At 41.2% G+C, this 144,179-nt stretch overlaps 5 protein-coding genes across 6 annotated transcripts; 4 read left to right on the top strand and 1 right to left on the bottom strand.

Moving 5' to 3' along the window:
- The first annotated feature begins 11,938 nt into the window (after positions 1–11,938).
- On the top strand, positions 11,939–17,638 carry LOC119143147 (interstitial collagenase-like). Its single transcript, XM_037377095.1, has 9 exons — positions 11,939–12,183; positions 12,462–12,610; positions 12,699–12,824; positions 13,574–13,735; positions 14,102–14,219; positions 14,851–14,984; positions 16,013–16,172; positions 17,088–17,188; positions 17,397–17,638. Exons 1-9 carry the CDS (start codon positions 12,032–12,034, stop codon positions 17,495–17,497), a joined length of 1,203 nt encoding a protein of 400 aa, XP_037232992.1. The 5' UTR covers positions 11,939–12,031; the 3' UTR covers positions 17,498–17,638.
- A 5,322-nt stretch (positions 17,639–22,960) lies between these two features.
- On the top strand, positions 22,961–30,343 carry LOC119143217 (matrix metalloproteinase-27-like). The gene is made up of 10 exons (XM_037377258.1): positions 22,961–23,062; positions 23,423–23,661; positions 24,276–24,424; positions 24,522–24,650; positions 26,630–26,791; positions 26,952–27,075; positions 27,788–27,918; positions 28,150–28,309; positions 29,820–29,923; positions 30,133–30,343. Exons 1-10 carry the CDS (start codon positions 22,961–22,963, stop codon positions 30,231–30,233), a joined length of 1,401 nt encoding a protein of 466 aa, XP_037233155.1. The 3' UTR covers positions 30,234–30,343.
- Positions 30,344–83,374: 53,031 nt separating this feature from the next.
- MMP7 (matrix metallopeptidase 7) lies at positions 83,375–87,351 on the top strand. The gene is made up of 6 exons (XM_037377230.1): positions 83,375–83,617; positions 84,150–84,373; positions 84,480–84,628; positions 85,784–85,909; positions 86,427–86,588; positions 87,138–87,351. The coding sequence occupies exons 1-6, from the start codon at positions 83,510–83,512 to the stop codon at positions 87,158–87,160; spliced, it is 792 nt and encodes a 263-aa protein (XP_037233127.1). The 5' UTR covers positions 83,375–83,509; the 3' UTR covers positions 87,161–87,351.
- Positions 87,352–108,545: 21,194 nt separating this feature from the next.
- On the top strand, positions 108,546–126,141 carry TMEM123 (transmembrane protein 123). Of its 2 annotated transcripts, XM_037377136.1 has the most exons (7): positions 108,636–108,711; positions 113,922–114,018; positions 114,236–114,295; positions 115,585–115,650; positions 120,216–120,404; positions 121,849–122,002; positions 124,157–126,141. In XM_037377136.1, exons 3-7 carry the CDS (start codon positions 114,238–114,240, stop codon positions 124,179–124,181), a joined length of 492 nt encoding a protein of 163 aa, XP_037233033.1. In that variant the 5' UTR covers positions 108,636–108,711; positions 113,922–114,018; positions 114,236–114,237; the 3' UTR covers positions 124,182–126,141. The 2 variants fall into 2 exon arrangements, with proteins under 2 accessions (XP_037233032.1, XP_037233033.1); XM_037377135.1 differs by lacking the exon at positions 113,922–114,018 and having other exon boundaries at positions 108,546–108,711.
- A 6,523-nt stretch (positions 126,142–132,664) lies between these two features.
- BIRC2 (baculoviral IAP repeat containing 2) lies at positions 132,665–143,224 on the bottom strand. The gene is made up of 9 exons (XM_037376764.1): positions 143,040–143,224; positions 139,340–141,456; positions 139,128–139,227; positions 137,862–137,940; positions 137,262–137,310; positions 135,972–136,214; positions 134,506–134,760; positions 134,287–134,328; positions 132,665–133,439 (listed from the first exon to the last, which is right to left on the bottom strand). Exons 2-9 carry the CDS (start codon positions 140,211–140,213, stop codon positions 133,246–133,248), a joined length of 1,836 nt encoding a protein of 611 aa, XP_037232661.1. The 5' UTR covers positions 140,214–141,456; positions 143,040–143,224; the 3' UTR covers positions 132,665–133,245.
- Between the last annotated feature and the right edge of the window lie 955 nt (positions 143,225–144,179).

The following is a 144,179-nucleotide window of genomic DNA, read 5'->3' as shown; positions in this document are numbered from 1 at the left end:
ATTTTGTAGAGGTTACACCTGGGAGCAGGTGCTGGTGACAGCATAAGTGTATCCAAAGTTTTTTTGAGCTTTTTCTAGGTGTTGTTAAAGCATACTAATCTTTACACCTGCAAGATCCGGGTTTTCCCCCTAGACTTCCTTTATTTCTTCCGTGGAAGAAAGCAATTTGAGTTTGGCTGTGATAAGTAAAGACAAACTTCTGGTTTCCATGTTAAGACAATGAAATCTGTAATGGTGTTGGAAAGAATGTAGTGTTATTGCACTAGAAACACTTCATCTTTTCTAAATATATGGAACGTATAGGTACTTCAGTGTTAGTCAACAAACCTCAGCCCTGTACAGTCTATGTTTCTGTAAATAACAGAACAGTATTTAACATACTGATGTATATATATGTACATAATTAACATCGGGATTGCTTGTTTACCAAAGAACAATGCAGTCTTTAATTTCGATCCAAAATTGTGTCTTGTTTTATGTTTCCCATCTTTTTGTCACTCTTCATGCTGTACCTCACCCTGCACAGAGCCCTACCAGCCAGGAGTCCATGAGGAAGAACATTTCTGTTCCTAGAAGCAAGGATTGCTTTCAACAAGTTTTAGCTATTTTAAAGTTAAGCAAGCAGGCTAATCAAAGCTCACAATTACCAAGAGACAGGCAGGAATTCCAGAAGGCAATCCCTCCCAGCCTGAGCTGGGTGCCTAGGGATGGAAATGCTCCTTTTCATTACTGACTGGAGAGGCAGCCTGTTTGAGCAGTTTATGTTAGACACCTGATTACAGAAGGCTAAGCTTAATCTTACCCTAAGATATTTGTTGATAGATATGTGATTAAAGGCTCATCCCCACAAACACAGAAGCAGAGGGGCACACTGGCATGTAGGGGAGCCCCAGTCATCCCTGATCTGCCTTTACTCCACTCCAGCTGTCCCCGGGGACCTCCCATGGGCTAGGGGACACCTGTCACCATGTGTCAATGGTAGAGAGTCCCCATCACCTCACAGGCTGAGGGGTCACTGCCAGGGGAACAGGGATCAGTATCCAGGGGAAAAGCAGTTGAGGACTTTATAAAAATCATTGTCATGTTTGAAGGGGACTGTGGGAATGTTGCAAAATCTATTATGGGTTGATTAGAGGAAAGACCAAAGGCAGGGAAATGGAAGGATCAAGGTAGACTGGGGAGAGGAAGGTTTGGGAAAATAGAGGGATAAATAGATGAAGGGGGATGGTTGCATGCAAACAGGCTGCAGGCCAGTGCACTTTGCTCATGCTCTGCATATTTGGTCCTGCCTTCTCAGTAAATCGTATCTTATGCACGACTGAGCTTTTTCTACGTGTTTGGGTGAACTTCAAGTTGAACTGGCTGCCGTGTAGGCTGAGGTCTGAGTACTGGCAGCTGGACATAGCTGCAAGCTGTAGGGACTTGTATGTTACTGGTGATGCAGGAGGTGTGGGGGCAGCTGTTGGGGGGACTGAGGGCATCCGCACTGTGTTTCCGTGTCAGTGCTTTACCAGTGGATAGAAGCCCTCATCAGCCAGAGGACAGGAACAGGATGGGGCCATCAGTCCTTTTCGTATTTGTCCAAGCGCCCCACATGTTCTGTCTGTCATGGTCTCTGTGGCCAGCCTCATGGGTCTCTGGACTCGGGAGACAGACACACAGCAGCTGCCAGCTCAGTACTGCTGGCAATAATCTCCCTGCTGCTGAAGTCAGTCATCACTTAGTAGTGCTTCACAGGGGCCCATAAGTGTTCAGATTAACAGCTAGCAAGATCTAAGGTCTTAGAGCAGGTATCTTTTCTATTTGATTCCACTTCTCCATGAATCACAGAATCACAGTATGATTGAGGTTGTTTGGACCTCTGAAGGTCATCTAGTCCAGCCCCCTGCTCAAGCAGGGCCACCTAGAGTGGGTTGCCAAGGCTCTAGGTGGCTTTTGAAGATTCTACTTTTGCACATATCCAAAGAGGGAGACTCCAGCACCTCACTGGGCAGCCTCACTCAGTGCCTGGTCACCTTTACAGTAAAAAAGTGTTTCCTGATGTTCAGAGGAAACCTCCTGTGTTTCAGTTTGTGCTCACTGCCTCTGTCCCTGTTAGGACAGGGCAATTGTATTGATACATACAATTGTATCGTATGAATGCAATATGATATTTTAACACACTTTTTTTCTGATGCATTTTAAAACCCCTGGTAGCAGAACTACTCAAATAGGGCACACCAGTGTGTTTCTAGCCACCAAAAAAAATTTATCTGAATTCTATCGAGGCCCAAACATATGATGGCATTCTCAGTCTTGAAGACAAATACTGCTGCCACACCCTGCTGTGGGGGTGGTAAAGACGACCTTGCTGACCAAACAGAACTACAGTCAAAATGATTGGTTTTAATTACAGCACCTCCAGAAAAGGAAATTTGTAGCTCTGATTGGTCTCTGATATTGCCAAGGCCAGGGAAGCAGGTTCATGTCTTTTAACTCAAATATTTCTATTCAATTTAGCAGGAAATATTTCAGTCTGCTTATTTGTCCCTTATTAAGCTGTTCTTGTTTTCTAGTTCTGGTTTTCCTTCATGTTTCTGGTATGGCGTTTTGAGTGGTCTCACAACTGCAAGACTTAATCAGTCCATGGTCTCAGCTATAACAGTAAAAGTCAAAAAGATGCATGTTTGAGCAGTTGGCTCACACTTTATAGATTTTTTTGTTCCTTAAGGAAGTTTCTAACTATCTTAGGTATGAGTGGTTTTCTTCGGTTGTTCCTGTTGCTGATCCTCCTCTACAGTATCTGTGCCCTCCTTAGCACTGCCATTGCTAGACCATGTCCTCTCTTCCAACTCCGAGCTTTCCAACCTTTCTTGGAAATATTCTCTTTCAGGTGGGATTATAGCTCTCAGAGCAAAGCTGGCTTGTCCTAGACCTTTCATGATTGTTTTGTAGATTTCTGGCTCTCAAATACTTACCTGACTTCTTTGTTTTTGATGGTTTCTGATTAGTCAGGACTCTTTCCTTCCTTATTTCACTAACTATGTACACAGATGATCATGCTAATTGTTAAATACAAAGTCTTGGATCTGTAGCAGAAACAGAGCTTGATCTACTCTAGTACTATCTATTTTAACATAATTTCTCTGTTTTAGTGGCAGATGTTGATGTCTTTTTTTCTTTCACAATTCTTATTTTGAAAACCTCTGGTACTACTGACAAGTCAGCCTCATCACCTGGGTGAAAGTAAACTTTTGAATGGAAGGTCATTGACCTATATTCAGTATTCTGTGCTCTCCTAAGATACAGTTTGATACCTGGACTCTGAGTTGATATATTCATTGCCTGTGGTACACTTAGTCCAAGCATTTCAGTTATGGTTTTCTCAGTCTTCTTCACACATCAGATTTTTCCATGCTATAGAAAAATTCTAGCCTCTTTGCATGAAAAATTGTGTGAAGACAAAAGTTTCTTCACAAGGAACAAGTTTATCATGTGACTCTCCTCTAGAATTCAGATCACAAAAATTACTTTGCTTTCTTCAATGCTTTATTTGTAATGGTCTCATTTGTTGTGGTTTTCACCACCTTGTCTTGGAGGAAATTTTGCCTACATCTGAATGTATCTATTCGCCTTTTCTTTGCCAAGGACTTCGTAGTGCGTCCACCAAAAACAATCCAGGAAGTCCAACATGGAAAACCCAACACTATCTACCCCAGAAAAAAACCAGTTTGGTTTGGATGGTGTTTTTTTCCTTACCGTTTATTGGTTTTCTTGGTTTCACACATTCACCCTGCCTGGAAGGGACGAACGCCCTTTGATACTGCTCTTGGCAGGATTCCATATGCATTATTACAATAGATAAGGCTGTGACAGTGAACCCAAAAGCTCTTGTGTAGTGATTTTGACACCCAGAACTAAAAGACCAGAGATTTTAACACCTGAGTAAAACAGACAAAGGTAAGTGATATTGGCAGAAAAGAAGGAAATTAGAATGAGTCCACTGAACTACTGTTTGCAGGGAGTTGTTCCTAGTGAAATGTTGGCTTGGGTTTAAGGAAATGGGGGTTGGGGGAAACTCTTTCTTGGTGACAGAAGCAGCATATTTGTGGGCTCAGAAGTGCTGAAGGCAACTCAGAACTGCAAAGACACATCTCAGCTGCCATTGGTATTCCAGAGAAAATAGTTAAAAGCTGCCAAGGTGCAGACTTTGTTTCCAGCTGATTCCTTGGCAGCCTCTCAACTGCCATCTGGCTGGTCTTCAATCAGCTCGTTCATGTCTGCTCCCTGCCAGCAAGACAACAGCCCTTGCAGGTTCACCAGTGGTAGCTGGTTCACAGGATGTTTTGGCCTTGGTGCCCTGCATCCAGCTGGTGGTCTGTCAGCCTGTAGCAATTCCAGTATGTCCCAAATTGTCCAGAGCCCCGGGGCATATGCAGATTTATCTTGTAGATCAGTGTGGAGATATTGATCTCCTCTTGCTGCCTATTTCAGCGCAAGTTTTACATCTGCACAACTCGTATGGCAAATGCCAAGTTTAGAGGCAAAGGCCTTTAAGCTGGTAAGGCTGGCTTTGCAAGGCATCCCAGGGCCTGTCTGCCATCAGGGAGGTCATACCCAGGACACATCAGAGCAAGTTCCCATACCAAGCAACAGCTCACCTGCAGGGATGAAGAATGTGATTTGGTTTTCCTGTGTGTTCAGGAAACAGGTGCTTGGCATGGCAAGTGGCACTCCATTTACTGAAATCATTGATGATGCCATGTCTGAGACTGTGCAAGTCACTGATGTGTAACTCAGGCACTGCCCTAGTGTGTGACTTGCTACGCTGAATTGCTTTTCTACAATAGAATAATTAGGACTGATTCAGCACTTGGTATCCTGAGCCCTATCACAGTGGCCTTTGGACTTCAGCATGAGTTGAACTATGCCATTGTGCTCCTAACCCTGCCCAGCACAGCACCCTGGTTCGTAAACAGAGGGAGTGATCATTCTCTTGGAGCAGTATCAACAGCATTTCTATAAAGGAAATGTTTAACATTGGGTGACGTTAAGCCACGAGCTTATGCAGACTTCAAGACTGTCTTGGAGGGTTGCCTTCAACTTCAGACATCTGTCTTGGAGGGTTGCCTTTGGCTTTTTCATCTTGGTATTAAAATGTATTTGGGTTATTAAGACAAAATTCTTAATGAATTCTCTAACTCCGTGTGAATATCTGGCAACCAGTTGAATATTGCTGCACAGTGACATGATCTGACACTTTGACACTTCAGTCTTTGCATGAAAAGTGACATCCTTCCAGGAAAATACCCTGTTTCAGGGTAACATTCTGGGTTTGCAGAAAGATTTTTATTTTGTTGCTTCAAAATAGATGGGAAACCCATTGTTACAGGAGTTACCTGAACCTACGAAGAGTGAGATACACAAGGAACCAGACGAGTACAAGCATGAACCAAACCAAGCCAGTGCTGGTGCCCAACAATCAAACATACTGCTTCTCCTGTCCTGAGTACCCATCCTGACAGATGGGGCCCAAGTCACAGCCTTTTGTGAACATCTGAAGGAGCAGAGAAAGCTCATGGAATGGAAAAGTAATATCTATCTGTTAAAAGACAAAATAGTAGTTATTGAGAATGTATAAATCTGTATGTTGGGTATAAAGATGGTTTAGGTATGTTGTTTAAGTTGTAAATGTTGGTAAGAAGGAATTTCAGTAATGAGAATTAAATACAATGGAGTGGTTAGATTTATGTACGTATTAAGTCATGTGGGACCTAAGCATGATGCAAACAGTATGGGATAAGGAGCAGAGATTGTATTGGGTCTGGCTGACCCCCACAGCAGCCCCCACAGTGCTGTGCTTGTATTGGTAGCTAGAAAGGTGGTGATAACACACCGGTCTTTTGGCTATTGCTGAGCAGTGCTCACACGGCATCACGGCTGTCTCTTCAACATTCCCCACCCCTCTCACCAGTAGGCTGGGGTGGGCAATGTCTTGGGAGGGGACAGAGCCAGGACAGCTGACCTAAACTGACAAATAGGATATTCCATACTATAGGACATCTGCTCAGACACAAAAGCTAAGAAAAAGGAGGAGGAAGGGGGGCATTTATTTTTTACGGCATTTCTCTTCCAGAGCAACTACGACGTGTACTGAAGCCCTGATTCCCAGGAAGTGGCCAAACATCGCCTGCTGCTGGGAAGAACATCTTTTGTCTTCCTTCAGTTCTGCACATGTGACTTTTGCTGTTGCTTCATTAAACTGCCTTTATCTTGACAGACAAGAGTTTTTTCATCTTATTTTCTCCCCTGCTGTTCTGCTGAGGAGAGGAGTGATAGAGCAGCTTGGTGGGCGTCTGGTGTCCAGCAAGGTTGACCCACCATGCACATGAAGAGATTAAGATATGCAAAGAGCACAGAATAGACATAAAAGTGCTTCCTGCAAGACTGACGATTGTACTTTGTAGTGCCACCTGCCACTGAGAAAGCAATTTTAAACATAATTGTGACAAATTATAACAGCAAACAGTTCTCGGAATTGTGAATACTACTTTTATTTTTTGTAATATTAAAATTACAGAACTACCAATCAAAGTTCCGCTGTAGTAAGAGACTTTGATTTAGGGAAAACCCACTATGATTCACACTGTGAATTTATCTTTTCGTTATTTAGTCAAGGGTGTGGGTGGAAGTTTCTCCTTAGGGAAAGAAGGATGAAAGCCATTAGAACATTTTAAAATATTATCAGGAATAATTAGGGGAAAAGGGAAATAGCCTGAAGAGTCAAATACAAGCCCTAGGTAAGTGAGGTACAAAGTACATGGAAATGTAGTCACTACATGTACTGAGACAGAAAATTGTTCCAGGCTGGGGAACTCTTCTGGGGAAATAAGCCTCCTTTTATGCTTCTGCCTAAATCCTTTTCAGTCAATGCTGGAAAGGCAGAAAGTGCTGGATAGACCTCTGGCAGTGCTTATGTTCCTATGCAGACTGAACAAACAAGGAACAGTGAGTAGAATACCTAGCAAAGGGATACTTCAAGGTCTCTTGCCTCAGTACAAACAACAAGGGTGCAGTTTTAATGAGGAAGAAATGTGCAAATAAAACAAGATTGCTGCTAATACAGGCAGACATAAGCCTTACTTCCTGGGTGTACGATGGAAAAGCCCTTGAAAATGCTGGCCCTTTCTTACCAACAGTGTCAACCCCCTCTTCCATAGGCACCCAGTTTGGGTTTAGCAGTGACTTAGCAGATGAATGCCAGACCTGGGAGGGTGATTCAGGGTGACCTGACTGAGGTACTGATGCTCATGGTCCAGGCAAGAGCTGCCTGTGAAGAACAACTGGGTCTAAGTAAGGGCAAAGTTTATCTCTCTCCACAGGTTACATGGAGATTTTTGGCAAACTTCAGGCAAGGCCAATGTGTCAGGAGTTTCCCAGATCTTGTACCCTGATAGACATGAAGCTCCTGCAGCTCCATGCCCCCAGGCCAAGCCAGCAACAAGGCTGAGCATGTATTCCCATGAGGTGCATGCACACAAGCACACACATACAAAGACACTATGGATCCCCCAGCAGCTGGGCTCAGACACCTCATCCACCCAGCAGCTACCCTGGGATGTGCTGGTGTCCCCTGCTGCCTCATGTGCACATACACCAATGGATGTCACCACCCACCCCAGATCCCACAGCCTCCCCAATTGCTGATTTAGCCCCCCATCCCTCCCTCAGGTAGCCATCCCACTGAACCCTGGTCTCTCCAGTACCCAGCCCTGGCTTATGGCCACTTTGACACACAGCTCATCCAGCTGGATCTTCATTAGCCCTCACACACATACCTATGTGCCCAATTGACATGCATGCACCCCAGTCTCTCCAGTTGCAGCACCACAGCCACAGGGGTCTCCAGCCACTTATCCTACCCCAGGGGCTGTCACTGAGACCCCACACACACCCCTGCACACAGGACAGAGCCCCTGAACTGGGAAAATGGGTAGAAATTGGTTTTAGTGAGAGGCCAGGACAGACTGTGCCTATCAGATGCAACACAATGCTCCTGCAAGCAGTGAGAGACTGTGTAGACACTGGCTGGTACTCAATGAAAATTTTCCTGTATTTCAAGGGGTCTCAGTTTCATTTTGACATATTCATGTCTCCTTCTGTTGAGTTTTGAGTTTTTTGTCTGAAGGCATGTGCTTGCAAAGGAGATGGTGGCAATGTGCTAGCTGCCACACCATGGGAAGAGCAGATGACCAGAACCTCTCCTCCCTCATTTGAGGGAGATGTGCTGAAGGACACGCAGTAGGAAGCCAATGCAGACAGTGAAACGGGACATGACTTTGTAGCCTAACACTGTGGAAATTCCCAAGACGGAGGGAAGCCACTGCTTCTGCTTCCTCTTCCTGATGCTCTTTAATGTTTTTCACTTGATGACTTTTCAAATGGATAAACAGCTCTCAAAGCTAGTGCTGAAGTCCAGGACTTTCTAGTTCTGCCACTGGCTGCTTTGGAAAGTAATTATTTATTTTAAATTTCCTGGAAAACAACCAGATGTTCCCTCTCACCCTCTGCCTGACTCAATATCCTCTTGGTAACATTAAAATCTGGCCATAGGGAAAAAAAAAAAAAAGAAAAAAGAAGAAAGATATAAAGATATGGAGGTATTGATCAAGAACTATATAGACCAGCCTGTAGAAACATATGCAGGAGAAATATTTACAGGGAAATAACACTGGTTTAGAAACACAGTTAAAGAAGTTAAGCAGCATGTCACAAATCCCAGGATCGTGTGAGCCATAGCAGACCCGGAGAAGCAACCAACATGCACAACTGTTTTTGTTCTTGTCTGAAAATCAAGATAGATTAAGAATAATCAACAGTGAAGTTTCCTTGGACTATGAACCATGAGGCTGAATTTCTTTACATCTACAAAACCTGTACCTTTTGAGGAATTATTGTCCTAGTCATTTCAAATATCAGCACTGGGCTGCTGCTTCTGCTTTTGAAATGTCCTGTTATTAGCTTTATTCCTCCAGACAAGCAATGTGACTTGCATTGGGTGGTATAAAGTAATTTACTTTTCCTAGGAATGGTGTCTATGCTGCTGAACCTAGGTATAATTAGGGGGTGCTACACTACAGTGAGTGAGAATCATATACCAAATACATTATCTTTAGCTGATGTTTGGGAAATTAAGTACTTCCCAGCACAGTTAAAATTTTCATCCTGTATTGAGCTCCTTCAGAGCAAAACTTGCTCATGTATCAGAAAAATATGATACTGGTATGTATTTGTATTTCTCCCTCTCGTACTAACATTTACTGTTTCCCTTTAAAGGTTCCCATGGAGGCTTTTTACCTCCAACAAGGACAGCAATAGCAAATCCATTCTGAAAGACGTCCCACCTGTACTTGACAGCTTCTAGAGTTGGCAAGCATGCAGCTACTTCAGGTCATCTGCTCTGATGCTTAGCCATCCTTGCAGTTAGAAATGCTTTCCTCAGTGTAGGGGGCTATACTGTAGGTTCCCGCATGTGTCCTGGGTATTTAAACACCTTTTATCATTGGTAGAGACGTAACCAATACATTCAATGAAGCATAAAGAGCAATTAATCTAGAATTAACTCTCTAGAATCCATTATTCAAAATGGAAGCTTAGACACCTAAATAAATTACGGTTATCTACACAACAAAACACAAATTCCATCTCATTACTCATCTGCCTGTACTGGAGATGCCCACCTGGGGTGGGCTGCCATGACACAGGAGCTATGGAGACCTACATCCTTCCAGGGATGTGGAGGTCAAGTGGGATTCCCTAGAGCATCTCAAATAGTATTAATGCTCAGGCATCTGTACTCCAAACCTCATGTCTAAACTTAACCACTGTTGTTTAAGACCATTCTAGAGTCTTGGAGAATGGTCACTGCTTCCCTTTTAGGAAAAACCTTTCGTATATTTAACATCATTTGTCATGGCTCCCCTCGCTCTTCCTTCCATGAAGCAGTGAACACAGTCACAAAATGGTTACTTTAATCTTCCTTTTCCAGACTCACAGAAATTCTTGTTGAGCTTTATGGAATCCTTCCGACCAGAGATGATCTATCTGTCTGAATCCAAACATGCTACTGCAGCTGAGACCTCACCCGTGGTGGCAAGAGTATAAACATTATTTTACTTACCATACATATGGGAACCTAGTTTATGCATTCTAGTAACACAACTGATTTTTTTTTAGTATTAGTCAAAAATTGTTCAATCATTTCTGCCCTCAGTTTTGCTGACATCATGAGATTGTTTTAGGTAGAACTTTTAGTTAGTTGATGACAGTCCTCCTGGAGTTATAATACCATCTATTCCTAGATAAGAACAGTTCTTTGTAGTCTTTTAAAGATATTATTATCACATATTATGACATAATATGATGTATTTTTTAAAATATTAAAACATATGTATCATGCATATAGCATGTTATTAATTATAATACAATGTTATATTGTTACTCTTATATGTTATTTCCTATTTTTTCTCCAGTTTGTCAAAACTTTGTGCCATAAATATTCTAAATTCATGATTAAAAAAAACCTATGAAATGTAGCTCCATGTTACCAGAAAAGAATTTCCTTATTTATTAAACACACTATAACATTGTCCAAAACAGAAGGCTCAGGCAAAATAAGGACAGTAACATTACTTAAATACATTGCGTCACTACCTGATGATGAAACTGTTACACATCATTTTTACTAATCAGAGGATATTATACAGCATGAGTCAGACTGTCACTGATTTATGCTATATAAACAGACCTGAGAAGCGTGTTCAATAGCTCAACAGTGAAACTGAGACAGACAACCTTAGACAAGGATGAAGACGCTTTCATTCCTGTTGCTACACGTGGCCATCTCCTTTGCTTTTCCTGTGGCTCCAGAAGCAGAAGATGAAAGAAAAACCCTAAAGCTTGTAGAGGTAAATATTTTTCAGTGCATTTCTAAGTGAAGCATAAGGTAGTCTGAGAGAGAACTATAATTGCAATTCTTTTCACAGAATATGGCTTGAAATTAAAGGTGTAACATTTTGCAGGGGTTTCAGGAGAAAGCTTTTCCTATCAATCTAGAAAATGTGTGAAAATTATGTGGAACTTATTTACCCAAAAGTCATTTGAATATTGCATAGCTTCACTTTTGATGTTGTCAGTAAAGTAATAACAAAACTTCCAAAGCATAAGTTCTGGCAGCAAGGCTCTGGAGCTGTGCAGAAATAATCACTCAGCAACAATTTACATTTCAGAACGTGCTTTGAAACTTGTGATATGATCACTCTCAGAAACATAAGGCAGGAAATTTTCTTGAAGCAGGCATGTATTTTAATTTTTTGCTGAATAGAACTTTTACAGAATACTTTGAAAAAATGGGACATCTATGAGAAATACAACACTTACATAGACGCAACACTATTTACTTGAGACAAAATTGATGAAATTTCGTAGGAAGACCTGAGTTCCTGATATCATATTTCATAGCTAAAAATGAATGGCATGATTCACGTGCTGATTCTGTAGTAGTAGCCACCTGCTTTGTTGGCATTCGTGGTTGTGTGGAGTCTCACTGCCAATCTTTATTCCCTTGAATGAGACCAGTTTTGCTGTGACAGTAATTGGACACCATAAATAATGAGGAATTACTTATTAATAGTAAAGATTAGATTTTAAAGGCACTTCTTCATATATTCCATCAGTGAAACAAGAAATTCAGAAAACTTTATGAAAACTGTAAATTATATCTCACTCTTCACACCGGTTCCTGGAGAAAATAGGTTGTTCATGCTCCTGGTAAACATAGGGGGTGTTGATATGGGAATAGTTCAAGATTACATAGAAAATTTAAGTGTGACTGCAGACAGTGCTGGTATGTCATGATTCTTCTCTCTTTTTTTTTTTTTTTTTTTTTTTTTTTGTTCAGAATTATCTACAGAATTTCTACAATCTTCAAAGGAGTCATGAGCCTCATTTAAGAAGGAAGGATGAAAATGCCCTTTCTGAAAAACTCAAGGAAATGCAGGAATTCTTTGGACTGCAAGTGACTGGGAAACCTGATCTTGAAACTTTGGAGATGATGAAAAAACCCAGATGTGGTATACCTGATGTAGGGCAATATGTGTTCACAGCAGGGAATCCCAAATGGAAAAGAAATAATCTGACATACAGGTAACCTTTCCTAATCTGGTACAAAAAGATATAAATCTAGCATCCCAACTTTGAGGGGTCTGGAGTAGGTACATTACACCATATACAGACATCCAGAGTGATTAATTGATTTCTGTACGAAGGCAGGCACACTAGAAGACAGTATCTAAAATGAAGACATTATTAATTTTCATTCATGTAAGACATGTCTAAGTTTTCTGACTTTTGCACAAGTTACTATTTTTCAGCTAAAATTCTGTATTCTTAACAATATATAATACATTTGGTTTCCTTTTAAGGATTTTGAATTACACCCCAAAGATGAGACAAGCTGATGTAGATGCAGCGATCCAAAAAGCTCTCAGTGTCTGGAGCAATGTGACGCCACTGACGTTCCAAAAGGTTGAGGACAAAGAAGCAGATATAATGATCTCTTTTGCCTACAGAGGTAACTGATATATTTATGCATTAAATAGCCATGTGCAATCATAGAAATAATTTAGGATACTAACTGATTTTTTCCCTTTTCATTTTAGACCACCACGACAACTCTCCTTTTGATGGCCCCAATGGGCAACTGGCTCATGCTTTCCAGCCTGGTGAAGGCATTGGTGGAGATGTGCATCTTGATGAGGAGGAAGCCTGGACAAAAGATGGAAGAGGTAAGGACTTTGTAACTAGATCCATTTATATAGTCTTACCTCGAACAATCTTAGTTCGTGAGCCTGATCACAGGCAAAAAGTGAACAAAAGTGGCAGAATGTGTCCTTTTAAATTGTTTTCCTCTTTTTTTTTTTTTTTTTTTTTTTTTTTTCCTTTTGGTCATTTGTAGGAATCAGTTCTTAGAAAAGAGACTTTTAGGTCATAGTGGTCTATAATGGCAACAAAGTGAGCACTTCAAAATATTTTTCTTGTTCAGATGAAACCTAAAACTTGGATACAGGAACATCTGGTGGTAAACTTCTCAAGTCAAATCCTTTATCTTCCTTAACTTAGCACTTCAAAGTTTGGTGCTAACTGGCATATTCAAGTATCACCAAAACTGTCATCTCAGTGCTTCTTTTGAAGGTTGTGGGGGTTTTTTCTGTTGGATGCCTGAACCACCACGTGTCACTGGCATGTCCTTGATCTGAGCAGTTCATGTGATAGCAGGGGAAACAGGGTTTGTGTTTAAGACACAAGGGCACTAGAGAAAGGACAATGAGACCACAGCTACAGCCAGACATTCTTTAAGTACTCATATAGCTCTTCTGTAACAATATTTTTGAGTCATGATGTTGATAGCATTACCTACAGCCTGTCTTGTACCTGTAGTGTATTTTGGGAGGATGGATAAGTACTTTCCATTTAGTCAATTGTGCTGAATACTGAAACAGATTTTACCTTGGTTCATGTGATTTTTATCCTACAGGATACAATTTGTTCATTGTTATTGCCCATGAGCTTGGCCATTCGCTGGGTCTGTCTCATTCAAATGATCCTGGAGCACTGATGTATCCAACTTACTCCTACACGGACCCCAGTGAATTCCTTCTTCCTCAGGATGACATTGATGGCATTCAAGCCATCTATGGTAAGAAAAAAAAAGTATTTAACATTTCCACTTGGGAGGCTGGTAAACAATAATAAGAATACATTTAAAATATGCCTATTCCACCAAAATGAGAAGTTTAACTGTTGCTGAACAATGGATAACAAAAGGGAAAATTCCTAGAACCTAACTTCAGCTAAAGTCTGGTTCTGCAAAAAAACTTATTTTGGAAAAGATGAACACAAATGGCTTTATCAACATTAAAAGCCTTCTTTTAGTGACAGACCCTTAGTTTAAAACCATATGCCTTCTCATTCTCTGTAAAGAGGCTTCTTGGTGTCCTCAGAGATCTTCTAAACACTGTCTTTATATTTCTCCATACTAAAAGATAAAATATTCTTCCCATAGGACAGTCTAATGCTGCTGTGCAGCCAACAGGCCCCACAACTCCACAAGCTTGCGACCCAAATTTGACATTTGATGCTATTACTACCCTACGTGGAGAAATAATATTCTTCAAGGGCAGGTAACAAAAATAAGCACATATACTATCTCCTTAAAATATTCAGTAGTTTTAAAAAATCTGTAATCCATGAGGGAAAAGTGTCCTTTTTGGAATGTAGTAGAAAGAGAAGCACTAGAAAACTATTATGTTATTTACACAAGTGAGAGCTCTCCAATCATTAATCCTAAGAGCCCTAGTTGACAAGAGCCGTGAAGGAAATGAGGGCTTTTAGATTGTTTTCCAGCTATTCTGCTGCTGTTGCAAAGCAAGAGCATTCCTACATCCGCCAGCGATGTGCCCGTGGGTCCCACACTAACCCTTCTGCTGCTCCTCGATACCAGAGCAGGGGCAGAACTGAGAGCACTGTTATGTAGAAAGATGCCTGTTGGGTGGTTACCGAAGCCAAATCTTAGCCTGCTTGTCCTACAGAGAAGTAGAAGGGCTTATATTTATCTTGCCTGATTTTTAGCATGTAACTGTGGTGCTAAAGTTAAGAGTGCAGTCACTCAAGATTTCCTTCACATTCAGTGGAGGGATATGTTCACATCCAGGTACCCATCTCCTCCCTGTTATACTCCAGGAGCTATAATTATTACTTTGCACTTACGATCACAATGGAACTATTTCATTACATAATTTTTGTTTAAAACAGATATATGCTGCGCAAACATCCTTTGAGGGCAGAGGCGGAGCTCAATTTTATCTCACTGTTCTGGCCAAATTTACCAGCAGGAATTCAAGCTGCTTATGAAAACGTGGAGAGAGATGAAGTTTTACTTTTCAAAGGTAATGGAATCTGAAATTCTCCACTTTTTTCTGACCAGTTACTCCTTGCTCCTTTGCAAACTATGCAATTATGGAAGTCAAAGTGTTTTTTAAGGAAGATCAGTGAAAGAGAGAATATTACAAATCTGCAAATAATTAAACCAGAGGATCATAGAGTTATATTGTTTAAGGGATCTCCAGAGGTCCTAATACTGAAACTTGCCCTCTGTTATAGTTAATCTCTAAAAAACAAGACATGGGAATAGCTTCCCTTCTCCAGGTCTAGTTCTCTTCAGGTAACAACATTTCACTTTATGCAGAGGGACTTTTGCTAAATTGAGTTGGTAAATACAGACATTTGTACACTACTGTTACTGATATGCTTATTAGTATTTTGTGATATTTGGGGGCGGGGGGGAAAGTCTGTGGAAAGGCATACTGTGAAAGGAAAGTTGCTAACTGAAAAAACAATTAGTTTTTTTCTTTAAAGGTCTGAAATATGCTTTAAGTGTCTCAAATATCTTCATTATGCATCTGTTACAGTACATGATATATTGTCATACATGAATGTGTTCATTACTTTTTAAATTACGAAAGCATTTTCATTAGACACATGCCCTTCTTAATGGTTTAATTTAATGCACATTGTCTAGTTTTCAAAGTAGTATATGGCTGTATAATCAAATAGCATATTACAGGCATTTAATAATCTCAATATCCCAACCCAGTGTCAGTGGATTAACTCATCAGTCTCCAGCCCTCCCTAAGTAGTTACCCAGACAAACACTTCATATTCATTTGAAAATAAAACCTTGGAAAAGTGCTATCCATACACCTTATGATTCTAATGTTTGACTCATAAAACCGAAATACATCTCCACTGTCTTCATGATGTAGCCCCAGTGCAAGAATTAGAACCATTTTCTAAAGTAAGAAACTGAAATGAATAATGCTGATATCTAAGACATATTGTTTCCTACCCACCTAAAACACAATTAAATGCTGTTTACAAATAGCAAAAACAAATGAAATGCAATTATATTTTTCAGAGGGTAAATACTGGCTTCTCAGGGGATACGACATTGCACCTGGCTATCCTAAACCAATCTATCATTTGGGGTTCCCGAAGACTGTTAAAAGAGTTAATGCAGCTTACAGTGATGAAACCACGGGAAAAACATACTTCTTTGTAGCTGACAGATACTGGAGGTAAGATTCAATGTTCATTTAATAGAAGGTTTATTTTCACTTGTCCCTGAGGACTCATGTAATACTATAAAAGTCAAGTGCAATAATGTTTAAACCAGGTATATTCCAGAAATTACTCAAATCTCTCAAAGTTTAAAAATTTTAAGCATTTTCTAGGAAATGTCAACATTTCTAGAGGATTTTTTTGCCATATATTAGATTCCTGTAGGAGCAATGTAATTGATTGCAACTGAATGAAACATCTGCCCAATAAGAGTGATTTTCTAGTAAATTATTCACTTTTTCTCCACAAGAGTGCTGCCTTCCTGTGCGATGCTGTGATAGCATCCACTTTTCATTTACATTTCAAACAAAAATGAACTGCTAATAAAAAGTGTTCTAATTTAATTTCTCTATGAACAAACTATAAATATTCTCCAGTTGTACAGTTGGTCATATTTATAATTCAAGAGTAGCTCATGACAAATTTCAGAGAGTAATTTTGTTTAAGAAGCACGTAGCTGACACTTACACAAGTATGCTTCAGGACTGTGCTACCATCTTCTACTCCCAAGTTTTATATTTTGCTTTTATACTGAACTGGATATCCCATGCCTTGAAATAGAAACTCATTTTAGGTGCAAGTGATGGCCAAGGCTCTGAACAGTCCAGAAATGCATGAATAAATCCTGGCCTGTATTGCCAAGGTCTTTGAAAGTCTTGTTGCAAACTTTACCAAAGGCAGAATTTTGAGATCTCAAGACACTCATAATGTGAGAACCTTTATACATAATAGGAAGAAGCAAAAATCTACTTTAGCTAATCTTTATAAGACTTGTTGGTAACAGTGGAATTGTATATGTGTATGAATTTGCTTTGGACTTTCAAAATATTGTCTGCTTCCTCACAAACTGTAATGATATTTCTTGTGTTAAGATACGATGAAAACAAAAAAACCATGGATCATGGTTATCCCAGGAAAATAGTCTCTGACTTTGGAAAAATTGGCAGAGTTGATGCTGTTTTCCAGAAAAACGGTAAGTAAAACATACCTTTTATCTGGGTTTACTTGAATATTTAGGCTTCTGTAAATAGAATTATTTGTTTTCAAAAATCTGTTATTAACCTTAATGAGAAAGTAATTAAAAATAGCAAGTATATATGGGTTGCCTATGTTGGGTTTTTTCCCTAAATACTGGAAAGGAGTCACCTATGAAGTATAATTGGATTAAATTTTATTTCTAGGCTATGTCTACTTCTTCCATGGAACAACTCAGTTCCAGTTTGATCCTCGTGCCAAACGGATTGTTGGACAAATGAAGAGCATCAGCTGGTTTAATTGTTAATTGCAGTATTTTTCCATATGCACACTCTATGTTTTTATGTACTGAATTTTTCAGCGTGTCATGACTATCAGGTCAGAATGTATTTCTGCCCAGATTCTGTGGGAGTATGGTTTTAAGAATTATTTATTGTAAAAAAAATACATTTATATAATTTATGACAATTTCACTTGCTAAATTAAAGTTTACAAATATATTAAGTTGTATCATTGTGTCCTTGGTGTCTTACTTGCAGTAATAATCAAGAGTCAAGTCTATCTTCCAAACACTAAAATATACATTCTGGCAGGAAATGTCAGATCTTTTTCCCAAAGCCAGAGAAAGGAGCATCCAGCTGACTCTATCATCCCACACAAGCCCTGGTGAAAACCCTATGGGTAATTAGGCCAGTTGGGGCTCATTAGCATCAGTCTGCAAATCACACTTCCACTTTCTGTTTCTCTTTCCCCAGCTTCCACTCTTAGCCTTCTCTCCAAGGTGTATGCCTTTGCAAGCGTAGGCAAGGTTATTTCTCATGTTTTTATGTTTAGGAACTGGGTTTAAGCCTGGAAATGTAGATTAGAAAGGACCTCTGAGATCACTGAAACCTCTCCTTTGCTACCACAGGTAACCACTCTTTACTCAAGGCTCTTTCAAGCACTTACTCCTCCAGTAATTAGTAAAACCCTCCTAATTTCACTGGGTTACAGAATGAAGAAGTTTACTTAAAAAAAATGAAAATTCCTGGCCAAAAATATTTCTGATGCAAAAATTCATGAAAAAGATTTCTTGACTTCCAGCTTAACTGCAATTTTTTCAAATATCCTCCACTAAAATGGTGTTTAAAGTGTTACCCACTTTCTCTTTAGTCTTTGTAGCTCAGCTGGTAATGTTAGAAGCCATATGACCATTACGAAATATATTCTCTCATACACTTTCTTTATTATTAGACCTGTTTAAGAAGAAGGTTTCCGGTTACTGTAATAGAAGTAATAGCATTTTGAGAAAAGAATGTATAACCTTATAAAAATGTGTCTGTTCAATTTTTTAAACTACTTAGCTCCCTGTATTAAAAGCCTGTATTAAAATTGTATCCCTCGTAAATAAAGAACAGACTTGTTAATTCTTACATTTATTAAATTCAGGAGTAAAAATTAGTCTAAATACTATTCGAAGATAAGAAATTGTATAACTGTAAGTTAAATTGAATATATTATATTCTTTATAAAACTGGGGCGGGGGGGGGGGAGATCATAAAAATAAAACTAAATTACATTAAATCAAAGACCGTAATGAAGAAATTGATTTATGTGAATTCTGTTCTCACAAGGTGATTTAGGTATCGGTTCTTTAATTTGAAGCATTAGTAGCATTGCTATTTAATCATATTTTCTTGTGTAAGCCGGTGCTACTGAGCTACCAATGACAACGAAACCAAAATTTCTTTTAGAAGTACATAATTCCAAGTTGATTATGTTGTTTTAGCAGAGATGTTCTACAAACATAACACGAGATTTACAGGGAAAGATAATATTTTTTACTACACCAATTATGCATTAAAAAAAAAATTTAAAGAATTGGAGTTCACATGTTCCCTTCAGATATGAAGTAAAAGCAGAAGATCTCACGGTAATGCCAGAACAACTCCTCAAATGTAAAGAAGAATGCTAATCCCTCTCTAGAAGAAAATAGTAGAGGGAACTCATGGGGCAGAGAAAATGTTAAATGGGAGACAAGGGGTCTTTCTTTCCATGTTCTGGGGGAAAGACAGAATTAAAGGGTAATTTAAAAACCGTAGAAGACTAAGAAGTTAAAGGGAGGATTAAGTTTATAATGGCATTTTTTAGACCAAGCTTTTGGTATCCTGTGAAGTTCTGATTTTTAGTTGCCTGGCACATTTTTTTGTTTTGTGGATTTCTCTTGAGCGAGAAGACTGAGAGAGCAAAATGAAGTGATTTCTTTGTGGAAAACCTTCCCTGTGCTTATGTGAGTGACTCTTTCCTTTGCCTGCATGAGCATGGCAGTTGCTCCATCCCAGCCACACCATCAGGAGGAGGGTACATCTAGTGCCGGCAGCTCTCACCTGCCTGCAGGCATATATTACTTCCAGTAATTTGGGATCTGGCTCTTTTCAGTTCAGTCCACACAATCACCTGTCAATTGCTTACTCCTTTTTAATAAATTTACAGTTCCTATTTGCTAATTACTGTACTACGGTAGAGTACCGTACCACTCCCTAGTGTCTGGTTACTGGTTTTGTGTATTTGTAGCTCGTATCGTTATTAACTGAGCACATTTGCCCAGGCAGAGATCCATTCCCCTAAATAAATGTTTAGTGCATTTGAGGTGCTATCAGGTATCCAAGCCACCCGTGCAGGTATGCAACAGGATTTCTGGGAGACCAGCACTTCCCAAAGCCCCACAGAGCCTACGCTGTCTCTAGGCACCTATGTTCAGGTGGTTGAATCCTGCCCTCACAGGCTGCAGCCTTTGCTAAAGGTTTGCCAGGGGTCAAATACAGTATTTGAACCACGCTGTTATGCCATGGCTTTCACTCAAGCTAAGTAATGATTCAGCTTTTTTGAGTCTATGGGAGGAATTGAGCCTGCAAAGCAGTGGCTCAACTCAGTTGCCTGAACAGGTATCTAGTGCCATTAAGGTGCCTGAAGGTTCCCAGTTAGCTTCCAACCAGTCTAGAAGCCAAAGGTCCCCTGTAGGTCCTGGATCTCAGCCACCAGGCCTGTGTCAATGTCTCAGGTTCACTAGACTGTCTCAAAAGCATAACAAATCACTGTTGATGCGGTTTAATTGCAGCCCAAGTGTTTTCATGTGATCTCAAGCTTAGGGTCTCATCGCAGTCAATGGTGCTGGTCAAAATGTTTGGCGGGCTTCTGAAAGCTGCACAAATCATCCTGAGTTTACCTCTGACGTGTGGTCAGATCAAATGCTGTCTAGATGTCATTTAACCATATTGATTAGATTTCTGTTGATATAATGCAAACTGACAGTTAACTCACGTGCAGACACCCATGCTGTGAACACCTAGGAAAGCTGAATCCCTGCTGGTATTGTGTTAAGATCAGCATGATGCATCAGTATTGATGATTCCTGTGATGTTCTGTGTAGCATCACTTGGTACTACTGATGTGATGAAGATAGGCAGTGACCTTTCCAGGGTAAAGCATGAGTCACATCACTGCAGTCTAAATAAAACAAATTATAGGATGAGAAAAAAAGTCACGAAGTAAATAAACACCCACCAACTCCAACCAGTGTCAAAAACAAGCATTAGGAAACCATAACCAGCAGCTGCTTACACAGCTTCTTCTTTTCCCAGATCTCAAGGCCAGCTATTGGTGCATTTGTGAAACATTGCTTGCAAAAAAATGTCTTCAGGCCTCTCTCCTATGGGTATTGGGAACCAGCTGCTATGTTGTGTAGGTGGTCAAGTTGCAAAACCATAGAAGTGCTTTGAGTGTCATAGGCCTCCATCATCTGTCACTCAGATGTCTTCTGAGCAGCACTAAGGTAGCTTGAGCTGTTAGCTGAAACTAGAAATATAGTCTAAATTAGTTGCTTAAGCTTCTCTGTGTTCAGTAAAGACAGAGAGCACCTATAAAGGCCAGTTTGTCCTCTTCTAAAATAGCTGGTTGAATAACTCTCCATAGATATGTATTTCTCCATCTTCTATAGAAGAATGCTTAATTAATAAAGTTAGGTGCAACTAATCTTAACCTAGCTGCTCTCACTGTCTCTATCCTTCCACCACCACACAGCAGACAGCTGTGGGGATCTGATGCCAACCACAGTGGGAATAAAGATAACCACTTCTCCCAGCGCATATTGAATCTGCTTATAGTGCTGCCTTGATTTTTTTACAAAATTATATTCATATCAGCCAAAACCTGTTCCAGAAATATGTTCTAGTGCCATTGGAAAATATGTTTGGTGCAAAAGCCACTGAACAGGGCTTTGTCTTTTGTGACCTATACCATGCACATTAAGTAAGGGCATAGCACCATGGTTATTCCTTCTAGTTTTAAAACCTTCGAGACAAATAAATATATACATTTGAAAACATCAGATAGATCTCAAAAGAGAAAGTCTGTACTTCTGAATAAACACACGGGTCATTTCCATTATCAGTTCAGTTGAGCTTTCCACCTCAGAAAATTCATTGTCACCATTTGTACCTCAGCTACAGAACTGAATGAGATCCAGGCCTCATGGGTCTCTTACCTTACAGTACAATGACAATAAAAGCAAATTAAGGGAAGGGTTTGGTTTGGGTTTTTTTGTGGTAGCTGAGAAATGCCGTTAACTAACAAGTTTAACTAACAAGGCTACATTGTGAAATTTGGGCTACAAAATCCATCATTAATGCCTCCAGCTGGAGAAAAGCTGGCCGCAAGTGACAGCAAAAAAGCCAAAAACACGAAAGCAAGGATTTTCTAAAAAAGCCTCAGTCAGACATAAGGGTATTTCTTACAATTGTTTTGTAAAAGTTGAGTACATGCTGTCAGAGCTCCTCTGAGGTGCCAGCAGAAGAGGAAGGTGCCTGGCCAGCACAGGGTGAAATCCCATAATATGTCACAACTTGTATGACTTTTGAAACTTCCTTTATTCTGAATTACTTAAGACAGGAAATAATCATATCCCCTGTGGCTAATGTGGTTAAACTGAAGAAACCTTTTGTAATGAAATGGCAGATAGGTAGATGATGGATAGATAGATAAATAGATAGATAGATTAGATAAAAGTAGACACAGATACAAGACTATTCACACCCTTTAGGCTCGATTTTTAGGGTAAAATCTTTTTCATTTATGTGTATCTTGGATTCCACTAGTATAACTTAAAAGAAACACACCTTTTAAAAAGGTTTCAGGGAAGTGGTGGGGAGGGATTTGGAATTTTCATCCATTTTCCAAAACACCCAGTCTCACTATCAATCAATTTAAAAAGAAAACTTTCTGTTTACGGCAATTTCTCCCCGAGTTTTAATTTTTTGGATGAGATTCATATCTGGTGCATGACTCCCATTTTCTAGGCTGAAAATGGTTAAGAGTCCCTACATTTCATGGCCCCATTTCACACAGCTGGGTCAGGGCAACTTAAAAGGTTTTGCATTTGCCCACCATTTCATCTGGCATTAAATTGCACAGGTTCACTAAAATTCAGTGTAAAATAACTAAAAGTGAGTGCCAGTTTTCCAGTTTTGAAATGGTAGCCAAGCAGCTTAGGAGTATTCAAATACTAACTGACTTCAGATGTCTGTGAAATCAGATGCTTTTAATTAAATTTGATAGTGTCAGTCAGCACAGTGTTATAGGATGCGTGGAGGAATTCGGAGCATGAAACACCCTGAGTCAGTCTACAGCTGACTCTACAAAGCACCCCATAGCCATAGGGACTGGGATGCGAGACAGGATGCACATGGAGAAGAAAGCGGACTGCTCTCCTACCAGGACAGAGGCGAAAGTGAGAATGAAGGATCTTCCACTTTTGCTTTTAGCATGTGCAGCTGTTTCTAATGCCCTTCCTGTCCACCCAGAGAAAGACAACCACGAAGATGCAAAGCTTGTGCAGGTAACTGCCCAGCCCGTACCTGAGATCTATTGAGCTCTCTCTTCTTAGATATTATCTGTGTGTTTCAGCTACAAGGCAGCTTGCTGTCTTTCTCAGACAACACTGTTACACAGAACTCTGCTGCACAAACTTTACTAAAGTGGGATGAATCTGTATAAATTGGAAATGTCAAGTAAATAAGTGTCAGGGACAACGTTGTCTGTTTCTGTTTAGCTATGATCCTCAGGAAAACATCTGTTGTGCTTCAAAATCACAGGCAGATGGTTTTGCCAGCAAAGTACACGAACAAAATCAGTCCTAAGGTATTTGTTTAAGAAACAGATCAAAATGTGAAATGTGTTTGCTTTATTTTCTCACTAGGACTATTTAAATAAATTCTATGCTGCTGAGCCAGATCCAAATCAGCTTGGATGGAAAATAAATGCTGAATCCACAGCTGAAAAACTGCAGAAAATGCAACAATTTTTTGGTTTGAAAGTGACTGGAAAACCAGATACTGAGACATTGGAAATGATGAAGAAACCCAGGTGTGGAGTTCCTGATGTGGGTCTCTATGGTGTTACTCTTCCAGGATGGAAAAAAACCAAGCTGACGTACAGGTAGTATTTCAATAATTACTTTTTGAGTTTAAATTTGGGGTTTGTGAATATCCACATCTGTTATATTTAGGTATAACTTTATAGCAATTTTTTCCAGTTGGGAATATAAAAATGTTTCTCTTTCCCCAGCTGTTAGCTATACATATTCCTGAGAGGAATTTCTGAGAGTCAGGCTTGGTATTTTTTATTTTCTGAGTCAACCACAGTATTTTGCCTGTTATGTATCACTTCTGACAAATATTCTGTAAGCCAAACAGAAATATCAATTGCACCCTGTACAAACCCTGTTATCCTCAAAACATGCTAAGACCAACAGTTTAGTAGTCACAGAAATCTGAGGAGATGCCTTTCCTCATGCTCAAAAGACAATCTTCTGGCTAAGGGCCATTTGGAGAAAAACCGATACTGTGTACACACAACTATTATTATTATTATGAAAAAGACCTGTTGGACAGTTATCGCATTCCTCAAACTTACTCAGTCCAAGATGAATCTTGGGAGCTATTGGATTACAGGTTAAATTGCTTCTTATACATCTCTGTTCATCATCTTAATATTAGAGAAATTCTTTCTGCAAACACTAAATATTATTACTTGAACCCTCGTAACTGTAGAATTGTGAACCACACGCCAGATATGAGCAAAGAGGATGTGGATAAAGCAATTCAGAAGGCATTTAAAGTGTGGAGCACTGTCACCCCGCTGATTTTCAATCGTATTCACGAGGGAATAGCAGATATAATGATTGCTTTTGGGACCAAAGGTAATACACTGGCTGCATACTAATGGTAAGATTAATTTAAAGATTTTCCAATAGTCATAGCATAAACTCAATGTTGTTTCAACATCATATTATTTAGCTCATGGACGTTGCCCTCGTTATTTTGATGGCCCCCTTGGTGTCCTCGCTCATGCCTTTCCACCTGGCAATGGTTTTGGTGGTGATGCACACTTTGATGAGGATGAAGACTGGACCACAGGCTCAGTGGGTAGGTAAAAAAAGGTTTCTGAAGTGTTATGCAGATGGTTAAATTCCTTTCTGATTTTATTTCAGTGAAGGAATAGACTGAGATGAATCACAGCATTCACCATAAGAGCAGTGCGAGGATGTTACAGGCCATCCTCCAGCTGAGATACTCACGATGACGCTGACATAAAATCACCCTGATCTACTCCGGTCTTATTTAATACTGGTAAAGATACCAATGGGACAACCCTTTTCCAATACGAACGGTACAGGCATGGGCCACTCTTCCCTGGGGGCTGGTAGGGTCCGTGCCCACCGGAGTTTCACAACCCATGGCAAAAACTTTCTAACTGCTGCCCCTCACGGTGCACATGCCGGCACCAAGCCTGGCACCACCACACACTGCAGGGGAAGCACACCGTGCCTTGTAGCAGCCCTCAGGGGAGATCCCCACCACCTAAAAAAAATTACAGACGCCAGTGATAATGAATATATTTCACTAATAATACCAAGACAGATCCAACTAGGCTGTTATAGCTTTACTCTGCATTCAAGCTAGGATGGGCTTATACATGAAAGTGTTCTCCAAGCAATTTCAGTCACCTGCCAGCAGCTGGGAGTTTGAACGTGCTGTTCAGGCCACCCACGGGCAGTGTGTAGAGCTGTCTACAGGTGTGTGCCACCACGCCAGAACAGAGGGGAATGCTGAGTGCTTACCTATCTGGCTGGGACCCATCTGCTCCCCTCGATCCCCTCCCCTCAACCTTCAGGCTGGCCATGCAGCACCTACTGCCTCTGACAGATCTGTCAGTACAAGGGCACGTTACCCTGTTGTGCTCTAGAGCCTTATCTCATTCAGTTTTGGGATGGAAAACTGCAGAGGATAGCTGCCACAGGAGAATCAAAGTCACGCTGCAGGACAAGCAAGGAGCTAACAAACACGAGGTGCTGTAAGAGCACTGCACAAGGAGGAGAGCTGCGGGTTTATTGTGCTGGGAAAGATGAGGGGTGGGCATGTCATACTGATAAAATGCAGTGTTTTCCTCACACTGGGACTGAATGGGTCAACCTGTTTTGCTGCTGTTCCTTAACATCGTGACTCCAGCAGCCAGGCATTGCAGAATTTGTTGGAGAGCTCAGAGGACATGTGAGAGAGGACTGGAAATACGTGTGGAAAAGATGATGCTTTGTTTGGTTTTTTTGAGAAACAGTTATCTTGGCTCCAGCTAGCCTTTCTTGGGCAATCGATGACCAGTCCTCTGCTCTGCCACGGATTTGTGATCCTCACTAAGTCTGTTGATGCTGCTAGCTCCTGGGCTGCAGGGCAGATAATCATTCTTCCCTAATTTAGAAAGGTGTGTTACTTGGAGGGATGCATTTTGAAGGAAATTCCATTTTTTTTTCAATTTAACGTGTTAACACATTTCGCTGGGATTAAGCATGCATGAGCATAATATTTTAAAAAGATATAAGGGCTATGAAGTCCTAATGATAAAATGGTAAGTCGTTCTGCTAACCTGATATTTTTCCTTGTCTATTCATGATTTCATCTTTCTTTCTCAGGTTTGTAGGAAGGAGGGTGACACACAGACTGGCACTTTGGTACCTCAAATGAGCACCGAGTACATGGTCCTATCCTTGCCCTGGAGAGCTGTTAGTGTGATCTGACTCACTACCTAACCTGCTCTAGCTCAGCTGGGAAACCCTGCCAGAACATTCCTCAGAGCTGCACCCACATTCACCCCCAGACATCTACTCATGCCACACACATACTTTCAGTAGCTAACAGAAAGAATAGCAGGAACGAGGGCCAAAAGTCACTCCCTTCTGGTCGGGGAAGAACACTACCTTATCCTTTACAAAAAATACATTTACATATATACATACTGTAGTGAATGCCAATGTATTGTACAAAAACTGTCGCTGAGCAATAGCCCCGCTGTGCTCATATCAGCCGTTTGCAGACCAAAATTAGACTGATCTCTCTATCCATTTTTTAAGGGTTCAACTTGTTCCTTGTTGCTGCTCATGAGTTTGGCCATGCCCTGGGTCTTTCCCATTCTAATGACCAGAGGGCTTTGATGTTCCCCAATTATGCCTACATCAGTCCCAGTGAATTTCCGCTCTCTCCAGATGATATAAGTGCCATTCAGTCCATTTATGGTGAGTAAAATCCATGGCTTTAAAAAAAGGAGGAGAGAAATAATCTCTTTCACAAAGTTTTACCATAAAAATAATTGTATTCTCATAATATGAAAAAAAGCATTTATATGTGAAAATATTAGTGTTTCTATAAATTTGGTGTATTCTTTCTAAAACTTAGGATATCCACCAAATGCTCCAGACAAAAGGCCAGCCACCCCTACCCCGCCTAAAACCTGTGGCTCCCAGATGTCTTTTGATGCTGTAACTACACTCCGACGAGAAGTCATTTTTCTAAAGGGCAGGTAAATATTGATATGACATTTTTCTCTGCAAAGTTTATTTTTTCTTGATTTCTACAAAGACTGAATACTTTGCTGGTTCACATGATTATGATTATGGGATTTACAATGAGACAAATGGATAGGTTTCAGTTCACGGAAAGAAAGCTTTCAGCAGATACAAGTTATATTAATATTTTTCCAGCATCCCCTGAAAAAACATGCTTCATTTTTCTCCAGAAAACATCTCAGTCCCAATAAATCTTTATTCCCAAATGTATAGATGGTTACACCAAATAGTAAAATGACTAAATGCTGCAACCACTTCCTAAGAAATTAGTATGTTCTACCATATAGATGGGCCAATCTCTCCTCCTATGGTGACCTATGCAAGCCCAAAGTCACCAGGGTAAGTCAGTCATCCAGGGAATAACTTACAGTCAGGCTCATCTAGGACCCTATAACATTCTTACTTTATGGCATAGGAACAACCTGAATTTTTCAGCTGCCTGTAGCTGATCCCACTAATCAATCAGTACTGATGGGAAGGGTAATTCCAGAAAGCCAGAATAAACTTCCCACTGATGGGAGTATTTTCCTTTCTGACACATCTACCCAGGTAGCTCCACTGACAAGAAAGAGCTTGTAAGTCACAACGTTGTTCACATTCCTGTGCATATACAGAAATGTGTGTGGTTTGTTATTTACTACAAAAACTGTTTCATATTTAAATCAGGCACTTATGGCGAGTCTATCCTGATAACTCAGAAGTTGAACGTGAATTAATTTCTACCTTCTGGCCAACTCTGCCACCTGGTATTGAAGCTGCATATGAGAACATGAAAGATCAGATCCTATTTTTCAAAGGTTAAGTATGAGATTTTCTTTAATTTTTTTCTTACCTTTAATTTTGTGAGAAGATGGGAGAAAGGTAGGGTAGCTATACATACATAAAATTAACTTTTCAAATAAAGAAAGAAATAAATAAAACTTAGGATGTTTATTTTAATTTTCCTGCAACCTGCACTAAGGGAGCACATTTTTTTCTTTTAGTGTCTGAAAATCACTGGTGAAACTAATTCTTTTTTTTTTTAACAGGCAATAAATTCTGGGTTATCAGTGGATATCAGGTGTTACTTGGTTATCCAAAGAATATCAACGCACTGGGCTTCCCTAAAGGTGTCAAAAAAATTGATGCAGCTGTTTGTAATAGAAACACAGGGAAGACAGACTTTTTCATAGGTGACAAGTACTGGAGGTAAGAAGAACTGACAAATGTTTTCTTATGATTGACTCCAATATAATCTGAATACAATTAAAATTGTCTAGTGCTAAAAGAGAATGTAGACCTTTAGCAAACTATATGTAACTGGGTCACTACAGTAATACTGCTTTTCATTAAAATGTTTCTTTGACTCCTGCACAGGGAGAAGAGTATAGCTTTGAGTTTTGCGAGCTTAAGGGTGTCCTGAAATGCACATTTAAGATATGGACCCATTTGGATGCATTGTGCCTGGAAATTGAAAAGGTTCCAGCATGTAGAGTATTTTTATGAATAAAATAGATAAAACTCTAGAAAATAAAGATCTGAAAGCTAACCTACTTCAACAGAAGGTTGGCTGGGATGGCTTGTGCAGCATTTCTCTGATTTCTGGAAAGTCCTGGATTATTTTGTCTCTTTCAGAGAGATAGAACTGATAGTTCATTTTCCTTTTTTTGGTGATCAACACTGAATTTGCAACATGCTCCTTCTAAATCCTATTGCCAAGCTGGCATGAGTGATTCCTGATTCCCAAATACCAGCAAACAGAAGCAAAAAGTCAGCTTCAGGAAGCTGATAGATTCCTCTTGTGTGCACGCACAACTGCTGCAAAGGACTTCTGCCGGCAACCAGGAACATGCATGGCTCAAACAGACTTTCTTGTGACCAGTTGTGGGGTTCCTCAGTGAGACATAGTGTCAGCTGGATTTTGAGCTGCATGTCGCTTCCTGTCCTTTGGTTTTGATAGTTTTGGAAAGAGTACTTACAATATCTTGCATTGCTTTGGTCACAAGGCAAAGGCATGCAAGAAAACCACAGCATGGATTTCTTACTTAATAACTCATCCTCTCAGTCTCATGTGCCTGTAAAAAGTATTTCTGGTATCCAAGGAGAAGTAAAACAAAGGCTTGCTTGTTTGCTTGGTTTTTTTCCTGGGAGGGTTCGTCAAATCTTGAAGAACCATTTAGGTCCTTCTTTCAGCCCCCACATTCAGCCCCATCTCATAAAAATTGTCCTGTCTCAGTTATTAGAAATAAGTCATCTTCCTTTCCTCCATCTAAATCTGTCAGCTGGTAGAGGGTTATGTACAGTATCACGTCAACATCTAAGAGGAGTTTAAAATTCGTGCAACAAATGCTGCATGAAATAAATTACAGCCACTATAGCAGGAATCAATCTGGCCAGATTCCACGTGCTGCCTGTCACAGTGCTATCGTGTAAATCCCGCCAGTGCTGTCAAAACTGTGGGTCTTACTTCATTTTTTCTCACTCCAGATGCTTCTTTGGAGCTCTGCCTACCTTAATCAGCAAACCAGCAGCCTCCTCATGGAAAATGTGATGGCCAGCATCCCGCAGACATTTGTGCGAGTAGATAACTTTACTCTCTGTAACCCCAGTGAAGTCAGTCAAACTACAGATGGTGGACACCTTTCAGCTGCTGCTTAATTCTTTGCAGAACTGATGTCTAAACTCTGTAAGATTACATTTCTCCCTTCATGTGATTTAGGTTTGATGAAAACAGCAAGTCCATGGAGAAAGGTTATCCTAGACAGACAGTTGATGACTTTCCAGGAATTAGCCAGAAGGTCGACGCTGTTTTCGAACAGAAAGGTAAATGAAACGAGCTTTTAAGTAAAATTGGTTTACTTGTCACAAACCTGAGTTCTGGAGTTATGATGAATGTCATTACTGCTGTAATCTGCAAAAGACAGAACTAAAGAGATGCTCTCCTGTGTGTAAAAAGATGATGTTCCCTGCTTTGTCAGAATGAAGCTTTTTCTTGTATCCATAACATAACACTTTACTTTTTTTATTTCCAGGTTTATTCTACTTCTTCCATGGATCAAAGCAGTGGGAGTTCAGCCCTACTGCTAAAAAAGTTATCCGTGAAATAAAGAGTAACAGCTGGTTTAACTGTTAATATCGCTAAACTTTCTTACACACAGCAAATGACAACAAAAATAATTCTAGATTTCTCAAAGGTTGTTCAGATATATATACTACTACACAGAAGAGGCAACAGGACTAGTTTTATATATGTCTACTATTTTAATAAATCAGCATGTCAGCTCTAATGGTATCTTCAAAGGCTAGACCAAAACTGCATGTTTCCCCTAATTAATTGCAAAATGTCCAACATAATGTATAATTTTATACTCCAGATGGATTTTCAAATGTTTTGACAATAAATGGTTTTAGGTTGATGTCAACTATTTTCTGCTTCATCTGTTGAAGGCATTCTATATTTCTGAGGTGTTGAAGACTTCAGGTTGGTATGCTAATATCCTTCCAACATACAAAGTTTGTATTTTGCTCCTTTTCTCTCCAAACATCTTCAAGAGCCAGGCTTTTCATTTATCACTTGTTTTTCTGCCCTCTGTCCTACATCTTCTCCTGCTCTTCTTTGGCCATTGCAGCCTTGTCCTTTTCACATCATACCAATATTTTGCCACCAGAATCACCCTCCAGCCCCAGTGTCTAAATACATTATCTCACCCTGATCTGTCTTAATAGTGTAACAATTAGCATTTCATCAGTGGCCATTTTTTTGTGAATCTGTGAATGACATCCTTTACAAATCAGCCCTGTCCTATTCAAGAAATAGATTCAATTACCACGTCACGGAGCACAAGCTTTGCTCTGCTAACACAAAGCATGGGTTTAACGTACACGTATATCTGAGATTTATTACATGCTGCCATTGCACGTGGAGCAAACCCCTCAGAAAATCAGACAAAAATCCACAAAGTCACAGCTATATCCCCTCCAAGTATTTCCTTTACATTTAATTCTGGAAACAGGCCCAGAGCACACTGCCACATGGCTGGCCATACTGCCTGCATGGCTGGGTATATCTGACAACGTGATCTCATTAGTATTGGCTTGTCCTCCTGCTCCCTAGTTCTTACGTATCTGGCTGTTTTACACACCTGTTGTATATTTGAGTAAAAAGTTTCTTTTTGCTGGGTGCTTTTAGTGTACCAGCTACGACAACGCAATGATCCCGACATGAACCTTCCCTGCCTGATTTGGTGCAAGCAGCAAGAGCACCGTTATGTTACTGCTATTGCTATGAGAACCCCCCTGGCTAGGTTCTCACCATGAAATCAAAATAAAGGCTCAGATATGCCACTTCACTGATCTACAAAACTAATCATGGTGAATACCACCCCACACTCTAGATCCCTAACAAAATTTAAATGTGGTGAAATGGTAGACATTTGGGTGAGATTCATCTGACTTAAGTTTGGCTTTCTGTCTACCTCCCTATATCCACTCTACATGAGTTAGGGAAGATCCTTGTACTGAAAGAAGAGGGAGAAGTTCTCCACAAGGTTACTTATCTCATCCAAGGACCGTACCAGGGCAAACCAGTGTCTTCAGCCCCTGAGGAAAACTCCTTTTTGCAGCAGAAGGCCAGCCAATTAGCTCAGAGTAGCTAACTTTCACACAACTGAAGTATGGTGAAATGTATAGTGCCTTTGCTGGGTATCTTTCAGTTTTCATGTGATCCAAAATATAATGACATCCTACTTTTATCCTCTCTGATGTTCACTTTCTGGCAAGATATGCCATCAGCTTTTAATAACACAAGCCAGTGATAAAGTTGCCTGAAGGCACCTGATTGGACTGACGCTGCCCATGGAGTCACCAGGAGTGACCAGAATGTGCTGGAGGCAGGTGGGATGGCAACGGTTCCTTACCTATTTCTGTATTTCCAGCCTCCTCCAGCTCTTCATCATTCAACTGATGGTTGTGTAGAAAGCACAGTTTAACAGCACAGTCAGAGAAGCTGCCAAGTTACACCCAAGTGTTTATACTCTGAGGCAAGATTACTATTTCACACACACACTGCTTAGTGTATAATACAATTGTAATTTTAGCTGCAAGAAAAGTTTAGTCACTGAGTTATCAAGATGATTATTCAGCTCTTTGTAATATGTGGGCAAGTTCCTTTGCCTTCAGATACATAAACAAACATCATAGCTACTCTGCTCCTCCTTTTCTCAGGTAAAGCATTATTTCACAATTTATATAAAACCTTTGTCTTAAGGAAAGTTAATCTTTAACAGTGAAATGCTGATAATGAAGTTTTCTAACTGGCAGCTTTGCCATTCTGTTAAACCAGTGTGGGATGCATATTCACAGGTCGCCTGCAAAAATAAATAAAGAAATGAGTACTGCTTTTCCTCTTCTTTTGCAAACAAGGCCTGAACAGTCGCTCCCAACACAAAAAGGCTTGACTTTTGATTAGTGATAATGGCTTGGTCACTCAGTTTTCCCTCTTCACTTGTCATTTCTTTAGAGGAATAGGAACCAGGATAGGAGTGTCACACAGAAATCCAGTAAGTGATGAGTGCTTAGCGGTGCTCCTTCCCCTCCATCTCTGCCAGGAGCCTTGCTAACATGGGATTATATCTTACACCTCACCATACCCTCCCACAGCCCTAGAGAGCTCCCAGTGCCACCTCCCCCACATCCCTCAAGCCCCCTATAGCTCCTCATAATGCATGTCCCCATACTACATTTAGGTTACCATCTGAGTAATGCTGCTCAGCAATGGGAGCCGATGAGCCGCTGGCCCCACAGCCCAGCCAAAGGATGAGTTACCCACCTTCCCACTATTAGGGGTTTTTGTCCTCTAGTCAGCTGCTATTTTCCGCAAAACCTGTAGGAACTACAGCCTCTCAGTTCGGCTTGGCTGAAGGTGGCCAGTACCTTCCATTACTGTGGGACCAGGTGGACACAGGAACAGACAATGCAGAAAACAGAATCCCATGTGGTCAAGTTAAAAAAAGCTTTCTTGGTGTTTTTCCTAAACATCCTTCTTGCTTTCCACTGCACGCTTCCATTTCATTTTATAATGCCTATTTCCCTTACTATTGACCAGAGTTTGGAAGGGCAGGCAAGGCGAGGCAGAAAAGACATATAAACCCAAGGAGACAGCTAATCCACACTTGTCCTTCCAGTTGTTTTCTATCACAAAAGAAAAAATGGTCATTTGTTTCTTGGCCAGTTAATGCGTTTTTAACAGCTGTTTTTCAAATGGATCATAAGATCATGATGATGAGACTAGATTAGGAAATGAGGAAATTATGCATCCTAATGTAATGTGCTTCTGAAATACAGAAAGTACAGCATCCCTGGTAGGTTGTCCTCAAAAGTCCCGCTCGCTTCTCTGCCTGCAAGAACCTGGTCTCCCAGAACTGCCATGGCAGTGCTTCAGCTACCAGAGTGCGGCAGGAGCTGGGTATAATCAAATACTTGCTAGACCAGAGCTTAAAACCCACCTCTACCCCTTATCCTTTCAGAGGAGGAGCCTATCCCCTGTGTTCCTGGGTGACAGACGGATATGCCAAAAGCCTTGAGAAAACTGATACTTAATCTTTCTAAGGGTCTGGTACCTTAAAGGAACTAAAAAGACAAGCATGGGAGCTTACGTATGGAGAAAGGACTTGTCATTAGCTGGCTGTACATAACTGCTCTTCCCTGAGCTTGCTCATAACTTTGTGCCTCTTGCTGCTAATTGCCCAAATCTTGATAAAAGAAAAGGAAGCTAAAAGGTTGGTATTTAAGTGTTGATAGCCAACACACTCTTTGAACAGCTTATGAAGCTTGAACCTTTTTGAACACTGAACCTTCAGACATGCTGGAACCATACGCAAAGCACAGTACTAAAACCCAGTGCAGCCATCGTGGGTACTGAGGTGGGGCACCAGCAAGAAATGCAGATGAGGTGCACAATTTGCCTGGCTAGAACGGGGGAAAGCACTTCTCTGAAGGCTACAAACACAGGCAGAGACTGAGCAGGGTGTGCACTCTTAATGACAGCCATCTCAGTGGCATTGCTGGATGTACCCTGTACACATACTTTGTAGACAGGACGTAAAGGTTTGAGATGTGGGTTCTGTGGTTCTGACTGTGAATCAGAGTTTTTCATGGTCTGCCTACATTCATTGATTAAATCAGTTTGAGGAGGGTGTTTTCTGTTGGGGTTTTTCCTCATGCATCATGTGTTTCATCTATTTTTACGAACTGTAAGCACTGTGTCTTGCTACCTTTCAAAAAATGAAAAGACATAGATGTCTTTGTGTGTTTATGTGCTCCCATAAAAGTGCCTTGCCCGTGGTGCATGTGAGTCTGCACAGCCTTCATGGGGCTCTGCAGGCTTGCGGGGTCTAAAGGAGTAAAGAATCTCACCAGCTACATGGAAATGCCTTTTGTGTATTTTATGAACAAATGCTGCTTGTAGAACTGAGGACAATACAGCCTCCACACAACTGAGCAACACAAGGTTTTAAACCATCAGATAAAAAGCCAGCATGAGCTCTGGAAGACTAGGTACAGGGTGGGTAGCTCAGGCTTTTGATGCTATCAAGTGACTGCGGAGCATCTGTTTAACCTTGGACCGATGAGGGTGGTGGTTACTTTTGGAGCACTTGCTGAGGAGACAGAAGGGCACAGGCCGACAAAGAAAATGCTGATTCTTGCAAGAGGACGCAGTTGTGAACCTCATATTGCAGAGCACCTCACCTTGCACAGCACCGCTCATTGCACAGCACCGCACACGCATCCCACCGCAGGGACCGGCCGGCGCTGCCCACCATCGGGCGCACGGGGGTCCCCAGGGCTGGGAGAGGGGGACCACACACATCCACCGTGGAGCCGTCAGCTGCCACCCAGTGGTTCCAGTGCCACCCAGTGGTCACAGCTGCCACCCAGTGGTCACAGCTGCCCCGGCATCTGCTCCGGGTTTGCTCCCGACAGCTCGGCTCCTCGGATGCTACGTTTTAATTGTGCGGTTACGCAGCGCTCAGTTTTCTAAACAATAGTTTGCATAAAGATATAAAAATGAAAATTGAAAATGAAAAACGCTTTGCTAAATCGATTAACAATGTAATTTGAATTAAATAAGCTGAGCAGTGTGTTTCCCATATTGCTGGTGATTCAAAATCACCAAAGAGAAAACACCTAGAAAAAGCATTGATAGCGTGCTAGAAGCTATGCCCTGAAGGACTGAGTCCCCTAAATTGACAGCAATTATGGGAACCAGTAAATGCTGTTTTACTCGAGATTGTGAAGGTTACGCTGGTTAAGATGAAAAATCAACATTTAAAAATGAAGGTGTTTTCATTTAAAAAAAGCTTACAAACATGTGGTAAATGTCATTATTAAACAGAAGAACTTGGTAAGATGAAAAAGACATAGTATACAGAATTACTGGGAAGCATTTTTCAAATGTGTGTATATGTATATAATACAAATACATACACATATTTTCCTTTAGCTGTGCCCCATCCCTGGCAGTGCTCAAGGCCAGGCTGGATGGGGCTGTGAGCAACCTGGTCTAGTGGGAGGTGTCCCTGCCCATGGCAGGGGGTTGGAACGAGATGGTCTTTAAGGTCCCTTCCAACCCCAACCATTCTATGAGTCTATGTTTCAAACTATCACCATTACTTTTATAAGCACTGCTTTTGATTGTCACCAAAGATTATTGAGGAAGTGATTTACACAATAATTATATGAACTATTTTCTTTAAATGATGGTGTAATTTAGCTTAGGTTATTATATTTTTTCAAGCAGCTGAACAGTGCATTTATCACTTCATCCTACTGTGAACAGGATTATTGTGAACAAACTAGGCTCTTAATTCAAAAGAAATACATTTGTTTAAGGAAGCAAGGAAAGGTTGCACTGATCTCAGAAGGTGAACAAACTGCTACAGGTATGTTCTGGAGCAAAATTCTGCAGGTTAACAAGTACTTTTTTGCAGAGATGTACAGAAACATCATTTTAACAAGCATAGAATATGGAAGGAGAATGGCTGGTTTTAAAGATGTCTTTTGAATTTCTAAGAGTTACAAACTCTTTCCTGATTTCCAGGGTCACAGTGCAGCCTGTGTACAACATGAGCTAGAGGATAGGCTCTAATTAGAGAAGAAGGTGCTGATTCAGCAAAGCCTTCAAGCCCGTGCCAAACTTCAAACACAAATTTAAGTAACGCTACTTTTGAAATCTTTTCTTTAGTCAGAGTCCTAATGAAGACATCTGTGCTCATTATGACCAAAGAAATGTATCATCATAACAAAGTTCACACCAAGCATGGCTGTTCCTCAAGCACTTGGCTGAAGAAACGTGCATTCACACTGCTACATTCAAAATGATCTGCATGTGAAATAGGAATGGACCCCTGCACCTTCCTTCCCTTTGCAGTCCCCTCAACTCATGCCCAGAGCTTAACCTGCCGCCCTGCAAACTTTTCTGCCTCTGCCTCTGCTGTTGCAAAGGTTACCCTCAGGTGCAGATCATTGGAGGTCATAATTTTGGGAAATAATGCTATTAAAAGGCAGAAGGCTAAATAGAATGTGAATTGTACAAAGGGAAATACATAGGTCATTCATTCATTTCTGAATATGCTGTGGGATATTTTTTCACATGTGGTATTTTTGTATCAATTTGCTTTGATTGTGAAGGCCAAGTTCTAATTACCTAATTTCCACTTTTATCCATGTCTCTGGGTGTCCTACTAACTGAGCCAATCTTTTAAAGATGCTTAACCATCACGAAAATCTGTCTCTGCAATTTGGGGTCGATTTGACAGTCATAACTGCATCCTCAAAGCTTTAAAGTGAGTGTGAAACAAAATACCCATGGAAAAATGATCCTGAACTTAGAGAACACACTGACAATGGGCAGGAATAAAGATTTTATCTCTTAGAGCATCTATTTGGGGCAGGGGACAAAGGAATTATAGACTCCGACGCTAGGATAAGCATGCCTAGAAAGGCTGACGGCACGTAAGCATTTTGGTTTGGAGCAGTGTGGTTTTGAAGCCAGTCTCCTCATTGCTCTCACTTACCATGCATGGTTTCAGTTTGTGGAGCACTTTGTGGCCCAAAAACCAGAATCCTGGTGGAGAAAGCTATCTAGGAGGCTCTGCCACTGCTGCCCATGCACCTGATGGAAAGATCTGAGCCTGGAAGTACGGTCCTTTCGACACTTTCAAACCACATGGCCAACGGGAAGTGTTTAGCACCAGAAGTCAGTCCCGAGTCTCTTACTAGAATGTTTTGCCTGTGTATAGCTAATAGCAGGGAGTTATAAAAAAAGATGGATTTAGCCCTCAAGTAATGCTTCACTCAGCAGCAGTTATAAAAAATGTAACTGTGCATGCCTTCAGTCATGCTGGAATTTGTTTGTGGTGTTTGAGGCAAACAGATGAATACCCAGTCTGGGCAGCTTCCCCTGACAAAACTGTGTGCTTATGCATGCTGGTGGTGACCACAATCACCTGAATGGGTGTAGTGTACAAGCTTTCTGTTTAATTAGAAATTACAAAATCAAAGCCAGTTTTGCAGCAATGTGACCCTAAAGTGGCAGGAGTAAATATTTAGTGTAACACATAGGTGCTAAGCAGGTAAAACAAATATGCACTGGGAGGAGAAATAAGGAGACCTGACGCCTGTGCGCACTGTCAGGTGGTGTAACTACCCAGCATGGATTGCCTGTGGCTATCTGAAATCCCACAGCTTCATCTCAGGGCTGTGCTTTGCAAGGTTATTCTCTGCCCAAAATTAAAGCCAAAAGAACAACCACAATGTCATTAACCAAGTGTGGAAGCACTAGCTGAATCCTCTCTTATAACCCTGCTGGAAAATCAAAGGATTGTTCAGTTTTGCACAGAAGGGAACAGAGCCCACAAAAAGAGAAGCTGCTCACTGAAATCTGCGTTAAGTAACCTACTTGGCAATCTTTATGGACCTTCCACATTCCCGTGGCCATTCCCTCATCCCAGGTTATCAGACCTCTCTCTAGAAGTTACTACTGGGTCCAAGATATGACCTACTTCTTTCATGGATTATGTCCAGGCAGTACCTTGCTCTCCTGTCCTACTCCTCACCCAAATCCTTTTTTTTTTTTTAAAAGATAAATGTTGGAGTTTCACACTTAAATTAAAAGACTCTTGTAACTTGTGAAGTGCCAGAAGGGCTGCTTGTAACATAACCTTGCCTCTTCCGTGGGACAGCTGGGGCTTCCATGTCACCACTGGGCAGAAGCATCCCTGTCCCTGCAGTCCAGCACAGCAAGCCCCAGATTCATGTCACACAGTACCTATTCTCTTTCCCACCAAGCTTGCACTCTTTCTGGGTAAACCTGGCTGAAACTCAGATTTGCCCTGATTTTGATGAAGGTATGTGCAGATTTAGAAGCTCCTTTTCAAAACCACCTGTACAGCCCTCCCTCTGCCATGCTTAATCACAAGAAGATCAGCAGAAGAAAGCACACCACTCACAAATTACAGGGTTTCCATGAAGATTTCTGTAACATTAGAGTTCTTAATGTCATGATTAGGCTTGAGATACAATCACGAATACATTCTCTGCAGTTTAATTAGACAGAGTAATTCAGAGAGTAATCGAGACATCTGTAGCTAGAACTTGTTATCCATGAAACTCAAAGCAAAACAGAGCTCCTCCCTTCCCAAAAATGAGCACGTAAGGCTGAAAGTTTAAAACTCAGTATTTTCGTCTTGGCAAGTATACGAAGCATAACTCAGTTATGAGCAGTGGATGGCTGATAGGCTTGTCCCTTCAAGGGAGATGGGTAGGGAAACTTCACAGAGTGCACACCCACCCCAATTCAACAATCAATCCCTTCTCTTTGTCAAGATATGAGTGCTGCAATGATTATCAGTCCCTTCCTGAATGGTTTAGATTTAATTTTTTTTATTGTTTTCCACTGCAAACCTAACCCACATTGCTAGGAAAGTAGAAAGATGACAAAGGAGTGCACAGAGGATTACTGCAGATGAGGGCCTGAATGTGCACAGCAGGGGGACAAGCAGGGGCATCTAAACATAGGCATTTATAGAAGGTCTTGCTTTCAGTGTAACAAGTTTTTATTATTAGAAGTATAAGATTAAGTACAAGAGAATAAAATACACACAACTATCACATTAAATACAAGAAACTTGATAACATGTATTGTTATTAAAATATGGGTACATTAATTTTTATCTGTCATTTAAATGACATTTTTATATTCTTAGTTCCATGCCTGTAATAAAGGAGATACTTCAAAATGAACCATTGGATATGAAATATGGAACAGTCCTGGGAGCGAGATGTAGACAAATCACATAAAGCATACAACAGTCTAAAATTCATAGCACTCCTTAGAGTTACCGCATGCTACAGACACTTGCTGTTAAGGGACTAAAGTGGTGAGAAAAAAAGAAAACACTGCAAATTGTCTTAAAAGAGAAAAAAGGGGAATAGTCTGTGACTACACACTTTAAATAGGCCACCGACCATGAGGTCCTGTAACAAGCCATGTTCTGGTTTTTGGTGAAGGTCAGCAGACAGGATCGTTACACTCACGGGCAAGTAACAAAGAATTTATCTAACTCCCTACATACAGTCTATTTGCTATCAAGAGCATTCATTTTGATCTGCTTCTGCAACACCAAGCGAAAACTAGCACAGAGTTACCTCCTGCAGTCACCTCTTCTGGGAGCCTTTCCCTCCTTTGGCACAGACAACCAGGAGCCATGCTCAGGGAGGCATGGAGTGCTTAAAACCTGGTCCGTGCACCTACTGCTGGTCACCAAAGCAGAACTGACATTGGAAGAGAAATACTGGGCAGCTTCTTTTGGCATGCTGAAGAAAATGCTCTTGGTGTGAACACTCTACAACACAGCACAGCTATGTGCTGTTGGTGCGTGAGACAGAGCAGTTCCTAATCCTCTCTCTTAGACTAAATTAATTTGTCATCCTCCAGCAACAAAACCAAATAATTTATCTGTACAACTGCTTGGCTGGCAGCTGGAATCATATGATTCCAGCCAGCATCATATGATAACTGATAAAGAGATGAAGGTCTTGTTTCATTATAATGTACAGTAACAAGTTTATCTCCATGCACAGTAGTAAATTTGTCTCACTTTTTTGACAGAATACAAAATAATAGCGGTATCTTTCCTGTGCTACTGCTAGACATGGGCCTGTGCAAGTCACAGGGTATGTTACGGCACAATTAATTTCTAATTACTGAACTCATTATACCAGTGAAAATTATGGCTGGTCAAGCTCCAAGCGATGTCACTGGATTTCATATCATGCTTGTATTCAGCTGTGCATTTACTGATTTAGGTTTATACACACAAGCAGCAGTTCTCTTTCTGTGACTTAACCATTAGTGGTGTTCACAATATCCTCTCACTCTCAGCACACCTCTACTGCCTTACTATGTCAGATACCAGCTCAGTCCCCGTCCTCTCTGAGCAACAAGATTCCACAGGCTTGTGCTGTTTTCAGTCTTTTCCCATGACAAACCCGCAAGGCGAGTTGAGGTTTGTAACCTGTCACACTGCTGGTTTTGGCTGGGATAGAGTTAATTTTCTTCATAGTAGTTGCTATGGGGCTTTGTTCTGAATTCGTGCAGAAAGCAGTGTCGGTAAGGCAGAGATGGTTTTGTTGTTGCTGAGCGGTGCTCACACAGAGCCAAGGTCTTTTGTGCCTCTCACCCCCTACATCAGCAAGGGGGCTGGCGGGGGGGCACAGGGATCTGGGAGGGGACACAGCTGGGACAGCTGACCCCCACTGATCAGAGGGATGTTCCATACTATATAATGTCAAGCTCAGCATATAAAGCTGGGGAAGAAGCAGCAAGGGGGATGTTCAGAGTGATGGTGTTTGTCTTCCCAAGTCACTGTTATGCGTGACGGAGCCCGGCTGTCCTGGGGATGGCTGAGCACCTGCCTGCCCGTGGGAAGTGGTGAATGAATTCCTGGGTTTGCTTTGCTTCCATGCGCTGCTTTTGCTTTACCTATTGAACTGTTTTTATCTCAGCCCATGAGTTTTCTCACTTTTACTCTTCTGATTCTGTCCCCCATCCTGACACAGAGGAGAGAGGGAGTTAGCAGCTGTGTGGGGCTTAGTTGCCAGCTGGGGTTAAACCACCACACAGACTTTGAAGCTGCTTCAGTAAGATATGAGAAGAGCCCTTCTGTGCACCACCACCTTTTCAAAGATTGTAACTGTACAAGCTCTCTGAGAAGAAGAAATCTCAGCTACAGTGGCACGTACAGCAGATTCATCTAATTTAAATCTGGGTCAACTAATTTGGTTGCCTAAGTGCAAGTATTCAGTACCACTGACTACAGGGTGTCGAAAGTATCTGCACATACCTGGCAGACATGATGCAGAGCCTAAGTCTTGAGAAGACCCACAACTTTCCAGAACTGCAGCTGGCAGCCAAGCAGGCTATCCTAAGAAACCTCAAATAGCCCTAGATGGCTACATGTTGGCAAATTAATGGGTAATAATTAAAAAACATATATCTACTTCTGGGATTATGCAACCATAGGTTTCCTTTGCAGATGATTGAAAGAGGTAGGTTCTTGCAGATGATGATTTATCTGATCATCCTAGTTGAGGATGTTTTTCACAGGATACCTATCTTAGGATAAGGTGAGTCATTCTTGGGCAACCTTGTCCCAGTCTTTAGATCAGACTTAGACATCTAAAGAAAGACATCTATAGGACTGCTCATCGTCAAGGATGTGCTAGTGTCTGGTCCAGCTATTCTCAAATATGTCACATGCTTTTTCCATGTAACCTCTTTGCTATCTCCTTGCATTTTCTTGAACAGTTCTACAGATACACATCAGGTCCCTTCTGTATCTTCAGACCTGTGTATCTGAAAACGAAAAGCTAAGCAGTAATCGCTCTACAAGCCAGTCGTCACTCTACAAACTAGAATAAAGTTATCATTTACTCTTCTTTGCCAAATTGCCTCAGAGAAAGCTCATGCAAATAAACTAAGCTTGTCAAAACCTGAATGTTTGATACGATAGAAAACTCCAAAATTACAATTTCCTTTCATTCTGAATTGAACCTCAGTTCAGTGTAAGACCTAATTTTAGTATAAATATACTATAGTCTCTTTATGCTAACACTTGTCCAGTTTTCATTGCCAGACTTTTCTACTAATACTATGTTCAGCTACATTATTTTTTAATCAACATTTCAAACAATACAAATTGTGAAAAATGCTCCATTTATGTCAATGATCAATATCTGCTTGGATTTTTCTGGATTTTTAGGAGTACCTTAGTATGTATTATACACAAAAGGGAAGGCATCAGGCTGTGGAGATGGCAGCAGCCACATGACAAGGAATCTTGGAGACATGTGGGTATTCCTAGGTGTTCAGGAATGTGGACTACAGCTCAGAGACCATGGTGTGGTGTTCCTAACGTAGCAAAGTACCAGCTCTTTCCAGAAGATCCTAAATGAGAAAAGAATACATGAATGCACAGCTGGTGAGCTATGGGGTTTTTGGCTCTGGAAATGAGTAGGCATTGCTTGGATGATTTAAAAGAACTATTAATATTTTTTAATTTTTATCTATGTTGTCTCCTATTTGTGTTTCAGATCTTTTACCTCCATTATAGATTCAGCAAAGACTTTGTAATAAGTCTTTATGATGTTGCCAGAAATTACTAGGACTTAGAATTAAGGGAAGACTATTATAAAGGGCACAGCCCAAGTTCAAATGCACAATTCTTGATCCTTTTTAGTGAGAGGCACACACTTGCTACTGCACCACTAAGATCATTTCATTACACTAGGAAGACTAAAATTTTAAAATCACAGGTTCACAAAATGAAATGATCTCATGATATGTTAATGCCTAAAATTTTCCCGGGGTGTGACGTCTCTGACCACCTCTGGCTTTTTTTTCACTTCCTGCTATTGCATAACGCTGCCGCCAGGTGTCAGATGATGAAAGGGCCCCTCGAGTCCCCACAAATGCGTGGACCTGGTTAACAGATGAATTTGAATTAGAAGAAAGTACTGCATAGGCAAGGGGGATTGCCAGAAAACAAAAAAAAAAAAAGGAAAAAAAAAGAAAAAAAAAGAAAAAAAAAGTAATTTTATTGATCTTTAGCTTTTGGCAGTATTAAAATTCTGGTCGTCTAGGAAGAATCACACTGCTGTGACATACTAAAATCTCCTGAAGCCATCTTCTTCCTCGGGGCTTTTACACTGTTTTTAAAGCACCTTTCAAAATGGACCCTGATCCATTACAGGAAGTCTTCAGCATTACCACAGTGCTAACACTAAATAACGATAGAAAATTGAGCCACAGAGCTTACCCAATGCAAATTTAAATCATATAAAGAAAAAATAAATCATCAGCTCTACTTCCTTCAGTCAATACAGACTTACCCATAGAATCACAGAATGGTTTGGGTTGGAAGGGACCTTAAAGACCATCTAGTTCCAACCCCCTGCCACGGGCAGGGACACCTCCCACCAGACCAGGTTGCTCACAGCCCCATCCAGCCTGGCCTTGAGCACTGCCAGGGATGGGGCAGCCACAGCTGCTCTGGGCAACCTGTGCCGGTGCCTCACCGCCCTCACAGTAAAGAATTTCTTCCTCATATCTGATCTAAATCTACCCTCTTTCAGTTTAAAGCCATTCCCCCTTGTCCTATCACTACATGCCCTGGTAAAAAGTCCCAAGAAAACTAATCAAAACAAGTATAAAGAAAAGGATCTAATATTATTCTTTCAAAAGTAGACTAACCCAGTAAACCCTGAAAAAGTTATTTCTGATCTGTCGTTGTGTAGCAGGAGGTGGGAGAACAAAATTTGATCCATCATTATCTGTGACAATAATTTAATAAAATAGCACAATCCACAATTTTTACTGCTGGCCATTGAGGATCAACATATATACAGAGAAGTTCATTATGTGGCTTATCGTTTTGTTTTGCTAAGGAGCCACCAGATAACTGTTTCCTTGTTGTGTAACAGGAAGCTGTATGACCCTGATGGGAGCGACTGCTTGTTCAAGGCTAAGCCTATCCTGAAGAGCTTTGCAACATCAGTGCTCGTCTTGTAGTGCTGAGGATTGATATGTCCCAGTATGTTGGAACATACTGGTTTCTTGTCCTCAATAGAGTAAATTAAGCAGTGTCAGAGAAGTAATGATCGATACTGTGAAATTATTAACTTGGTCCCTGGCACAGCCTTGTCCTGGACAAACTAATATTTGGACATGATTCAGGAGTCAGTACAGTTCAGAGATTTCCTCAAGAAGTAATCTGCATGTCCCTGCCCTGATTTGAAAGATAATTTTAGATAAGAGGAGAGTGGTTCCAGGCCTATTTATTTTATTAGTACAGTGATAGTCAGTGTTTGCTCTTTGTACCTTGATGGCTTGCCACACTCATGTGGATAAACATGACATGCCTGACCCTGCTTTCCTGTTTATATCATCAGTTTTTGTTCCTATCTGATAGGCTGTCTATCATCCTCCTGGGTCTTGCCCAACCCTCTCTCCTGCAGGGTGCTGTGGTAGCACATCCAGATTTTAGTAACCTTTCTTTTGGAAGCTGATAAAGAAAACAAACCTGACTTTTAGTTAGAAGTCAGAGGTCTACTCTTAAAACCCTGTAAAAAATTGCAAAAGCCTTTTTTTCTGGATATTCTACTGCTTTATAATGGTGGGGTTTTTGAGAGCACATCCTCTCAGTCATCTCAGTTCTGTTTGGGTGGGTTTGCTTGATAGTGCCACTGAAATCTACTGTCATGGGAGGTCCTGTTCAATGCCTGCTGTTTGTCCAACTACGTTCTATAATCCTTCTTTACAAGGCAGACTTAAGACTGATGTCTTCTATTACTCTGTCACTTGGTCTACAGTCAAAACAACCAACTTTAAACATGTCCAGAGCATCTGACAAGCCACTGTCTGCAGGCCTTTCTGCCAAGCTTCAGGTTCTTCAAAGCTCTGGACTATCTTTTTTCTAATCTGCCCCAGAGCTTAGCTTTCATCTGCCTAATTTCAGCATCCATATAGATTATCTCATCTGAACAATTCAGAAGTCAAATCCCACATTATTTCTCCAGTCCTTCAGTTTACCAGATAGATCCATATCCAGCCGTAGATCACTCGCCCGAGTGAACACATTCTCAAGGATACAGACATAACCACTCACACAGATTGCTGCTGTCTCCTCAGAGTTTCTGCAAATGTTCACCAAATTTGGTTTTCTGAGGTATGAGAAATTTTTTCCTTTTCCAGGAATCAGTGTAAACTCAGAATCCTGACCTCTAACCCTCAGATGGTAAGAAATACAATCATCTGCCCATGATGGAAATACCCATAGGGTTTTTTTAATTATTTAGGATTTAATTTATTTACTGTTGTTGCCCATGAATTTGGACATGCTCTGGGCCTCGGTCATCCTACTGATCCATCTGTTTTGATGTATCCTACTTTCAGATCCCAGTCTTCATTTGGATTTTGTTTGCCAAAGGATGATGCGAAAGGGATTGAGGCATTCTATGATACATTCTGTATAACTCCTAAAGCACGATCTACTTAACATGAAATGAAAAGAATCACAGGCAATTTCTGCCTCTTTTAATGCTGTTACAGTGCTGGGAAAAGTAATTATCTTCTTCAGAGTCAGGTAAGGTTTACACTCCCTGATGTGCTAGTCCTGACAAAAGAAACATTTCTAGATGTTTTGCAGTTTCCCTGCTTTGTACAGTTTCTCAATCTTTAGTATAGTTTCATTTTGGGATAGCTGAAACCTGAGTTTCTTCGTGGGCAATAAGATTTTGGAAGAGATGAAAACTATATGTTTGCTCAATAATTTGTTGTCTAGCTGTGATAAAGGAGATAAACACTGTTTTTCCTCCAAAGAGGTTAAATCACAACTGCACTGAAATCAGTCATAAATGCCTTTATATCTGGGGGAAGACTCTGCCTCCAAAGGATTACAATATCTTGACTAAAAATCCCTTCTGAGAGATAAAGGTATATGTGGGACAGGTGATTATTCTCCTTTACAAGGATTCCTTTGAAAGCAAGGAAGCAGTTTGTCTCAGACTTGTTACCTCTTGAGCAGATGCTTCAGCAGCTGTGGAGGGTGAAGATAGATGCACACTGGGTTTTTTGGTGAAAGCATCAACCAAATTATCACTTAGAAGAGGGTGGCTAATGATTGCTGGATACATTTCAGTCCAAGTTTACAGCAGAAATCCCAAACTCTAATTCTTCTGCTGAGCTAGAATAACTTCTCTTTCTTTGCCGGTCTGCCACTTTAGCTTCTGTGAAACCAGAGACCAAAGGGACCAAGAACCTCTTCTGTGAAAAATGTAAAGTTCTTACAGATAACAATCAATCAGCATTATTACAGATAACAATCAATCAGCATTCTGCTTAAAGCTGTGACAACCACTGTTTCCCTTGGGCTTTCCAGACTTAAAGTAGTCAGCATGTTTGTACCATTTTGGAGGAGCAGTCCATTGAAATCCCATATACTGCAGCCTCACTTCACCACAGCCCACCGTGAGCCGGCAGAGAGTCATGCAGGATTTCACTGGACTCATGCCTTAACAGCACTTTGCAAAAATAATGGTTGTAAGCAAATGACTTTGGAAAACAAAGAAAACTTCCTAAAATAAAGTGTAATTTCAATTCATCGGGAAATGAAAAATTCCCCAGATTTCATAAATTGGTTGCTGTACCGTTTGTGGACTGTGAGTCATCTCCTAGATCTGTGGTAGGAAGATTTTTTTAAGAAAAACCTTTTTATTACTACTCAGTCTCTCATTCCGAAGCTTCTAGAGGAGATCCCACCTGCAAAAGTGTCTGACAGAACAGACGTAACATGATTGTAGCTGGACTAATGCATTACTCAGTGCTGGGGACTGATCTCCAGCTGTAGATATAGCCAATATGACCAGATCAAAGAGAAGTCATAGGACTGATATGATGAGGCTACTAGACTGAAGCACGAAACCTAAGGCTACATTTGTAGCCGGAAATAAAATATAATTGGGACCATTCTTTGACACGTAGGCCAACAGACATGAAACAGTTCATGCCCAGGCCCAGGCTATTGAACTCTCTTAGTTTCTGAGATAGGTTGGCTACACCCTGGGAACCATTCAGAGAGTCGGTCTGAAATGAAACCACCCAAGAGCTACTCCAGCAATTTAGAACAGAGAGTTGAGATTTTTAATGCCTGGGGATGTTTTTCAGTGCCACAAAATTTACTAATACCAGCCATAGCCTAAGCATCCACCCATCTGTCTCAAACTCATTTGAGCACCAGTGAGGCCCACAAGGCAAAATGTTTTCTGCTCTTCTCACCTAGTCTCCTTCCTTTTCATTTTATCCCCATTTAGTTAGTTTCCATTTAATTTTATGCCTGGCAGTCCAACAAGAAAATTGAGATGACTTTAACAAGAATTTGAATCAGAGTTGCAGCTGCTGCAACTGTTTCACAAGAGGCAACAGAACAGTGACTTATGGGCAGCCACAACACCACAATAAAAAAGGGAAGAAATTATAGAGCAGGATATCCTTTGGAGACTGCTACTGTTTATTCAAAACAGATGTGAAACACATTGGTCTAGTGGTAGGATGAACGGACAGAGTATTGCCTTGGAAAGCTGGCCCAGTAAAAGTGCACAGAATCTTTTTAGACATACACACATAAGAGCACATGCATATATTTACACGTGTGTATATTTGTATAACATTGAGGAGGATCCAGCCAACATATTGCGGAGGTTCTCTGTGTGTGTGGTAGCTCCACATGGACAAGCTGCATTTGGCAAATCTGTAGCCCTTTGACTCTATTCTCCTCCTCCTCCCACCCCATACAGCCTGCGTTAAGGTACCTATGGTGGTCCTTGTTGCAGTAAATTCAGTGCAGATTTTCTATGGCCTGTTCTTGACAGATTATCTATAGAGTAAATCTGTTTTCTGTCTGCCAGATGAAAGTCCTATAAAAATCAATCAAATATAACAATTATTAAAAAATGTTCCACTTGCGTCATGTGTTCAGATTCAAGCATGGAAAGGGATGCTTTCTCAACCAGAATTTTGTGCTGGTCCAAGCTATCTGTCTTGAAGAGTCTTGGGATAGACCATCTTAGCAACAAAAAGTGAAGAATAGGCAGGACATCAGCAGGTGACATCCCTTTCACTTAACCATAGGTATCTATTATACAGGTTACATGAAAGTTAATCCTTGGTGCCAGTGGAGAGAAACAAGCACTTTTGGGGAATGAGGTGTTGTATTCTAAAGCAGATAGTTAAAGTCAGGAAAGATTAACCTACACTTGACATCAAAATCCACCTCCAACAGTATAACAAACACTCACACGTGATCTACATTGGTGTTCTTGTTGCTAGCCAAATGGTACAACTTTGACAGGTTTTTTAATCTCTTCATTTGAAGGGAACACAAGATTGAAACTGGCAAAGAAGTCACTGCCATGTGCCGTTCATCGAAACAGAGAACCTACAACACGGTGAGGCTCACTGACCACCCCTTCCTTTCCGCAGTTCATGTTAAATGTTGTTGCTGCTTATAAAGTTCCTGAAAGGGCTTTTGTTTCTTTTGGCAAAGGCCCATTATCTCGGAGGTGGGGGGAGGGGCAAAAAAGAGTAAATTTGTTTAGCAAAGAAAAAACTCTCAGGCCTACTGGTCTCTTGAAAGATAAACACAACTGTCCATAACTTAGATCATTAGTTTGGGTCACTGGAGTACAGATCCAATACTGCCAGTGGGAATTTCTAAAGCTGTCAGTTCGATGTCTTTTTGTGTGGATTAGTCAGCTGGAGATGGAGAAAGTTAAGGTTACCTTTAGCAATCACAACAGTAAATCAAACCAAATTCTGCCTTCTCCTAAGTTAATTTTAGCCACACTTTGCCAATCCATAGCAATGTGCTACTTTTCTAAAGAGGCACAGGAAGTATTATATATGAGCTGAGACTTCATGTCTTGCACAGAAGTTCTAGCTTTATATAGAAACATTATTCCTGAGGAGAACACTTACTGAAAAGTAAGTGAACACTACTGAACACTAAGTGAAGGTTAGTGTACCAAAAGTTTTAAAAAGAAGGAGCCATTTCCAAGCATATTTACATCCAGAAGGACCTATTCCTTCACTTCATTTTACCTTTCACAACACAGAGACCAGAAACTTCTCCAGTATTTCTTCTCTTCTAAGAGGCCTTACATTTGAGCACTTTTTCAAAGAAATGGGTCCAATCTTTATCTAAAGTCATTAAATGATGAAGAATTTCCCAACTCAAGGAAAAAAAAAAATCCACAACCTTCCCAAGAAAAGTTTTCTGGAAAATTCTGACCCACCTATCTTAAAATCAGCTCACACTTACTAAGCAAATGAAATAAGAATGCAGAGGGAATGCAATATTACTACAGCTGTTCAAACCACTGAGGAAACACATTGATTCATTCTAAAGAAACCACATTCAAAAAAGCTGTAAAATTTTCATAAGAGGTATTACATTAATTTGACTTGGTGAATACAGAGCATGTGTATGTTTTCTGGCATAGGCATGAGTAATAAAATAAATATGGATGGAACTAAAACAAATGTCTGTGCTACTGTCGTTCGTACTTAGCGAAATTACGATGGAGAGCACCTGACTTTCCTTGAAGAATAACTTCAAAAGTAGCATCAAAGTTTTTTATCTGATTTTCTGTTTTATCAACTTGACAGTGTGATACTGATCTTAGAGAAAACCAACGATGAATTGGTTTTCATAAGCCTTTTCTAGCAATCCTAGAAAAATTCCATTATCCTAAAGATGATGATGTTTCTTACTTGCAGTTTCTGTAGCTTTCTTTTTAGATCAAGCAGTTTCCTATGGCTCCCTGTAGATTTTCTGCTTAGCACGTTTAACCGAAATCTTCAAACATTTCCTTTTCTGGCCTATGTAGTCCATTTATTTTAAGGTATGAGAATGTCCAACTGCATCCATGCAGAACATATTATGTAAACTGCATAATCCAAGTGAAATTATCTGAAATCAATTGCATAGGTGAGGAGCAAAGGTTAGTTAGCCATGGCAGGGCTACTGGGAGTAAGCAAGTGTGAGCATGCTTTCCTGAGGGAGAGACAGCAGAAACAGGCAGGAAGGGTTGTGGTTTTTTTATCTTATTGCTCCTCATACACCACCAATAAGCTGAAAAGAGCTGCCTCTGCCCACTTTCTGATATCACATGTTCAAAGTTTTCTATGAAAGACACTATTTAAGTCTCATTTATTGATTGCAGTGAAGAAGTAATTGGCCTTCCAAATACATTTTCAAAAGTATGAAAAAAACCAGCATTAACACTGTTCCATTCATAGCAATAGTTTCTTCTTCCAAAGCTACAATGAAAAGAAAAGAAATGAAAAATATCCCAGAAAGAGCAGCTCTCTGGAGGAAGATCTGCTCTTGTGGTTCAAGCAGTCCTATGCAAGACAGATGAGCAGAGAAGCAAATATTCACACCTATCCAGTCTGTGATTGCTGGAGCTCATTCTACCGCCCCTTCAGCCTGACCTTTCATCAACACAATCTGTTCTCATCAAGGAGGAAAGGTGGTAACAGAGAAGGAGCTAATTGCCCATTTCTCCATTTTAGGTCGAAAGAACTTATTGCATGATCTTATGAATGAGGCCTAACAGAGAAACTACACAGTTATTCAGCTAATCACAGTGACAGAGGATTTGCATTCATTAAAACACTGCAGAAGCATAGTTTAAAGTATGGATATTCATGAAGTCTGGTGCTTTTTGTTGTCATCCTATTGTCACAGTTATTTGCAATAAACAAATATATACTTATATTTAAACATATGTATGCTTCATATTCCTTCCTTCATGCCTTTGCATGCCAATCACAAATTTTCTCCACCAGAAACTCTTCCAGGCAGTACTCTTCAGGTGACTGCCAAAAGACTGGCCAACGGAACAGGCTTACGTAGAAACTGCAAAGATGTAGAACACTTGTTACATAAGTTTCATTTACTTATGTAATAGAAAAAGCCATTTTAACCCCCAGGAGAGCCTGGGAGCAAGGCATAAGTGAGCCATAAAGTTGTTATGCCTCCCCTCAGAACTGTGGAACCTATGCAGAAGACAAACAGATTTCATTTCAGGTATTTGTAATTCATTGATTTTTAGTCTTCTGTCCCACTTCTTGTGGATGGATCTTCCTTTCTATTTGCTTCAGAACAAAGCCAAGTGGAAAAAAACACTGCTAGCTAAAACTGGCACAAATTTATCCTCATCTGGGACTAATAAAAACAGCCTCCGGTTTTGCACAATGAGAGTCCTGCATGCACATCCCTTTATTTGCTACTGTCATCAGTGAAAACCAAAACTTTTTTCATCTCTAGCTCTCTAAGCAAAAAAGTGCAAGAAAGATTTGCCAAACATGCTGATAAAAGGGAATAGCTATTTATTGCTGTTATTGAATTCATCAGACATTATTGTGCAATCCTGAAAATCAGTATAAACACACTGAGAGCTGACAAGAATTTAGGAGGCTTGTTCAAAGCCATAAAGCTATGAGAAAACACAGTAACTCTTCGCAACAGCATCCATAAAAGACTGGCTAAGATAAAGGCAGATTACTTTTCTCAAGATAAGAAATGCAGGTGCCATTTTAACAGATAAATTCTCCATGTCATCAAAGTCTTAGATTAAGAGTCTGATTTTTCCGGTAATAGACCTCCAAGATGCAAATCTGGGAGAAGCCATACTACAATAACTCTACTGGAACAGAATTTCCTCATACAAGGAAAAGAGGACATTTACTCAGATGTTGGCCATGTGGATAGAGAAAGCAGAGGAATAATTAACTGCTGATGAATTGAAACTACTTCTGGGATCATATGCACTAAGCAATTGATAGCTTTGACTTTTGTACATATTCTAGGTTACTGAGTTTTAAAACACCAAAACAAATAATTAAATAAATATAAAGAAAATGTGTGTTATAAATGATCAAAATACAGCTTTCAAGTGACACTATTATCACAGTAGAAAACATCTTTATTTGTGGACTTATAGGTTAACCGTTAGTTTGTACCTATAATACTTGCATTTAAATATTTTGCATGGAATCATAAAAATGTCAAGAAACTTGTGAGCTAACTGGATTTATTAAATATCAAATTAAATTAATTAAATTAAAGACAATGTTCACTGATGTTCCATCAACAATGGCAATTTTCTAATCAGAAATTAAATAGGACATTAGGAGCTATCTATTCTTTTATGTAATTTTTCTCGTTGGGGTTTGCAGTGCAATTTTGAGAATTTTAGCATCCAGATCCCATTATTTTCCAGTTATTTTCATGCCAAAATTTTTGATTCAAAGAAAAAATTGCAAAAGATTCAGACTTGCAAAATGGGAGGACATCTTTCCCTAATATTTTGCTTTGCAACTATGGAGAAGGGTATTTTTTTTTAGTATCCATGATTTGTGAAATTAACAAGCTTATTTCATGTCATCAATTAAAATCTTTTGAAGTATTAGCTAAGCTGTCTATAATAATGAATGTTTTCCAATTTCAGTGTGAGAAAGGGTCTCATCTACTACCCTGAAATATTTCCAGCAAGATAATTTTTTTGCTTATTGAAAAAATATTTAGGTTGTTCTTAATATTCTCTTTGAAGAGACGTGTCTGCTTTTCAACTTGCCCTCATTTCTGTAAAGTTAAAAAAGAAACTGTGAGAGTGTACTTCAATGACATTTTTTTCTTACCGAAGGCTGATGTACAGATATGTTATAACAAGACAGTTCTTTATATTTTTTTCTCAGCCAACGGGTTGTGACAGAGCGGCAGCTGGTGAGAATGAGGTGAAGAGATCTGAAGGGAAGTGCAGGCCTTATTGAAATCAGTCATTTTTACCACTAGTCTCAAGGGGTTAGAAGTTTCACACTGAGACATAGTATTTTTGGAAGCCAGGATCCCAAAGCCTTGCTCCGATGTATAATTTGAAGTGTGTGGTACCATGCCTATGTAACCAAAATACTGCACAATAAATCCATTCTGTATGTATTTTCCTTGGTTTGAAGTTTCTCATACCCATGCTTTAAAATAATGATTCTTCTGTTATTCCTGTATAGTACAAAGTTGTATAACCCAGAGAAAATTAAGACAGCACTGTGTGATCTAGCTCGACTTAGGCATTGCAGCAAGGCTCTGCACTGTGCCCAGGTGGGCGCTGATACTTGGTATTAGCCCTTCCTCAAACATTTTGTCTCTCTCGAGAACCCCCCCACACGTACTGTAGCACAGCAGGCTCATGTCTAGAAAGCCAAGGTACATTCAGTCACCAAGTTCAGGTTGTCACATACCTGTGAACGGAGGAGTTCGGGACTGGCATATTTGTCACTGCTGTCATCTCCCATTTTTCTGTTGCTGTTGTACCTTGTCATAAAATCTGAGGATAAATTCTGAAAACAAAGAATTTCTAGTGTGACCTGAGAACACCCAGCAAGAAAGAACTTAAAGCATGAGGCTCTTTCATGCATGGAAATCATGAAGAAAGACTTTTTGGCAAGAAAGACCTCTTCACAGATGTCCTTCAAAACATCCATTTGGAGGCTTTGTTAGGAGAGCAGCTTTCTGCTGAAATACCCTGTCCCAAGCCTGGGCACTAATCAAGATGAGAGTGCATTTGTATGGACATGTTGCCCCTTCCTGTGGGGTCTGGTCCTTGGCAAACCTCTCAGTCTTTGGCTGTATAGCTCAAATCAGAAGTTACTTGCTGGGAGCAGTTGTGGATCCCTGGGGCAAAGCAATATAAATTGAATTATATTATATATATATATATATATATAAGTTATAATAAGCTGAATTATTAGGTACCTGGTTTGGATCAACCTCTGAAGAGGCCCCCTTCCCTCCAGAAAAGACTGTGGAACCTAGACCTCTAGAAGACTAACTTTAAGAAGAATCCCTCCTTTAGTGTACTTTATATTTTTTATTTTTATTAATATTTATAGCTTAAAGATGAACTATAGGAAAATTCTGTTTCACTTCCCCTTTGCCAACCCGGACCACTGGTACTACTTTCTTTATAGCGTCCTGTTTTAATGACACAGCTGGTCCCTTACCTCCTGAAACTGCCCGTACACCAACCTAAATTGCTTTAAATTGTGCAAAATGAATGCAAAGTTGCTGTAAAATGTTTATCAGTTAAACCTATGTGAAAGTCATGCTGGCTTACTGAGTTCAGAGCTGTCAGGCAAATACATTGCATAGTCCACTTCATAAATTTACCAAGTCCTGTTTTGAAGCCACTTCAATTATTGCTCTTTTCACTAGAGAGCTATCAGAGCTTCATTCCTCTGGTGATTAGAAACCTACTTATTTCTCTTCTATTTTTTTCCATATAATTTTCTATATCCTATAAATTCAATTGTCTTTGCTCTAGTTTAACCTCTGCAATGTACTTGAAGAAAATAATGCTATCTCCTCTTCATTGCAACAATGCAAACCACTGTTGTGGTGTTTGGAATTTAGATGTGAAATTAGCAGCTGCTCTCGCATTACAGACATACGAAGTGGCTCCAGAGCAGAAAGCAAAGAACCTATTCCATTAAAATTCAGCAAATTTTGCTCAGCTGACACCAGTAAGGATGAAAGTAAAGGGAAACAGAAGTCTGGCTTAATATATGACGGACATCTGTGGAATTAGGCCATAGTTATGTTAAAACAATGCAGTTATTAATCATTTTGCAACGCATTGTAAATGAATCATCTTTAATTACCAACAAACTTAGGCTTATAAAAATACCTGTAAGCTACATTTTTTTTAATTACAGCAATGTAGGTTTTAGCTATCACTAAAGTGTATTTGAATACCACTGTTATCAGTGTCACATCTTTCTTCAGCCAAAACTTCAAATTTTTTCTCAATTTTTCATTTTGTCATCTAAACTTCTAGACTTCTTTGCCTTCTAAGGATTTCTTTGTCTTATTTTCTACAGAGTATCAATATGTATGCTCTATAGTGTTTCACTTTTTCAGCTTTAAGTCTTGAGCAATGCCCCATAGACACTCCTGCCACACAGTACAAAAAAAGCTGCTATAGTGATAAACTCTGAAAAAAAGAGGTAGTTCAAAGGTATTTAAGGGGAGGGCATACTTTTGTCCTCGGTCTGCAAACTTACTGAATTTTACATTCAGTACTTCCTAAACATGTACTGCAGGTAACTTAGTGGTGGATTACTCTGCTGATACAAGAGCACAGTTAGTATGCAGCATAAAGGAAAACTTGCTTTTATACATATCTTTGTAGCTCACAGAGACTTTTGATCATCAGGGAAGCAACTGGTTCATGTGTTTGGACCTGCATCTGAAGGAGACATACACTATGACGGGCATGAAAATGAAGTCTTCTAGTGCATAGTGTGAAAGCATGGGAGAAAAAAATGGGGGGAAAGGGGGATGACTCCACTTGTTTGAGCCTGGTTAGAACAAGCCTTGATCACATTTTGTTCAAAGAGACACCCAGTATCAAAAGAAAAAGTCCACAGGTATTGCTTCATATTTCTTCCTGACCACAGCCATGTTCTGTTTGCCTGTGACACACTCTTACTTCAGCTTTTGAAACTGCTGTTTCTCCCCTTCAGTCACTGCACTGTCCTTTAAAGGTATTAACTTGCACTTCCTTGCTGCTGGTGAGTTTGACTACTCTAAATTCCCCATTCAAAAAACAAATATGTCTGAAGCACCCACATACCAAAACCACAACAGGAACAGGTTGCCCAGGGAAGTGGTTAAGTCAACATCCCTGGAGGAATTTAGAAGATGTGAAGCTGTGGCACTTAGGGACACGGTTTAGTGGCGGACTTGTCAGTGCTGGGTTAATGGTTGTACTTCATGATCTCAAAGGCCTTTTCCATCCTAAACCATTCTATGAATCTATGATTTAAACATCTTCAAGTTGCCATGGTCAAGATGCAAGGGATTTCCTAAAAGAAAAGGGACTGAAGCAATATTTGCAATTTGTTGAAGGTCACGTTAGGCCATTTCGGACCAAAGTGGGCAAGCAAAGAGCTCAGCCTCTCATCATCATGTGCATGCAGACCAGGGCCTGTTAAGCAGTAGGAGTGTGGGCCTGGTTCAGTCCTATGGCGGTTGAGAGCTGATATGTTCCCCAGAGTTTTTTGAGACCAGCTACTGATTCTATCTGGAAAGAATATTGTGGAATATTTCCTCTATCCTTCATCCTGGTATTTCACTGTCTGATGGTTTCTGGGGCACAGAAAGGCTATAGAAAACTAATGGTATATCTATGGGAATGGACAGAGACTTCTTCTTACTCTGAACTTAGCAGGCAGGTAAGAGGTGACCTTCTCTTCCCATTGACTACAAAAAGAGATTCAATAGTTATTTTAAATTGGACACCTTAAGTGTAGATGTCTAAGGGAAACCTACACCTCAGTTAGAGGTTGGCTTCTGAATATGTCCATAAACATCTCAGTGTTGACTATGTCCAGCAGCTAGGTGCCTCTCCCATGTTCTATGTCCAAAAAGTCTCTCAATTGATCATTTCTCTGGCTAGCTCTTCTAGGTCTCCTCCCACCTAGCACATGAATTCTCCTCCCAGCTGGCACATGAAGCAATCTCTTAGCTACACAGTTGTACCCAGCTTGTCTTCTTCCCTTTCTCAGAGTGTGGCTTCATTAGCAGCAGCTGAAAGATGTCTTAATCTTGGAAAAGTTCTGAGCTAAGGATCAGAAATGGATGATAATCCCTGTTATGGAGGAAGGAATGACCCATGACTTAACATTTTCTACTGTTAGTTTCAGGTGACTGAAGCATTTTCTATAGCCTATTTAAGGATAGGATAATTCATGTGATGTTTGTTTGTCATTCTTGCCAATAGAGAAAGCACATGTGATCAGCTCACATTAGAGGAGTCCCTTACTCATGAGCTTTTAGACATTGATGTAGCAACCAGGCAGGGAGAAGTTCCCCATCTAACTGATTCATTCTCATCTGCCTACTCTTCCTCTGTATCCACAAAGGGAAACTGAAAAAAAAACCATGAAGACTTGTAAATTTAACTGGCATAGTGTTGAATGGCTGGAGTCAGAATGTAGAGAAGAACGAAAATGTATTTGGAGAATAAATATGGAGGAATGCTACAACAGCCGACAGGGACCATTTGGAAAATTCAAACATTCCAGCAATTTCTGAGTTTGTACCTTGTAAGGATCTCAGACTGTCCATGAACTACTGAAATAAGGTTCTAGGAAAAGAGAGTGAAGATGAGCTGCTAAGAATAGAGGTACGACATCAAAACACACAGGATCAAGCAGTTACTTTCAGTTGCTCATTTTGCTGAATAGTATAAAGGGTGGGAAGAAAGAAATTTCCATATTGCTTTGTCAGCAGGCTCAATAAGAAGATAAAAATTTGAAGATTAGTGACCCTGTAGATTTGGGTTGAGGTTATAATAATTTGTTATAAATTAAGAATTACCTATTAGCAAGAAAATGGTAATTTCCAGTTCATTTATATAAATTTATCAAAAAGTATAGGTTTAAATTATAATTAGCATTCCTAAATAGCTACTTGATGCCTTCTTTTGGTTAATGCATATCAATGAGTATCCAACGACTATTTAATTGCTGTTCATTTCGCAAAAGATTACCTGAATTCACATGCAAACAAACATGGACATCTGAAGAATAGAACTAATAAAACATGACTTTTATAAAATGTTCTGTGAAGCAGAGAACACAAAAGAGTATCTCTCATCACTACCTTTGAATTCAGCAAAGTTCTTATCAGATGCTACACATAATTATGCTTGTGTATCTTAACACAAAATAACATAATTTGATCACTGTGTCATTCAAAAGTTTCACTGCCAAGTCATGAAGCACAACCCACGCATTAGGAGTGGTGTGACAAATCACACTTGACAAACTAAATTTAGTCAAAATAAACAGTTTGGAAGCAAACATAGTTTGTAACTGCATCTTCAATACGTCTGTGAAGAATCAATGCATTCATTAATAATCTAATGGTCAAATCTAAGTGCACTGCAGGTCTGTACACAGACCATTTCCATAACAAGGTCATTTAGAAATCTCTAGTCTGGGCGTATTTGTATAACTTTTGTCAAATCTCGAGTTGAGGAACTGGGCTGGAAAATTTGATTTGAGAACGTGACTTAGATTCACAGTGGGAAATTCAACCCAGAATTCTTTTCTTTTGACCACAGAAGGCTGGCATCTCACTAAATACTGGTTGACTTAAGAAGTCCTGGGATTTCTCAGAGGGGAACTAGGGCTTTGCATGAATAGATCCTAATTGGAGGAAGTGCTTGCTTCACTGTTTCGTATAACACAGCTGTCCATTTATTGAATTTTCTAGACTGGATCTTAATGAATAGTTCATTGGGATATAATTTCTTTTTTGTTTCCTCCTTGCTGGGTGTTTAGGGAAGGTAGAAGAAGAAAGGGTTGTTATTCTTCTTCCACTAAATTTCAATTAAACCCCACTAAACTGATGTGTCCCAATTTCTGTAGGTTACATTCTTCTGAAGATAATACAGAAAGCAGGGAATAATATCGTTCTGGTCTACTGAGTAGGGGACAGTCAAACAAAAACACTTAGTTTACCATGAAGCACATTCAGCCTCAGCAAGTTCATCCAGCACAAAAAGTAAATGCAAATATTTTAACAGAAATTGTTATACAAGAGAAAGTCAGTCAGAATATCTGATAAACTGAACCACAGAGACTACAAGTTAGGGCCGACTGTCCAGATACGACTTACAAGTTTCTTTTTGTGTGATCCTTGTGTATACCATTCTTCCTGGGTTGGTTTAAGTCAATGCCAGATTTACATCATGTTAATGCACAGGGATGAGCCTGTAAGACCACAAGGAGTTCAGCATTCTAGCTATGTGTTGACGTAGCCTCTTAACATTTTGACATTCCTGTTAGCTTATTTCAAACACAAGGAACTGGCTATACAAACTTCAATTTCCCAGTCAAAATATCCAAAGTCCTGGCATCATTTTCCCAGTCGGATCGCTTTACAAAAATGAGGTACCTTCCTTTTCAAACCATAAACAACATATTTGAAGGTACAGCTCTATTCCAAGAAAAATGTCCAAACGCCCAAGAATCAAATCCTACAAATACTTCCTATCAGAGAACTGTCACAGTAGTAAGATTACCACATGAGGAGATTAGCACTATGTGTTTGGAGAAATATACCTCAGCTAATGTCTCTCAGTAATAGAAACTTTTATTTCTACATCAGATTATGAATAAACTGATCTGTTTCAATACTCAAGAAAACAGTTTTCTATGTTCCCTGGTGTTTTAATCAAACAAAACATTTTGTCCGACTTGAAGTGTTTTGTTTGCTTTTTTAAAAACCCTAGGTACATGTAGCTTTGAAACACCATTTTGTAACAAAGTATAGAACTATTTTATCTAAAAGTTGTAACGTAATCAGATTTTAGGAAGGGCTGAAATGATTGGATGTATTCAGGTTGAGCTCACAAATTGTTCTATTCAACATGAAACTGCATTATTTTAACAGATTAATTATTTCCCTGGGAAAGTTCACTCTATTGCTGCTGTTATTTGAAATGTATTAGTAAAACACACACCTTCCTCTGTTTCTGCATTATACATACATTTACACAAGGTGTATCCACACACCACCAGTTTTTAGTGGCAAGAGACAAAGGGGGAAATTTGGCAGGCCAGAATCAGCGTTTGAAGTTAATTACTGCCAGTTATGTCTAAGTGCTTTTTTCATCAATCCTAAGTACATTTAGAGCAACATTCTTTCTAAAATATTTGATCCATCTATCATGTTTCCACCTCCATAACAAACTTGGGCTTGGGAGAAAACTCCAGCTTATGCAAAATATAAGTAGGTACAAGTCAATTACAGAAGGACAGAATCACATCCATACAGCCAGAGAAAGGCAGTGGGGGAAACTGGTTGTGAGAAGAAAGTTCTTAGAAGATACAACGTTAGTAGGTCAGTTTTCTTAATTTTGTTAAACTCTGGGCGGCATTTTTCCTTAACGTTGCAACAGAAGGCTGAAGCAACAACTAATCATGATCTTCCCTTGGCCAAGGTAGGTGCAAACCCTTTCACAGCTCGGGAGGCACCGAAGTAAAGAAAGAAGGATGACTGACTGGGTCCCTCAAGTGCAATGTCAGGCTCTGAGGACTGCTGCAGGCTTCATGGCCCAGATCCTGGTCTCATTGCCCTGGGTAAGCTGCAGGACTCTGCAAATAGCTCTAGTCAAGTTAGAGGGCAAGGGTGGACTATGAAGCTGTTTGTTATCAGCAAGAGTTGCAGATACCTGTGAAGCAATGCCTGTAGTCCTTAGAAAAAACAGATGGAAGGAGAATTTGCCTGCAGTAGATGGAGGGGCCTGAATTAGCTCCCAGGAACTGATTCTTTCAGTTGATTAAAAAGACAGTTGAAACCCACAAAAGTCAAAGCCTAGGGTTGGGCTACCAAAACAAAAAACCAGAACAAGTAACAAGTGTGTCAGCTACAGACTGATCCACCACGACAGTATGATGAACACTTCTGGACATACTTTTAAATGTCATAGTTTGATTTTAGAATATCCATTGGCAAACACTATATAATTTTTTAATATTTTATTTTCAGGATTAACCTTAGATACTATAGTAGCAAGGGCTGCATCAAAAAAGAAGCATGACCAGCAGGTCAAGAGAGATGATTCTCCCCCTCTGCTCTGCTCTCGTGAGACCCCCCCTGGAGTACTGCATCCAGCTCTGGGGCCCACAACACAAGAAGGATGTGAACCTTATTGAGGCAAGTCCAGAGGAGGCCACAAAGATGATCAGAGGCTGGAGCACCTCTCCTATGAAGCCAGGCTGAGAGAGTTGGGGATGTTCAGCCTGGAGAAGAGAAGGCTCCAAGGAGACCTTACAGCAGCCTGCCAGGCCTAAAGGGGGCCTACAAGAAAACTGGAGAGGGACTTTTTACATGCAGTGATAGGACAAGGGGGAATGCCTTTGAACTGGAAGAGGTTATATTTAGATTAGATATGAGGAAGAAATTCTTTACTATGAGGGTGGCAAGATACTGGTACAGGTTGCCCAGAGAAGTTGTGGATGGCCCATGCCTGGAAGTGTTCAAGGCCAGGATGGATTTTTGAGCAACCTGATCTAGTGGAAGGGCAGGAGGGGTGGGGGAGCTGCAGGAGTTGGAACTAGATGTTCTTTAAAGTCTCTTTCAACTCAAACCATTCTATGATTCCATAATGTAAGTAGTTGGGCCTTATTGACACAGGTTGGAGAAAGGATTTTCTCTTAACATCTACCAGACTGGCTTCTGTATCTTCTTACACCAACACATGCCTACTTAGGGGCAGATTGCATCCTGCTGGTTCCCTCCTGTACTTGCAGTGTCCTCCAACTCCCTCCAATGCTCATACTGAGCAATGACACATCCCGAAATGGCATTGTGTCTTTCAACGAGATAGTGCAAAATGTGGGTTGGAGTGGTGCACGCGCTGTCTGGGCATGAGGTTTCCTCTGTTCTCCATCCCGTGCCAACTGCAGTTTCCTGTACGCTGCATTCCTCACTCGCCTCCCCTCAGTCAGTGCCAATGCAAAATAGAAATGACAAAGCATATATTTGCTTCTGGACTTGCATTTGGATATTTTGGCTAAAACGTCAATATAACTAGGTTTTCTTTCAGATGCTAGACATATTACCTTGTTTTGAATATCTTTTTCCTGACATGAACAACCTCTGAACCTTCCACATTCATACAGAAATATCTGCAGCAGACTTATAGCATGAACCACAGTTCTTCAAGGAGAGCAGATACATTCAATGTGTCAGAAAGATTAAAGAAATGCAAACATTCTTTGGGTTTCATATCCCTGGCAAGCTGGGTGCTCAGAAAGTGACAAAGATGAACAGTTTCAATGTGGAATCCCTGATGTGAAGACATAGCAGTTCTCTCTCTCCTCTTAGTTTCATATGAATATGAGGGCTTGCTGCTTGTCATCCTTACGCACTGGCTGTAATACTGACTCCATTGCTTTAGAGATGTAAAATGGTGATATTGCAGAAAGGTGCCCTCTTTCTAATAATACCTAAAATGCTTGACTTCAGTGAAAAAATAATTTAAGACAGAAAATCTATTCAGTAAATTGAAAATGGTATCATACTTTTGCTCTGTTACTGATTGCCACTGTCATACTCACATAAGCTCACACCTTTCAAAATCAAAGAAATATTAATGCATATTCAAAATATACTTGCACATTAATAAACTGAAGTGAGAAAAAAGGAATAACCATGGTCTACAGATGAGCACTAAATAGCAAGTACCTATTCTAGCATGTCAGTAGTTTGCCATCACCCTGCTGGTATACCCAGTATAGCTTGGGCCTCTCTCATTCCCTAGTGCATTTGCATCTACCGGAATTGTTTTCTTGGGAATCAAACAAAGCATCACTTCCTGGTCCTGCATTATGAAGGCACATGTTCCCTTTAACACGTAATATTTGAATATACCATCTGACTCTCAGAAACAAGGTCAGAAGAGGGATGGTGAAGCTCTAACAATGTCTGTTTATTTTGTCATTCTGAATATATAATAAGGTGACATAATTCAAAACATCCATAAAGTGAAACAGCTAGACTTTTCTTTCAGAATAGACTGAACAATGAAATACCACTGGATATAATTCAAAAGCAAGGACCCCTTTGCTGTGTTTGTTAGTGCATTGCTATTATTATCATCCAAAGTAAGTGTATGAAATAAATCTGATTTCTATAGATAGAAGAATAAAAGATACAGGTGCTGACATTTTGGGGAAAAAATTGTTTCTGACAAGCCAGTCTTAAAACTATTTCCTGAAGCCACATAGTCTGTCAAAATCCTTCCTGGATCAACTTCCATTGATCAGAGTAATTAGACCATTAGGCAATGGTGTTTTAGAAAATCAGTTTCATGGTCACTACAGAACAGGAACAGGATTTCAAAGCATGTGGCCAAACGCCAATTTTTTTTGCCAGTCTATTAAGCAGAGTGCAACCTTTTCTCTATGATATGGGTACACTTTGAGCAGTGGTCCGCACCTCTGTCACCTGATTTTAGGTTGAAGTGCACCATTACCTTCAGGTCACAATGAATTCATATTAAGGGGAAAGCTAAACAAGACATTTTGTGTCAATCTGTTTAAACAATATCTAAAAGTAGACTACAGTAACTGTTCAGGATCTGATAAGGAAGGAAAATACTTACAGACTCCTTATGTCTGCAGACAATTTCCCCCATGCAAAGGGAATTTTCAGTGTTAATTTCTAACTGGTTTGGACGTACTCAGTACTGCTCGTATGAGGCTATAAACAAAGCAGAACTTCCTAGCCCACAGAATAAAGTATTTGTATATCAATATTGATATTTTTGGAACTTTCCTTACGTGCAGTGATACAGACCTGCAGCAGGAAGAGGTGAACCAAATAGTCCAAACATCTCTAAAGAACACAAGGGACATGACATGTCCAAACTCTGTGTAACTGCAAAGTGAGAACACTGGTATCAGAACAACCACCTTTTCTAAGGTTGTTTGTTGACATTTTGAAGTGAGAGGTTTTCTTCTAAGAAAAATGATGAGCCTCTTGGTGTTAATGCCACCTTCTCATGCAAGCACTGCTGAGAAACGACAACTTGTTTCAGTCATACAGGACATAAGCTCCAAAAGAACTTCAAGTGCCACCTGCAGCAATATACCAAAGCCCAAAGGTAAGTGATCCAAGAAAAAGCAGTGCACACAAATCCCTAACTGTACACAGTATGTTTTCTAAAGGTATCTAAAGGTGCTTAATATTCAGCATAAATTTCATCTGTGAGTCTTTGATGGGCAGCAAATAGGCATACCACTGAACCAAGCCGTTCCTGCTCCCATGCCTGCAGCATGCTGGCTTGAATACTGCCTCTGTTCTCCCTCCAGCTGCTGCCATCTCTGCTGCTGCGTCCTGCAGAGCAGGGAGGTGTGCAGAACGAGGCATGGGATGCTCTGCCCTCACATGCTTCAGATACACTAGCTCATCTTCCACCCACAACAGGGGAAGTGAACAAATTGGCCTTTGTGTGATATTATGACCTTAAAAGTGCAATACTACCAGGATAGAAAGGAATCCTTACACAAGGGAGCAGTTTAATGGGAAGACATTTAAATATGTTACCTAAGTCTTGGTACTCACACAAACTGTTTTCAATGTTTAGAAATACATACATGCACTACGTACGACAGAGAACCTTTTAAAGATTGGAATTCCTACCTAACCTCAGTCTTGGTCACCTCACTCCATCTTAGGTGTGTAAGAGTTTGGTGTCTAGTCTAGACTCTATCAGTGGCCACTACTGAGAGAATGAGAGATTCGGAGGGTCCTTCATTGTGCCTCTTACAACAGAATTATTTGCTTCTTGGAAGTGACTGTCCCTTTATATTTGACTGCACAGAGAACCTGATGAATGAGATATGATGGATTTCAGATGACTGAAGTCTGATGACCAAAATATTTAAATTACATGTTTCAGGCTCTTCTAGTAGGTTCCCTTCTCTTGAACCAATTATATTGGTTCAAATGTCACAAGGCAACCAAAATGTGCATTAAGGAAAAAACAGAGATTCTTTTTGGAAATATGATTTGGCCTAGAGGTAAGCAAGAATGAGAGAGGGACATGTCACAAGCATGCTAAATCATGATATATTCTTGCACTATTTGCTAGAAGACAGACACCTTAGGAGAATCTGTTTACCACTGCCCTTAGAAATTAACCCATGGCAGCTCTCCATGTTGGGAAAAAGAAGTCTCTAATTAGCCCATATAATTTTAATTCCCTGCACCCCTAGAAGTTGCTTATACCATACCTGGGAATATAGCACCCGTTGACGTAATGTGTACAAGGGTTTTGAAAGAAAGCCAATTTAACAGGGAAGGAAAATCCAAGGGTTATTATCCTACAGCTTCAAATTACAGTAGTTTCTGGTTTAACTGTTTACCTGTGTACAAGAACTGCCAGCTAAAATCCAGTATGCCTTTCGCTACAACAAGGGAACTTTTCCCCATTTGACAGATGTCATGTTGTGCTAGGTCATGTGAGAGAATGTGAAGGAGAGGAAATAGGAGGCAATATTTACTGAGATGAAGAGGAATTTTGGACAACAGACTATGTCCCACAAGCTCGATCATCAGCCTCCGACTAATGAAATCTTTCTGCTGGTTTCCATGAGCTTGGATCTTGCCCAGAACGATGACGTTGCAAATGAGGAAGTGTGAAAATCCAAACCCGCTTGTGTACAGCAGCTAACAACCTTGCCACTCAGCAGGCACGTCCACATTGACCTTCAGTCAAACCCAAGTTTCTTTCACCAAGGATTTTGTTATGTGATACATGCCAAAGGGTCAAAGAACAATCAGTTTATAAGAATCCTTTTAAAAAGGATTTTTACTGCTTCCTTCCACTTTCTAGCTCAGGCCAGGAACAGGTTTATCTGCATGGAAGGTTTAGGGTTATTGCATATTCTCGGTAGTTGTCGTTCATTAACCCATCTCAGCTCCCCATCCACAGTATTGCTGTATCTGACCAAAACTATACATTTCCTTCATAGTATTCACCAGCAAAACATATCCCTTCTGTCAAATCTTTTTCCACATGTGTTCCTGATTTCAGGTCAAATTTTACTTTCCCCAAGGAAATGACTGCAGGGGCAGTACCCCAGGAAACTGCAGTCAAAAAGGTAACAGAATTCAAAGAAAAAGTTAAAGAAATTATGTTCTTTGAGCTATGAATAAATTAAAAATAGATAATCACAACTGTACCTTCTGGTCTAAAAATCCTAAGTTCCTTGTGTTTGTTTTATTACAATATATCACAGAAGGCAGAAATTATTCCTCTGTCAAACAATGTAAATTCCTGATGAAAGCTAAACTATACTTTCAAATCTGATGTTAAGCCTAATGATTTTTTCTTTCATTAGGACATGACCTGTTCAGCAGAGTAGGACAGCTCATTAATTTAGTCATTCTTTTGGACAAGTTCACAATTTAGAAATTTTTCATCTCAGAGGAATTCTACCCTTTCTATTCTACTTTTTGGTAGAATACAGCCTTGTATGGCAAGCTGCACTGAAATAGTCCCCATGTGAATGGCTAAGCTTCTCTCCTCCCCTGTAACACATCATAGCATAATAACATTAATTCTAGCCTAAAATTGCATTAATAATTTGCTGAGGCCTGGAGGGAATACTACAATGATAGGTAAAGGGACTATATGAGTGCCCTTTAGTCCTCACTTTAAAAAAAATAAATCATAAAGGTGTGCTTAACTAGAGAGAAAAACCTATATGTCCTCTGGAAAATTAGCTCAAGGAGAGCACCTGAAAGATGCATAACATTTATGCATAACTGCATAACATTCTGATACAAATCCAAGTATTCTGGCATATATGTAACATACTGAAGAAAAATCCAGCATGCAGAAGAATGAAGAATTTCTATACAGCTAATTTTGCTTTGGCCAAAAAAAAAAAATATCCTGTTGTTATGACTGCTTGCACAATGACCATAATGAAATCCTTTCAATTTTCATACACACCACCACCACACCCTTTACAATATTACTTCCTTCTGCCTCCTTTTTAGGTGAGAATGTTTACTATATACTGTTGGGAAGGGATAGTTCAATAAACTGTATGATAAGCAAAGTGTCGTCTCTAGAGGCTGGAAGTACTGAAATTTAACAAGATCTAAAAGAATCAATCCATATTCTGCATTTCATCCAAGTGCCTCAGGCTGACAAAAACATGTGTGAGCTCTGGCCTATTCTTTTTTTATTTTGAAGACAAATCAGTGATTTCTTAGTGGGTTTTCATCCCCATTTCAAAGCTTTTCACACCTCTGGGATCTGACTCTGCAGGCCATCTGTGCATAAATCTTTCCTGCGAGCCCACAGCAATTCTCCACTCTCTCTAACACGGCAGGAATGTTCCCAGCAATATGTGAATAAAGACTCCAAACTAAAGAGTCCGTTTAGTTTTAGACAGAGTTCTAAGACAAAAATGAAGTGGAAGATATTAAGATCTCTTTAATGATTTGCTAATAAGCAATAGTGTGGGAACAGTTACAGATTGCTTATTTGAATCAGCTGTTTCCATGAGATTTTGATCCAGTTCTTTCAAGCCAAAATAAATATACACATCTTTCATTCAGTTTTGATGAAATTCACAAAGTACTTCGAAGTAAAAAAAATAGAAGAAGTTTTCTCTTGGATTAAGAATACAGAAAATGCAAGATTTGAAAAAGGAGGTGGGTGGCAAATGTAATGTTGAGCCAAAGGAAAAGGTTTAAATGTAGCATTTTTTAACATGTACACTTCATTTTGCAGAATATAATAATGGTCTTCATCAGTCACCTATCAACACTGCCTGTAACTTACTTCCATTATGCTTGAAACAAAACCATGGTTATTTTACAATGGCTGTAGAGTCACAAAATGACAAGCAGAGCCTGCTGAGATGACTAACACGCTGCAATCATTACTACCCAGCACAGAGAAGGTAAAACATATGTTCCTCAGTCATTTACATTGCCTTCGCATTGGTCTGTGGTCACAAAAATCAATATTGGCTGTAGTCCAGCACACCCATCATTTGCTTAACCTCATTAATGTTCATAGTCTTGCACATAGTTCATTAGAATTTAATTGGAAATTAAATAAATATTTTTTTTAATAGATCTCATTTGTTTTTTTCCTGATTCTCAAGAACACACAAAAAACTACAAAAAAGAAAAAGTCCTGTCTGGATGTTCATGTCCAGAGGCATCAAAAGGACACTGTCAGCCTGCAGCTGTTGAGCTGAATACCAAGCACCCCTTCGCAATGCATGCATGTATGTATTTTACGTAAAATATTTCAGTATACTAGCTCCTGTGGTACTGCAAGAAAACAATGCAATGTATGTTTGGTCAAACAAGATAGTCCCTGAAAAAGCTCTCATTTGCTTTCATACCATAGATCTAAAACTCAGATACTGGAAGTCTGGTTATCCTGTTCCTGTCTGCCTCAAACCCAACCGGTACTGAGAAATGCAGCTCCAGTTCTCCAAGGAGCACAGTAGATAAATGAGTGATGTCTTTTAACCTGCTGTTCTTTGAAGTTTACTGCAAAGGAGATTCTGAAGCCTCACCAAGCAATGTGCTCAACTATCCTGGTGTTACCACATTTTTCCTACCTGCTAAGCTAAATCTATTCCCAGCAGACACTTTCTTCCCCTTCGCCACTCTGCCCCATGTAGCTGTGGAGCCGTATCACTTCTTCAATCCTCTCTTCTCTAGACTTAGCATCCTTATTGTCTTCAACCTTTCCACAGAAGTTATGTTTCAAATAACATTCCTGTGGCTCACCTCTGTGCTCCCTTCAGTTGGTCCCCACCCTTCTAGATGCATGGTGCACAAAACTGTACATGAAACTCCCCTCAGGGACATATCAGCACAGACTGGAGCAGAATGACTTCATTTGTTTTAGTTCCGGGATGATGTTTGCCTTTTTCAAAAGAGCAACTTTTTTTTTCTTTTTTTCTTTTTTTTTCTCCGATTCAGCTTCTCATTAACTATTAACCAGTTCCTCATCCTGCGTGGTAATGTGCAATATTTTACCACAACCACAGCACATGATTTCAATTCCTTTTTAAACTGCACCCTGTTGTGCTGGGTCTTGGATATGTTTCCAACTTAAATGTATATCACAGTCGGATTTAATGTGTACCTGCCGCTTCCAGAAGACTTCACTGCTTCTACCCATGACACCTATAGTTCAAATGAAATGCTTCATTAAAAAAGTCTCTAGATGATTTTTTTTTCCTAAGTCCAGTATTTAAAATAATTTTTATTGGGGTTTTTTGTCATTGTTTGTCTGTGAATTCTTATGTCCAGTATCAATCCTTTACCTAGCCCACGAGGAACTGGTATGTCCTTATGTTTATTTCAAATAGGGACTTAACAAACTATAACTTACTAGGCAAAGACTCAATAAAACAGATACAGCCCTCCATGGATTTTGGCTTCCCTTGAGTTATCCTATGCAGGATGCTGACATGAAAACCCTATACTCTGCTTCATGTAGAAGAGTAATCTAGACCTTAGCAAAGCCTTTGAGATTGGCTCCCACAGCATTCTCCTGGATAAACTGGCTGCTCATGGCTTGGATGGATGTGCTCTACATTGGGTAAAAAGCTGGCTGGACGGCCGAGCCCGAAGTGTGGTGGCAAGGTGGCGTTGCATCCAGCTGGCAGCTGGTCACAAGTGGTGTTCCCCAGGGCTCAGTACTGGGGCCAGATCTGTTTAATATATTTCACAATGATGGATGATGGAACTGAGTGCACACTCAGTAAGTTTGCTGACACCAAGTTGGACAGGAGTGTTGATCCGCTTCAAGGTAGGAAGGCTCTGCAGAGGGATCTGGGCAGGCTGGGCCGATGGGCTGAGGCCAGGTATATGAGGTTCAACCAGGCTCAGTGCCGGGCCCTGCCCGTGGGTCACACCAGCCCCAGGCAGCGCTACAGGCTGGGGCAGGGGGCTGGGAACTGCCCGGTGGGAAAGGGCCTGGGGGTGCTGGCTGACAGCCGGCTGGGCATGAGCCCCCAGTGTGCCCAGGTGGCCAAGGGGCCAGCAGCGTCCTGGCTGGTGTCAGAAACAGTGTGGCCAGCAGGGCCAGGGCAGTGACCGCCCCCTGTACTGGGCACTGGTGAGGCCGCACCTCTGATACTGGGTTCAGCTTTGGGCCCCTCACTGCAAGATGGATGTAGAAGTGCTGCAGCATGTCCAGGGAAGGGCAACGGAGCTGGTGAAGGGTCTGGAGCGCAAGTCTTACGAGGAGCAGCGGAGAGAACTGGGGGTGTTTAGTCTGGAGAGGAGAAAAGGAGGCTCAGGGGAGACCTTATCGCTTTCTACAACTACCTGGAAGGAGGCTGTAGGCAGGTGGGGGTCGGTCTCTTCTGCCAGATAACTAGTGATAGGACAGGAGGAAACAGCCTCAAATTGCACCAGGGGAGGTTTAGATTGGACATTAGGAAAAAATTATTGACTGAAAGGGTGGTCAAGCATTGGAAGAGGCTGCCCATGGAGGTGGTGAAATCACCATCCCTGGAGTTATTTAAAAAATGTGTAGATGAGGTGCTCTAGCAACGTGGTCTAGTGATGGACTTGGCAGTTCTGGGTTAACAGTTGGACTTGATGACCTCAAAGGTCTTTTCCAACTTAATTGATTCTGTGATTCTATGATTCTAACAAGTTTTTTGAGTTCCCATCACTTTGAAAGGAACACTAATACAAATTATTCCAATTTTTAATAACATGACTAGACATAATTTGGCTAGGTCTGGATAGCGTAGGTAGGTCTAGTACTACACCTGCTCATTTTAAGCATTTTCCATAACTCTCACAAGAGCATCACATAAGAGCAGCATTAAAATTTACACCAAAGTCAAAGCACTGAGGGAGGGAATGAGTATTACTACACTGAATCCCTAACAATAACTCAGTTAAATTAATGGTTTCTAGAGACAAAGTAATGGGCTTTTGCTGGTAGAAGATAATGCCTGTTCATGCAAATTCCTTCATGCAGGGCACCCATGGGTGATATCTTTTGCTTGCTCCTAAACACAACTACGCATTTTACTGGGCCAAATATAATCCGTTCTGGAATTAGACTTAATAAGCCTTACCAAAACCAGTCATGAGCTCTGCTTGTCTTCTTTTAGAGCTTGAAGACTTCCAGGGACCTCCTGAACTAGGTGAGCATAAGACAGCAGAGAACATCTTAAGGGAGTGGTGTTCATGTCCTTTTCAGCCCAGGAGGAGCTGACAGCCCACATGCAGCAACCAGAAGCTGCAGAAGTAGCTAGATCAGGAGCAGTCACCAGCGGCAGCAATGCTGCCTTTTGGAGAGCTCTCCTCAAGACCAGGCTCAGGTCTGGGGAAGCAGCAGGTTTGCAAGCTCAGCACTGTGTGCTCTGCAGCTGAGAGCACAAGCTGCTGGTGGGCAGTCAGCCCCTGTTCCTTCACCAGCTTCCTACAGAGCCACATACACTCTCCAGGTCACCTGCTGAACTGCTGCTTGGCTGAGGACCATACCTGTGCTCCGGTCATCAGTAACTGAGGCTGTCACAACAGGGCTGAGCTTGTGCAGGGCAATGTGATCCCCATGGAGGAAGCAAACATTGCCAGTTTTATTTTTCAGGTTTTGCCAGCCTCCATTTCAAGATCATATTGCCACATTTCGTGTTGACTCGATTACTCAATTTGCTAAAATTGGATCTCTCATATATTGTTGTTTTGTGATCTCTTCCCCCATTACGCAGAGTTCAAAGGGTTTAGTTACTCCTACCAAACTTCCACACACCCCACATAACTCCAGCAGCTCTTTTTAAGGACATATATGCTATGATGTTCATCTGTCCTTTTCCTCCCTCTACAGCAATCACAGGTTGATTTATCACTATAATTTTGGATTTAATAATATTTGATCTTTTCAAGCACCTCAGAGACTCAGAACTAGGTGAATATATAGTATGCCTTCCACTTCTGTGTTTGCCTTTTTGAAGGTAATAGAGTCCATCTTCATCTCTGTAACTTTAGGTATCTGTGAGCTGCGAGCACCAGTGTGAAAGCTGAAAGGCTAAGAGAGCATGAGGGGGAAAAAACCCCAAACCCTAAAAATTGAAGGGATCAGGTTGCTGTAGTAGGTCTTTTAGTCAAGAGATTAATAGCATGAGAATAAAAAAAATAATCCTGTAGAACAGCATTGCTATGGACAGGATTACTGGTATGCTGTGCTGTCTGGAGGAGACAAGGCTGAAATCCTATGCCAGATTTCAGTGTGCTGTCTAGATCTGATGCAACCTTGAGCTGAACGGGCTGTGTTATGGTAAAGGGTGCTGCAGCAGTACCAGATAATAAAGATTAAGTTTGATTAGTTCTCTATGCTTGGTGCTAGTTCTCCTACTCAAGGGAGGCTCAGGAGAAGTGCCACAAGCCAGTGGGCCTTTGTTTGAAAAAAAGAGGGCATACAGAAGGGCCAAATGTGATAGTACACATGTATATATATTTCTTGCTTGCCACTTGTGTCAGAACATGATGTCTTATTTTCTGTTACAGTGATTTCATACCAGCTATCTACTATTGTAAGATTCTCTTCTTTCAGTCCAACACGGATCTACTCTATAATCATTAAAAGCTAATGTAACTTCAGTTGGGTTTTCCATGCTAAGTGAAAGAAATCCAGCTGCTGGGAGAAGAGGCTGGAAACCATGAAGCAGCTGATGAAAGTTCTTGTTAACACCGCACCACCTCTAAGTACATCACAGCCTGAAGCTTTAGCAGATCTAGGCCAGCTGAGATGTGTGGATTGTTTGTCCATCTTCACTCACCCTAGAGCATAGTAATGATGCTGTTAACTGTGCTGTTTGCAAGGTGAGCATAATTTGGGAATAAACAGTTATAAATATTCAGAATGTTATATTTTTTCAAAAACCCTAAGAATTCTGGCAAAATGCACCAGCTTTGGTCCTGCCTTACCACAAGACAGCAACTATGCTCCTTGTCAAACTAGAGTAGATACATGGTTTTGAGAATGCAGGTCTGTCAGATCCTGCTTCTATGAATCCAGGGACTTTTCCTGAATACCCAGTTATCTATCTCAGTCAGGCATTTGAGACCAACTTTAGCTGTCTAGAGATTCATCTGACAGCTAGTTGCTAACCTTAGTTTGAAACTTCTCCCACCCATAACCATGAAAAGAAACCTGGATTTTATCTTCTTTGGTAATGTTCAAAAGATGTTAGTGGCAGCAATGTAGCTTTGGCTAGTACAGATGAAGTAAGCAAACCTCTCCTCTGCCCACAAAGAAGATATACTGTAGTCTCATTGTGTGATGTTCACTAGAAAATTGCTGGAAGAGATACACTTACATTCAAGTGGGTTGGCTTCCGAGTTCATTGGGGAAGTGGTTATAGCTTCCCGATCTCTGCAAGGATGCTTATATCATGTGATAGCTAAGCAAAATGAGGTCTCCACACAGTCCAATTGGTAAGTCAGAAAAACTGCATGAGGTTGCATCCCTAAAATGGGAACTGACATGTTTCAAGCAGATTCATCATTACAGAAGTTTTGCTTTCCATAGTTAACTACAAAATTTTTGCCATTAAGTCTATGCATGTTCAAATCTTTCCTCTCGACAATTTCTGCCACTGTGTGCCTACAACCATTAAAGTCTCGCAATTCACATTGCATAATATTCCTTTAGTTGCTTAGTGTATTCATTTTCTGCTTGTTCACCATTCCAGTGTATTACCATTCTGAGGTATACTTATGTCACACTTTGTTCCATTCATAGCACTAGTCTCTATCCATTTCGCTTATCCGTATGTATAGGTTCCCTACTGATAGAACATTTTTCTATGTTCTTGCATACTTCTCAAGTTAATGTTTATGCTGCTATAAATATTACATGGGATGAACAACCTACTAGCATGAATGCACTCTATAAAAATAAGTAATCATGTATTCTGATTTCACATCTCTTTCTCTTTGGTTTAAATTCATATTACCAGACAAAATTGCAAAGACAATAAGGCCCATATAAATCCATAAAAATAATATGTAGAAATAAAAGAATCGTGGGAAATGTCTTTCCCATGCAACAGAGTCAAATTCTGTAGAGGTATAAAAGATCCTATGAGCTATATAACAGGCCAGCTATAAATTGGGTCCAAGAGAGAAAACTGTCAATCAGCATAAAAATAGTTGATCAAACATCGATCCAAATTTTCATCTTAAAAGATCTCCGTATGAACACGTGAACTTTGCTTTCATGCAACAATGCCTACAAATTTAGCTCGGTGGGCAGCTATAGAGCTGTTTCATGATCTGCTGCAGTTTCGCATTGGACAAGTGTGGGCTGGGTTTCTCTGAAGCCTGGGAACAGGTATGGCAAACTAGGGCAGAGTTTCCCAGAAGGTAACTCCTGCTTCCATATTCTTGCAATTAATGTAACAGCCCTCAGTGGTTTAGGCCAGACATCCTGACTGAAACTAAAACAATAAGTCTTTATTCCTTCACAAGGAACTATGATAATAAGCAAGGACTGAAGACTACTGATTCTGAAAACACTGTTGTCGCCAAGAGCATGATGCATTTGCTCTTTTAAGACCTGGCACTATTGTTTGTATTAAGTGCAGGAAAAGCCACCCTTGCTTGATCAGAACATTTGCATTATTGAAGTGACTACTTTTTTCCTCAGGATTTGGGAAGCTGCCATAATCCAGGGGGCAACACCTGCAACAGCCAATACAGGCTAGATAGAGAGCACATCCCCAGTGCAACACCTCTGGTTTCGCTGTACACAAGCAATAAATCTAAACTAATTGTAAATGACAGAAAACCAGCTGTACTGGATTTGCATAAAACACACTGGGTCTGCTTTTTTTTTTTTTTTTTTTCTCCTTCTTGTCACAGTATGGTCGCTGATCTGTTACGAGTGTGACAGAGTAAACTCCTTCCACCCTTTGCAGAGCAATTGACAACTACCTCCAGACCAAGCCAGAGTAACAATAGGCAGGGGCTGGTCATCTTTAGACAGGATGCTGTGACAAATTAATTTTTACTGCAAATAAACTGCCTTTTATTAATAGCCAAAACCCCCTAGGCTAGTTTCCTCCTCCCATAAAAATGTAAACTTGCATTATGTAAAAATGTAAACTTTAGTTACAGTAAAATTTTGAGACACGGACTGAGGACTGGAGGGAGTCTTCCTTTAGTGTGCAATCTTCTTTTGTTACACATTAATGTAAAAGATCATAAAGGATTAAAATGCACAAAAGCCTATTGTTCCTGATCCGTGATCAGCCATAATCACCTGGCAGTGACATTTCCTCAGGAGAAAAGGTAATGATGTCAAGTTGATTGTAAAGGGATAGGGCACCTGGTATGCCTCTGGGAGTGTTTCACTCCAGACCATGCATGTGTTTCCAAAAGCAGTATCGCAGTCATCTGAACACGTGGCACTTGGGTTCACGCTAGGATCTGCTGGGCATGAGCAAACTTTGTCCCTTTCAGACAGTACTGAGCCAAAAAGCACACCACCCCACTGATGGACCCTCAGCTTGCTGGATCAGACCCGAGCGAGTCTGGAGCAGCCCGCTCCCACATGGGTGCCCAGGCCTCAGCACCCACTTTTCACCCTCCAGATCCACTTTACTCCTTAATATAGACACAGACTGTGGTGCCTGGGAAAGAGTCTAACAGACTTTTGGTACTGATGAAATTGTGATGTGAAATTCCCCCTTCCCTTATTTTGCCCTGAAAGTGCTCTGACTCTAGTTGGTTGACCTTGGCAGGCTGCTAGGTGCCCACCCAGCTGCTCTCGCTCCCCCTTCTCAGTGGAACGGGGTAGAAAGTAAGATGAAAAAGCTTGTGGGCTGAGATAAGTACAGGGGGGTCGCTTAGCAATGGCCGCCACGGGCAAAACAGTCTCGACTCAGGGAAATTAGTTTATTACCAATCAGGTCGGAGAACGATAATGAGAAGTAAAAACTAAATCTTAAAACACCTCCCCCGCCGGCGCCGGGCCCGGGGGCCGCAGTCGGTGCCGCCCCCGCCGTCCCGGCCGCTCCTGCCCCTCGGGGGCGGGTCCTCACCCCCTGCCCGGCCCCGGCGCGGGGTCCCCCCCACGGGAGGCGGGTCCCCCCCACGGGAGGCGGCTCCCCACGGGCTGCTCCAGCGGGAGCCCTTCCCAGGGGCTGCAGTTCCTCACCCCCGGCCCCAGCGCGGGCCCCGCCGCGGGGCGCAGCCCCTCAGGCCCGGCCGGCCCCGGCGCGGCCCCCGCGGGGTCCCCGGCCCTGCCCGCAGCCCGGCCCCGGCCCGGGCTCCTCCCCGCGGGGCCACGGGCCCTGCCCGGAGCCGGCCCCGGCCCGGGCTCCTCCCCGCGGGTCCCGGCCCCCTGCGGGCACCCCCTGCCCGGGCTGCGGGGGGGAGCTGCTCCCCCGCGGGCTCCGTGGGCTGAGGGGCACAGCCTGCCCCGCCGGGGCTGCCCCGCGGGCTGGGGGAGCCGCTGCTGCGGCGCCCGGAGCCCCCCGGCCCCTCCGCACCGCCCGGGGCTGCGGGGCTGCTGCGCTCACAGGTTCCCACTCCCCTCTCAGCTGCTGCGCGGTGTTCTTTACTCTTTCTTAAGTATGTTACCACAAAGGCACCACCACCACCGCTGACAGACAGCTTTGGGCAGTGGCAGGTCTGTTGAAGCATGCTGGAATCAGCTCTACCTGACATGGGGGCTGCTCCTGGTGCCTCTGTACAGAGGCTGTACCTGGAAACCCCCCCACTACCAAAACCTTGCCACAAAAAAAACAATACACGAACATCTGTCAACCTCCTGTTTCAGCCGTCTCACGTGCTTCCTGGTTCTGGCCTGTAGCATCCTTGGGAGGGTGAGAACAAAGGGAAGTTCATTTCCTTGGAACAAAGAAAAATGAGAAGAAGGAGAAGGGAGCAAACACAGAGCCTCCTTTGAGTAATTCTTTGCCTGAGATTGGGTTATTGCCTTACAAAAGACAGGAGGTTGTCTTTAAAGAAAATGAAATGACATTTAGATGTCATGTTTTTAAGATGAACACCAAGTTCTTTTTAAGTGTATGTATTAATGTATTTACTAAGATTTTTACAAATTAGACACTGTCAAACTCCTGCTAGAATGTTGCAACCCCATCAAGTCTATATCTATTATGTCCATTCTGTACACTGTTGTAACATACTCTTCTGTAAAATATTGTTTAGTTGAAAGCAACTCTAAGAGTTTGGTAAATTTTATATCAGTTATAGATCCTGAGGAAAAAAAAAAAAAAAAGAAATGTAGAAAAGCAGACAAAATGGAAATATTAGACCACAAAAAAGAAACCGCAAATAAAAATAAAAAAAAAGGTGAGAGGATGTTCCCATGCTCTATGGATCTCCTTCAGGCAATGATGCAAGAATTTTTTATGTTGTTTTCATAAAGCAAACATTTTAATGGTAAATTTACTGCCTTTAAATTATATATTCATCATAACAGAGTAAAGAGAACAATGAAGAGGCCTTGTGGCTGTACTTCATTGTATTTCTTGTAGTTTTGTGGAAAAATCTGAGATAAATGCATCACAGATGAAGTCAGGAGTACTATTAACACATGCAGTAACAACAGGAGGCTTTTTCGTAACAGGATGACAGTCTGGGGGTGGGAAATGGCACACTTCAGGTGTCTGTAACATAAGCAGCAACATCTGAAATGCTCAGTTAAGTGCTCTCTATGGCAAACAGTGATCAATAGGCAGTGACAGGCCACAACTAACTCAAGCAATTTCAGGAATCAAGTTACACGTGATGAAGCCCAGTGTTATCCTTCCATTTCAAAGAAATGGAGTGAAAAATAGTTACTCACGTGGGGTTTGGCTAAGCAATTGCTCAGGCTGGTGAGCAGCTATATGAATAATTGTTCTAAAGTTAGCAAGGCTTCTTTGTAACTCACTCTTCATCACCCGAGTGCAAGCGGTCCTTATTTGGTTGTGCCATTTTTAATGGTTGTGTTGTGTTTTGACGGTGCCAAAGTCAAAATCCACCATGCTGGAAAACTCAGCGTAACTTGCTTTGTGTGAAACAAAGGCTGCAGCCCTGCTTAAGAAAGAAAATCTTCGGTGGAAGAACATCTCAGCAGTATAACCAAGTTTACCAACAAGGTGATGCTATTGTCTTTACACTCAGTTACTGGAAGTCAAGACAGAGGAATAGAAAAGGACTCATCCCACACTCAGAGGACCTGTCTGACAAGCAGATAACTACCAGTCATGAATTAATGCTGTGAATCAGGAATCATTTGAATAGAGGCAATAGCATGATCATGACTGAGAACTTCTAGGGGAGGGGGAAACGGTGTAAAAATTTTTTACCTGTGTGTTCACTTATGGCTGTTTTCAGGTTTTTACAGTCCTCCTAGCTGAATCTCAGCTCTCTCTAATACACATGAGATAAATCAAGCTTCTGCATGGGTCTTACATTGATTACATTCAAGTTTAATATCTCACACCTTCTATACTAGAGCATAAAACGCCGGTGGTAAACCTATAATTCCTCTGGAATTGCTTTACTGCATGTCAGTTTACAATGAAGTCTATCAACTCTCTGGTGTTTCAGGGCTGTTTAATTTTTTGATAGAAATAGGATTTAGCAAATCAGGCTAAATGCAAAATTTTGGTTAACACTGTTTATATTCCCAGCACTTTTTCGAAACACCTATACAAGTCCATGAGACTCGGCACAGGCAAAGGCACAAGAAGGTAAAGCCTTGCTGTGTCTGCCCTGCCTTTTGGACCCTGGCCTCCGTCACCACTGAAGCCCAAACTCACCATGAACTGCATGTACAGACATGTGCAGTTCCTCAGGATGAGTCAGGGAAAGCTTCAGCCGTTGACTGCTCCTTGGTTTAGGTTACATTTAGTGTGGATGGACCAAGTGCAGCATGCCTCCCCATGCTGTCACAGGTACTCTGCCTGCCCTTGCAACGCTGTTACATGATCAGTCTGTTTTAGATGCAATTCTGCTGCTTATCACAGAGATTTGCTGCAGAATTACAGGCAGTCTGAGGTTGTATTAGTCCAAGTACTAAGTTAAAGGTTTCCTGCATGAGGGAGTATGGTTTTGTCAAGACAGTATGTACGCAAGGCTTTAGATTGCATCTTGACCCTGTCCTTTAAAGACAGTGTTGAGCCAGGCTTACAAATGGATGGACACAGCCAGCTACAAAAAAGGAATTAATAAATCAAAGGTAACTATGGGATGATGCCACTGCTACTGCCCAGCAAGGTTTGGATCCACGCTGCAGTGAAATGCAGCTGACTGACCCCTTCCCTTCTCCCTTCTCCATGTCCTGTACATGTGCTTCTGGAGAAAGGAAAGACTGCATGCACCTAAAAGTTATATCTGGTTACTTCAATTTAAATCAAATAAAGCAAATTACTATATGGAAAATTTTGAGAGATCCACATGTGTCTGTTAGATGGAGGAAAGAGAGACTCCTGATCATTGACAAAAGGAGCATAAAAAAATGGAGGATGTCAGAACTAACACATGTAGGTAATATTTAGAGGAATCCTATTTCCCTTGTGGTTTATTGCTCAAAATTATTATTGTAAAAACTTATCTCTATATTTACATCTTTTTCCCCACACAATGTCCCAATTACACTGTTGTAAATACAAAGTCATTAAATGCAAAGCAATTCTAGACACTGTGAGAAGATGGTAAATCCACAAGTTAAGATACCTTAAGTTTTATTGCTAAATTATTAGTAACTTAGATCTCTTAGTTGTTGTCACATTATGCTGAACCTGAACATCTAATCCCTTCCTCGGGCCTTTTTCGCCCTAAAGCAGTGGTATGTGAGGTACATCTTGCTGAGAAATATCGCAATACACCTTGATCCACTGAAGAACTGCATTGCCTCTCTCCAGGGATGGGCTGACGCAGTGCCAAGGGACCCCAGCAGGACCTCCATGCCCAGGCAGGGATGACTGAAGGTTTTTACCCTCACAAAGCCTGCAAAAGGGATACATAGCCCTGGCTTCCAGTTTCCAAGGGACAGCTTTGAAGAGAGCCCCCCTCAGTGGTATATTCTGTGGAAATGGAGTGCAGAAGCCATGGAGATGTGCCTCTCCCTACAGTCTAGGCCCCAGCCAAGAAAGATGGCACATAACAACCATGAGGGGACTTCAAATTTGTGTTGTGCAGAGGCCATTCTGCATCCAAAAGGAGTGTACCACACAAAGCTGAGGCAAGAAGGAGGCTGAAGGTTCATTTTGTGCAAAAATACCAGGAAGGTTCTGAAGCAGACTGTGCCTCACTGAGCTTAGCCTCAAGAAATCACTATGCAAAAAATCATTTTACTCTGCAGAAATATTTGCCAAGTTTGAATTTTATTTTCTGTTAGTCAAGTTGAATAACCAGGTAACAGAACAAAACAAATCAGGAGTCCTGGAGACCGTAAGAATCCAAGTGTATCCAGTTTGGTAGGACCTTAAATACAATATCGTGTAATCCATAAGTGTCGCAAAGAAAACCTTTCCCAGGAATTTTTGGCCTTTCTTTTTGCTTGATACTCACTGTAGACCGCAGCCAGAAGCCGCTCACTCACTCGCCACACACAATGGGATGGGTGAGAGATTACAAGTGCAAAAGAGAGAAAACTCATGGATTGAGACACAGTTTAATAAGTGAAAGAAAGGGATGGGGGAGGGATGCAAAGGCTCACCACCTCCTGCAAGCAGATTGATGTCCAGCCAGTCTCCATGCAATGGCTACCTTGGAAGACAACCCTCACTCCACCTTCTTCTGCTAGCCCAGTTTTATTGCTGAGCATGACATTGTATCATACGGAAAATCCCTTTGGAGAACTTGGGTCAGCTGTCCTGACTCTGTCCCCTGACAGCCTCTTTACCAGACACTGTGGGGACAGAGTGTGAAACAGAAAAAGCCTTGACACTGTGCAAACACTCTTTACCAATGCCCAAAACACTGGTGTGTTATCAACACTGGTTTAGCCACAGACCAAACATGGCACTATACAGCCAGCTATGAAGAAAGTTAACTCCATCCCAGCTAGGTCCATAACATTCACAAAGACATTTGAGCAGCTCTTGAGTTGCATTGAGTCCACTGTCGGCTGCATTCAGCTTGGGCAGAATCCTGCTGAGCCTCCTGTCCAAGTCAAATTACTAAGAAACAGTGATCATTCACCACTGAATCATCCAATCCTACTTCACTTTTTCATCCTACCACATCCAAAGGAGGCTCAGGTCTTAGTTTCTATGTCTTTTCCACTAGACCACAAAAGCTCTGATGCCCATTAACAAGTTCTGCATGGGACAGACTTCCATGAAACATCCTTGTTCAGCGTTACTCACTTCAGAAAATGTCACAGTGTAAATATTTCAGTGACAATAATGTGAGTCTTCTTAATATAATTTTACATCATGGAGCCCCTTTATTGTCACTATGGGACTACAGCAACTTCTGTTATTAAATGTCTCTAACATAATTTCTTCTGACCTCCTTGAACTTTCTCTACAAAAGCCATACTCTCTGACATAGGCACAGGTACTCTGCTGAATGTAAATGATACATTATCTATATATCATTATATGTACAATGACATACAATAACTATGATGTTTGGGCAGGAAATTATTTTGCCTGACCCAAACAGTTCTTGTCATTCAATATCAAGACAAAAAGATGAAGTCTGGAAAATTCACACAGCTAGATCTAAAAATTAGCATCTGTTTCCTTTTGATATTGATCTTATTAGAGTTAGATTGATTCTTGCTGATTTTGAACCCAAAGAAATTACAATTCTTTTAGTGGAAAGTTTTTTATTTCAGTTCAAGCCCAATGTTCATCAAACCCCTCTCTCTTTTTAAAAAAAAAAACCACCAAACAACACAAAAAAACAAAAAGGAGGGGAGTTGAGAAATTTCCAGTAGAAAATAAAATGGAACGTGATGTCTGTCCTTTCTCAGCAAGGTCTTGTGTTTAAACTCTCCTTTTCAGTTTTACCCATGGCCCAGTTAAAAGATATGTGTGATTTGCTCAATAGCCTGTCAAGCGGAATGGGGCTCTGGAGGCTTTCAAATTCCTCTAGTGTATAAGAGGAAATAGTCAGTACCACACACTAGAGAATGGAGTTCAAAGTGGTTTAAGCACATCCTCATCTCCCGCCACTGAGAGCATGGTCCAGATCCTACTTTACTGCCACAGTCAGACATAAACTCAGTTGTTAAGGAAGAAAAAGATGAACCTACCCTAACAATAAAATATTTTTTTTTCATCAAGCTTTAGATTTTGGAAATTGATAGATTTCCTGTAAGTCTACCAAAATGTACAGAAATTACCATATGGAGGGTATCTGGGTTGTTTTCAATATCAGGTGGAAGCATCGTTCCTTTAGCAACTGCTTCAAACATAGTGTGTAATGTAGTCCTCTCTTGCATAATTCAGCAGTGTTTTAGTATAGGTCATCTTTCTCTGAAATGAAAGTTTTTCTCATCATGTCAGTCAGAAGTACATTGGACTTAAGCTAGTAACACACAAACTCGTCAATACATGTTCAGCTATACCCATATGAGCTGACCTATTGTGAGAAACCATAATGGTCTTTTTCCATTTATGTGCCTCTCCTTTTGGATTAGAGGTAATATGCACAGCCTGAAACAAATCACAAGCCAGTCTGTGGACTGGTGTTTCCAGTCCTCAGAAACTATCACTTCCAGTAGGGTTTGGTGGTATGAAGCTGAGACCGGTGATGGTCCCAGGGGACCAGGGAGGTTGTGGCTGCCCTGCTCAGCTTTGGTTTTCTCTGCCAATGCTTCATGGACCTCCATCAGATTGCACTGGTACAGCTAGAGGTAGAAGATATCTTCACATTCGTTAGGGTAAGCTCCTCTCTCTTTTTCCTGAGGGATTTCACCTATTTTTGTAAATTATATTTTATATCTAGTTCTCCAATATAAAAAGACTCTCCTGAAAGGCCATCTCATTTGGGAGGAAAGCAACAGACTTCCCACAGCTTCCTATTTCTAGAGGGCACATTTAAAGAGCTGCCTTCTGATCTCTGTAAAAACAGCAGAAACCTATTTAACTTCACTGAACTTCACCTTTCCTGCAGCATAGGGTACCTCACAAGAGAACTTGATTCAGAATAATTACCTAGACAGTGTTGTGCATGCTTCCTAGGAAATGCCACTAGTTTCAGTGAGATAGGACTCCCATCCATCACATCTTTGCCTCTGCATCAACTAATACAGGCAGGCTGTCTGACCAAGAGGCTGTTGCAAAATGCCTTTGTGTATAAGGAATTTGGGGAAGTCCAGTAAGAAGCGATTATACAGTAACTGTACTGATGAAGTTACACAACGTGAACGTCCCTATGACCCTGTGGTTTCACTGTTCGGAGAATATGAAAAGGAAGAGCCAAAGCTGGCTGCTGGCTATGACATGACATCAACAGGGAAGTCAAAGGCAAGGTTTGTTTAACGTGCTTTCATTTAGTTCTTAGAACAGTGATGACATTACATTAACACCACCAAAAAGTGAGTCATGTATATAATTGCCGCTTGGAGCTATCAGGACCTATATAAATATTTTAGCTGTGGTCTTGAGAGACAGAAGGTCAAACCCTTTCTGCTGTAGCAAGGTTCCTTGGTAAACTGGGCACTATGCGATACCTCCTGCTTTGTGCTGCCATCCTCTTACCTAAGAGTCTTGCTTTCCCAGCACGACTTAAACTAGAATCATCGAGCAACAGAGACCTTGAGGATTTAAAGGTATGTTACCAGGGGGACAACATAACTGCATTATCAATAACCTGATTTTTTATTTAGCTTCTATGTTCCTTTCCTATCTGTTTATATTATCTTCTTGTCTTACACTACCACACCAGTTTTCGCAGACGTGACTAAAGAATTTAAACTCGCTGACTAGTTTTAGACACCCTAAGTCTAGCATACAAAAGAAATCAAGTTCCAACTGGCAATAAAGGAGCACGTCACCCTTCCAAAGCATCTCAAAAATATTATGTAGACTACATTGGAAGGTTGCATATTTGAATGCTCAGTAAATAGTGTTTACTTAAAAGGGTTGCTTGCTTACAGTGTTTTGCTGCTATTGCAATTCTTTTTATATATGTTGGTCAATAATACAGTGAGAACAGAATTTGATAAACTAAAATAGGGAGAGAAAATAGATCTAAAACTAGCATGACTGCAGGATAATGAAACAATTCAATCATATCTATAATGCAATTACCAAAAGATCACAGGTGTATGTATTAATTTTTGTTTCCTTTTCTTCTTCCAGGCATATCTTGACAGATTCTTTCCACTTCTTACAAAAACACCAAGTTTAAGCTTAGAAGACAGGATTAAAGAAATGCAGAGGTTTTTCCACCTGACTTTAACTGGAAAATTAAATGCAGAAACAAAAGAAACAATGAAACAGCCCAGATGTGGAATCCCTGATATAGCAAACTACGAAACATTTCCTGGAAATCCAAGATGGAGAAAGAGACATTTGACTTACAGGTTAGTGATGTTTCAGGTTTTATGGGGAAAGGGGTTGCTTTGTATTTAACTGCGTGGGTTTCCTTCACACCCTAAGTGACATTAATCTGTCTCATTTTGCTACCAGGATTGTGAATTATACACCTGATCTACCTCAAAAGAAAGTGGATGATGCAATTAGAAGGGCCTTTATGGTATGGAGTGATGTGACTCCACTGAAGTTCCTAAGAGTATTCAAGGGACATGCAGACATTATGATTCAATTTGCACGTGGTGGTGAGAACACTTGTAATTTTTAAAATACAATGGTCCGTATTTGACTCAAAACATGTATTTTTATAGCCACAGCTTTAAGGCAGAACAGTTGGAATTATTCTGAAGTGTGCATAAATTTTATCTTGTCTTTATCATGCCACCAAATTTGTATGTTATGATTCAGTTTTACTCCTATGAAACCATTAAAAAATCCTTTCAGAGTTATAGCTGTGAAATGGAGGGACAATTTAGCTCCAGAACAAGATACTTAGATTTAGATGTGCAAAGCTCTGTCTGCCTTGACAAATAATGCAAACTAATGGGAACTGATCTGTAGAGCAAACCAGCTGGTTCTGAAGATCCAGCCTCCACAGGCTGGATTCAGGCAGGTTCAGGCTGGTTTACTTTGATCCAGATCTAGTTTGGTACCCTGGACTAAACAGGCTTTGGCATCTGGGGTACATTAGGTTTGCTCATAGAGAGTATCTTCTCGTTGATTTTCTTCTAGAAGGAGTCCCATTGATGCACTCCAAGATTGCACCAAGGTGCAAGCAAAAGCATGGTAAATGCGCATGTCCCAGTAGAGTTACTTCAGAAGCTCCCCTGTGATCTAGATTAATATATGAATGCACCCGTACCTTTAACCTGTGCCTGGCACCTAAATTGACTCAACTTAGCCAAACTAAATGACTACTTTATGGTTAGCTGACTTGTTCTCTAGATCCATTGACAATAGTTATTAGATCTCCATCAACCGTAAATGAAGATCAGACACCTAGCTTACAAGTAGATGGCTGCATATAAACACCAAAATGTCCCAGGCTCACTAACGGGAAGCATATTGTGTTGCCATGAAGAACTGACTAATGTGCCAGTGAAAGTGAGAAAGGATCCTGCAAGCTGGAATTTCTGACAAAGGCTCACAAAAAATGTTCAGCTCTTTCTGAAACATGCAGCAGTCTGAATTAGCAAATACAAGTTTTGAACCTAAGTCATTAATTTGGACAGTGTTTCCTAAGCCTTGCTCCTCGTTTCACAACCTTGCTGCTATTGTAGGATTTTTTTGTAAGGTTTGGTAATGAACAAAACTCGCACAAACAAGCAACATGTTTCGATTTGCTGAATTTAAACATTACAGCTGATGTCATCTGAGGATACATTTCTTTTTAAATGCAGAGCACGGTGATGGATATCCTTTTGATGGAAAAGGTAAAACACTAGCTCATGCATTTGCACCTGGAGAAGGTATTGGTGGAGATGCTCATTTTGATGATGCTGAAAGGTGGTCAGAGTACAATCAAGGTAAAACCCACATGTGTGTATAAAGGGGAAAGGCAAATATTGTACATGTTAGAAGAATACGGCCATAGGAAATGCTTTCCATAACGCTTCATGCTTTGGCACCATTTCAGGACCAACATTTCTGTTCTCTTCAACTACCTTTCTAAGTACTTGTGCTTCATTATCATTAGCAGCTACATAATGCCTGTCTGTCCATATTTTAAAGCACTTTCATGGACTAAACAAGGACTATGAGCCTCTGTTTTCTATATAAATTATGAAAAGGTAAAATGACCTGCTTGTAGTTTGACTAAAAGCAGGGTTGGAAAGAGACTGAGGGCCTCCAGATGCAAGAGATCAGTAATATTTTTATTAAAATATTACAGTAACGTAAGGAAGATCAGTAATAACTGATCAAAACTCTGAGATTTCATTCCAAGGGAATTAAAGATATAAATTCTCCTGCTACTTCAATTCTTTGTATGCTAAAAAGAAATGTCACACCTTTAACATACTTTTCTATTCTTCTGTGCTGCAGAAGTTAATTTGTTCCTTGTTGCTGCTCATGAATTTGGCCATTCTTTGGGACTTGCTCATTCAAATGTCCAGGGAGCTCTGATGTACCCTCTCTACTCATATGTGAACCCAGCAACCTTCAGACTTTCAGAGGACGATAAGCGAGGAATTCAGAAGCTATATGGTAAATTCATTATAAGATTTGATTTTCAAGATAAAACTTGCTGTGGTACAGGTCTCACTACTCTCCCTGATTGCAAGGGCCTCATCATATTACCAAAAAGAAAGAAGGGGAACAAACTTGTGAGAAACGTATCCCTGTATACTCCATCTGCTATGTTCCTTCTGTAGCATGTTGCCACTGCAACCAAGAGGTGATGGAGTAGCAGTGCAGCAGCCTGATGCACTGTCTTCCTGCAGACCTACATATTGCCAAACAAATCCAGTGGACTTTGCTCTGCAAATGAGCTCTTTCAGTGAGTGGGTTTACTGGCAGGGAAATGAAAGATACTGTGCCACTTACTGAGTGAATGAGACAGTTCAGTGAAGGCAGAAACTACTCAGCAGTAGAAGTGGAACACAACCAGAATTGACCCTACAGAGTAAACTTTGCCAGGTTTGCTTTTCTTTAGATGCCATCTTCCTCAGGGCGAGGAACACTAGGAATAAAACACAGTTGTCTACATTGTGTATTTCCAGTACAGTCTCTATATTTTGTGCTTCTTTCCCACAGGGAGAAAGTCGTCAAACTTTTGAAGGCAGTGCTTCAAAAAGATGAAATAATTCACATCTGGTTGCTTTGGTATGCCAAAACAATTTTAATCCTCTAGATAATTAAAGTGGTAAACTCCTGGACTGCACTTTCCCTCCCTGATTTTTTATATTGATTTATTTGCACTTTATACAATTTCACTTAACAATTAAAAAAAAAAACAACACCAAACTTGTATACTCTGTTGTCTAATAGAGTTTTTTTAATTGTCTTCTGGTATTTCACTGGAGCATTAAATAACTCCTGTATGTGTGATAGACAAATATCTTTCTGAATAGAGGTATAGGTCCCTGAAGAGCCTGTGTGCATTTACCGCTGGAGTTACAACTGTTCACGGCTCACTTTCAGTTCCCATGCATGTCCTGGCCCTCCACAGTACCTACTGCTGCCTTCTCAGAATCAGTGTGCTTCTCTCCTATATGGTTCACACAAAGAGGAGAAGGTCCCCACAGGGCATGAGCTGGAATGCTTTCCCAAAGGGAACAGCTTTTCAATTTTGTGTCCTCTCTGGCTTACCAGAGAAACAGGTTTGAGAAGTAGTAGACTAGGATTCCCGTTGTCCAGTGTGATATTCCAACATGTCTCAGGTATTCTGAATTTTAAAAAGACACCAAACAGGAATTCTCCTTCCCTCCATTGGAAGACTATTCCCACATTGCCAGAAATCAAAAGCAAGCACAGACAGGCATAGGATGACCTCCTGGTTGCTGGAGCTGGCCAGTTGTCCTGGAGGTCTGAGCTCTCTGCTGCAGGGTGGCATACCTGTCTTCCTGCCATAACTGAAGAGCTGAAATGACATGGGAAAATGCATTCCTGTCTCTCAATCCCAGAAGAAAATGCCTGTGCCTTCCTGGCTCCCTGAGCAAAGCATCACCTGAGGAACTTCAAAGCCTCCACTGGGCTTAGTCCTTGGAGAGATTGGGAAAGATGTGATGAGAACAGTTTACTTTGCACACAGGCAGTGGTCTACAAACACTGGAGTTTTTTTGCATATATAGCAGGACAAACTCTTATAGGATCAATGGTTTCTCCATTAGGAGTGTTTTATGCTCCCTGATGGGGAGAGAAGGCAGCTTCTACCTCAACACATTTGCCAGATGCGCACAAAGATCTAGTCTCTCAAAAGATTGACAGTATGTCCCAGCCTTTATCCAAAGGCTTTTTCCAGTTCAAGAGCTGCTGCCTGGTGATGCAAGGGCTCCAAGTCCACATACAGCTGAGAAGAAGTTTTGCTCAGCCCCAGGTTTAGTGCAGGACATGTGAGAGATGGAAGTCTGCTCATGGGCCAAGTGGGACTCAAGAAAGTGGTAGCATCTTTTGCAATTCAAGGGCTGGGTGGAAAGGAGGAGAGGCAATTTTAATCTCCGTATACTCAAAAGACTTATGTCCTGCTCTCTCAGCCACTTAGACATACACATTTCCTAGGATGGCATCTAAACACGAATGCACTTCCTAAGGTAGGTCTAATTCCCACTCAAGTTTCTGGGTACCAACTGATCTCCGGGTTTGCTCTTCCTCGCTCCCTGGAGCTGGAAGGGATGTGAAACAAGTTGTAAGGATACAGGTCAAGTTCCCTCTACCATATTACAAAACTACCTTTTCCTGCTTTCCTTCTGACCTCTTCTAATCACTCCTTTCCTAGCTGACACTTTACCTTCAATGTACTCCATCAGAAAAAGTGTCTTCAGCATCCATGGGATTACCACTGCTCTGCGATTGCCTTGGAAGTGCCTCCAGCAACAGCAGAGGAGCAATCCTATAGCAATCATCTACCTGAAGAGGGTAGGAGAGAGAATTAGAGCTCTACACCTACCAGACAGGCTGCAGTTTATTCGATGAAGAATTCCTGTTAGTCCAGTCCCTCTAACAATATCTGCTGCAAGAAGCAGCACCTTATCATGGTATGGCTGAAATAAGTCACTGACAGACATGCAGAGTGTCAAGGATATGTAAGGACAGGGTATGAAGCATGCTTCTTTCAAGTGCTTCCCTCTCAGAAAGCTTTCTCACCTCTAAACACTCCCACCAGTTACTAGCCATTTCTTCCACATGAAGCTCAAAGATGAAGTAGCTAGGGCTAAGCGGGTAGTATCCTGACGGCACAGGTGTCTTGAGGTATGAGAAAAACAGGAAGCCCCAGAACAGAGGGTCAGATCCCAGACTGCATCAAAGACTATGAAGAATGGGACTAGTGAGCTCCGTGACCTGTGTGGATGCTTGACCAACTTGGGTCTACCTGTGGAGTCCTGGAAAGATGCAATGCTGACAGAAAGTACCCTGTTCTCTTGGCCAAAGCCCCCACAGGGAACATAGCACAAAACAGAGACACACCATGCTCTTTATTGAGCTCAAGTCACTCGCTAGTGCTTCTTAAAGAGAAGACAGACATCATCAGAGGAACGACTGTGCAGAGAGAACCATTCCTAAAGATGCATGGGACAATCCATGCACCGTGCTGGACGATGTGCTGTACTGACACATGAGGAAGGCATGAGAACAAATACTTGGCTGAAAGTAGCAGACCTGTTTTCTAGAGTACAAATTTCCATGTGAACTGAGAGGAATGGGGTAAAATTCAAGAGGTGTATTCCTAGGAAGACCGTCCTGACAACAGGACACATCTGGGAGACAGCTTCCAGTGAGGACACGAGCTGACTGGCCTGCAGCAGGGCCAGCACAAGGTGGGAGTGAGGCACCCTTGTGTCTTGAAGTAGGCACATCTGAGAGGCAGCAGCACTCGGCTAGCATCTCTACAGCATGTGAAATAAAGTAGGAGCCACAATTTCTGTCCTGAGAAGGCAACGGTAGCACTGATGAGCTGTCAGCAGCATCCTACCTCTTGCTGAGCTCTTGTTGTGCTGCCATTTGCACACAGGACCTCCTTCCCTTTGGGGAAAACTGCCACCGGCACACCTCACCCTGCTTACTAGACATTGATGCGATATCTGCCTCCATCTAGTGGTACAGCTCAGCAAACTGCACTGGCTTTACACCCTGTTGTAAGGTGCGTCTTGCCTGTCCAGAAGCCCACAGCAATTACTGCTATACATCCCACCATTAGGGTAACTTAGAGACAGGAGCAAATTTAGAAAGGATGCTGCTGCCTCTTCCTTCTTCGCTTTATTCTACTCATTCTGTGTAAGTTTTCACATGCTCTTCCTAGTAGTATCTGAGGACATCTAAACACCATCTGCTTCCTCCTCTTCCATACAAAAGAAGAAATGGGGATTCACATAGCATTTTGGTTTGGTAGGGCTTTGAATTTTTGTTTGCTTGCACTACTGTTCTTTTAAATAGAAATTTACTTAAATGTAACTTTGCTGTTCCAGAGAGTACAACAAGCAGCAAATGAACTTTCAAATATACTAATATTTCTGATGGGCCCTTTGACCAACCACACGTAAAGGATAAGCTTTACTGCTGTTTTAAAAAAGTCATGGTTACTACCCTAGAGAGGCTATTATCAGGACTTACACAGTCACTCAGGTATCTTGAGCCTACTCCATCAAACACAGAGTAATATTCTGAGAGGGTAAAGTCGATATACATGTGGTGGAATTATGCACAAGAGGTGCACAGGACCGGTAGGAAAATAGCAGCTTTAATTCACACTACACTATTGATTCTACTTATCTGCTGTCTAATAAAAGTTTATGACAAAATACACATCTGGATAATTTTAATTGTACCATTCATTAATTTTTCTTTCTTCTAAGATGTGCTTTTAAACATAATTGTCTTATATTAATTTATCTGTCCATATAGATGTATGTACAGATTAGATTTTACTAGTATAAATTGAAACAGTATCACTGGTTAGTTATTCGGAGAAAAGCCTAGTGCTATGCTTTAGCTTCTATTCATTACCTAGATTTTAAATATTTATTATTTTATGAGATTTTGAAACAATTTGTGTATCCAAAGACATTTTAAAAAGTGATGAAGCTTGTAATTTCCTAAGCCATCAGAAATACTGCAAGAAGAATCCTCATCTCTTCTCATCTGCTTTTGCCAAATACAGCAGAAGCAGCATTTTACTTCAGGCACTAGCAATTTCTACAGTTTGAATATATACCATTTTGAGGTGTGCAGGGGAGACTTACCAATCCTCCTTTTCTAGTCTTGGGTCACTGCTTTTTCCTTTCATATTAATCTCTTTACATACATCCTTCCTCCTTTTCTGGTATTTTTAGATATATTTTTTTCTTCAATTACTGTGTCCGCATTGTCTCCTCTTCTCCTTGGTGACTGTAACAGTGTTTGGCTATGCGGCGATAATGCACATTCAAACACGACTTCAGTCCTTTCTTTCAGTCTACCATTTCTCTCACACAATGAGGGAGAATCATCTTTAATCCAGAGCTTCTCTGTGAAATGTGTGGCATTATGTCCTTGGGATGAGTTTCTCCTGGAATCCTGGAAATGGACACATTTGATTCTACAAATAAAGCCATGAAGAAGATTATACTGGTGTAAGGACACTTTCATTTATCTTTTAATTTATTTATTTCCCCAACAAACAGCCTAACAAAAACAGAACCGACAGTAAAAATGTGTAACAACAGTGCATCAGGAATGAAGCGAGATGGCCATTTTGACATTGCAAGGATGGACAAACAGTACTAGATAAAACATCTCAAAGTAAGAAATACACCTTCATTTCAAGTTCTCAGCTACAGGAAAGTGGTCCTCCAATACTTGAAGTGATTGTAAGTCCAGCTCTGAAGTTTATATAGCAGCTTGTATCTCTTCATTTTCTGTATCTCCATGTCTGAGATCAAAGAAATAAAAAATAGAGGTCATGCTATGAATAGTACATGTTCCCAAGACTTTTTGTTTGTTTGTTTTGCAGCAAGGTATTTCTGGACAGTGTTAACAGCAACATTCAGCAGGGCTTCTCTGATTTCTCCACATGAGAAACCATTTCTGGTGCTATAATATTCATAATACTTCACTTCCAAAAGGGCCATCATTCTTGAGGAAATTCCTTTTATTTTATAATCTGAGTACTTAAACTTTATATGGTTCAAATACTGTCTGGACAAATTCATGCAGAAAAAAAATCCATTAAATGATTCTTTATGAGTCCCTATCTCATGAACTTCCTGACCTATAAATTACTGAAAGCTAATATGTTTTGCTTGGGAATGAATACTGTATGTTTGTTCTATTATTATATTCTTACCTAGGTAGCCCTTATGGGGGACCAAACACACAGCTACACAGATATTTTTTGAATCTAGTATAGCCATCCTTATGTTTGGCTTTTTTTTTTTTTCCTTTCTACAGGCTATATACTTAAATCAAACCTGCTTTTCCAAGCTTTGCAGTCTGCCAAACTGCACTCTTACACTTCTTCTACAAGGTTATTTGCCACCCTGTCTCTATCTGGTTATTTAATAACTGTCTATCTTACTGTTTTCAGAGTATTTCTCCATTTTCTTCCTCATTTACATACAGTTCCATCCAGGGCTCTTTTTCCTTCTCAGATGAATAATAAAAATAAAAATTTACCTTTGCAGGCTGCTGTCCCTAAAAGAAACAAGGGTACTGCCCTCGGCACCCTGTCACCTGTGATTGTCCTGGTTTCAGCTGAGATAGAGTTAATTTTCTTCTTAGTAGCTGCTGCAGGGCTGTGTTTTGGATTTAGTATGAAAATAATGTTGATAACATGCTGATGTTTTAGCTGTTGCCAAGTAATGCTTGCTTTAAACCAGGGACTTTTAAAGTTTCCCATGCTGTGCCAGTGAGCCGGTGCACAGTAGCCGGGAGGAGGCACAGCCAGGACAGCTGACCTGAAGTAGCCCAAGAGGCATTCCATACCATCAAACATGATGTTCAGTATATGATGTTCAGTATATAAACTGGGGGGGGGGGAGGTTGGGGGGTTGGCTGGGGCCTGCCGGTTGGTGCTCGGGGACTGGCTGGTCAGTGGGCAGTGAGCAGCTGTATTGCGCATCGCTTGGGGGTTTTCCCCTTTGGGTTTTATTCCTCTCTCCTTCTCTCTCCTTTTCATTACTTTTTTTATTATTACTTATTTTATTTCAATTATTAACTTGTTCTTAGCTCAACCCATGAGCTTTACCTTTTTCCCAGTTCTCCTCCCCATCCCACTGCAGGGCAGGGGGTGGACTGAGCGAGTGGCTGTGTGGCGCTTAGTTACCCACTGAGGTTATACCACCACAGCGATGCATTCAGATCCAGGGAAAACCTTGCCATCAGGCAGCTGAACTCCCACCCCTGCTCTGTGCAGGAACTTGGCTTTGCATGAAGGCTCATGTTGTTTCAGCTTTTAATTTTATAATGGGGCTTAATTGCTACATACTCTAGATGAAGGCCAGTGATAGCTGGTATTGACAGGGGAATAAGATCTCTGGAGAATAAATCTAATGACATCAGCAGCAATTCCAGTGTTAGCAACGTATCTTAAAGCTGCTACAAGTAAAAAGCTCACAGATATGCGATGGGAAAGAGCTGATGAGCTGCAAAAGTATGAAGTATGGCCTGCCACAGTACCATCCTCTTGACTTTTCCTTGGTAGTGGAAAAAGCTAACTGGAAATTTCATCCAGTTTGAAGATACCTTTTTTTCCTGTTTTTATAGCATCGTATCTTCAACAAAACCCACCTTAAACAGGATGTTCTTAATGGTATCATAATTATGTTTTCAGTTTCAGCAATGCCCATCTGAAGTAGCTCCACTGACGTCAATGCAATTATTTTGGATTTATCTGTAACAGTAAAAGTGTTAGCAAAGGACTACAGAAAATATTATCTGTTTTGACTACTGTTACAGCAGGAACCACAAGCCAAAGAACTACAGATAATCACTGTTGGAAAAGGCTGAGGAAAATTATTTAGGGGTGGAAATGTCTAGTCTGTTCTGTCAGCCCTAAAAATAAAGTTCAAAGGCAATAAAACCAGAAGCATACAGACAAGCAGCAGGCTGCTGAGGTATATAGGAAAATACGGAAATCCATCCACATCAGAAAAACAGAAAACACTAGATGTCTTCAGCTTGGCCACATGAAGGGATCTGACAGAGCTGATACACTGAGTGTAGCAAGATACTCATTATTCCTTGTAATTCAAAAAGTAAAGCACTCCAAATGAAATGTTATGGGAGATTTAAAAAAAAATATGTACTTTTTTTACACAGCGAATAACTCAGCTGTGGAATTCACTGATGGTGGAGACTCAAATTCATAAAATCATAGAATTGTTTAGGTTGGAAAAGACCTTTAAGATCATCTAGTCCAACCATTAATTTAGCACTGCCAAGTCCACCACTAAACCATGTCCCCAAGCACCACATCTACATGTCTTTTAAATACTTTCAGGGACGGCAACTCAACTGCTTCCCTGGGCAGCCTGTTCAAATGCTTGAAACCCTTCTGGTGAAGAATTTTTTCTTAATTCACCTAAAGGTGAAAGGGATCTATGGTACTACTATGGGCTTTTCTAGATGGAGCTTTGCACTTGAAGCAGAGGTATCTAGGATCTAAGTAAGGTGGTGCTGAAAAATCAATTTGCATTCAACACCAATCTACCCAGTTCGGGCATGAATTACAGAATACAGTACATTGCCAAAAGCATTTGCCCATTCCATTAACTGCTGTTTGTGCAAAAAAAATCTGAACATAAATTGGAGTTTCTAATGTTAAATACCTTTTCAATTACAGAACAGTGTCGTGGTGGCATTCCTGATCACATACTACTCACAAATAATGCACTCAGAGTCCAACCATTACTCTTGAAATCAATGGCTTCCCACTAAAGAAACAACTTACTCTTTACAAAAAATGAGCTTTGCAAAAGATCAAACACGGTGTTCTTGTTATTCACAATTGGATGTTGGATCAGGAAAAGCCTGAATCAGGACTTTCCTGCTGTCCTTTGAAGGGAATCAGCCAAATGACACACAAAGCTTGCAATAACTAGAGGTAGGTTTAACACAAAAATAGGCTGCATTTAAAGAACGCAGCCAGGGATGCATTCTTTCTTTGCTTTGTACTTTCAGGAGCAGTTACTCTAATCCTAATGCAGAGAGCAGAAATAACCTAAAAATGTCCATTTCCACTGGAAGACAACTCTCTTTGACTTGAACTCAGATGTAAATATATTCACTGCTCACTGATGTTCAGAAATAGTAGAAATGAATTCCACCCTTCCAGTCCCAGAACTTTAAGTGGATTCCTGGGTTGAACAGACTTGGCACAGTCATCTTCAGGTCATCACTAATGCATCTTTCTTCTACCTAAAAATAACTGCATTTAGGTTGTTCCTAAGTGTTTCTCACACTGACTTGTTTTACTAGGGCCCTGCTCTCCTCTTTGTCTGCTTGGCTGACCTTATACTCCTAGACTTTTTCCAAGTGTAGTCTCACATTCTTCACAACATTTGCAATATTCAGCATTTATAGAGTAAACTGGAAATAATTCACAACTGGGTCAAGCTGAGATCTATCAGTGCATGGTAACACAAAGACACAGTAAAATGGCAACATTTCCATCTTTCCATTTTGAAGTGATAGCAGCAGCTCTGCAGTCTCCCCAGAACCTTTTCTATAGAACCACTAATCATCAAAAAATGCAAGTAAAAACTGTAGGAATCTAGTAGGGATGAAAAGTGACAGGCTAGAGAGGAAGATCAGGAATCTTTGTACTGTCAGTATGGAAAGAATTACCTAGATTCATGATCAAGACCTCCAATAAAATGCAGCCTGGAATAGCTCAAAACAGTCATTCCCTTAGATGAGAGGTGCTATGGCCAAGGAGAGGCACACTGCCACCAGGGGCTGACCCACAGGGTAATGTGAGCCACGAAGGAGCAACAAAGAACATCACCCCAGGAAATGTGGTACCACATCCTAAAGCTAATGGCTGCCAGTAATACAAGGTCCCTTTCATCATATTAGACAAAGGAGCTCAAAAATCCTGACCCTGATAAGTGTCAGATGGGAAATTCCACAGCTAGACAGAAAAAAGAAAATAAGTTGCTGCTGAAAACATACATTCAGTTTTCTCATTATAATCATAGTCTTCCTGACTAGCAAAGCCTTTCTTTCTCACTATGCTTACAACAACAACTAACAGCAGTTAAGGATGAAAGGGAAAATTATTGCAAAATACATTAAAAGACATTAAATAATTAAATTAATGTGCAACAATACATTCATGTTATTTTAATGGTCCCGATGCTGTTCTATTTTTTTAATACTTGGGGGAAATTGCAGTATGAACTGACATTGCTTAAAAAAATTAACAGTAGAAAAGTATATAAGAATGGTGCTTTTGTTGGTAATTGGGCTTATCAGAAACATTTTTGCCTCAAGTTTCCTTCAATATTTTCCAGTGGTTCTGAATATGAACGGAAAGAGTGATAGAAGAGGTGGGAAAGAATCATAATGTGGTGAAGAAAAGGTTTAACTTTTTCTCTCTAGTCATACTATTTTCTTCATTCCTACCTTCAGTGCCAGAAATGGGAATAAGGCTTCATTCCTTGCATAAAAAGATTTAAGCTTTCACTTCCTGGCAATGAGAAGTTAGATAGAAATTTGAGCAGAAGTCAAAATGCTGGGACAGCCCTAATATCAGCACAATACTCTTTTAAATGTGCCATAGCTTTGCAAATAAAACTCGACCACTTAGAATCCTCCTTGAGATAATTTTCCAAGCCATTAGATGATTATCTAGTCCTGATGTAAAAAGATCCAATTTTTAGTTAGGAGTGAGTAGAATATCCTATGATAATAAGGAAGATACCAGTTTTCATAAGAAGCCAGAACAAAGAAGTCACTTTTACTTGAGTTTGCTATGGCTACAAAGCAAAACGGTATCACACCACTATCAGGCTGGTTCAAACAGCTCAGAGTTCACACACATTGCAAGTCATGTTTGAGATGATGGATAAATATTGGTCAGTACTTTCCACTGAGCTATTTGCTCCCACAGTACAATATCCACTGCATAGAAACCCTTTGGATGTGGGACACTTTGTACATACTCTTCCTATGTAAGCTGAGGAATGGGTCCATCCATTTAGAAGACTCTGCCAACAGTCTTTGCTGCTTGCTAGGCCAGTTCGATCATTTTGCCATGGTCTTTCACACAACATGTAAGCATTAGAAAAGCCCACACAAATTCCACCTCCCATTACACATTGCCCATCTTCATATTTTGGCTTAACATTGTGTTTTGACAAAAACACCCTACAATGCTTAGGGATGCAGCATACCTATATCACTTAAAGCACTAATCCTAACTTCTACATGCTGTCATCCTAAGATTTTTATTGCCCTATTATCTCTTAGCTTCAATTTGTGTTGTAAATATTTCAGTTGTTTAACCATATTTTCATTAGGTTTATACAGTACCTCAAATGATTGGTCCCGAGTTCCGTTTTTTAGTCTCTTTGTTATTACAGAAGAGGTAGCAGTATAAAATAATATTCTCCCATCTCCCCACATTAACTACATACTAGAATTTGGGAAAACTTACATAAGTGGTAACCAGATTTCTGCTTGTAACACAGTTACAAATGCTACAGACTTTAGATGCCTTAATCAAAGTTCTCATGGGTAAAAATCACTAGCAATCTAGATGACAGCCAAGAAGCTGTCCTAGGTAGTACCTTGGCAATAGTTTGTTTAACAGCATAAAAAATCACCTAGCAAAAAGTTCAGTGTGAATATCCTGGAAGTACCAGATCAGAGCAAACACACTGTTTCAAAGGGAATCCTGCATCTACAGTATTTTTGCCGATCTGACTTCCCTTCAGGCAGCCCTAGCTTCTGCACTTCACTTGTAAAATGTTGTCACTATTTTTCTTTAAATAAAATATATTGCACTGCAAGCTAAGTTTTGTTTCTAAGAATACCACAGTTCTTTCACACCTTCAATCCCATTTGCCACATTCTGTACTCTTGAGATCAAAGGTTTCTTTTACCAAGTAAACTATGCAAAGACCCTGCGTAAGATTAAATAGCAGTTTTATAAATCAAACCTTAAGTGCATAAATGCATTTTTTATTTCAAGCAGTAAATTAAAGAGTTGAAGCAGAAACATTGTCTTTGCAGCCATTACAATTCAAACACTGAAACTTGTAAAATTTTTATTACAGCCCATTTTCAAAATGCCTATGCTCAATGTAAGAAAGGTATTTCTACTTCTGGTAGTTTGTGCTACCAGAGAGGTAAAAACAGTGAATGTAATGTTATTCCCTCTAAGTACTTTATTTCCAGGCTATGTCTGTAAAACAAAGTAAAAATACCCTTTTTGTAATTACTTCAAATTTAATTTTAGGTATCATATGATATAAATTAGAGTTCCCTAAATCTTTGCCAACTTGAGTGTGCATTCACAAGCTGATGTGCTCTCATGCACAGCCACAAATGCTTAGCGGTGTACCTCCTCCAGCGCAGACTTACCCTTGGGCCACAATCCTTTCAGAGGTGTACCTCCTGTGGCATGGACATAACCATGGCCACAGATGCTTCGAGGTGTACCTACCTGCTCTGGCATGGCCACAGTCACTTTGGGGTGTCCTGCTCCTGCATAGACTCATCCACAGGTCACAGTCCCTTTGACTCGAGTTCACACTGGAGCTCCAGCCTGTCCAGTACAGCAGCACAGAAACAGCAGCCATGCCCTGGTCACCTGCCAGCCCAGGTGCATTGCCACGGCTGTCATCAAAATGTTCCCAGGCACAGCACAGTAAGATGATAAGCAGTGCAGCAGTACAGTGAGCAGCAAAAGCAAAAAGCAACCACTAATGAATGCTAGACTCTAACATGCAGTAAGGCAAGCAAGCCGCATGGCAAGCACCAGAGCCTGCAAATTAATAGCTAAACAGCAATAACAGCTATAAATTCAATCTAGCACATTCCAATCAAATCTGTCATTATGTTGAACCCTTTGACCTCCTCATTAGGCACCAAGAAGGATTGTCATGGTTTAATCCCAGAGGATCCCCAGAAATATGTGTCAGCAAATTACTTAAATTAAAAAAAATAAAATAAAAAATTAAGAGAAGATGGATGTACAGGTTATGACAGTGAGAAGGACAGATATTTGGAAAAGCTTTCTCGAAGTACCGAGTGTTACTGCTGGAAAAGTTTCTGTGATACTGGTTCTTTCTTTCTTGAGTCCTGCAGCACATTTTTTTCAGTTCTGGATCAAAGTCTGATACTACTATTTTACCCTTACTGATTTATGAGCATGTGCTTTCCAGCTACATTACGACATTGTTATAGCATTGACCCATGTGTGCCAATACCATGGTGCTCACAATGAGCAGTATATCAAACCCTCACATGAGTTTGCAGCTCACAAACTGTTAATTCCCCAAAAGGTGATCCAGCCTGCCAAACAAAATGAACGCCTGATTGAACTAACTGCAGTATAAATATTTCATCTTACTATTATGGTAGATTTTAGCAGAAACAGATGCAGAATCCTATGGAATCTAAAACATTTTCAAAAGGAAAACTTACCTTCTTGCATACTGCAGCACTGACCTAATTTGCATGCATTTTCATAGCAACTACAGACATATCATTAGTCTTTGTTTAAAAGATATCGATCATTATCACAATCCAGAAACAGTATCAGTTAAAGGGGTGAAATCATTTTAAGACCATCAATAGTGAAAGCATGGAGCTATATGACAGACTTCATTTACAGATTTTTCAGCTGCTACATCACATATAGTATTTCTTGCTTTTAGAAAGGGTTGGGTTTGGGGTTTTTACATTAGTTACAGATTCCCTTTGCTTGTTATCTTGCCTTTTCCAGCTGCAGTCCCAGACAGGAATAAGACCAGACCATGATGTGCTGAAGTCCTCAGCCACACAGCCAGATAAATTTGCTACCGTCTACAAAGACACAGATATTAAGGAATCAAAAATTACACCAGCTCTTGGCACCAACCTAGTGATGCAGTGGCACGGCAAGAGCAAGCAGTCAGCTGGCCCATGCCACAATGGGATGGGTGTCTCCTGGCTACCAGGGAGATGTCAGACTGACAGCTTGGAAAGACACAGGCTGGAGCTGCCCATGGGGATTGAGGGCAGCTGCTCCCTTTTTTTCTTGATATTAACCTGCCTTTTGCAGCCGCAGGCCCAGACAGGGACAGGACCAGACCATGGCACACTCCCATCCCCTCCCTCCACAGCCAGTCAGCCAGAGATTTCTGCAGCTTTCAACAAGCCATTGACCTAAGGCCCAGGAAGCACACACACACAGTCTGCACCACGCGTGGTCCCACAGCCTGCTGGAGGCTCCTCACAGCCGTGGACAAGGGGAGCTCCATGCCACCTACCCTCTCTCTCTGAAATTGGCCTTTAAATACAATTTTCTGATTCATGAGCCATTGACTTGTTCTTCTGCTTGGTGTGGTCTTTCAGGGGAAACTTCCTAGGCCTTTTTTTTTTATTGGCCTTGTCACACTGAATGTCTACATCTTTACGTATGTCTATAGATAAAAATATCTTTGTATATAGACATATAGAATAGAACATTTCCCTGTATCTTCCTTACAGGAAGAAAGTGGGCAGCCAACCAGAGGCTGCTCTGAGATCATGTGGGTATGATGCTTTCAAAACATGGAATCCACCCAAACACAGAGCAGCATGAAAACACGTGGGGTGTGAGCCAGGAGCCATGTCCTTGGGTCAGTGGGGTGAGGCAGGAGGCAGAGGTCAGCCTGTGGTACGTGGGCTTCATGCCACCATCACCACGAGGTCCTTCATTGTCAAGTGCATAGCTGGGACGTTCTGCACTCTCTCTCTGGGAATTTCCACCTGAGGCCATCAAAGGAAAGCATTTCACTCTCACCTGTTTTTTTCCTAGCAAACATCCATTAGCCATGGAATTCCTTATAGATTCACATAAAGATGCATATGGCTGCTATACTGAATTTACTGATTGTAATATTACCATACAGTGCATCAAATCCAGGGCAGACCTTATTACTGAAGGTTTTTTTCTCCAATGTCTCATTATATAAATATAAAAACCCCTCATATTCTCAGAAAACCATAAATCTAAGTCGATGATGATAAGACAATACTCGCATCTTTAGAATATCTTGGTAGCTTCCCGAAGTCATGGTAGAATCTAAGTTCTGCCAAAGTATGTAAGCCAATTTTTTACGATTCAGATGTCCCTGGAGTAGACTATGTCATGGGAGCTGGCACAGTGCTCTTAATTCCTGTGTAGTGGAATCTCATTTGCCATCTAGTTACTAGGATTCTTTGTATTATTCTCTGAAGCAATGAGATTGCTAATCAGGTTTGCAACTAATCATTGCTAATCATTGCAACTAATATGTAGGAAGAGAACACTGTCTAGAGGAGACTCAGAGCCTTACATTCCTTGGCAATTTAACATTTATGGTGTTCTTTCCTGGCCCTCTGCTCTGATTTTTTGATGTTTAGTTTTGTATGATGATCATACTTCCTAGAACATTTGTTTCACAAAAAATTAACACAATATCAAAACGTTCATAACAGGCCTGGATGAATGTGGACTGGAAACAAGGACAGCACTAAAATCTTCCTCCTTCCTGAACACAAGAGAAGTCATAAAAAAATGGGGTGGTGACCGCAAGCAGGCCCCCCTGAGTGCTGGCAGCCCCAGCCCCAGTACAAATTCAGGAGAGCAAAATACTCCTTGCTACAGCAGCAGTCACACATGACCTGCAAAAGCCAGAATTAGGGTTCAGGTGCTTTTGATCTGATGATGCTGTAATAACGCAAAGGCAAACTGGCATGTTGATAATAACATCAGGATGCTTCTAGCAACAGACACCCATTGTTACCAGAGTCGCTCCACTTGACTACACGCTTCCCTGCTACAGTCTCTCCTTTAATAAAAGAGTCCTCTTAGCATCTGCTTGAGTTGCATCAAACCAATGTGATTTTAAAAGTCATTTTGTGGGACCTCTCTACCTCCATACATATCTCTCATACATCCCTTCCAAAGGCAGGATGGTCTCCCTTAATACTCAACCAAAAAGTATGTCTAGTCCAGAATTCCACCTCCAGGAACTAGGAAAAAGCCTTTGGATATATTAGTCCCTTGTCAAATATAATGGAACAGTAAAAGCTGCAAGGGAGTAAGGCCAATTGCTCAGAAGATGTGATGGGAAATACATTTTTTAAAGGTTTATCTAGATGTGTGCTCTGAGCAGCTTGGTCTAGTGGAAGATGACCCTGCCCATGGTCACCTTCCAACACCCAGCAGGGGTGTTGGACTAGACGACCTGTAAAGCTCCCTTCCAACCCAAACCATTCTAGGATTCTGTGATATCTGTAGATTAGTCTACAATGAGAGAAGAAAATAATTGTTTCATGGGAGTACCAAGTAGAAACCATCTGAACCAAACTGAAACAATCTAATTTCCCATTCACATCTGCGTAAGTCCAGAAAGCCTCCAATGATACCTATAAAACTCATCCTGGATTTAATCCAGATAACACAGAGCAAAATTTACCCCATCCTACTGATAAGAAAATCAACACTTCCTGAGGTTTTAGTCCATATTTTTTAAAGTGTTTACATGGAAATTTTTTGTCCATTCAAACGTATCTCAGTACAATCAAATGTATCACATTCATAGAATCATAGAATGGTTTCAGTTGGAAGGGATCTTTAAAGGTCATCTAGAACAACCTCCTGCAATGAGCAGAAACATCTTCAACCAGGTTCCCTATCGTTCCCATTTCTTCAAGGATTAATATACTGTAAATGACTCTACCTCAGCAGGGAAAAAGAGAAGTTTCACATAGATCTTTCCCTCTCATGTGAGCAGTAGACTGGGACTTAGTAGAATTTCTCAAATTATGAAACCCATTCAGCAAAGAGCAACTTTGACTGATTTTCAGTTTGTTCATTAAAACATTGATTTTCAAATCTGGGCAGCATTTAGTCTTCTGGTTCAACTTAAGAAAAGTTAGTTAAGGATGCTTAAGGCCTTCTTCCTTGCTTTTTTAATAGAAAGCACTCTAACCTAAGGCTCCAGGACTCAGACTGAATTTACACATTCCATTTTAAAATCCTACTTATATTGTAACAGGATTTTTAAAAAACAATATTGCTTCTGACTAATTAGACATAAAGATTATTTTTTCTGGTTTTTTTTCAAAATGAGGTCACTATTCACAATCTCTGCTTCGATTAACAGAAGAGTTCATAAACACAAGACTTCATAAAGACAAGATTTCTAGATTTTAATATAAAGGAATGTCATGCAGTGCAGAACATTGCCTCAAGCAACCACTAGTGCCAAGTACGTTGGCTGATGTGTTTGAGTAAGTGGAAGATTCATTCTTCCGATGCAATTACATTTCCATGAAAATAAGTATTTTCATCTTTTTTTAAAAAAAAAGTGTAATTCCAAGTTTACCTCAGAGAATATTCTGTAATAGGAAGAGTTTTCTCCAGTACTGAGAATTACTTCTGAACACCAAGATCTGATTTAATTTACAGCAGACTGCAGCTGTGTTCGTATCTATTGCTGTGAGCTCCCTCTCTTCCTGCCTGCTTAGACGTACATCTATACCCAAGTCTGAATCAGGCTGCAGAAGCCAGCAGATAGCCTTAGTCAGCACTCGGACAGCCATAGAATCTCATGCCCAAGTGATACCTGCCAAACGCTGAAGGAAGCAACACTGTCCATGCCAAATAAATAAATCTCCCTGTCCAGGACAGTGGACAGTGTGAAACTGACAGTTGCACCAAAGGCTGCACCATTAAGGTCCTGTAATGGATTTTGTCGGAATAGTTGTTTCTTCATCCCATCAAACTGGGCAGGCTCCAAAATCAGCTACGGACTTCTGGACCACTGAAATTCACCTGAAGTTCTAGTTAGGGTTTTTTGTTGTTTGGTTTGTTTGGGGTTTTTTTTGTTACGATTTCCTGGTTTACACCATTACAAAAATGTCTGGTGTCACCTTTGTAAGGTGGCTGTATTGCACTCAATATTCTGAGCCTATTGCACTCAATATTCAATACAATAATACTATTGTATTCTGTCACAGCACAACAGAGAGAAGTTTGCTATGTTGCTGAGCATCTGAAACTCCCACTCATCACTAATGCATCTGTGCACTTTCACTGGAAACTGAATAAACAAAAAGTCCACTGCACTTAATTTTCATAAAGCATTTAGATCTGTATGGGAAAACTGCGGCATAAGAGGAAAGCACTCTATTTTTACCATTTAAATTATCTTCAAATCAGGTCAATGATGACTGGAAGTTTTTTCCCTCTGATAACCACTCCACTATATGAGAAGCAGCTAGTTCTTACAGTCAGTTTCTTAGAAGACAACAGAAAAAAAACCCAGCTAAGGACATGGCAGGTACAATTCCCACATTCCTGACCACACACACTCCAGACTTCCAGGCACCCTCAGCAGCAGGCTCTATGCTTTACCAGACCACTGGTTGAAAGGGTGCGTGCCTCAGGACCTGCATGCAAAACTCTGCACCAGGCACAGCATCCACAGAAGTACAACACTAGGCAGTTTTAGTACAGAATTCACTATAGGAGATAGCATTATAGAGTTTGCAAAACAGAAAAGCCATCAGGAGGTTCACACTTATACCAAGTACAATACAGTGAGAAAAATCTGGTGTATGGGTTGGAAAATTTTAAGCTCTTCAGGAATAAAAGTGCACAGAGTTAAGACTTTTCAAATCACCACGTATACAGACCTTTCTGACTGAAATACTTGAATTATGGTTGATTTTCATTACAGTTGTTCACTTCCGGGCCCACACTGAGCTCAAGGAAATGCCAGTATTCATTCATAGTGTGCTGATGCTTCATGTGGGCACTGCTGCTCAACAAAATATGGCTAATCCTGGTCGTGCCAATATAATTTTGAACTTAATCCCTTAATCTTTAAAAAGTATGCATGAAGAAACCCAAACAAATACAGATTTGCTAATGCCCCCGATTAAGAAGACTGCCAGTTTGGTCAATCTTGGTTCTTATCTCTCCTTCTGTAGTGCACAAGTGTTAACTATGCGATGTAAAGAAGCATGAATTAAAGCTACCCTTGCCCCTATTTCAGCAAAACGTGTTGCATGTTGCTGTCTTTTCCTGATTAGAAATACTTCGCTGTTAGCTAGGAGTGTTGCTGTAACTCTGATGTCTAAGAATATGAAAATGAACGTGATTTGTAAAGTGAGGTGCCATCTATGGCCTTTTGAGTAAGACATTTTGGGGTGGGGAATAAAAACTCATTTACAAGTTGGATCAGTACACAGCAGGCATCAAGCTAAGTATAGGCTTATATTGATGTACAGGGAATGATTGTTCTTCCAGTAATCTAAATTAATATTCCTCAAACACCGGAAGAAAGGAAGACAGCTGATCAAGTATGTTAACTAGGAGAGATGACAGCCTATAGAAGTTAACTTCTGTGGAACAACAATGGGTTAATACTTGTTGAGATGTACGGAAAACTATAGTGGTCATAAAACTTTCACTGTGCAAATATATGGATCCAGTTCTCAGTACTGAGAGGAATTGCTACTTCTGGTTCCCAGGCTTGCCTTTGTAGGTCTTCCCCGAGGATCAGGTTTCAGATGTGAATAAAAAGTTTTCCTTGTTCCAGTTGGGTGTATCTGTTTTTTGTTGATCCTCTTAGTGACTTAACCCTGCCCTGGAGCTGTTGAATAAAAAGTTTTCCTTCTTCCAACTGGGTGTTTCTGCTTTTTATTGATCATCTTTTGAGTTAACCCTGCCCTGGAGCTGTTGTTTGGTTTCACCTGCACCATCTCCACAAAGCCATCTGAACATCTCATGGACAAAATGGATCTGAAATGCTTATGTTCCTGTTCCATGGATTTTGACAATTCTGTTGAAATCATTTGTAATACTTGTGTGAATGTCCCATCAGTTATGCATCTACTGCACCAACACAAGAACAACTTTCACTAATCAAGGACATTCCTCTAAGACATCAGATTGTACTTTTGAATGAACTGCCTGAATGTCAGGGCCACGAGTGGACTTACTAAGCCTTAACTTGTAGTAATAAGCCCTAACCAACCTCACCTGGGACCTCCATCCACATGCCCTCTGCTCATTCACCAAGGAGCTCTGTTTCGACCCTGGCCTGAGCTGCATCACACCTGTGCCTGTCCCCACCCCTGCCTCCAGCTGCCCTGATTTACTGGCTGGTTTTCCTGGAGAGACACCAGACTGACAAAGCTGGTAGCTTTCATCCTGTCCCCTGGACTGCCATTGGGAGGACTGATGAAAAAACTACCTGTGCTCCTGAGTCCCTTACTGCTGCTCCCAGGGCTCTGCAGTCCTCCTTGGTACTTCTCAGACTGCTCCTGGCTGTATCACTGGTGCCTACATGAAACAACAGCAGTGGGTCATAGTCAGTGGGACTGTATGTACCAAAAGGAGATGATAATTTCCATTAAATTCTCCCAGAATGTTCCCTTCTCAGCACAACTCCCAGCCACCTCCAGATACCTAGTCAGAAATTTGCCTCCCACAGAACAAGGCCCCAAATGAAACAAGATCACACCAATGTAATCAACACAAGACTTCCCAACACCTCTGCCTTTACGCAGTAAAGAACCTGTACTGTTTTGCAACACATCTCAGTTCCTGCTTACTCATCACTTCTACAGAAGTTACGTAGCTATCTCCCACAAGCCTGTGACTTCTTTTTGTTCCATGTATCTTAACTACTTTTTCCTGCAGACGCACAAGTTGAGCAATGTTAATTAGGCTATTCCAAAATAAACTGCTTCCAGTCTGTTCTAAGCCTAAGTTGTGCAACAGCTGAATGACTTACACAATATCTTTATCCTCTAAATGTATGTTAGTTTAATAAAAAATATTCTTTCTCACTATATGCTCTGCCTCTATAACTAAACAGAGGTCCTTATACTTAGCAACATATAGATTACTAGTATTTCTAAGCTTTACTGGAGTTAGGCTAGCTGCAGATATCACTCCTACTGCCATCATAAAGAAAAGCTTTGGAGGATCATCTCAGAAAATTCACAGGAAAAAGACACATGTTGGTCTTCAGGTACCTGAGTCATGAAAACCGCATGGGAAGCAATGCAGAGCAAAGGCGTTAAGAAAATGCCAGAAGTATAATGCACGCACCTATTTTCACCAAATGCAAACTACGGGGCCTAACTAGGCTAGAATAAATAAATAAATAAATAAATAAATAAATCTTTATTCAGTATTATAGTTTACCGCTCACTTGCTGAGAGTTACAGAGCAAATGCATGTGGAAGGATGATGCTGTTGCTGGGGAAGGGGAGCAGGCAGCACGCGGTGCCTGAGCACAGCTTCGCAGCCCGCCCTGCGCTCCCAGGCTGTCACCTGCCCGCCACGGCTCAGCCGCATGGCTGTCGTGGGAATGCCGCTGTGCTGCAGCGATCAGAAATGCAGCAATGCATGCTGAACATCCTGCCGCCGCTCGGGTGGTGATCCTACAATTATCCACGTTAAAAGTGTTTTTCTCTAACTTACTAGAAAGCCATTGGTAGTAGCGCAGTTTTCCTTCCTTTGACAAATAATTTTCAAGTTGTTTTCGGTCTTCAGAATGTATTAACAAATTTCCCACGAAAAATAAATTTCTAACATCAACTTGACGTTAGAAGTAGAGGAGAAAAATGTGAAAGACTTGAACGTGGCTGTTATCTTTCACTTTCCCTCATCAATTTCTCGCTGGTTTCGCAACTCTCCAGGCGCACGGGGAAGTCTCAGAGCGCCTCCACGGCATTAGCCCCGGTGACCGACCAGCACCGAACCCGGCCGGAGCCCGTGCGCCAGCCAGCACCGCGCACCCGGCCCGCGGCCGCCGTGCGGCAGGGACGGCGCCCCCGCACCCCGGGCGAGGTGCGCCCAGGCTGCGGAGAGCACCGCTACCAACCGGCTGGGCGCCGGTCACACCGCTGCTACCAACAGGGGGGACAAATCCGCACGCCGAGGCTCCGGTGGGGGGTACCACGCCGGTGTTGGGGCCGGGGCCTGGCTGCCACCGGCAGGGCGGGCGCTGTGTGCAGGCGGCACGCCCGCTGCCCGACCCCCGGCCCGCCGCCGCCCACGGGCCCGCCGCAGCGGGTGGCAGCTCCGTGCGCACGGTGCGGGGCGCGGCCCCGCTCCCGCTCTCTCCTTGCGGCTACCGCACCGCTTGGCCCAGCCCGCTGCAACAGCGGCGGCAGCGGCGCGGAGGCCGGCGGGACAGCAGCCCCGTGGAGCTGCCGGCTGCCACCGGGCCGCGCTGAGGGGCGGCCCCCCCGGGGGCGGGGCCCGGCTGCCGCGCCGCGGGCTGCGGGCGGGACAAGCGGAGACCGGCCCCCGGGCAGGCCGCGCCGCCGCCCCGCTCCGGCCCCCCGCCCTTCCCGGGCAGGCCGCGCCTGGCGGTGCTGCGGCGGCTGCGAGCGCGGCGTTCCGGCTCCCTCAGCGCCATGCGGCTCCTCGCCGGCGCCTCCTGCGCGCTGCGGGCGGCAGCGCTGCTGCTGCTGCTCACCCCCGGCTCCCGTGAGTAGCGGCCGCGGGCGGGCGGGGCGGGCACCGCGGGCACCGGCAGCCGGGCCGGCCGGTGGCTGCCGCGACAGCCCCGCTGGGTGGACCCAGGCCTCGCCGTGTCGCTGGCGGCAGGGAGCGGGGCTGCCCCGCAGGGTGTCCCTACGCTCGGGTTTGCAGCTGCAAGGAAGTTCGGTGGGTCGCCGGTTCTTGCTTCCCACCGTCCCCAGGCGGAGCTCGGCTGCACGGTGCGCATCGGTGCACGTGGCCCGGCGCTCGGGAGCGGAGCCCTCACAGAAGTAGGGGGCTCAGGCTCGGTACGCGGGACCGTTTTGAAGCAGAACCGAGTAACACGTAAAACAAGAAACAGTGGGAAAACGAGGAGGGGGGTGCGTGGCGTGGGTGTTTGCACCCCACAGAGGGGTGCCGGCCTCGCTCCGCCGTGGGTCCCCTCCTGGAGCGGGGTGGGGGACATACCCCGGCCCTGCAGGTGCCCTCGGCGGAGAGCCAGCGCCTTCCCGCGGGGGGCGGCCGGGCCTGGGGGTCACAGGGAGCCGGGGAAGCCACGGCGGCCCAGGCAGGGGTGGAGTGGAAGGAAACGCTTTCGCTTACCCGCCGTGATGCTGCGCGCACAGGCGGGGCTTCTCGTAGCGCGGGGGCGGTGGCGGACCCGCTCTTGGGACCCGCGGTGCGTGTGTCGCACTTCTGCCAGGTGCTTGCAGCGATACCCCTTTTCAATGGCCGAGTCGAGTGAATACGCAGCCTCCCGTTTGCCTGTGCTTCAGCCCCGGTGGTAGAAGACCAGATTCGCTGATGCACACTCAGATAAAATGGGACGTACGAGATTCCGAGCTGCCAGAGTTCCCTTTTCGGAAGACTGAAATGCCCCATGTGGTGCCCCATAGCTTTGCAAATTAAAGAAGCTGAAAGATAGGTACCAAAATGAGCCTACGAAGGGATGTCAGCCAGTCCAGCAGCGTTAATATGCTGTTGTTTAATCTGGTGAAGCTATAATATAAATTGATACAAAAAAAGTAAAATGAGGAACGTAAACAGCTTATTGCCCTTTCCAAAAAAGCAAGGGGTTTTTTTGTAGAACTTTACCTGTTTACCACTTTGCCAAGATCTTGTGGCTTCCATTTTACAGCTATAGACTGTCATTTCATTTGATACAAGATCGGCTTGCTCTGTCTTTTACCATGCTGCTTCCTGAGTGCGTATGTTGGTTTAACTGAGTGTGCAGTCAGTGCTGTCTCCTGGGGCAGGGGTGATCTCATCTAACTTTTGACAGTCAAATGTAGACCTTCCTCTATAGATTAATTTGTTTTCTAGAGCCCATTTATAACTTGTTGAGAGAATTTGTGCCCTTTTAAGGCTCAGTCTAATGTAGCTATTGAACTCTCTGGGGTTTTTTTTCTGCCCACTTACTCAGAAACTTCCAGAAACTACTGCTGATGTTTGTGTTGGTTTCAGCAAAAGTTTGTGGCTCACTAATGAACGCTGCAGGAGAAAGTGTGTAACCAGTTAAATACTGTGATTTGCAAAAAGTGAAATTGGCAGTAGATTTGTCCTCACTCCAGTTAGATTTTTTGGGCAGACTGCTTATTTCAGTATAATGCTGTTCTTTTATTCTGCTGGAAAGTTTATTTATTTCCATGTGTCGGTGGAGTTAGTGGAAGACACATCACCAAAATGTTACGGTTTGGGAGAAGTCCTTCCCACTGTTACGAAAAGTCCAGCCAACTTCCTGATACCTGAGCAAGTAAGGAGAATCCAGGCTCCCTGGCAGGAAGCTGCCCCCATGCCCTTCCCGTGCTGCTCAGAAAAGATAGCTGGCAACATCTTCCAATAGCTTACCTGTATACAGAACTACTCGCAGTACAAAAATGTACCGAGCAGCAGCAGCCTCCAGGCCTGAAAACAGGTACGGTCTCCTCACTTCTCTTAGACTCTTGGGGGACAGCAAAAGGTGTTGTAGCTTTTCAGTCTCAAACTGACCAGGGCTGAGAATCAATTACTTGGGTCTGTGTTGTTTCCTGAAGCCAGCTGTGTTTACGCTTTCCTTTGCAAGACTGTGAGGTAATTTCACAATGTTAAGGCATGAGGACCTGTCCAAAAAGTTGCGGAGATAAATAATCCTGGCTGACCTCTGTCTCAAGATGAGAATGCCACTTCAAAAAAAAAAAAAAAATAGGTACCAAAAGACCTTGTTCAGTCAAAGGGGAAAAGAAATAGAAAGTGTCCAGATAGCAGCAATTTGAATTTATAGTTTGTCAAAATTGCCAGGCAGATGTTACAGTAGATTTGGGATTGGGAGTTGGGGTTTTTTTTTAATTTCCAGAATTTGAGTTTCATCCATTTCAGCTGAGAAGAAAGTCTCCACCATCGGGATACTCATCTAGGGTGTGGTTATATTAATGTCACCTGCTCCAACGTCTCTGCCTTGACCCTTCCAGCACCTCAACTGTTACTCATTCAGATTGCTTAGCTGTTGCTGTGCAAGTCAGAGGTCTCTCTGACGGACTGTGCAGTGTCAGTGCCTCTGTACTTTTTGGTTTTTTTAAACCAACAGAAGCAGAATGGCTTGAGCGTAAAACGCTCATACTTACCTGCTAGGCATCAAACTTGAGAAGATGCTGAAACAGAATTTTATGTATGACTTTTGGTATGTCCCCAAAATGAATGTGTAAAATTGCGCTTATAAAAATGTGAGTTTATATACCAACATCTTTCTGCAGTGTGAGGTTTAGTCAGACTAGACGTAAAGCCTGTGAGCCCTTAGAAATGTGGTTATCTTAAATGTGAAGGCAGGAGCGGGCAAACTGACCTTTGTCACGTGCAGGGATTTGAACGAGTAGTGCCACTCATCCTTCATATACAAATACTAGTAATTTGGTACATGCCTGAGCCAGAGACTACTGATTCCTAGCATTAAAGGTTCATGGGTGTTATCCACTGTGCTGATTTTTGCAGGATCTGGCAAAACCAAGTCCTTTTAAACTTGTCTTGTCCATTTTCAACAAGTATCGGAGCAATCCCCTTTGCTTACCCCGCATCTATCTATGCATTTAGCACAAGCACGGATCTTCAGCTCCCATGTCTGAAATCTACTTCTGGAAGCCGAGTTCCAGCTATAAAGCTGGCAGAACTGGCCTGATTTTGTCCTTTTGAAAGTTTGCTTATCTGAATTGTCTCCAGCTCATGACTTTTCACACACTAGAGCAACAAAACTGTGAGAGGCCCTGGAAGCACTCAACGTACCAATTTCATTTTCGTCGCAGCATTTCACAGGAAGCACGCTTGCCTTCAGATACATCCTGCCCAGCCACAAGCAGCTGTGTTTTTAGCTGCAGCTGACCTTAAACAGAGAGGAAGAAAAAGAGTTGTCTGACAAAAATGTCGTTGATCCCCTTTCCCTGTTCTTTTCCAGTGTGTAGTGCTTTGGTGCATTGGTTTTAAGTTTGGTATTTCCTTGGTTTGGTTCTGTTTCATCATGAAAAATGATCACAAGAGCTCCTTTCTTCCCCCTCCAGTCCCCTCCTCCCTTTCCTCTGGATCACGGTGGGAACAAGCATTAGCACAGTTTCTCTACTCAAGATTTGTGGGCCCAATATTGCAACTAATCCTGTGGCCCAAAGAGCTTTACCTCTGCTTGTGCGCAGCACCTTCCGCCTGCAGCTGGCTGCCGGCTCCTTCCCGCTTCCTTCCTGCGCTCATGCCTGCACTGGTACACCTGGGTCGGTGCAGGCTTGTAACCCTTGCGCTTCTGCTCCCTGGAGAAGGCCAGAAACCCTCGCTGTTTTGCTTTGGGCCAGTTGCCCTGCGCAGTCTTTGGTCTCAAATGAGAGTCTCCAGTTGTCAGAGCCATCGCTGCGTAAAAGCATGTGCTGCTTTTCCCTTTGCCTTAGCCCAGGAGTCCTTCCTGCCTCCTTGGTTCAAGTTTCCTGCTGTCTCTGCAGTGATACACACACTTCCAAATCCAAAACCACAGTCTGAGGACAGAGAAGTAGGGGAATAGTGTCAATCTTCTTTTTCTTACCATGTCCTGTTTGCTGCCATGTGTTACAATGTGGCATATGCTTATGCAGTGCCCCATATTGATATATTGGTATTCTGGAGCAACTGTTTGTGATCCAAATTAAGCAACTTGTCAATTTGGGGTTTTTTTGAGAAGGGAAAAGAAAAAAGTTTTATCTTTTAAGCTGGATAAGGTCCTTGACATCTTTCAAGGTGTGCAGTCCAACCTGATCTGAACTAGGGCTAATACAGTCCTGCCTTCCCTTCCACAGCTGGTTCCTTCCCTTCTGTTTCTTCTAATCCTACAGGGAGTCAGTTCTGCTGGTTGAGGCAGCAAAAACCATGGTGTACTGTTGGGGAGGGGGTGTAACGTCAGTTTTCTGTTGGCTTAGCTTCCTCAGTCAGATCATTGTTAAATGTGGGGGGAAGAGCTCTGATGTAGACCACTTTCTGTAGGATTGGGTCCTTCCTGGGGAAGCTGTATTTAGCTGTGTCACATCCTCCTTTTTTGTCTGCTTGCTTTCCCTAAGCTCCCTCATGAAACAGTTTAACGTATCTTGCAGTGCTGCCATCAATCTTGATATTGCAGGGGTGGGATACAGTGAGTGGTTTGACTTTTTTTTTTTTGCAAACATTACCACTCTGAGACCTTCACTAAGGTTTTGCAACTACTAAGAAAATGTCGTATTTCTGTGATACTTAGTTCATGTTATTTGCCTTTAGTTAGAATATTGTTACAAATTACCAAAACTGAACTGCTTGGCAAAGACAGAATCCACAACTGATCCTCTTACATGCATGTGAATGCCAGAGTTTTCTTTTTGTGTGGTTTATCTTTAAATTTTACCACTTGTGTGTAGACCAGGCCTGAGGACAGAGTAATCGGGCCTCAATTAGTCTTTAGGGTATGATAGTATTTCACCAGAGGTGTGATCTTCCTCTATCCCACTCCCCACCTGCAGAATGCTTAGTGGAAGCATTAACATGCTGTTAGTCCCAAACCAAGTAATTCTGCTTGTTAGTGGAGCTTGTTATCTTACCATGCTGTCCATGTAGGGGCAGAGCAAGTGCCCATCTGCCTGCAAAGGCCTTGCAGACTTTATACGAAAAAGATTTACATGAGAGATTCTTTTCTTCTGCTGTAGGCAATGCACATCATGTTATTACTGAAGGAAGGTGCCTGATTTTCTACCTCTTGCTTCTTTCAGTCTCCTTTCATGTCAAGGAAGAAGAGAACTTGGGATGGTGATGATGGGGAAGATAAAACTGAGGATGGGAAGGAGTTCCAGTTCATTTGATGGCTGGGTAGTGCAAATACAGTTTTTGATGTGCTAAAAGCAGGCTGTTGTGGTACCATGCTTTTATATCATCATTATACCTAACTCCTGTCCATGGTAGTTTAGTCATTTATATGCCCAAAGCAAGTGACAGATGCTGCACTCGCTTTTTCTTCTTTCATTTCTTAGTAATAAAGTGCCTAAATCTGTCTCACTCTTTCTTGTTTTCTATGTTCAAAATGAAGAGATGAACATCTCCAGCAGTACTGCACCCTTCAGTACGGTTCCAGACCCTAAGTTGCAAGGTAATACTCTTGGCATTTCTGTTGCTGTTCCTCGGTAGCATTGAGAAAAGCAATGTGTATTATTGTATGCCTCAAACTGTCTTGTAATAGTTTGCCCTTTATTTCATTTTATGTAATTGTGAACAGCTGTAGGACATGAGGATGGTACTTTGATTGTCACATCTATTCCGAAACAACTAAAGACATTTAAGAGGAACAGTAGAACACAACTCAATCCTCATATCCTTAGGTAACCTAGAGCAACAGAGAGGAGAAGAAATAAAATGGCAGAATTTTATGTATAGAAATAGAAATAACTGCCAACATCAATTTCCAGTTAAAAAGACATCCACCAGCTCAAGAAGTCTGCTAGGCTAGAATTGAGTGCTCTTGAGAAAAAGGCAAGGCACTTTTTCATTTGATTTTTAATGTCAAAATGGATTCTAGTTCCACCATGCTTGAGCTCATTGCTAAAGTACACATTTATTTCATAGTGTTATTTCATTTGACGGCATTAAGCTCTATGCCTTTAAGCATGTGCCATGCAAAGGCGTGTTCCTTGAGTCGTTTTTGTCTTGTACTACTTCGCTCATCTCATTTGCTCTTGGCCAATGACATGGGACGTATAGTCAATGCTCTGCTCATTGACTCACTCTGTCTTGTGTTAATTGCATCACTGACTCACACCCAAATTCCAGGCAGTGTACGTGGTTTCTTTTCACCTGTATGAGCATGCAGTCCACATCCAGATGTCTTCCCAGGGTTGCAGAAGTAAGCACTCGGAACCTGGGGGAAACCCAAAGCTGTGTTCTGGTTACAGCACTGGACCAGTGCAGTAAAGGTTTAGCCCCGTACACGTACATGGCTTACACTGGTATAAAAGCCTACATAAGGAAGAAAGAATGTGTTTGTAATTGTACAATCATGACTGTTTCTCAAGAGCAATTAAACCTGCAACTTAATATCCCAGGTATGTCAGTGTGAGGGTTGTTTGTGCAGTACTCAATGATGGGGCTGGTTGGCTATGATTGTACCAAAGAAAAAGCAAAGAGGAGTAAAGAATTCAGACGGAGAACTTTTGGGCACTGTTGTGCATACAGTGTAACTATGTTCTTGCTGCTTTGAGATCTGGAAGCATTTTACAAAAGGATCAAACCATCTGCTTTGGGATGGAATACTCTGCTGTATTCCCACTTGTAGCGTGCACACACAGATACCCCAAGGAAACCATTGTTGTGGGTACTTTAGTTATAGTATGTTAAAATGAAAACGAATAATATTTCTTCTCTTGTTTTGTTTTTTCCTTGAAGGCAATAACAGTTCATTCAATCTCACTGTTATATCATTCACACAATCTACAGCAACATCTGCAGTAGGTATGTATCTGTTCATCTGTCTGTTACTATGAGCTTAGAAGCTAGCTCCAAACCTACCAGATCATACCAAATTCTAAAAAATACCCATCAAACCATGGGTGCTTGAGAAAGGCATTATCATTTTAGGGCTGGGAGGCAACATGTAAAACAGCTCTTGAAATGAAGCTATACTGTTTTTCAAGTTTAGGTACTGTGCTTCATCAGTAGAAGCGCTGATGTTTGTGATAACATTGAAAAATGTGATAATCAAAATAAAACTTCAAGGAAGAATTGAAAGAAGTTGGTCTTTTTAATGTTCATTCTTTGTCGCTGAGCAAAATTCTTCCATTTTCCTGAAGCAAAGATGAATAGGTTATTGTGCAAACAGTGAGTATCTGTTTAATGTTATTTCAGAGCAGGTAGGTTCAGGGTATAATGAAGTCCTGGAGGCTTGAGTTTCAAGAGTAAGATTCCATTGCCTTTTAGATAATACTCATGGCACCTTATACCATAGAAAATAGTCCTTATAAAGCTCACAGCACAAAACAGCAGAGTTCAAGCGAGCCGCAAGTAGCAGATCTGGAACAATCTGTCACAGATACTTCTGCATTGTTCTAGCACTACCTACCATCTTTCCTTCACAACTTGGCAAAAGAACTGTAGGTAAGGGTGATTTCCCAAGGCAGCAGTGTTGCAGTTCTGATGCTCCAACATAAGTAATGTGTTTACAAAACACATCTTTGTCGAAAGAAGAAATAGCTGTATTAGATCAACTAGTAGAGTTTGAAAGCAGCTATTTAACCTAGGACACAAACAGTTCATTCACTTGTATTTGCAGTGTTCCAGCTGTTGGCTATGTCGGTATGAGATTATGAAAAAAGGTAAATAAAAAAAAAAAGGTCTTTTGGAAGAACTTGTTACAGGCATATTTCACCACATCAGTAAAGACTGGATAGTAATTCATGTCATGCAGTTGTTCAGTCTGTGATGCACAGATAAAAGGTTGTAACTGAGAGAAGAGAAGCTAGTTTCCTGCATGAACTGCATCCCCTTTGTGCTAAGAGCCATGTGAAAGCAGGGCCTGCCCTAAGATACTTTGTGGAGTTTTATTCTGATCATAAGATCCCAGCTATGTTGTTGTTTCCAGTATGGCTTTCGCTTTGCATCTCTGTAATCTTCAGATAACCTCTGAGCTACCACACTCAGAAGGTTGCTTCTTACTCATTTAAGAATAAAATACTCACCAGGGAAAAAAGACAATCTCTGCAAAGACCTTCCTTTTGATACAAGGCAGTGGTGCAGTGCCTCATTCCATTGCCTGCAGTGTACCAGTTTAAGCATGTCTGACTTGGAAAGTGGAGAGATGGTTGCAATCCCCTTGTTGCCTTAGGGCCTTCCCTATGTGTAAAGCCATTGTTAACCACAGGTGTTTTCACCCTCTGCTCCAACCCTGACTGAGGGGTTCTTGCAGAGGTTTGAGCTTTACCATCTCTACCTAATAACAGTGAAAAGAGACCTGAGCCTTTTACTGTTAGTACTGTTAGGCACAGGCACAGTACAAACCTAACAGCCATGCTTATGTGGTTTGAGTCATGTCCTCCCCTTTTTTTCTCTTTTTTTTTTTTTTTTTCTTTTTTTCTAACAGTCCACGGATTTTTAAGACCATGTTCATCCATTTTGATTATTTGTCTTTACCTCTTCAGGGTAAAGACTACTGGATATATGTACTTAGTTTTGCTTAAAGTCTATGCTTTTTTTTCTTTCTTTCTTGCTTTGGAACCTTTCCACGACAGAAGCAAAAGTCTGTTTCATTCAATCATTTTCCATGCAAAGGAGAGTGTTTATTTATTTCACGATGAGCATCCAATAATAATTATTTCGTATGTTAGCACAGTGCTTTTGTGGTTTGACTTGTGTTCATTCTTGTTCAATTAGAATACTAAGGGAGTAGTGCGTGCTGCTAAGAATTCTTATCTTTATGCTACGTATATAGTTTGATTGATGGATATAGCATAGCTATTATTAGTTTAAACACAGGTAGCATACAAAGTAAAATATTTGTCTCCTTCAAAAACAAGGTGTCATAAACCTGAACTATATTACTGGCATGCATTCCTTTTTAAATAAATATTAACTCAGTCTGGGTTTGTTTAGTGTGATGTTCAATGAAGCCCAGCTGGTCTTTTGGGGGAAAAGTAATGGGGGGAATAAAAGATAAAAGGACAGATGTTGCTAGCAAATGTTCTTTCATCTGTTGGTAAAATAGTACGGGTGAGATTGTTCAAAGATACAGAAGAACAGATTGGTGCCCAATTTACGTCAGCTCCCCAAATTCTCCAGCTGCCTCAGATAGCCTCCCACTGATGTTTTGAACTGACTGATGCTAAATACACCATGAAAGATAAGTCTGTAGGAGATTTAACCAGATTTTACTCTTTATGTTACATCACCAAGTGCTGTAAGATAAAGTAAGAAAATAGGATGGCTAGTAGACAAGGGAGGAGGGGAAAATGTGCAAATTTGCTGAAATTCCTCATGATAGCTGCTTGGATATTTTTTGTGCTGACTTCAAGTTTTCTGTAGGGTAATTTAATGCCCATGGAATAAGTACCATCTTTGTGTAACCTCATCTTATACCATTATGCATGGAACAATTAACCATCATACTGCTCAGAAACACAAGCAAGTTTGACACTCGGAAATCATGGCTAAAAAAAACCCCAACAACAAATACCCACAGAAAACTAACTGGTTGAAACTTGCATTCGGATTTGTCTTTCTTTTGGTATCTTTTATATTAGGAATGCAGTCACCAGGTGTGGTTTCATATGATATAACTGTAGATGGTTTCCATACAGACGTTTCCTTGCTTATTTCCTACAATGAGGAAACATTTGATATTTATAGATCATTGTGCCTTTGGGGAGTTTACCTGTCACCATTAAAATGTGCCCTGAATTTTATCTGATGTATTTTACACATGCTTCATAGAGGAACTGAATTTCCTAATTGTAACAAGGTAAGCACATAAATATAGTACTCCAACTGTTCCATCTCAATGAATGCTCATTTCAAAGTGTTTCCTAGGGTTATGGCACAATACATCAAAGAACAGGAAAATAAATAACATTTATTATGGGGACTGTATTGGGCTGTTTTGGTAGTTTTAATGTTAAATGTCTCAGAAAAGTGTTGTGTAAGCCAGTTCCTTTCTGAATGCTTACATTGTTGCATTGTTTGGTTTCTTTAAGTTTTTGATGTTCACATCTGAAGTAGTGATACTTAAGTCTTAGCAAAGACACCATTCTGTGTGTAGCTACTCACATTTTAAAGCACACTTCCAGGAAGATTATTCTGTAGAAGTGTTTTAGATGCTGTATAAAAAAGCAGAAATTGAATATCAAGTTTACTGTGGAATTGAGATGAAACTACCTATTCTTCAGTTCTAGTTTTGGACAATTTCAAAAAAACATGGCTATAATTAGACATTTGAATGTCCATAATAAAAAGCTTTTGCAGTGGTTAACATGAACATAGCTTGTATGAGGTTATAGAAATAATACAGCTGCAAATGGAGGTTTTTCTCCCTAAAATTCCCTCACATATAAAAGCTTTTTGCCTCATATTGTCTGCTTAGAGAAATGTTTGTTGCATAACAGGCTCATGTTTCTTGTTAGTTGCTTCTTAATTAAATAAGTAATTATTCTTGAGATCATCCTAGCTGGGTGCCTTCCACTAGGGTTCTAAGGATTTTTCTATAAATATCAATCTCTATTATTCTTGAATTTTGCTTCATGGTATTTTTATTCTGAACAGTTCACTACTGCTTTCTGAGGAGGGAAGGGGAAGTGTCAGGTAAAAGCAGAGTAAAAGTTAAAGAGTTTAGGTGTCAATTAAACTTGAAACAGCATTCCAGTCTTTGTTTTAACCTTGGCAAGACAGCTTGCTACTAAATAAATGATAGAAGCCAGCAGATTTACTTTGGTCGAACTTTTATCACGTGTGGAAAAACCTCTTGAGCATTAAGTTTACCACATGCAGAATTCTCTCTGGTAAGTATAATATACATGCAGCCTTAGCAAAGCTAGTGTTTCATTCAAAAACAAGTTAAAGATTAAGTCATTACTGAAATGGGGGGGGTGGGGTGCGTTCTCATGCAAAATCTGTTCTTATCAGAAAAGCTTTGTTATCTGAAAAGTTGGTGCTTCAAATGGAAAGTTACTCTTGATGCAGAATTTTATCACATTTTCAAATACTGTAAGTTAGGGATGATTCTGTGGAACTGGATAATGATATCCAAAGAAAAACACCTTTCTAAAAGTTATCAGCTATTATCCAGGTTTGCTTTACAGCTTTTCCTTTAAACTATTCCTGACCTTGAGCCCAAGACATCAGAAGTTGGGTCTTTCCAAAGGAAATGCACAGGCGAAGAGTCTGTTAGCAAGCCTGGATATCCAGGCAGTGACATCTTCATTGTTACTCTGTCATCCTATTTGGGTATGATAAATGCTGTCTTACTCAATGAGTATACAGTTGATTATCTTTATGTATTTTTCTGTGTGATATCACAAATAAAAATTTCCCAGGTGTGTCAACCAATACTACTCACCTGACCAGCCAGCCCACTAACACCACTATGCCTGTCACCTTGACAACTCAGACCACCAAAACCAGCCAGACAACAAGGTCCACCACAGCTTCATCAGTCACATCATCCCAACTCAACACCACAGTGGCCGTGACCACTTCCAAAATTTCTTTGACTTCTGTAACAGGTGAGATCACATTTCAAGAAGCTCATAGACACTTGTACGTTGACATGTGTTCCACAATTGTAGAATTGTTAGTTTTACAGTGGTATAACAGAGAATGTATTTGCATGCTGAAAAACGGGAATAAAGTGGGGGTTTATTACTAAGTTGGCTATAATAACACTGCTTTGAGCACTCCACTTACTTAAATAAGGCTTCACTTAACGTGAGAGACTTGACATACTTAGGAGAAAAAAAAAACCACCAATGTGAGTGGTGAGAACCAGCAGCCACCAGTGAGGAGATCAGCAATCTTAGGGAGGAAGCCTGGCTTTTGAATACAACTTCTGTATTTGTTCAGCTCTCCCTTCTACAGCTCACCTGAACTCAGCTCTAATACTTTCTTTTTCATAGCTGACCTGTGGCTCAAAATACATCTGCTGGCTTGGTAGAAAGACTGAGTTCTGTTAGCAATGTAATTAATTCTGTCCCTAATGGAGAATAGAGTATGACTATGAATGAGTCACACTTTATGTGAAAGTTGTCAAATACAGTTTGACAGCAGCCTTTAATACAAAAACAGTAAGTGTGGAATTCAGTACTTGCAGTTAGCTGCTTGTTTGCATCGCTCTGTGCTTACACTTCCAAACAGATTGGGGTTGCTCATGTCAGTGAAGTCTTACTGAATAGGTGAAGATGTCTTCAGCAGAGCTTTTTTTTTTTTCAGTTGGCCACGTAATGCTCCCTGTGGCAAGTATAAACAGAGATTGGCAAAGGCTGGCTCTTTTGTTTGGAGTGTATAGCAGATAAAACCAGTTTTTACACAGAAACTGCTGTGGCTTATCAGAGGTCATGTTATCTATGTCAATATTTGTGTTGGGCTGTAGAGCTGGTCTTGCGTGTGGAGAGTGAGGGTGCAATTCTATCAGACAAGGTAAAGATATCTGACAGCTCATTGCCACCAGATTTTACTGCCACCACATAACCTATACTGCTTGACTTGGGTGTTGTTGGACCCCTCTGCAGGCAGACTCAGGATGCTCATCGGAAAAGCCACTTCCTTTTCTGCTTGGGTTAATTTCAGGCCAGCTTAGTGAGTTAAATTGGCTCATGGAGGGTATGAAAGCACTAGAACTGGCCTGAGGAGGGCAGGAACTGCATGTGTGGAAGGAAGGGAAAGCAGGGGACAAAAAGGGAGGGGAAAGAGGGAGCTGGAGAGGAAAAGGGGCAGTCTTTCAGAGACAGCAAGCAGTTGGGTCAGCTGCCTCTGTCACCAGAAACTGGCACTTAAAAATGGAGCTCTAGGTTTCAGCGTGCATGGCTGGTGTCTTGCCTGTTGATCTGTGTGAAATTTTTCTAATTGTGTTTTTAGATGATATATTAATGGGGAGGGCAGGATGTAGAGAAGTCCCTCAAAACACAATTTTGCAAGCTCTGTAAAAAGTGCCTTTTGTTGTCTTCTTTTCAGCCACATCAAAATCTGAGGCTGTTGTACCCAAAACCTCCAGATTTGATGTGGGCAGTTTTGTAGGTGGCATTGTGCTGACACTTGGAGTCCTAGTTATTCTCTACATCGGATGCAAAACCTACCACTCTAGAAGAGGCATACAGTACAGAACCATGTAAGTTCCCATCAATTTTTCACTTTCTTGAGGGGAACAAGGACAAACAGAACAAGGAGTATGAACTCTGATACATACATTTGTTTAAAGTACATCATATTAATGTCATTAAGGGATTTAATGGTGATATTTTGTCTTTCACCACTTCAGCTATTCCTCATTATTACTATGCCACTCTTCTGTGTGGGTTTTTTCTCTGATCTATTATATAAAATCTTTAATTTTTTTTTAAAAGAATACTTGTCCTTTAGCTATTCCATCAATAGATAACGTTTCCTTGAAATGTTTGCTCCAATTTGCAACACTTCTGGTTCTTCCTAACACTTCCTCATAGACTCTTATTTTTCTATTCACTCTAGTGTTTTCCTCCCCCTTGCCATTATTTTTTTTGTAGTAGCTCTATTTTCTATTACCTCTGTGACATCTTCTTAGAACTCTGTTACCATCTCTCTTTTGTATCACCTTCTATGTACTTTCAAGTCTAGTTCGAGCAGCCAGTTTTAAAGCCAGACATCTAATATTCCACATTCTTAAGCCACCACTCTTGAACAGATTCCTTTATTTATTGTCACAGAAAACATTTGAAAGCAATATGGCCATTATTCACATTTTTAAAAGCATAGCATTTGATTGTTGTCAATACGTGAACTTAGACTTTTGCCCCACCTTGCAACATAGGCAGGCTGACTGGTTAATCTCTAATACTTAGTTTTCTCTACTACCCTGTACTCAACTCCAGAAACCTGTCCATAAAATCATATGCACTGAACCTGCTGTAAATACTTTTTACACGTCCATGAAATGAGAAGTAGCATTAATTTAACTGTACAGGCATCTGCGTGTGAACTACTCATTTCATATCATTACTATTACCCTGAAATTGGGTAAATCTGTCAGATGAACCAGCCTATCCCTGCATTTTTTGTATTCACTTACTGTGAGGGTAGCTGAGAGTCTTAGATAAAGTCTGTGCTGTGGATGTTGAAATGTGTAGGCTGGATCCCACCTAAAGTCACTTGTTTACTCTGTGTACACCAGTGACTTTCCACCTTGTCTGAGCTGCAGGCTGCTGGTATTTTCCCTGTGGAGTGCAGGTGCTGTACAGCAAATACAAGCCTATCTTGCTTTTCTTAATCATCTTTTCAAGACCTTTTAGAAATTGGCTGTGGGCTTCTGTCAGTCTGTACAGTACAAGTTGAAAAACACTGATTTAACTGAATTCTTTGCCACCAACTTCTTCCAGGCAGCTGGTCTCTCTCCTTTATGTTACCAGATTGGGGGACAGGAGGTAGTAGGTCCAGTCTTGTCTTGGGTATGGTTCTTCTCTGTGGAGCTACTCTTTTCCTTTCTTTTGTAGCACTCATTTCTGAGAGCACAGAACCAGTCAGACATCTATGATTTTTACTTCATCTTGTATCTCACCCGTTTTTTAGTGAATAGTTCAACCAAAGTTGTACCATTTCACTTGCTGTTTATACTCAGCTGTACTCTGTTTTCTTCCAGGCTTCCAGACTTACCTCCTTGTCCCACGTTTCATTTAGGACCTGGCAATTCTTAAAACTAGATTGCTTTTCTTTTTCCTATTCAGTATCACCCATCTCAGTTGAGAAGCTTGTTTTAAGTGAGGTGATGTCATTAGACTTGTTGGGATGCTAGCGTTTAGGCCTTGTGCTTTCTCTCTGTCCTGACTCCTGCTTGCTGGGGACAGAATTCAACCAGTCCCTGCTGCACGTTTACCCACGGTGGTGTCTGAATGGATATTGTAGAATTCAGATCAACAGTCTCTTTAAAACAAAGGAAACGTGTCAATGAGCGTGTGGCTTTGATTACCTGTCACTACTGGGTGCAGGTAAGATAGGATAAAAAAGCCTGAGCAACAGGTGATCTAAAAATATATACTTGAATGAAATGTGAAAGCCAAAATGTTAATAAGGCTAGTGGAGCTTGGAGTGATGACAAAATGAAATTGTTCTATTGACTTCAGGCTTGGCTCAAAGGTGACTGTAACACCCAGATCAATGTGCCCTCCTTAGCCCTTCCCAGCAAGACAGCCTCTGTTCACAAAATAACCTTCTTAGCAGTGGCTGGGTGGCTTTTTCTCATGCTGACTGTTGTTTGTACTGCAGAACATTAATTACTGTGTTTCTGTTACAGTGATGAACATGATGCCATCATTTAAGGAGACTTCAGGGAAGGAAGTGTTGGAAACCCATCCTATCACAGCTGTTCTAACTTCTGAAAGAGTTCCTTTTGTAAAAATAATCACAGTCTGTAACCTCTCCTGGGTGTGATCCTGCAAAATGTTGAGAACACCCTGATTATTTTTTGGCATTGGCTTTCATAAGAAGAGGAACTCCAGCACTTTGCAGAGACAGTATTTTCTTTTACCAGTATTTGTAACCAAATTTGAAGAAACACATATATTGTCATTTTAAGATATACATACAAGTCTCTAAACAGCTAATTACTAGCACAGTGAATCACATCATTGCAATTCTAATCAAGTTCCATAATTTCTCACATATTGCATAAATCCCGTGTGTTCCATAGTGGATATAGTTGGTTAAATAGGATACCTTTGAGACCAAGCATAGGTTTTTGCAAATAAAATGGGGGGTTTTCCTAACATTTTTTATGAAGTTGTATTTATTTTGAAGTTTGATGTGAACTTCAGTTTAGAAATTTTGAACAATTCAGTTAATTTTTACTAGGCTATAAAGGGATGTGGTTTGCTAACTGTATTAGAAGGTGATAACAAGTACTTAAACTTGAGTCATTAGCTTACCAGTGACCTGCAGAGACTTTCCTCAACAGGCTATACAATGAGACTAGCTGCAGGAAGTATGGACAGACTGGAGATGTTCATCCACAACCTTTTTCTCTAAATGAGTCCTTATAAGAAAAAAGACTGTGCAATCCATACTTTTTTTTTTCTAGTATGTCCTAATGAAGGATGTGCAATTGAAGATAAAAAAATGTAAAAAAAGTAATTGCACCATCGTAAATATGATGAAATACAAAAATTGCTTCTAAAAATTGGTTTTTAAGTTGAATGTAGCAATCATTTGGCTCTAGGGTTTTATTATTATGAAGCTGTATGCAGTGTTTTAGCAGCATTTGACAAGCATTGAAAGTTACAGAGAAGTGGAAAATCTGTAAGATAGCATTTTAGAACAATATAATCTGGATTTTACAACTGTTTTCAGAACTTGGTACTGCTGCACACATGTACAGAGGTCTGGTCAGAAGCCCACTGAAGGCAACAGGGCATCTCTCAGAAGGCCTCTAGATTCAGGCCCAAGCACACTGGGAGTCCTGTGCAAGGCAGCTGATGCTCCTTCCATCTCACTTCTGCATTTACCCTGAGGTAAACCTGCTGTCTTCAGTAGACGGGCTCCTGATTCACACTGGTGTAAGGAAAGCTAGAGCAAGGATCAAGAAACACAGGTCTGTACCTCCTTACGTCACTGAATAATGGTTCAGTCCTGCTCAGGCTCTACTTGTAGACCTCTCTGTGGCGAAGAGGGTTGGTGTAGTGGGACTCAACCATCCTGGTTACTGCTGCCACTAGTCCATCATGCAGGGCATAGTGGGAGGTGGTGACAGCTGAGGAAGGTCCCGATGGGAAGTGCATTATAGGTGTGTCAGGAGGCTGGGGTACAGCACATCGGGGGAAATAAAACTATAGCTCTGGCAGAGGTTAATTTTTTTTGTTGAGCAATAGTTCGTTCTGACATGCAGTGCTGAAGTGGCCATATGGATGTTTGGGTTTTTTCCTTTTTCATATGGAGAAGTAAAACTCTTGTTTCTGAAGCACAGCTGACTCCAGCAAACCATGGCTAGTGAGCAGTCTTAATAGCACCAGCCACGCACCTGAGATGAGGGTAGCAGGGTTGTACTGGTTTATACTGAGATTGAGGTACAGGGGGAAGAGTGATTTGAAGTAGCTTTTGTTGTTTTTCTTAATTGTGGTGTTTGGAAAACTGTTTTTGACTTGAAGAATTTGAAAACAATTCTTCCACAGTACTGCAATTCCTTACTTTGAGTTGTACTTAATTGTCTTCATTTCCACAGTTCTTAGGATTGTCTGACCTCTGTTGTATAGATGAATAAATAAATCTTTGGAGTTACTTTACCAATTTCAGTTGGATTTTTATTTTATTAGACTGTTTCAAAATTCCCCTCAACATGTTCCACAGTCGTATGTATTGAATAAGAAGCGTTCAACATATTTTTAAATGCTTGATTACCAGTCTTAGTACATTTTTGCCCAGATCAATCATTTGTAATGTGTTTTGTAATCTAATTATTACCATAAAGCAAAATTATGTGCTTAAGATTTCAGTGGTGTCAATGCAAGCAGAAAACCTGACTCCTCCTTTCAAGGAAGTGCAATTGATAAATCTTACCTTTAACTTGACATTTGCTTTCCAATAGTAAACAAAAGCCTAGCTTTAAATTACACATGTATAAAGTGAGATGAACAGGACTGCTTTTCAGTGTGTCATACCACCACTATGTATTTCAGCCTCAGTCCTGGAGGTCACTCCTACAGCATTGGAACAAGCAGTGGACCTGAATTTTGCTATGCTCTACACGCATAGAGTGGTTGACTGTATTAAATAATCAGGATTTTTTAATGCTAAATTACTGTTTCAGTTATGTTAACTAAACATTGGCCCTTAAGATTTTGTAAGGAAAAAGTAATTGAAAGGGCTTGGCACAAGAGTCTACCACCTTGTAGACCAGTATGAGGTATAAAGCTTAAGTAGGAGCAAAAGACGGGAAAAGGTCTTTTATCTCGTAGACTGATGTCTAGTGCTATCGCAGGCAACGGGGAAACAGAATATAGAGTAGTTGCAAGGGGCCTAGAGCAACTGCCTGACCAGTTCAGGGTGGACCAAGTTAAAGCATGTTCTCAAGGGCATTGACCAAATGCCTCTTGAACGCTGACAGGCTTGGGGCATTGACCACCTCTCTAGGAACTCTGTCCCAGTGATCAACCACCCTCTTGGTAAAGAAATGCTTCCTAAATGTTCCTTCATGGAAGCCTCTTCCCACTCACTTCTCTGGTGATCAGTTATCCTAAATTCAATCATTAGTTTATGATCTGTTTATATTCATTTTATGCTACAATTTTTTAGCATAAATAGCTCCTCCCCTTCTCTAGGTATACTTATGTTACAGTCTTTCAGCTGTTCCTTGAGGGAGTTTATTAATATTGTATTCAACTGTTCATAGTTCATCCTCTCAACAGGGCTGCGTATCTGTTTCCTTACTAGTACGGATGGCCGAGCCGGCGGTTCAGAGGTCTGTCTTGGATTAGGAACCCCTCTGGTGACACATCACAGAACTGCATTTACAGTATCAAGTTTTAAGGCCCTGCCCAGCATTCAGGTGATTATTACAACTTTCGCACAACCCCTTACTAATTTTTAATCCTTAGAAGTCATGTTTTTGTGCTTTGTATTAAGTGAAATGAATTTTTAATATTACAGGCTTAGGAAATCATCCCATGGCTACAGAACACAGCCACCTCAGGCCACGTTATCACGAATGTTACTTTTGCCTTTCAAACACATCAAGATCAACAACACAAGCACATCTCAAAACTGCACTGTTCTGCCTTCTTCCCGCAGGTCTCTCCTTTTTATGTAGCTCTCCTTTAGCCTGTGTTCTAGTACCAAATCATGGCCCTTCCGGCTTAATGGTTCTGATGGGGCCCTGCATCAAAGGCTTCAAAGAAGTCCAGAAATCCTGCAGTACAGTATTTAGTTTCTTATTTTAAAAAAATATTACAGCAAGATTATGTTACTGTGATAATATTCAGTGACACAAACATCATCCCTTTGTAAATCTACTTCCATACCTTTTTGTTCAGTGACTCTTAAAAGGTCTTACATACTCATGCCACTCTCTTTTTACCCTGAAGACATACACAGCATTCTTAACATGCTTTATTGAAAAAGATATAAGCAAAAAAATTACAATATTGCCAAAAGCAAAGTGGAATGGCATCAGAGACTGAAACTTACCCAGATAAGAGGTTAAGAATTTAGCTGTGATATGGAAGGTGAGAGGATGAGAATGGACCTGTGCAGAATGTAAACACGTTCTCTACACAATGCTGAAGGAGTCACGATTGGTGTGTGATTACATTCTTAAAAAACAGGAAAGTTAAATTTAGGAATCTGCATTTGGTAGTTCTCACAAACAACATAGGTGCAAGGACTGCAAATTCCAGGTATGCACTAGACTGGGTAAACAGCTGGCTGGACGGCTGAGCCCAAAGAGTGGTAGTAAGGGGAGTAACATCCCGCTGGCAACTGGTCACAAGTGGTGTTCCCCAGGGCTCAGGATTGGGGCCAGATCTGTTTTAAGATCTTTATCGATCACCTGGACGAGGGGATCGAGCACACCCTCAGAAAGTTAGCAGGCAACACCAAGCTGGGGGGGAGTGTTGATCTGCCTGAGTGTAGGAAGGCTCTGCAGAAGGGTGGCTGGACCGATGGGCCAAGGCCAGGTATATGAGGTTCAACAAGGCTCAGTGCCGGGTCCTGCCCTTGGGTCACAACAGCCCCACGCAGCACTAGGGGCTTGGGAAGAGTGGCTGGAAAGCTGCCTGGTGTGTTTTAAAAAAATGCCTAGTTGTGGTGCTTAAGGACAGGGTTTAGTGGTGGACTTGGCAGCCCTGGGTTAACAGTTGGACTCAATGGTCTTAAAGGTCTTTTTCCAACTGAAACTGTTCTATGATCCTGCAGTGTCTAACCTTTAGCTCGCATTATCATATATTATTTGCTTTGCTATAAACACACTACTTTTAATCATTGATCCATTTTATCCTTCAGTGTCAGGTCACGCCTACACTTCAAAACATCCAACTCGGGAACTCCTGAAAGAATGAAAGGGACACTAAGTTCTGGAGGCTTTTCAGTGTTCTTTTGACATACCAAGAGGAAAGATATTCTCACTCTGATACTCCAAAGTTTGAGTTTGTCTGTTGTTTGTTCTGACCTCCACATCAAGTGTAAAGCAGTTTACAAACCAAGGTGTTGCACCTGGCCAGTACTGGATGCTTCTAAAGTGTTAGAAGAAAAATGATTGTAACTCAGTTTTCTTGACAGGGTTTGTGAAGAAAAGCAATGAGTGTCTGTACAAATGGTGTGCTTTCTTCTTTTGATAGTTGCACACATAACAATCTTTTCTACAGACTTTATTCTTCCCTTAGAATTGAAGCTATTTTCCACTGGGCAAATCACAACCCTAACTAATATCCTATACTCTATAAATCTAAAGTATTTCACTTCTCTATCTGCCAAAAGAATAGAGCATCACTAAGTCAAGCTATACAGATCCAACAGAACAAAATCTTTGTTTTGACCAAGTCTACACCCTCTAACACATGAGCTTAGAACCCTTGGCAAGTTCTCCAGCTGTTCCCTAAAAAATTTCACCGGGCCACAACTAAATGTGAAGGCTACTGCTAGGACATCACTTACTGTGCAAGCAGCATATTTTGAACTCTTCAAAAAGAAAAAAAAAAACCAAACCCTCACCTGTTTCTTTTTTGAAAATAGCACAGCAGGATCTGTTGTTTGGAGTTCTGCTCTTCCTTGCGCAGGATGCGTGCTATATTCCAGACTCTCAGGCTTGAAGGGTCCCATGCCAGCACCCATCGGTGAGGAAGCTGAGCTGGAGCACCGGTAACTGTTGTGATCACACACTCAATGAAAAACAGGAACAAAGGACTAGTGATTTAGTATAGTCTCAGAAAGTTTACTCCCTGCACTAGTAACCTCCAGAGCAAGAGTGACAACAATTGTATGTTAAGTAGCTCAACAGAACAGATAATACCCTTCCACATCCAGAATACATCTGCCTGAATTCACATACCTGGGGTGGGTGACTTTAGAAATAACTAACAGCAAAACTGAATTTGCAAGTTCATCATCTGCAACACTAAGCATGATAGTGCATACCTCAGCCTCGCAACACAGAACTAAAGGCAGATGAATACACTGTTCACAGTTCCGTGTGCTTCTCTTCTTCTGATGTCTTGTGAGGAATATGGCAAAGAACCAAGTTCTGAGAGCGTGGCACTGTGGAGTTACTGAACAACCACTAACTCATCGGTCACAAAAAGCAGCAACATAAAGATTTTTCTTTTACATCATGCTAATGGACTTCCTAGGTATTTTACACGTGGCCATTTATTTCAGCATGTAAGAGCAGTACTCTGTTACAATGCCAGGTACCGATCTGATCACTTACAGATACTAGGACTGCACGCGGTCTTCAATTTGAAGAATGCTAGGCTTCCTGGTCAATGCTCAAAAGCAAACAGAAGAGAAAGACACAATTCAGTTAAACAAAGCACACACACCAAAACCACCATGCAGGAAACCGCTCAATAATTACAACAAAGCATCACGGCACTTGCTTCACAAAACATACAGCCGCTGCCTGGGAAGCCACTGTATCTTGCAGTATCTCAAACCATTATTGGAAACTGCAACTGTTCCGGGCTAGATCCTTTGCAGATACGATAAGCTTTGTTCAAGTAAAGAAATGGCTCTTTTATAGAATCTGGTTATATTGCCTTCTGTCTTCACCTACAGCAAGTCTGACCACCGACTCCAACAAACTCCAGGTTACCCACCCTCTACAACCCCTAAGCCACGCAAACATACTCTGCAAGCTCAAGACAAACTATGGACCTGGAACGCTGACGTCTGAGAACTTGAGCTGCTTCATCAGCAGAGCTCACAGCAAGCTGGGGGCAGGGGCGGAGGCTGTTTATTGCTGTTCAACCCAGTCAAAGCTCTGGAAAATGCTTTCAAAGCAGGAAGCAGACACAGTACAAAGTGTGAAACATGATCAGCTGGTTCACAACTAACAGAAGTCACTTGATCCTCGCCAAACATTAACACTGCAGTCCCCAGGGTTTAACATGGTGCTAGGGTTCTGCTTGCAGTGTGCTACAGACAGCTAGTTTTATTAGAGCTTTCCTGGAATAACACTGAGAACGTAACTGCTCACGTGCACAGCATTACGGATCAGGGCAACCACAATTGTGATAGTGGGGAACAGGGGAAAGCCATAACCTAGAGTAGCCTTCCTGTCAAAACTAGGTCAAGGAGTTTTATCCAGTAGTTTCTAGACCAAGTTCCTCCACTTCTCAGAACACCGTTCAGGTGCCTAGATGCAGGCAGCCGGCACTGTTTGAAGTTGCCCAGGACATTCAAAACATTCACCAACCCTGGCTGACAGCTACGCTGCAGGTCCTGAGATACCCTCAGGCATCACAAATGACACTGAACACCTGAATCAGTTTTTAAAGCCCTGTCATCTGATCTGTATGTAGTAACTGCAGTGTTTGAAAAACTTGTAACCCCCATATGCTTCTAAGGAAAAATGCATTGCTTCAGAAGTCTGCCTGCTACCATGTTTTTCCCTATCCTCCCTCTTCCCTGCTCAGAAATAGGGCTTACATACTAACAATTCCACACTGTTCAGGTGAGCCTGACCTCTCCAGCTCCCCCTGCAAGATTCATCTTAATCTGTATAAAGTATACTTGGTTCCAATATTACTCATTTTATGGGTCTGAATATCGAATTTCAACTCACAGGCTTTATTCTTTTAACAAGCTTGCATAATCTTTGACAACTTTTTAAGTTGCTACACAAGACAAGAGTCTTTAGAACCATTTCAAAACCAGAAAAGCAGAAGTATGTTAGTTAAAGCTGTTCAAAACTACATGCTACATTTGAAACACAGTTTTAACACCAAAACTGAAGGGAAGGTACGTACCTATAATAAAGTTGGACAAAAGTCTGCATTTAAAAGAATTACAGCAAACTGATCTACAGTTAGCAAAGAATCCTGTGTGCTACAAGGAATGTATACCAAAGCATTAAAACAATTATGATGCCAGCTAATGCACAGCATTAAAGTGTTGCAGAAATTATGGAAGAATGGATGAAACAAAACATCAGCATTGCTGAATTCACACAAAAATGTTTAAAGACAAACCAGCTGAGATTCTTGCACCCCTCCCTTAACCCCCCAAACATTAAATCTTTGAGAAATACCTATCAACACCTTCCCTCTGTAGACAGCTACTATGCAAATCTAGGGATACAAAGCTGAAAAAGGTAATTGTAGGAGTCAACCAGTAAAACAGGAGTCCCTAAACTAACAGCTTGCAAACCAAGACCCAAGACTTCAGAGGGGGCTGGAAGACCCTACTGTTTAATTGCAGATCACCATAAACTTCCAAACACAGAAAAGCAGGTTTGACATTTTAATCCCCAGCATCAAGGCTGTAATTGCTACCCTCTGCCTCATCACTGAGGTCATGAGGACCACTCCTGACCATGATTTCTGTCCTTTGAAAAAATCAAGACAGAAGGAAATAACAGGTGCTGTTAGGGGTTTTTGAGGGGTTTTGTTAAGTAAGGATAAAAATCTGAAACCCCTACTTTACCAGAGGGAATCCTCAAGCAGCACAGAAGCTCATGCCCCTGTTCAAAAATGAATGATAGACACAGAATTAAGTTTTATTGTACTTTTGCAGGCAGGCAACCAATCCCAAACTTTTGTCAGGAAAAGACAGCATTCTAGTCACTGCAGCCTACAACAGAAAGAGAATAAACAAGCACTCACTGGAGAAGTAGAAATATTTTAATTCAATCTTCATATAAACTATTATTAATATATAGTACACAAGTAGGTAGACATGAACAAAACTTAACAAGAAGTCCTGCTGTCCCTGCAAGTTTGCCTCTTTCCTCCTCAAGTCCACAAAAAAGCCAAGCCAGAACTAAAACAGTAACTGAAGTTAATTAATATCAATTATTAATACACAGCAATCAATGTATTTCCTCACATCCTCAAGGAGGAAACTCATGAGAAGAGTTATGCCAAGCTTCATTTCAGGAATTCAACCAGAAAGTTTTTCTATTCAAAGTGACACGAGGGCATACTAGTGAAACTGCTTTCCTTAGAAAGGAAAGCTACAAAAACTTCACCTTAGTATTGAGTTAGTTTTACAAACAGAAATAGTCTTTGGCAAGGAAAAGCTAGTATACTCATAACAATTATACAGTTTACTATTACACAATGTTGTTAGGTAGTTGATTAATCATCTTCTGGACCACAATTTTCCATTCTTAAGACACTGCTGCCTTAAGCTTCAGCAGTTGGAGGATGACAGGAACAAAGATTTTGCAAGTTCCCCTCTTTATGAAAGAAAAGTACGAACTGTACCCTTTATTGTCCCCCTGCAAATAGGGCATTTTCTAAGGGATGGTGCACATTCTTTGCATACCACTAAGTGACCACATGGAATAAAAACAATAGAAACTTCTTTGTCCATGCAAACTTTACATGTTCTTTCCTCTTGCAGCCTTCTTAATTGTTCTTCCATAGGTAAACCTGGAAAAAATTATTTTAAAACTTAAGACAGCCAAATATAATTCTATTTAAAATACAGTCATGTTCTATTTCACCCTTTATTTCCCTATCTGCATTCACCAAAACCAGATGGCAGTGAGAAAATGGACACATTTTCCAGAGCTCAGAAAATGGCATGCAAGGAACTAGTCTGTAGTTTCCAGTTCCGTGAGACAACACAAACAGCTTAGGGATTGGAAGCCAACTGTAGCTCAAGACCAACCAATGTTTACATTTTAGCAAATGCTGTACTTTTCTGGCTTGGATATTAGAAGTGCAGAGCACACAGTCCAGCTGGTGGAAGCAAGCAATATTCAAGCTTGTATACTTTTCTGCAGTCTATTAACATATTAAATTACAGGACTAAGAACCAGAGCAAACTCAATCCCATGTCTGACAATTCTTTATCTACCCAGCTGTTGGTCAAGCTAGACCGCAAGACACCTATAACCTACTCTGGAAAAGCAGAGATTATAATACCTGCTGTGATATGCTAACCTACTATTCATTGTGCAATCTTTACCAAGTGCCTGAATGAGAGCTTGTACCAGGATCAAGTCCAGCATGTGCTTGAATTGTCAAGCTCCAGAAAGCTCTACCTCCCATGGTACAACAGCATGTGTAAGGCACGGAATGACACAGCTTACAGCAGATAGACTTGCAAGCAAGTCCATGCATGCACTTAACTTTTTCAAGTAAATGCATCTCACCAAAGCACTGTTGGGGAAAGGGTAATGCATAAAACTTATTTCTTAACCAAAGTAATTTTCTTTTTTATGATGTTATCAGCTATTTGTCCTTTGAAGTAAGAAGGCAGAGTTTAAGGTACCTGAAACATCTTCTGTGGGAACATACTTTATGTTCTTCTCCACTAAAATAAGAGGGGAAAAAAAAAACAAAACAACTAGTCATTTGGCTAATCTATATTCAAATGGTATTCCCCCCCCCTTTTTTTTTCCTTTAGGTTCTTATGACAGCACTGGTTAGAATTCTATAAGCTTACATCCTTTAAAAATGATAATTAAAAAAAAAAAAAGGACAGACATACCAAATAAATCTTTGTACAGCACTGGGTCACAATCTCGTAGACAATTTTTGAATATGCTGGCTGCTTCATTTCCTTTCACTAAAACTGTATCTATCAGTTCCCTTGCTTGCAGTGGTGTCTGAGTCTTTTGCTTAATAACATCATGCTCAAGTTCCGTTATCACTTTAGCTGATAGTAAACTCCCAAGGATTGGAAGCACACATGTTAAACGTTGGAATAAAGCCATACGATTCTTTCGGATTAAGGACAAATCATCTGGAATGCAAAGGGGATCAGACATTTGTTAAGAATACACTCCTCCAAGCTGCATTTCTGCTTAGCAATAATTGATACATTATTTAATCTCTACTTGAAATGTTCACTTACCACACACCATTAAGAAAGACCTCAGTAAGTTTTAATGGTACTCACACGAAGAACAGACTGAAGAAAACCACATACAAGCAGCTTCTGAGCTGAAGCATTTCCACCAACAAAACTTCCTGCTTCCATCTCTAGGTTAAATTATCTGAGGGGAATCTTGTCTAACTTCACACTAGCAAAATTTACATTCTCTGCACCGCTGCAAAGAAAAAACCCACCACCTCTGCACAACACCAATGCTAACTCGCTGACAACCAACGGGTTAATTTAGTCAGCGGCAGATAAAATCAAGTCTGAGATGCAGACAGAGTAAGTTTTTCTAAGAGGTGTCCAACAGAATTATGTGCAAGAAAACCAGAAGTACAGCACAACCAGACTCTGGCCATTTGGTTTTTTTTAATAATCTATCTCAACAGCAAAAAAAAAAATTCAGTTAAGATTTAATGGTTGAATCTATCCATGCTTTTTTGATAGAACGTGCACTACTGCAAGAAGCAATCTTAATTCAATTTATAATTGTGGTATTTTATTACAACTTCACAGACTCAAAAATAGGAATTTTTTTTTGCTTCCAAAATTATATAGCATTAAAACAAAAGGAAACGTTAAAGACATATCAAATAAACACTGTTAAATATCTGATATGCCTGGTTGAGTCAGACACAGAAAAAGACCTTTGGCCACCTTACAGAATCCAAATTTGCAGAAGATTATAGCCTCTTCTAGAAAGTGGATATGGTAGCTCGTTGCTTCAAGTAGCTTAAAGAACGGGCAAATTTGAAGAAAAAAATTAGTAGGGTGTGCCAAGTAAAGTATTTTGGTTCTACTTATTTTATTAACAGCAATAAAAAGGCACACTTTTTTTTTTTAAAAAAAAAAGGCTTTGTTCCTGTGGAGAAAATCGGGTGATTCTGAACCCTAGGCAGCTGTGTGAACCATCATCCTGAATGGGAACAAAACATTTCCCAGACTGCTAGTTCCATACAGATGCCCTGACAATGCTTTTACAGAAGCTGATCATAACAGCAATTAAACTGAATCACTTCATGCATACGTAATACAAACCACTTCCGCTTTTACTTTTATTCATGCCTTTTCCGTACCTGATGCCACTTCTTCAAATTGTTTCTCTTTCTCTTCTTCTCTCTTTTCATCTTCAGCAGTGAGCAGATCAGACACAAGGTCATTAACAGTCTTGTAGTTTTCTCCAGTGGCCAAGATTTTACTTTGCACTGTTTGCTTTATTAGCCTTCTACGGAATCCCATCTCCAAGGCAGCTTTAACCACAGGTGTGTTCATCATGATTGCATCTTCTGAATGACACTCTCCAGGTTCAAAATGAATAACTAATCAAAGAGTAAAAATCAGCATGTGTAATATAACAAATAAAATACCTATAACAACCCAGAAGTCTGACTCACCAACATGACCTACACACATGCATATACACATGAATACCTAGCATTAAAAGGTTTCAATGGTTTAATAGATTTTTTTAATTAGTTAGTTTTAAAAATGGAGGACAGTTACTTAAGATTCAATTGTACTGAATCCATGAGGAACTCCAGCCCATGTCAGGCTTTCAGTAAAATCTAGGATAATCCAGAGACACCACAGAGAATACCATTGTGTTTCAGCAGCTTTTTTTATACTAAGTCATTTCTAACTTCAGCCTTGAAAAAAAGTCTTGGAGGAAGAATCAAAATTCAGGTTTATAGTACAAACAATTGCTCTATTGCAGCTCTTAATCAGTATTTTCCATTCAGCTTACTAAACACCAGACATAGAATTCTGACTCATTGTCCTCAACCAGCAGGGACTATGATAGCATAAGCCACTCACCCCTCTTGGAGGAGTTTATTTCCACCGTAACTAGAGTCCAGCTCAAAAAGACTTCACTTTATCGGCTCATCCTACCCTCTCCTTAACCACTGCTGTTCCAAGTCAGAGCATTTACCTAGCTATGTGCCTAAAAATGGAGCTGCCTAACTGCACAGTCATGACACCCCACCCTCTAGCAACTGTTCCACCAAGTTCAATACTGTGCGTCAAACAAATATCAAACCAACTTGTTTTGTTTAACTCAACCATGAAACTAAAAACTACAAATCCAGCAAATGCCAAGCATTCAAATCAAAAACCTTAAAATGAACTGCTAATAGGAAAATAATGAAAATTAAAGACAAGATCTCTTAAAGGTACTTCCCTGAAGTTTATCCATATAGTATCAAAGCTACCTAGCTTTTATCATTAGTTAGAAAATGTTAGATAGTTAGATAGTATTGTTGTTTCCAAGAAAGTTTAAGAATTGTTAAGCAGGTTAGCTTTGAATAGCCAATCATTAGGATTGCAAAATACTGAGAAAGTTTAAAAACATGCTTTTATATACATACTTGGGGGATCAATGTTTTCATCTACAGGCGTATCGGAGGTTGACAAGAGCTGTGGAACACAACAGAACTACATTAGTATCAAAGTATTGCCTTTCCTCTAACATACCTTTCTAATACATTCTTCCCTCATCAACCATCTGAACAGGACCTGTGAAGTATTTTACATGCAGTTACACAAGTCTACAAATTTGTGCAGCTATATCATTAGTTAGTGCTGACCAATTCCATGACGAGAAGTTCGGCTTACTCTTTCTGTAAGAGTTATGGATAGAAATATTTCAGGCTGTTCATCACTGATTTCTGAAACAACACGTACTGATCTGCATTACTCACTGAAACTTACATAATGAGAATTTCCTTCCCCTGACAGGAAGGAGCTCACTGCCTCACAACACTTTCCACAAGTAATCCGTACAGGTTAAACTCTTACTAATCCAAGTCCCCATGGTTCAGCACCGGTTTCATTTTTGTGCTCATGAAGAGCATTTCTCATCTTAGAAGCCTAGTAGAAACATATGCAGAAGGATGGACCAAATTCCCAAAGGGAACACAGTGCTCTTCAACAGGGGAAAATCAAAGTTACACAACAGTGAAGTTTACCTGTTCCAGAAGATGGGGAAACCTGGCCTGAATTTGACTTACAAACTCTCCTCCTTTTACACGAAGCAGATACTCACACCTGAAACATTGACAGAAGTGTACCAAATTATACTTTCTACTTGCCAAAGAAAAAAATACAGAAGAATGAAACAGTTTACAATAACATAGTGTAACTTAAATGTTGCTCAGAAGGCAAAGAGTTCTCATAAGTGGAAGCTCAATGCAGTCTTGTGTCTGGTGACTTTGATAAAGCGTCTCCATGATGTTCATCAGTCAGTAGGCTTACGCATATAAATGCAGCAGCTTTACCTTCTGCTATCACCCCTAATCAAAATGGCAGTCATGAGAAATGATACTGTTAGCATCACTGCAAGTGCAGTGATAAACCGTTTCCATCTCACCATTCTTATCTCCCCCTCAAATCATTTAAAAGAAGTTAAAATTTAACACCACGATCAAAGCCAGATCTGCTTCAGTAACTCAGAGTTATCTCTCTAAAATACATCTACTGACAGGGACAACACAGAAGGAAACAAACATGTCATTTGACTCTTACGTACATCATGTAGTCCAACAGTAGCTGGTAAATTGCCCATGACAGACTACCTGGACATCTGTGATGTCAAGAATTATTGTTAGCTTTCCTGAAATAAAGTGCAGCTCTTTCTGTCATTAATGTAGGCAGAGATTTCCACAGGCACAGATAGGAATTAGGTATGCAATTCCCATTTAATTAAGGGTGACATGAAAAAAAAGTTATTTCTGGCATTTTTCCAAGAGGGACACAGTGCACAGCCACTGAAAGCTTTTTCACAAGCCTTTCTACATCTAAGAAACAAACTGCATGAACTCTAAAACTGGTTCAAGAGCATTCAGCATGGGCACAAAACTAGACTGAGGGAGTCAAATGTTCCTTTACTTTCTCAGCAGCTTTTCTCTCCTCAGTCTGCTTTCTAACTGCTTCTCTTAGATAAAAATGCTCATGAACAATGCAGCCTCACTTGCTAATTGTGATTTCGGGATGCACGCAGCTTTTAATTATGAAGTAGAAAGCATTAAATATCATGCTTAATGAAGAAACATTTTAATCAAGGCCACCTTAGTATTTCAGAGATTTTCAATAGAGGTACATGAAATACATACAAATGAATGAATTTGTATACCATATGGTAAAGTTAAATAAAAGTATTAAGTACAGTACTTAGCTACCAAAATTAGAAGTATTTAAGGATGTGAACAAATTATAAAAAAAATTTTGCAGATTACCTTGGAAACCACTTTGCATGCTCAACCCATGGATCATCTCCAGATTCCCAGCACCTTAACCCACCATCACAGCAAAAACACTTGACATCATCATTGCGGCCTTTAAAAAAAATACAGGGCAAAATAATCTAGCAAACATTTGCACAATTTAAGTAGTAAATGCTGACATAGCAATATGAATAAAACCAGAGACTCAATCAGTTTTTTCTTACCTACATAGTAAAAGCCAGCATCTGCAAGCTGTTCAGGCTGAACTGGAATTCTAGCTGGCCAGTTTATGAATGTTTTAACACGTGCTTCATGCGTTTGCATGCTCACGTTTGAAACATTGAAACTTGGCTGGTCTCGGGTAAGGTTTTCCACAAAAGGGCAGTTAGGAAAGTGTCTCCGATGCTCTGACATAGCATTATCTTTTGGTTCCCAGTTACTCAGCTGACCACCACAGGTGAAACAAGCAACTTTGTCTGCTGTCCCCAAGTAATACAGCCCAGCCTTTGCCAGATCAGAGGGCGAGAGAAAAGTCAGTGGCCATGAGTGAAAAGTGCATAGTCTAGCATCTTCTGTACTCATAGAAGGATTGTGAAGTTTAGGTCTCAAGAATGAAAGGTCTTCAACTGCCCTCGTAGTTATCGGGTCTTGAGGAAAACTGGAAAAAGAGCCACTGAAATATCCAACTTGTTCTAAATTTGGAGAAAGTGTTATGGAATGTAGAGATGGTGACAGACTGCTTGTGACCAGAGGTGAAAAGGCAGAACGAGAAGACAGTCCAAGGTTGTTAACTGAAAGCATGTTTTGAACAAAACTGCAGCTAGGATACAGCTGCTTATGTTTTTCCATAGCATTATCTCCTGGTTGCCAGCTGTCCAATGTTAAGCCACAACTGAAGCACTTAACTTTATCTTGCACACCAGTGTAATAAAACCCAGCCCGGGCAAGACTCCGTTCTGACACTGGCACGTTAACAGGGAAAGTAGAAAACGTTGACATTCTGTAGAGTTCACAGGATAGATCATACTTCAGTTCACCGCACAAAGCACTCTGCTTCGTGATGCTAGCCAAGAAAGGGCTATTTTCCATTATGTTCATAATGGACTATTTTTGGAAGAATGGGACAAGTCTTCCTCTGGGAGGTAGTTGTGTGCATTAAAGGCAATTTGGAATAACCCCTGCCTGTACAAAAGCAAGAACCTGAAAATTAAATACTTCAATGTGCAACTTTGAATGCATATGTGAATACAATTAGCTTCATGATTGAACAGCCTTTAAATATTTGGGAAGTTCTTGTACTTCAGTTTCCGCAACTGCTTTCAGTGTAAAAGCTGCCTCATCCCACTTTGACAGTTGACGAAAGCATGGCAAAAAGGACCTTCCCTTGAATCATACAGGCATCACATGCTTTCCTGGTACAGTGTATCTGGGGGCACAGTATTAATTTGTCAGGCTAGTTGAGGAGGGATCCAGAGGGGAAAAAAACCTCAAATAGGTTTATCAAAATCCTTCGTTAATAAAGAAACTAAAACATGGGGCAACTGAAAAAAAAAAGTCATTTCTAACCAGAACATATGTTAAGTAATTTAAGAACTATTTCACCCTAGACAGCTGATAAATATGCAGCTTATACTCAGGTTAAGATTTTAGTTTGTAAACCTCATTAAGAGGCTGAAAATAACGGTTTATCAGCTCCAAAAGGCACACCAAAAAAAGCACCTCTGAACTGACATTATGGAACTGATCTGGTGTATTCGCTACTACTAGATGTCCAAAGAAGTCAGCTCACCTTCTGCATATTGTTGGAATAAAGAAGTTGATGTAAATATTGTTGTTGTAAAGTTAATTTATATTCAACTTCACATATATTGACTATACAGCTATGAGAAAAATAAATCCTATACACTGCCACTGACAGGGTGAGCTGTCTTAATTAACAAGCCTGGAATAGCCCCAGGCTTTTCTGTCTATAACATTGTCAGCACAGACTGAACAGGGAATTTCAGTTTTAACCTGGTGCCTTAGTTACCAGTATAGAGTTAACAAATTTAACGTAAATGAATTGCCTTGTGTCGGGACATTCTAATACTTTATACTGTTGAATTAAGTTTTTCCTGTGTGCCATCTTTATGGCATACAGAAGCAAACAGAATCCTCAAATTAAAAAAAAAATTTTTTTTGAAGCCTTAGTTTCTTTATTTGTGCACAAAACTACCTCCCAGAGTTAAGACTGAAGTCCCTCTAAAGTGCCTACGCCTCCATATTGATACTGACTGTTCACAAGAAGAAACTGTAAGTATCTATAGTTTCAATCACTTAATTCTTTTGAGTGGAACAAAACCTGTAAGAAAGAGAAGAATGTTTCAAAATACACAAAATGATGTGCATGTAATGTCTATACAAACAGAAACTACACAAACTGAAACACTAAAATCTCAGTGTAAGCTCTTTTGTAATGTTAGCTAGGAGGTTTAAGGGAGTCACCTTTACATAACGTCCTATGGAACGGATTTACACACTTAATTTCCTTGTTACTGATACATATGCAAAACTGTTTAATCTACAGGCAGAACTTCTTTGGCTGATAGATGAATCTGACAGCTTGTGATCAAGTAAATAACTAAAGGCAAGATCTTGTAATAAAGAAATTGCATCCATTTAAATCAGTTTAAGCTTTCAGATTCTCAAACAACGAAGATCCAGTTTTCTTACACTGACTTAATTTAAAAGTACTGCAATTTCTTATTTAGGTAAATCCAACGATACTTGAAACATAGGGCATCAGCACAACTGAAATTCACCAAACAAATTCACATAACAGCAAAGACAAAGTTAAAAATTTTTCAAATATATAACTTTATATTTATTCATATATAGCAGTCAGGTCCTAAAAAGAACCACATATACTTGTCATGATGACACAGCTGTAGAAAAATCACCTACTGGAAACCAGCAGAGCATTTCCTATACAACTCAACAGCTCTTAGCAGGTTCGTTCTTAATATGGTCATGCCACTACTACTAGCAGTTTCTTAATCACTGAGGACACAAGTTACAAATACCTTACCCCAATGCACTCCTCTAACTCAGATGGTGGGACTAAGCGATCACCACACACAAACAATGCTAGCCCAAGAAGTTAAGCCAGTTTCCGTACCGCAGTAAGTCTGATACCTCACAGTAAATGCCAGAAATACCAGAACAAACTAAACCTTAGTAACCCTACAACATTTATGATCACTTAAACCCGAAATCCTGAGGTCATTTTCTGCTGAACGTTCTTCTCCTAACGTTATCCTCCACCTCAGCCCCACGTACCCTCGACTTCCAAAGACAACCAGCTGCTCTGGTGGGTGGTTTTTTTCTTCTGTTACCTTGCAGCAACGCTCAGGGGTTACTTAAGCACAGAGCTGCAACGTCTGAAGTACAGCAACCTCAAAACTCAATTTAATATTCCTCCGCTCTTACGTTACAAACGAGGCAAAGCAAGTCTGCCTTCCGAGCACCCCTCACTAAGTTTACACATCTTGAGCACCGAAACCCACCCGGCAGGGTTCGTGCGGCCGCCGCCCCCGGCACCCTCCCCGGCATGGCGGGGCCTGGCCCGCCGCCCCTCCGCCTCACGCCCCCGCCGCGACCGGCTGGGAGCCCCCAGCGGCCACCCGGCAGGGCTGCCGCGCTCCCCCCCGGCGCCCGAGACCCCGGCCTGGGGCGGAGCAGGCCCCTCAGCCCGCCCCAGCCCTCTCCCCGCCGCCGGCCGAGCCCAGCGGACGCCGGCCAGTGCCGCGAAGCCGGTGACAAGCGCAGCCGCCCCGACACGACCTGCCCGCGCCCCCGCCCGCCGCCCCCTCAGCCGGGCGCAGAGGCCCGACGCGGTCGCGACGCAGCACCAGGCCACAGCCCGGCGCGCACCCCCATACTCACGGACTGGGGTCGCACCCCGGCAGCGGGCGGGCCGGCTCCGCGCCCCAGCCTATATACAAACGGTGCCTGGCGAGGGCGCGGGGGGGGAGCGGCGCCCCCGGCCGGCACCGCCCCTGCCCAGGAAACTCCGAGTGGAGGCGCCGTGCCGGGAAAGCCCCGGCGGCCGCCGGGCGCATGCGCTGCCTGACGGGGCGGGCGGCGGGCGGCGGGCGGTGCCTCCCCCAGCCCGTCTCTCCCTGCCCGCCCTGTCCGTGACGAGCGCCGTCGTGTGGCGGCCGCCGGCGGGAGGAGCGCGCCCCTGGGCTGTCCGCGCCCCTCGGCGCCGGGGGCTCCGGCCGGGCGGCTTCTCCGTTCGGCCTCGCCGCCCTGCCGCTTGTTCGGGTGGCTGCGCTGCGGGGGAAGGAAGGCCGCGGCCCCGCCGGCGTCAGGCGGGACGTTAGGTACTTTCCTGGCGGCCGGGGAAACCCGCCGGGGCAACGTGCTTCCCCGCGGCCCGACCCGGCCCGGCGTGGTCCAGGGCGGGGATTTCCAGCCCCGGCGCCGTGCGGGGCGGTGGGCGGCCTGTGACCCCCGCCGCTGGGAAGGGCCGGGCCCGGCCCGGAGGGGGCAGCGCCACGGGCAGCGGCCCAGCCCCGCCGCCTTGCCCGCGGGGCCGCGCACTAGCCCCGGCGGGTGCCTTGGGCTCCGGCTCACGCTCGGCTGCCGGCACGGCCCGCTCCTGCCGCCGGGGTTTGCGGCACCCCCCGCGGATTGACGTTTGCTCCTTGACAGCAGCGTAAAACGCTGTTGCATGGCCCCACTTGCTCATACAGGCAGCTCTGCAGACTTCAAAGAGGGGAAACATGACCGGTGAAGGCCTTCAGTCATTGGAAGCCACAGGGGAAGAACATGAGGAAGACAAAAAGAGAATATAAATTTCCACTGGAAGAGTTCAAGGCAGTATCTCTGCATATAGAAAGCTGAAAAACTTCCACAGCGGGTACCAGAACACTGACCAACACTCAAAATCTCCTAGCGTAGTCGTGGTCTGGGCATTTCCTATAAAGAAACAACAGATATGAGATCCAAAAAAGCCCCATTTTGTGATGACAGAACAGCAGTAGGTTGTTTGCACAACTGAGAACTGAAGAGTAAGAATAA

This window comes from Falco rusticolus, chromosome 2 (assembly GCF_015220075.1).
Source record: "Falco rusticolus isolate bFalRus1 chromosome 2, bFalRus1.pri, whole genome shotgun sequence".
Taxonomy (NCBI): domain Eukaryota; kingdom Metazoa; phylum Chordata; class Aves; order Falconiformes; family Falconidae; genus Falco; species Falco rusticolus.
Note: the sequence above shows the minus strand (reverse complement) of the source record. Positions and strands in the feature narration are given on the sequence as shown.

Coding starts and splice junctions, on each gene's coding strand:
- LOC119143147 (XM_037377095.1), top strand. CDS start 12,032: ATGCAGGAATTCTTTGGACTGCAAGTGACTGGGAAACCTGATCTTGAA. Junction 13,736..14,101: donor TGGCATTCAAGCCATCTATG/GTAAGAAAAAAA, acceptor TTCTTCCCATAG/GACAGTCTAATGCTGCTGTG. Junction 14,220..14,850: donor ATAATATTCTTCAAGGGCAG/GTAACAAAAATA, acceptor TGTTTAAAACAG/ATATATGCTGCGCAAACATC.
- LOC119143217 (XM_037377258.1), top strand. CDS start 22,961: ATGAAGGATCTTCCACTTTTGCTTTTAGCATGTGCAGCTGTTTCTAAT. Junction 26,792..26,951: donor TGCCATTCAGTCCATTTATG/GTGAGTAAAATC, acceptor TCTAAAACTTAG/GATATCCACCAAATGCTCCA. Junction 29,924..30,132: donor CGCTGTTTTCGAACAGAAAG/GTAAATGAAACG, acceptor TTTTATTTCCAG/GTTTATTCTACTTCTTCCAT.
- MMP7 (XM_037377230.1), top strand. CDS start 83,510: ATGCGATACCTCCTGCTTTGTGCTGCCATCCTCTTACCTAAGAGTCTT. Junction 83,618..84,149: donor GAGACCTTGAGGATTTAAAG/GTATGTTACCAG, acceptor TTCTTCTTCCAG/GCATATCTTGACAGATTCTT. Junction 85,910..86,426: donor GTGGTCAGAGTACAATCAAG/GTAAAACCCACA, acceptor TCTGTGCTGCAG/AAGTTAATTTGTTCCTTGTT.
- TMEM123 (XM_037377135.1), top strand. CDS start 108,639: ATGCGGCTCCTCGCCGGCGCCTCCTGCGCGCTGCGGGCGGCAGCGCTG. Junction 115,651..120,215: donor TACAGCAACATCTGCAGTAG/GTATGTATCTGT, acceptor AAAATTTCCCAG/GTGTGTCAACCAATACTACT. Junction 120,405..121,848: donor TTCTTTGACTTCTGTAACAG/GTGAGATCACAT, acceptor TCTTCTTTTCAG/CCACATCAAAATCTGAGGCT.
- BIRC2 (XM_037376764.1), bottom strand. CDS start 140,213: ATGAACATAATGGAAAATAGCCCTTTCTTGGCTAGCATCACGAAGCAG. Junction 136,215..137,261: donor TGAAAACATTGATCCCCCAA/GTATGTATATAA, acceptor CTCTTTGATTAG/TTATTCATTTTGAACCTGGA. Junction 134,329..134,505: donor GCTGTACAAAGATTTATTTG/GTATGTCTGTCC, acceptor CTCTTATTTTAG/TGGAGAAGAACATAAAGTAT.